This window comes from Diabrotica virgifera, chromosome 8 (assembly GCF_917563875.1).
Source record: "Diabrotica virgifera virgifera chromosome 8, PGI_DIABVI_V3a".
In the NCBI taxonomy this organism is placed as follows: Eukaryota; Metazoa; Arthropoda; class Insecta; order Coleoptera; family Chrysomelidae; genus Diabrotica; species Diabrotica virgifera.
Genome location: NC_065450.1, coordinates 216379895 through 216524073, shown reverse-complemented (window position 1 = coordinate 216524073; position 144179 = coordinate 216379895). Strand labels below are relative to the sequence as shown.

At 34.0% G+C, this 144179-nt stretch overlaps 4 protein-coding genes across 4 annotated transcripts in view; 2 read left to right on the top strand and 2 right to left on the bottom strand.

The window, feature by feature from the left end:
- The window catches only part of LOC114327572 (pickpocket protein 28-like), a 60632-nt gene extending 14710 nt beyond the window's left edge, over nucleotides 1–45922 (bottom strand). Inside the window, exons 1-8 of the mRNA XM_028276246.2 lie at nucleotides 45765–45922; nucleotides 43497–43643; nucleotides 42896–43102; nucleotides 39858–39969; nucleotides 39650–39798; nucleotides 34785–34906; nucleotides 34633–34721; nucleotides 32432–32616 (exon numbers count right to left, since the gene is read on the bottom strand). Of these exons, the coding sequence (XP_028132047.2) occupies nucleotides 32432–32616; nucleotides 34633–34721; nucleotides 34785–34906; nucleotides 39650–39798; nucleotides 39858–39969; nucleotides 42896–43102; nucleotides 43497–43643; nucleotides 45765–45922 (1169 nt within the window). The remainder of the gene's footprint in view (nucleotides 1–32431; nucleotides 32617–34632; nucleotides 34722–34784; nucleotides 34907–39649; nucleotides 39799–39857; nucleotides 39970–42895; nucleotides 43103–43496; nucleotides 43644–45764) is intronic.
- A 16584-nt stretch (nucleotides 45923–62506) lies between these two features.
- LOC126890337 (DNA topoisomerase 1-like) lies at nucleotides 62507–64643 on the top strand. The gene is made up of 2 exons (XM_050659208.1): nucleotides 62507–63306; nucleotides 63781–64643. The coding sequence occupies exon 2, from the start codon at nucleotides 63789–63791 to the stop codon at nucleotides 64641–64643; it is 855 nt and encodes a 284-aa protein (XP_050515165.1). The 5' UTR covers nucleotides 62507–63306; nucleotides 63781–63788.
- A 3629-nt stretch (nucleotides 64644–68272) lies between these two features.
- LOC114327571 (L-xylulose reductase) lies at nucleotides 68273–91529 on the top strand. The gene is made up of 5 exons (XM_050659966.1): nucleotides 68273–68433; nucleotides 77377–77457; nucleotides 81319–81490; nucleotides 85735–86052; nucleotides 91304–91529. Exons 1-5 carry the CDS (start codon nucleotides 68382–68384, stop codon nucleotides 91413–91415), a joined length of 735 nt encoding a protein of 244 aa, XP_050515923.1. The 5' UTR covers nucleotides 68273–68381; the 3' UTR covers nucleotides 91416–91529.
- Nucleotides 91530–92391: 862 nt separating this feature from the next.
- On the bottom strand, nucleotides 92392–140965 carry LOC114327569 (UDP-glucuronic acid decarboxylase 1). Its single transcript, XM_028276244.2, has 7 exons — nucleotides 140806–140965; nucleotides 140518–140747; nucleotides 128890–129175; nucleotides 114092–114205; nucleotides 109611–109798; nucleotides 109100–109232; nucleotides 92392–103078 (listed from the first exon to the last, which is right to left on the bottom strand). Exons 1-7 carry the CDS (start codon nucleotides 140861–140863, stop codon nucleotides 102834–102836), a joined length of 1254 nt encoding a protein of 417 aa, XP_028132045.1. The 5' UTR covers nucleotides 140864–140965; the 3' UTR covers nucleotides 92392–102833.
- Nucleotides 140966–144179: the final 3214 nt, after the last annotated feature.

Below are 144179 nucleotides of genomic sequence, written 5' to 3'. Positions count from 1 at the left end.
TATCATAAAAATTTCCTCTACGGTTTTATTCAACATTTCGAATTACGTCTTAAATTCGTCGAAGAAAAGCACTTTAAGAATTATTGTAGTCCAAAATCTTCGAAGAGAATAAACATAATCCAAGTGTTTATTTAAATTGGCAAATACCGCTAAGCGAAACCAAATAGTAAATCGAAGGTTTCCTATGGTAGCTTGATTCCATTCGGCAATTCTGATTATTTCTATCTGTATATTCTGACAATTGCCATTAATCAAATTTTCAAAAAATTGTCCCACTATTATCATTTATTCTCACTCTCTTGTGATATTAATGTTGATAACTTTTGAAACTATGCATATTTTCATATCGTTAAATCGCATTAACAAATACTAACAAATACTAACGTCGTTAGAAATAATTACGATTCGTATCAATTTCTAGAAATGTTCTCTTTGCTTACACCCCCGACTTCTTAAAATAACCACCATTATCAAGATTAATACAAATGGTCATTCATGTCAACCTCGCGCACGACAAATCTCAATTAAAAACGTAGTGACTAAATGTACATTTGGTGTTTTTCTAATTATTACCGTTGATGCCTGCGTGTAAAAGGTCGCTAATATTTTACAATATTGACTACAACCGTTTGTCATTGTGAAGTAGCAAAGTTAATAACAGTTTTTGGAGGTAGTAGTTCGTGTGCTTTTGTCTTGTGTGGTGAAAAACTGACTTTTTATGTGTATTTTGTAAACAAGTGTTCAATTATATAATAAGGAAGTTGTTTTTTATTTATTTATGTAATACATTGATATTATAGCCATTCAAGAAGTGCTGTGGGACCAAGGGATACAACACAGAAGGCACCAAGATAGATTCTTCTTGTTTTTATTCCTCAGATTTTTCCTTTTCAGGGGTCGGTGTTTCTTACTCTTTTTCGCCACTAATTTCTGTCCACTTCACCTACCTAAACCTTTCTTTCTCAAGTCCTCTACCACACAGTGACCAAACCATTGCAGTCTTTTATCTTGAATATTTTTGGTGACTTAAGTCACCCCGATTCTTCTCCTAATCAAGTCATTCTTGATACTGTCCCTTCTAGTCTTATCCAACATCCAAAGTAACATTTTCATTACAGCTACATCCATTTTCTTTTCCTGAATATTCTATATAGGCTACACTTCACCGCCGTACAGCAACGCAAGTCTCGCCACACTCTTGTCTATCTTTCCTTTCCTTTTCCCTGATTTTTCGATCACACCCCGCTCATTTGCTTCCACAATGTTAAACTAACCATCCTATAGGCAATTTTTCGATGTAGTGTCTGTCCCATATGCCGTTATGTAGGAGCCAAGGTATTTAACTTCTATTACTCGTCCTAGTTTTCCGGTCCTCCAGAAGGAGTCCTCCCTCTTCAATAGCCTTTCTCCAACACTCCAACTTCTACTCCAACATTTCTTTTCCCCTCATCTCAACTAACTAATCAACCGCAGTATAAGTATACTAAGAATCAGAGGAAAATTATCCAATCTGGGTATGATAAATTCACATGCAGTAACCGAACAAAAATAAGAACAACAACAACACGACCAATTTGATGAAGAATTGGAATCTGTCCATATCACATGCCCTAGAAGTAACTTGAATTGCGATTTATACCTAGACTGGAAAAGAAGACCTACTTACCAATCATATATTGATACATGCTGTTATTGGTACATTTAGCGCACACAATGTTATAAATTAAAATGGACACTGGGTAATTTACTTCTATGCATCAAGAGGTATGGCGATTGGTAGTAAATACTTTCCCCACAGAATTATACACAAGGTGACGTGGACATCGCCTGTAGTTGCAGAGGCGCTGATTCAGACTACTATCGAATAGAAATAAGAGAACACACAAAAAATCAGCAGCAGATCAATGATCGAATAACCACCACCACAGAGAGCAGACGCCTACAACAAACCAGGACTGGTTTATTCGCGTCCATCCTCACAATAATAAGACTACTTCTTCAGTGTGTCTCATCCTTTGGAACTTAGTGAGCCAAGGACATGAGCGATCATCAAGGCCAATTTTACCCTTTTGCAGTAGTTCTGAAGAATTATATTGTTGATTTTCCACTCCACTGCAAGTCTTATGTGTTTTATTTTGGTGAAGGCTTTCTCAAAGTCAACTAGATATGTAAATACATCACAGTGGACATCTCGTCACTATTCTATAAATGTTTGTATGGTAACTAATGCCTCTCTTTAGTTCTTTGGTCTATTCACGTTTCATGTTTCACGTTTCATGTTTCTTTGGTGCGCGGCCTCCCAAGATAAAAATGTTTCACGCGCATGAATCACACTCGTTCCATTGGTGGCGGACTTCTATTTGTTTAGCAGTGTTTTATTTTCATGAAACGTGTTTCATGTTTCTTTGGTGTGCGGCCCTTTCTAAGATTTCTGTAACTGTCTCACTAGCCACCACTGATTAATTATTACTTTTTTATTATTAACAGTAATATACGATTATTAGCTATTTTCTATCTACTGATGTATGTAGGTCATCATTATCACTAATCAGTCTATCAATCAAACAGTTTTTATCATTCTAGCCATATTATCGGTTATTTTATATAAAAGCATGTAGTTCTTTTTATTGTTACGGTTGAGTCAATCAAAAATATGGTTATTTCTTAATTTTAATTTAAAACTAATAAAAATCGACGTAATTTGGAAAAGTAGGGATTTGAATAAATTCAAATACTTAATAATTGAAGCTAATTTTCTTTATTGCTACAGTCGTCGTCTTGTGCAAAAGTTGTGGTTTTGAATGAGGTAGAAAGTTACAACAGTCTTCTTTGAAATTTCAGAATAAAAAATAAGTGATTTTCAAGAAGCAGAAATTCATGAATTGGTGTTTTGTCACTTGAAGTTGAGATTTTGTTTCAGAAATGTTAATATATGTATAACCATATAGAAATGTGGTTATTTGGGCAATCACACAATGTTTCTACATGTAAGATTGAGAAATATACTTTCTTCTTCAGCAAAACCTAAAAATGGTAAAATTATGAAACATTAAAATTTTAAAATTAAATTAATACTTATTATTATCTATTTAGGTGTGTTAAAGTAGTGATTAGTAAATTAAAGGACGTTATCCATTTATTATACTCCAAAGAGGTACCTCTAGGAATAATTAAAACGATCGAAAACATCTACCAAAACAACACAATAAAAGTAAAAGTAGAAGATTGACTAACTCACCCAATTGAAGCTGGCAATGGGATAAGACAGGGGGATTCCTTGAGTCCTTTATTGTTCAACCTGATCATGGATGAAATAATAAAAAAAAGTAAGAACTAAAAAAGGATACCAAATGGGAGAAAAAGAACTTAAAATACAGTAGAACCCCGCAAATCGAAACTAATTGGGAGGACAACCTGTTCGGATTCCGAAAAGTTCGGATTATCCGAAAGTTAGCCTACCTAATAATTCAAAGCTTTCGTTGTCGTTGATTTTGGGTTGATTCACTTGTCTCACTCTCTCCCTCTTCCACCCATCTCAGATTGATGTCACTGATGCAGAGCCAGTGTCATTGTTTCTGTTTAGTCGCAAACTTGCTGGCTAGATTAACAATTTGAAGAAGATCCATTTTTCCACTCTCCATTACAAGAAGACCTCCTAGAAGTCGTACAACAACAGGATGAGAAAACGAAAAATAAAGTGCAATTATACAGAATGGATTGAAGCTGACGACAATGGGCACCAAGAATTCATGGATGAAGACATTGTAGACTTGGTTCAACCTCAAGGCAACCCTAATGAAGATGAAGAAAGCGTGGAAGAATTTTCCCTGCCATATCGAGTGTTACATGCAGATGCCACTAAAGCTCTGGGTGTGGCTCTACGTAACGTGGAGCAGAACTCTGCTGCGTTACCGGTAGACGTAACGTTTATGCCTAAATGGTTTAACATTGCTGCGTCAATTCGCTACACCTCCATGCGTCAGAAGAAAATGACCGACTTCTTTAAGAATGCTTCTTAGGGCTGCAAACGTTCTCGCAAGAGTGTGGATAATATTTTTGGACTCAAGTTGACTACAAGAGAACCGACGTAAAAGCACTACGTATCAAGTATCATTCTCTTCTGTATCAAGTAGGTATTAATTTTTAAGAAATTGTGAATTTCAAAGACCTGTTAATCCTAGATTGTTCAATTTTCTGCTTTTCAGTCATCAGACCAATAATAACACCACCTGACACAGGGAGGACAAAAAGATTGCTCGAAACAGCGGAGATTAAAATTCTTCGAAAAATGGATGGCAAGACTCTATGGGACATAGCTAGAAGTACAGATATACAACGGAGATGCAAGGTGGACAACATTAATAACGGGGTAAGAAACAGAAGAGTAGAATGGAATGACCACACAAGCCGAATGACAACAAATAGAGTAGTAAGGACAGCGAGAGACGGTTCCCCAATAGGAAGACGATCAGTGGGAAGACCACGAAAACGATGGAACGACAAACTTACTAGAGACACATTGAAAAAACAGACAGTCATTCCTATATAAAAAGGAGAAGAAAGAAGTGATTAGTCATTCACGACTGATTCAGATCAAAGAACTTGATCTTTTACAGAGATTCGTAACATACACAAATATACAAACACACACAGATATAAAACACACTTACACAAAAACACCAGTACTTATTTACACATTTATAATATTAAAAGAGGAGTACGGCAGGGATGCCCCTTAGTGCCCCTACTTTTCAACGTTTACTTCGAAACAATTTTTATATGATGTAAACAATAGCTATGATGTCAACCAACGTTCTAAAAGGATATGGTACATGAAGAAGAAAATACTAAAATATTTCGTTTATTATTTATAAGATAAGCAATATTTAAATTACCTTTCTAATAAAAACACACACGGTTTCATTTAATGTAATCCTACTCAAAATCAATTAGTTTAAAAATGGGTAAGGCTTGTTACAATACCGAGCAACACCATTTATTATACATATGGTTATTGTATAAATCAGCTCAATAAAGCTTAAAATGCTGAAACCTAGGAACACTCCAAGAAGTCCGCCAATATATGCTAAAAATAAAATCATTAGATGGGAAAGCTCTTTAAGATCTCATGGAACGAGTATTTACCTACCAGGTCCGTGAAATAGAATAAACGGTCCTTCATGATTTTTTCAAACTGGTTTTCTTTAAAGAAAATGTGTACCATTACGAGTCCCGACCTACAAAAACATCATATTTGAACCGCACACCTGCATTTTTATCGTTCTATTCTCACTAAAAAGTTTTTTAATATTTGGTCGTAAAATATTTTGTTATGAATTTACAAAACAAAAAAATCATAAAAATCTCTCTTTGCTTGAAAATTAAAAGACACGCTTTCTTCTCAAAAAGAATTCATCTCGTCCTTAATTAGGACGATCATACTCAACAATAAATCTTGTCTTGCACCCAAGATATGACGCTGTATAGCGCTCTGAGTCACGCAAATCTTGTTTACTACCTTTTTTGTGAATGGTAATGTTTCCACTCAATAAGTGAGTATCTACAGGTAACACACCTGGTCAAAAATTTTTAATTTAAGGCATCTTCTTCTTTTTGTAGTTCCTTCTCCTATCGGAGGTTGGCTATCATCACAGCTATCCGTACCTTATGGGCGGCTGCTCTGAAAAGATCTACTGAGCTGCAACTATACCACTCTCTTAAGTTTCTCAACCATAAAATTCTGCTTCTACCTGTGGATCTTTTCCCCTTAATTTTGCCCTGCATTATGAGTTAATATCTCATATTTCGCACCTCTAGTAATGTGGTATAAATATACCAGCTTTCTTGTTTTGATGTTCTTTATTACCTCACAATCCTTTTGTAGCCTTCTTAGCACCTCTGCATTCGTAACTCGTGGGATTCATGGTATTTTCAAAATCCTTCTACAGCACCACATCTCAGATGCTTCTAACTTCTTTGTGTTGTCTACTTTCAGTGTCCAGCTTTCCATTCCATACAACAAAGTCGAGAACACGTAGCATTTTAAGGCCCTTATTCTCAGCTCCAGAGGAAGGTCTCGATTAATAAACATTTTTTTCATTTTTATGAATGCCTTTCTTGCAATTTCGATGCGTGTCCTGATTTCTCTACCGTGGTCGTTGTTTTCTGTTACCCAGGTTCCCAGATATTTGTAGGTATTTACTCTGTCTACTTGTTTTCCCTCGATATCTAGCCTTCCTACTATGTGTTGCTTAGAAATAATCATGAACTTGGCTTTCTTAACGTTCATTTGTAGTCCATATTTTATACTGACTAGATGTAATTATTTACTAATAGTTGCAGTGCTTCTAGACTGTCTGCAAAAATAGCGGTGTCGTCTGGGAATCTTATGTTGATCAAGATTTTTCCGTTTATTGATATACCCTGTTCTTCCTCTGATATTGCTTCCTTAAAAATAGCTTCGCTGTACAGATTGAATAACAATGGAGACAACACGCAACCCTGTCTAACTTCTTCTTCTTCAGGTGCCATCTCCGCTACGGAGGTTGGCAATCATCATAGCTATTTTAATTTTTGAGGCAGTAGCTCTAAATAGTTGTTTCGAGCTGCATCCAAACCACTCTCTCAGGTTCTTCAACCATGAAATTCGTCTTCTTCCGATGCTTGTTCTGCCATCTATCTTTCCCTGCATTATGAGTCGTAGGATGCCATACTTCTCGCCCCGCATCACATGTCCGAGATACTGTAGCTTCTTTTCTTTAATTGTAAGTTCAACTTCCTTTTCTTTACCTATTCTTCTCAGTACTTCATTGTTTGTAACTCTATCTACCCAGGAAACCCTCATAATTTTTCTATAGGTCCACATTTCAAAGGCGTTAAGTCGTCTCATTGTCTCTACATTGAACGTCCATGATTCCACTCCATAGTATAGAACACTGTAGACGTAACATTTTGTTAGGCGTACTTTAAGAGCTAATGTTAAATCTTTGCTACATAGGACCTTTTTCATTTTTATAAAATTAGAACGTGCTTTTTCGATTCTGACTTTTATTTCTGCAGTGTAGTCGTTATTTTCTGTTATAAGTGTTCCTAGGTAAGTGTACTTTTTTACTCTTTCGATCTGCTGGCCCTCTACTATCAAGATTTCGTTAGTATTATGGTTGTTTTTACTAATTTTCATAAACTTCGTCTTTTTGATATTGAGAGAGAGTCCGTACTCCCTACTACACCTTACTATTTTACTCATGAGTCTTTGCAGGTGTTGTAAACTATCGGCTATTATTACTGTATCATCTGCATATCTGATGTTGTTAACTAAGACTCCATTTACTCTTATGCCGACTGTTTCATCTTCCAGAGTTTCTCGCATTACCTCTTCAGAATAAGCGTTAAATAATAGAGGTGATAGTATGCAGCCTTGCCTGACTCCTCTCTTTATTTCCATTTCTTCAGATGTTTCTTTTTCAATTCTTACTATTGCTCGCTGATTGTAATAGAGGTGTGTTATTAGTCTTAAATCTCTTTCATCTAGATTTTTATTTTTTAGGATTTCCATGAGTCGATCATGTTTTACTTTATCAAACGCCTTATTGTAGTCTATAAAACAGACGTAAAGAGGATGGTTAACATCCAAACATCTCTGTGTCAGCACGTTGAAGGAGAATAATGCCTCTCTGGTACCCATGCCATTGCGGAACCCATATTGAGTGTCACTAATATCCAGCTCCAGTTTAGAGTGTATTCTGGCGTGGATAATTTTCAATAGAATTTTCAAGGTATGTGACATTAAGCTTATGGTTCGGTAGTCACTGTATTCTTTTGCATTCACCTTCTTTGGCAAACACACAAAGGCTGATGTCAACATTTCTCTAGGGATGATTCCTGTAGTATAGATAGCGTTGAACAGTTCTACTATTATGTCCAGGTTTTTCTCGTTGACCAACTTTATCAGCTCGCTAGGCAATTCATCTGGACCAGCAGATTTATTGGTTTTCATAGAGTTTATTGCCTGACTAACCTCTGCTAACCCTGTCTAACACCTCTTTTAATTTCTATGGTTTCAGTTTCGACATTTTCGATTTTAACCTTTGCGTTTTGGTTCCAGTACAGATTGACAATAACCCGTATATCTCGACTGTCCACATCCTTTTCTTTTAAAAGTTCTACGAGTTTTTGATGTCGCACTCTATCAAAAGCCTTTTGATAATCTATAAAGCAGACATAGAGATCCTGGTTCATATCTAGTCGTCTTTGTGCGAGAACGTTAAAAGCGAACAGAGCCTCTCTCGTTCCTAGTCCTCCTCTGAATCCAAACTGGGTGTCATCTATATCTTCTTCTATTTTTATGTACAGTCTTCCGTGTATTATTTTGAGGAATATCTTAAGTGTGTGGCTTATTAAGGAAATTATTCTGTACTGGGAGCATTCTGTCGCATGTACTGACTTGGGTAGTGTTATAAACGTGGACAGCAACCAATCATGGGGTATTACTCCTGTTGTATGTACCCTGTTGAAAAGATCTAAAAGTATATGCAGTGTTTCTTCGTCAATGTAATTAATTAGCTCAGTGGGTATCTGATCTGGGCCTACTGCTTTTGCGGTCTTTGCATTTCTAATTGCCTGTTCTAATTCGCACATTATTATTTTCGGACCTTTCGGCATTGATCTCTTAACCACTTTTCCTTGGCCTTTTTTATCTCTAGTTTAATTCTACTTTGTAGTTCTTTGTATTTCTCCCTTTGGCTTTTCCCCTGTCTTCCATTAATGCTAGAATTTCCGAAGTCATCCACTTCTGCTTTTTATTTGTCTTTTCAGGCTTTAAATTTTCTTCTCCAGCCTTTAGCAATGCGATCTGTATATTATTCCACTTTTCATTGACATCTTCGGATGTTAAAATTTCTTCTCTTACTTGTGTTAGGTATGCAAGTAGGTAAAATTTAAATGTCATGTCATTCTCTTTGCCTTATCCCTATGCGGGGTCGGCTTCCCTAATTGCATTTCTCCACACAATTCTATCTTGGGTCATATCAATGTTAACCCCCTTTACCAACATGTCCTGCCTTATCGCCTCCCCCCAGGTCTTCTTTGGTCTTCCTCTCCTACTCCTTCCAGGAATCTGCACTTCAGCTATTCTTCGTATTGGGTGATTAACGTCTCGACGTTGAACATGACCAAACCATTTTAACCTATGCTCTCTCATTTTGGCATCAATTGGTGCCACACCTAGACTTACCCTAATATACTCATTTCTAATTTTATCCTTCTTTGTCACTCCACTCATCCATCTAAGCATTCTCATTTCCGCCACATGCATTCGTTGTTCCTCTTTCTTTTTCACTGCCCAACATTCAGTTCCGTACATCATAGCCGGTCTTATGGCTGTTTTATAGAATTTTCCCTTCAGCTTCATTGGAATTTTTCTGTCACACAACACACCACTCGCTTGTTTCCACTTCATCCATCCATCGAAAGATACCATTTTATTTGTAGTAGCTCCATCTTTAAATGAACATTCCAAATACTCTGTTTTTGTCCTACTAGGTTTTAAACCTTTTTCCTCCAGAGCTTGTCTCCACTGTTCCAGTTTTTGTTCTAAGTCTCTTTCACTATTTCCTATTAACACTACATCATCAGCATACATTAGGCACCATGGAATGCTAATGCTACTCTGTAGTTGCGCTGTTATCTGGTCCAAAACTAATGAGAATAAATAAGGACTAAGCACCGAGCCTTGGTGTAATCCTACTTTCACCTGAAATTTATCAGTCTCTCCCACACCTGTCCTAACACTAGTCGTTACTCCCTCATACATATCCCTCACAATCTTTACATATTCACCAGGGACTCCTTTCTTATTGAGTGCCCACCACAGAATCTCTCGAGGAACTCTATCATATGCTTTCTCAAGATCAATGAATACCATATGAGCGTTTGTTTCTTTACTCCTGTATTTTTCCATCAACTTCCTTATAATGAAAATTGCATCTGTTGTTGATCTACCCTGGATAAAGCCAAATTGATTCTCAGATATTTCGGTCTCTTCACGTATCCGTCTATCAATTAAATAGGTAAAAGTAGGTTAAGTAGGTAGAATTTAAATACATAGTTTAATTTTCCGAACGCTACCCAGGTTAATCCTATGCTACGTGGGTGATCTGCTCACATATGCGATTGTCTCTGCATAACCTAATTTCATGACCGAAATATTTGTATGATGAAGTCTGCTCAATATTCTTTCCATTAACCTGCTTTTAAGGAAACCATTGGATATATCCTATGGATCCACTAATTTAGAGTGATCGCAGTTCTAATAACGAAGACATACCTACATATTCCGTTTTTTATCTACTTACTTGTCCCTTACAGTTGAAATGTTTCCGATTTCAAATAAGGATTTGATACTGGTATTTATTTTTGCATAAGAAAGTTTCCAATCATACTTTACTGAGCTACATTCACTGAGGCAGCTGCATGCAGTTCTAAAAAGATATATGGTAATATACGTGACTCTTTAAAACAAAAAATTTTTACCTGGCTTCATCATCCTCCAAAACAGACACTAGAACATATTTTTATATCAATTAGAAAAATAATCATATAGATTGATATCAAAAACAAACATTTACACTCCTATATTGTGTGGTTGTTCAAAAGGTTATATCGGACAAACAGGTAAAACATTTGAAAACCGTATATTAGAGCATCGTAACTTAATATTGTTAATAAAACAGAATGTTCAGCATTACTTTACTACTAGAAAGAAATACAGTACTACTTCAAAATTATATTTACTACTTGGAATATTGTCTTTGAAAAGAAGTACCTATGTAATGTATAAAAGCCTTATCAAAACCGGGGAACGATCCCCAGAAAATATACGCAAGTGCTGTTGTGGCACTTTTTTAAAATATACGCAACTATAAGCACCTCATCCCATACTGAAAACAGACATTTTTCGTTATACAGGGTGAGTCATGAGGAACTGTACATACTCCTACCTCGTATAGAGGCTCCTATGGGGAATAAGAAATGACCATTAAAAAGTGTCTGCTCCCATTGTTTAATAATATACAGGGCAAGTTTCACATTTTGACAGAAATTTGTATTCGTCATAATTTTTGAACGGTCAGATCGATGTGTCTCTTATTTTGGCCAATCGTTACACTATTACCACCTAATCAACTAATTTATTCAAACTAGAAAAAAATCAGGTCCGGATTTAAAAAATTAGTTCGTTTTGGTCTTAGAAAAAATTTTACCCTGTATACGCTTTTTGAAAACTCTAATATGAATTTTACAAATAAGACAAATAGGCAATTAAAATGGCATATTTATTTTTTTCCCCACACGATTACTTAATTTTTTATTAAAAAATCAAATTTGTCAAAATCGGAATTTCAACCTAAAAATGAAAAAAAAACAATGAACTCACGGTTTAACTCACTACAACTCTGTTTCATTTTAATATTTTTTTTCTGAAATTTTTACAGCACATACCTCTTACCATTGTGAAGACTATGAACATTGTTGTAGACTTTCAGTCTTCTTCTTTTAAAAGTTGCAAACTTGTAAATCACAAATATTAGGTGGAAAAATTTAAAATTTATCAATTTGATCACGTCTATGTTAAACTATAGAGTCCAAAAGAAGTGTTATGGGAAGTTTTAGATGTAGACGTGTTATAGAAAAAAAAAAAAAATGGTAAAACTTTTAATTTTAACAAAAACGTTGTTTTTGTTAATTAATTTTTGGAAAAAAAGTTAATTTTTTTAAATCTATGCAAAAACTTTGCCAAACTTTTTATGCATAGTCAAATTTGATTTTTTAATAAAAAAAATAAGTAATCGTGTGAAGAAAAAATAAATATGCCATTTTAATTGCCTATTTGTCTTATTTGTAAAATTCATATTAGCGTTTTCAAAAAACGTATACAAGGTGAAATTTTTCCTAAGACCCAAACAAACTAATTTTTTAAATCCGGGCCTGATTTTTTCTAGTTTAAATAAATCAGTTGTTTGGGTGATAACATAAATTAAATATTTATTAAAAAAAATTCATTTTTGTAATAAAAGTTATTTTTATTTTAATCTATGGTTCACTTTACCAAACTTTTAATTATTCATAGTCAAATTTGATTTTTTTTATAAAAAATTAAGTAATCGTGTAGGGAAAAAAATAAATATGCCATTTTAATTGACTATTTGTCTAATTTGTAAAAATCATATTAGAGTTTTCAAAAAGCGTATACAGGGTGAAATTTGTTCTAAGACCAAAACGAACTTATTTTTTAAATCCGGGCCTGATTTTTTTCTTGTTTGAATAAATCAGTTGATTGGTGGTAACATAAATTAAATATTTGTTCAAAAAAAATTAATTTTGGTAATAAAAGTTAATTTTGTTAAATCTATGGTTCACTTTACCAAACTTTTAATTCATAATCAAATTTGATTTTTTTATAAAAAATGAAGCAATCGTGTGCGGAAAAAAATAAATATGTTATTTTAATTGCCTATTTGTCTAATTTTTAAAATTCATATTGGAGTTTTCAAAAAGCTTATACAGGGTGAAATTTTTTCTAAGACCAAAACGAACTAATTTTCTTAAAGCCGGACCTGATTTTTTTCTAGTTTGAATAAATCAGTTGATTAGGTGGCTATAGTGTAACGATTGACCAAAATAAGAGACACATCGATCTGACCGTTCAAAAATTATGACGAATAAAAATTTCTGTCAAAATGCGAAACTCGCCCTGTATATTATTAAACAATGGGAGCAGACACTTTTTAATGGTCATTTGTTATTCCCCATATTGGCCTCTATACGAGGTAGGAGTATGTACAGTTCCTCATGACTCACCCTGTATGTATTAGAGGACAAAATAAGTAGGTGGGAGTTCAAAAGAGTGGCCTCCCACAGAGAAATGTTTTAGCTTCAATACTTTCCGGTATATATCTTCTTATTTAGGTGCCATCTCCGCGACGGAGGTTGGCAATCATCACGGCTATTCTAATCTTAGATGCTGCTGCTCTGAATAGTTCGCAACCATGAGATTCTACTTCTTCCTACACTTCTCTTGCCCTGGATTTTCTCTTGTATAATTAGTTGAAGTATGTTGTATCTCTCATTACGCATAACATGCCTCAGGTATTGCAGCTTTCGTGTCTTGATGGTTTCCAATATTTCCATTCGTTTATTGACTCTTCCCAAGACTTCGTTATTTGTTACGTGCTCGGTCCATGATATCTTCAGGATTCTTCTATACACCCTCAGTTCAAATGCTTCCAACTTTTCAGTAGATGACGCGTGAAGTGTCCGTGCTTTTATCCCGTAAAGCAGTGTCGAGAAAATATACCACCTTGCCATCCTAACTCTCAAGTCTAATTTCAGTTCTCTTGCACAAAGAAAGTACCTTTCTCATTTTATTGAAGTTTGTTCTTGCTTTCTCTATTCGAACTTTGATTTCTTTGGAGTAATCGTTTGTGTGATTAATTATTGTGCCAAGATAGTTTTCAACTTGTTCTAAAGTTTTACCTTTAATTGTCAGGCTTTCATCATTATTTTGGATTTTTGATATCCTCATAAATTAAGTTTTCTTGATGTTTATTAATAATCCATATTCTTCTCCATACTCAATTATCTTGTTCATTAGCTTTTGGAGGTCTTGATATATATACAGACCACAATCATCAACCCACGCCGACTGAAATCAAGCACTTCCTGTATGCTGACGATCTTGCAATATGTGCTCAGGAAAAACTTTTGAAGCTGAGATCCAAAGGATCTAAAACTTACGTCTGTGCCTTCTACCTTTGGGCAGAGTAAGGAACAGACCAACCCAAATATCTTGGAGTGGCTATGGACCGGTGTTTCACCTACAAACAACTGCATAAAAATGAGAGGGAAGTAACAACTAGCAACAGCATATTTGGGAAGCTTCTTCTTCTTCTTATGGTGCCTATCTGTTACGGATGTTGGACACTAACATGGCTATTCTGACTTTGTTGACTGCTGCCCTGAAAAGTCCGGTAGTGGTTAAGTTAAACCATTTTCGCAGGTTATGCAGCCAGGATATTCTTCTTCGTCCTGGACCTCTTTTCCCATGCACTTTACCTTGAAGTATGGTCCGAAGTAGGTCATATCGTTGTTCATTGCGCATTACATGGCCCAGGTATTCCAGTTTGCGACGTTTTATGGTTACGACTAGTTCGCGCTCTTTACCCATTCTATGTAGAACCTCTTCGTTGGTAACTCTGTCTATCCAGGAAATCCTCAACATGCATCTATAGCTCCACGTCTCAAATGCTTCGAGTCTCTTCAGTGATGCTTAAGTTAAGGTCCATGACTCCACGCCATATAAAAGAACGGAGAATACGTAGCACTTTAGTAAACGAATTTTTATTTCCAATTTTATATCGTGGCTGTTAAAGATTTTTTTCATTTTGACGAAGGCTGATCTTGCCTTCTCGATCCTTATCTTAATTTCCGTCGATTGGTCCCACTGTTCATTTAAGTTTGCACCCAAATAACAAAAGTTGGTGATTTGTGTTATAGGTTGTGGTTAACTAGTAATTGACCAGGTGGTATCCTATTTTTGCTTATAACCATGTATTTGGTTTATTTGATGTTAAAATCAAACCCAAACCTGCTACTTACTTCTGCCACCCTGGAGACAAGTGTCTGCAGACCTTCAAGACTGTCTGCAAAAATAACAGTATCATCAGCGTATCTTATGTTGTTCAATCGTTCTCCGTTTATAAGTATTCCCTCGTCTATGTCCGTTAGCGCTAGGTTCATAATGTGCTCTGAATATGTATTGAACAATAATGGGGACAATATACATCCCTGTCGCACACCTCTTTTTATCTTTATGTCGTCTGTTAACTGATCCCCTACTCTAACAGCTGCAGTTTGTTCGTAATAGATATTGTTTATTATACGGCGATCTCTGCTGTCTAGACCAATTGAATTTAATATTTTCATCAGTTCGTCATGTTTTATTCTATCGAACGCTTTCTGGTAATCAACAAAACACACATATATATCACAATTCACGTCTCTACATCTTTGAAAGAGAACTTGTATTGCAAAAAGTGCCTCTCGAGTACCCAATGCATCCCTGAAGCCGAATTGTGTGTTTGTCATGTGTTCTTCACACTTTTTATATATTCTTTTATGTATAATTTTTAAAAAAGTTTTCAGGAGATGGCTCATAAGGTTTATTATTCGATAATCTTCACATTTTTTGGCATTGGGTTTTTTAGGGATTGTTATAAAAGTTGATCTTAGCCACTGTTGGGGTATTTTTCCACTTTGGTATATTTTGTTGAAGATCAAGGTAAGTCTTTTTACGTCGTCTTTATCCATAATTTTCAAAAATTCTGAGTAGAACTCGTCTGGTCCTGCGGCTTTTCCCTCCTAATTAATGTTGTTTATAGCAGCTTCTACTTCCGCTTCGAGAATACTTGGTCCGGTATCGTCGTTTTTATTTTGTGTGATGGTGACATTCCTATCGTCTTCAAATGTTGTTGTCACATAGTTCATCCATGTTGTTTTTGTTTCTTCAATATCAACTATTGGATTTCCTTGAGCGTCTGTTAAGTATCCCGGCCTTTTTGATTTATAGATGCCTGCTGCTTCTTTGATCTTTTTGTGGAGGTTGAAGGAATCGTGTTTACGTTCCAACATCTCGATTTCTTCACACTGTTCTTCCAGATTTCTGTTTTTAGCTTCTCTGACAGCTTTTTTTATCTCTTTGTCTAGAAACTGATATGCAACGTAGTCTTTCCGCTTGGATTCTCTTCTTCTGTCCATCATCTGTAATATACCGTCGGTCATCCATGGTTTTTTCTTTTCTGTCTTTTTCGGTCGCAGGTATTGGTCTAATATTTCCTTCCCAATGTTTTCTAAGTGGTTTATTTCTGTGTCAACATCATTAACTACTTCTGACTTGGATATGTTGTTCTTCAGAAGGAACATAGGGAAGGACAGGGACAGGGAACTTTGGGAAGCTAACGGACAGTAAATGGGGTGCATGTCCTGGCGTCTTAAGAACAACACCACAGGTATTGTGGTTTCTGCTGAATATGCATGCCCTGTTTGGAACATATCTGCCCACACCAATCAAGTAGATACAGCACTAAATGTGACATACAGGGCAGTAACGTGAAGCTTGAAACGAAAGTTACTCTCAGAACTAGATAAAGCAGCGGGTTTTGAAGATTTCTCAACACGCAGGAATGTATCTCACATCGTGAGATACATAAAAACCAATAGACTAAGGATATAGGTATGGCAAGAGAGATCGTACAAGAACTCGTTGTGGCTACAGAAAATGTAGGTTTAAATATAAACATCTCGAAAACAAAAATAATGACAAATTTGGTACCCAACCAGAACATCAGTATTGGTGGGAAGGAAATAGAACTCGTAGATAGATATAAATACCTGGGACATAAAATTACGATTGGCAGGGATAACCAGACTCATGAACTGAAGAGAAGAATCGGTCTTGGGTGGGCAGAATTTGGAAAACTGAGAGAAACTTTTAAAAGTGAGTTGCCCACATGCCAATGATCAGTGCGTTCTCCCAGTCTTGACGTACGGATCAGAAACACTTACCTTGACTAAAGCCTCGGCTACCAAACTAAGAGTCACGCAGAGAAGAATGGAGCGGTCAATGTTAGGAATAACTCTGCAAGACAAAATCAAAAACGAAGAAATCAGGAGAAGAACAAAGGTGGCTGACGTCATCGAGAGGATAGCCAGGTTGAAGTGGAGATGGGCAGGACACATAGCCAGAATTACAGATGGCGATGGACGAAGAAGTTATTGGAATGGAGGCCAAGAGAAGACAAGAGATGCGTCGGTCGACCGCGTACAAGATGGACTGACGACTTAAGAAAGGTAAATAAAAACATTAAAAACTGGATGAGAGCGGCGCAGGATAGATGGGGTTGGAAACGAGTGGAGGAGGCCTATGTTCAGCAGTGGACTTTTGAGGCTGGATGATGAATAGACTAAGAAGGGCAGGCCACGTGGTACGGTGTGATGACGACAGACTGATTAGCAATGTGTTTTGGTAAAGACCAGACGGTGGAAGTAGGGATTGCAATCCAGCAGCGTTTTCAGTCCAGCTGGATTTTTTCAAGATTAGCCTGAATCCAGCTGGATCCAGCACGGATCCAGCAAAGTGTGGAATCGAAATAAAAACACGATTTTGAGCGATAAGACGATAGTCTTATCAAATAAACCTACTTCTCACAGAGCTGCACATATAGGCGGTTACAGAGAAAGCCCTTTCGGCCTCTACGCTGCCTGGTCGATTTTAAGGTCATTAAATAGGCATAAACCATGGATAAATGATCGCTTTTCTCTACTTCGATCTCATAAACGGTCATTCCTTTTTCAAAATCTTTTTGAGAACCAGTTTTTTTTATAAAAATTCTATCTCTCTCTCTCTCTCTCTCTCTCTCTCTCTCTCTCTCTCAATCTTAAGTTCATGTTCTAAAGTAAAATTCACGGGCTCCGGATTAGCTGGCCCATCCTCTACTTCCATTATGTCCTTTTGCACTGATTCCACAATCACTTGTTTATTTATACGACTCAACAAATTTTTCATCTCTTGTCGCATTGCATTCTTTTCCGGCATGGGGAAATTACCAGGATTGTTTAGTCCTTCGTCAAACTTATTTGGATTTTTACATTAGTAAGTACATTAATGTAGGTACATACCTGTAATTTCCGACAGGCGCCGTTCCGCGATTCTGTTGCGTAGTGTTTCCGATAACTCGGCACTAAGGCTAAAGTTCTGGCTATTTAGTTTGTCTAAGACAATTTTCATGGTTGTGTCTGCCCTTACTAAGGTGGGCCCTTCTGCAAAAAGTTTCAACAGCCAATTTCAACGGTTGAAGAGTGGCGATCGCGATCAAGTCATTGATTATTGACCAAACGCCAGCAGGGCCACTCGCCAGCAGAGAATTTTATCGCAGAATCAATGTCTATCAACGCTTTATCGATGCAAACTTTTAGGCTGTCGAAAGGTTCCAGCTTACTGAGCAAACTGTTCCACCTGATACGGCAGTCAAGAATCAAACTTAATTCTTTGCCTTTCCCTTCCTTGACATATTTTTACAAGAACATATCGTCTTTGGAACGTGATTTTATGAACGTTTGACGAATTTGATACGTTTGCGGATCCGCGTTGCTGGATCCAGCAAAGTATGCTGAATCCAGCATGTAAAAAAAACCGCTTGATCCAGCTGGATTGCTGGATGCTGGATGCAGCAATTGCAATCACTAGGTGGAATACTGGCAGGACGGCCTAGAAAAAGGTGGAAAGATGTAGTCAGAGAAGACCTGGAGAAGATGGAAGTGAGACCATGGGAAATAATAGCACAGGATCGGAACCAATGAAAGACAATAGTAAACGCGGCAAAGACTCACGAACAGTTGTAGAAGTCAAAGATGATGACGATGACATAGACAAAATTAAACAAATCGCGGACGAGCGGCTTGCCCTATACAGAGATCGAACACCACGAAAACTACTGAAATCCAGAAAAAGGTTCCTTGGAACCGTGCAGGATGAACCGCCTGAATGAACCTCTTCTCCAGCTTCAATGGACCTGCCAATTACTAGACTTTAAAATTATGAATAGGATAAGAACGGAGGTCACTCCAGTACAAAATAGACCAAGATTATATGTAAATTGTGACTCTTGAGAAATACAATATACGGACTTTTTTGCATACAGAAACTGTCTTCGTCATATTCTATCTTTGCCAACAAAGATGGAACCGTCGCGTCGTTACCTTATACTGGGCTAAAAATTATATGAATAACTTAAAGTAAATACATATTGTGTATTGTGTGACTACTTTCGTCGTCTCTTGTGATTATACAGGGTGTCTGCGTAACTTGGAACCATATGGGAAACTTTTTTAATATCAATTTTACGAAAAAAAGTCATTCTTTATAAAGTGCTCTGCATAGTCTAAAACCTAAGATGCAATCATCAGATATCAAATTTTGTCAACAGTATACGAGGTATGTCAAAAAATATGAATTTCGCTCAAGAGCAAACTACCTTTATATTTCAAAATATCAAAAAATTTTATTACAAAAAGTTATTTGTAATTAAAGACCATATTTAAATATGCAATAACAGCCTTCTACTTAAAAAAAAAATTCTGAAATTTTCCTAAATTACCGATTCCGAAGATCATTTATATTTATTTGACATGTAATAACTCTTTTATTAATAATTTTAGGAAAAAAAGTTATTCTTCATAAAAATCTGTGCATGGTCTAAACCTCAAGATGCAACCATCAGTTATCCAAGTTTGTTAATTTTATACGAGGTGGGTCAAATAATATGAATTTCTAAATTCTTCCTAAATTCATATTATTTGACACACCTCGTATAAAATTAACAAACTTGAATAACTGATGGTTGCATCTGGAGGTTTAGACCATGCACAGATTTTTATGAAGAATAACTTTTTTTCCTAAAATTATTAATAAAAGAGTTATTACATGTCTAATAAATAAAAATGATGTTCGGAATCGGTAATTTAGGAAAATTTCAGAAATTTTTTTTTTCAAGTAGAAGGCTGTTATTGCATATTTGAATATGGTTTTTAATTACATAGAGAAATTATATAGAAAAACTAAGAAACCACAAATCCCCAGGCAGCGATGGCATCCCAGCAGAGTTATTTAAGCACGGTGGAGAGCAGCTCACCAAGGTGATGCGAGAAATTGTTTGTAAAATTTGGTCTGAGGAGCAAATGCCTGAAGAATGGAGCTTAGGCTTAATATGCCCGTTACACAAAAAGGGAAACCAACTGGAATGCAATAATTACCGCGGAATAACTCTCCTAAATACCGCATACAAGATATTGTCAAACATTTTGCACGAGAGATTGAAGCCTTATACCGAAACGTTTCTAGGAGAATATCAGGCAGGATTCAGGCGTGGACGTTCAACCATTAACCAGATCTTTACACTACGACAGATCCTGGAAAAAGCGCAAGAGTTTAACATAGATATGTACCATATTTTTGTCGATTTTAAAGCTGCTTATGACAGTGTATTAAGACCAAGTCTCTACAACGCTATGAATGAGTTAGGAATTCCAAAAAAACTCATATGCATGATAAAAGTGACAATGGCGAAGATGATATCAGCAGTAAAAATTCAAAACGACTCGTCAACCCCATTTGAAATACATAGGGGGTTAAGGCAGGGAGATGCGCTGGCGTGTCAACTTTTTAATGTAGCATTAGAAAAAGTCGTACGAGACGCTAATATAGATAGCAGAGGAACAATATTCAATAGATCTGTCCAAATTCTAGCATATGCAGACGACGTGGACATTATAACAAGAACCAGAGCGAGAACTGCGGAAATCCTAACCGAGCTAGTAGCAGCAGCAGAACAAATGGGGTTACATATAAATCGAAATAAAACAAAATTCATGGCGACTAACACAAACACAAGAGCTGGAAATATTGACGCAGATCTAATCATCAATGACCAAAACTTCGAAGCGGTCAAAGAGTTCATATATCTAGGGACATCGGTTAACCCCAATAATAACACATCAGAGGAAATAAAAAGACGAATAATAATTGCAAACAGGTGTTATCATAGTCTATCAAAGTACTTAGCTAACAAACGTCTGTCTCAAAAAACTCGTATAAGGCTGTATAGAACATTGATAGTCCCCGTTCTCACATATGGATCAGAGGCATGGACGCTAACTAAAACAGATGAATCCGCTCTGTCGATTTTTGAAAGAAAGGTGCTACGTAAGATATTCGGAGCGGTCTGTGAGAACGGAATATGGAGGCGTAGATATAACTTTGAACTGCAGAATATCTACAAGCATACGTTTGGTGGAAAAGATATTATCACTATAATTAAGCGAAACCGCCTGCAGTGGGCAGAACATGTAGCCCGGGCCCCTGAATCGAACATGATAAAAAAGATTCTAACAGCGCAACCCGTGGGAATGAGAAGACGGGGTAGACCAAAGCTGAGGTGGATGGACGGGGTAACACAGGATGCCGAGAAGATCGGAGTCGGCAACTGGAAAATGCAAGCAAGGGACAGAACAGAATGGCGTAGAAAGCTTGAGAAGGTCGAGGCCCTCTAAGGGCTGTAGCACCAAGATGATGATGATTTTAATTACAAATAACTTTTCATAATAAAATTTTTTGATATTTTGAAATATAAAGGTAGTTTGCTCTTGAGCGAAATTCATATTTTTTGACATACCTCGTATACTGTTGACAAAATTTGATATCTGTTGATTGCATCTTAGGTTTTAGACTATGCAGAGCACTTTATAAAGAATGACTTTTTTTCGTAAAATTGATATTAAAAGAGTTTCCCATATGGTTCCAAGTTACGCAGACACCCTGTATATTGTAAAATCCGGAGATACGGGATGCAGCCAGAAAGTAGTTTATTAACGAAAAGTCTTAGATTAAAAATATTGTTTATTATATTTTTATTTCAATTATTCTAATTGTTTAAAATGTAGTAAACTTTGTATCTGGGGCTTTTCGTTGTTTTCCTCGTAATACGAGAGATGTCGCTAAATTGCGTCTCAGAGGTGGGTTCATTGCATTGCGATGGTTTGCCTTAAATTGGCAGAATTGTTTGTATTTCCCTCAGAGTTGAGACTTCTGAGCTTCACTGATGAGGCATAAGGATGCTGAAATAGCTATATGGAGATGGTGGTCCAACTCTGAATCAAATATAAACAAAACCTGCCTTGATCTTTTTTATCTTTATCTAAATACATATTATTATTATGTAGTTTCAACAGTATGACCGCATTGCCAACTGTTAAAGTTCAGATATCCCTATAGAAGAAGCAAGAAGAAGTAACAAAGTTTTCAAGTTTAAAGTCTAAAGTCGTGTAATGAAGTCTCTACATATAGGAAGACTCCATAGGATAAATCTATAGTAATAAACATGGAAACAAATTTTTATAATAACGAGCATTTTAGCTAAGTCCAGGGTCATAAGGTATTTTCCATGACACTCGAGCAGCCAGGGTACTGAAGCGTTTCTTCGACAGGTAATGCCTATGAGAACAAAATTGTAACTATTTCCTGCGTAGGATCTGGCGGCCATTTTTGTTTATAAACGATTTAATGTCGAAAAACGGCATTTTTTCCGTTTTTCAAATCAATGGAAAACAATGTACCTTGTGGTTACATTAGTACAAAAATCTTCGAGAGCATAGAAAAACCTTTAAAATGACATATTACAAAGGTTGATGCACTTATTTATTGTTAACATAATTGAGAAAAAAGGTCTAAATTTCAAAGAAATTAATTTTGCAATAACTATTGTAAAAATTAGTGTACAACTTTGAAATTTTTGACAAATGAGGGTTTATTAGTGCTTAATACGTGACAAAAATTTCGAAGCGATTCATTCAATTGTTTATATTTTATTCAAATTGTTTTTCCCAGAGAGCTTTTTTTTGCAATAAAATAAGTCAGAAAAACAGAATGTTAGAACCACTCTGTATATGTCAAATGTAAGAGCATAAGCTAAACTTTCAAACCTGTTTAAAAAATGTTAACAAAGAGTGCATTTATTAGTAATAAATAATTATCCAAAAGTCTTGTCAATTTTTCCTTATAAACAATTTGAATAACTTTCTTGTTATGGCCGGTACAAACATTGTATTATAAAAGATGGCATTTTTATACGAACTTAGGAAAACATAAGTTAGCCTAGATCAATTAGGGCCAAAGTTAGCAACATTTTTTTAAAAATCCACAGCTAATTTGTTTATGATAAATAAGAATCAAAAATACCGCTCTTCCACTTTAAAAGAGACGAAGTATTTAGAAAAAATTTTGGATTTATTTGTTCTTTAAGGGAGTCGTCAATAAAGCTTCAAAAATGAAGTACAAACGCGACCCGCTTGCTACCGTCGAAGTAGAAGCATAAAATCCGTGCGACCTAAAATTGAAATATCAACTTCAAAATCCTACAATTTTCTGTAACTTGGGAACCAACCAATGGATTTTAATGTTTTTTTTTAATTTGTATGTACTTTTAGCGTACTTTACAAATATGGAGTCTGTTGATTTATAAATTATTTAATAAACAATTTAATTTGTTTAAAAATTTTTTTTTTTCAAAAAAAATTTTTTTTACCGTATTTTAGGTGAACAACTACAATGTTATTTATGTAATAATTGATAAGAAATTGTAATAAATATATTATTACTACACTCACCGGCACAAAATTCGGCCACCCAAAATTTTTGATTAAGTTTAATAGTTTATAACTTTATTATTTGTGCTCCGATTTTTAAGATTCTTGCACCGATTTGTAGATACATATATTGATATCGTTTCGTATTTTTCCGGTAACAAAAAAAATTTGCTTGCATGGCATTATACAGAGGTAAATGGAAGCGTTGTATTTTCTACCAACTTTAAAAAATTCTGTGGAAAAACGGAAGGGCTCATTTTGTGTCATAGTCTTGTCATATTATCCCAGAGACATCACTAAAATTTTGTTTTTTGAATTATCCGAATATCTCTTTTTTGTAAGAGCAGTATCATTTTTTGTAAGTAAAATACTAATTGACTCATAAAATAAAGGTTGGATTGATAAGATTAGAATGGCCCGCATGCAGCCCAGATCTCAATCCTGTTAAGCATTTATGGGATGAATTAAAAAGAGCTATTCGCCGTTATCCCAGGCCTCCAGAAAATTTGGTACAGTTATGGCCTTGGTAGAGGAATATCGGACTATGCCCCAGGCAATATTAACACACCTTTATTCGATGCCAAACAGATTGCGAGAAGTCGTTGCTGCAAGAGATGGACACACTCACTATTGAATTGTTTCGTTTTGTTGTTAATTTTGTTTTGTTTTTTTTTTATTTTAGTGCACTTGATATTTTTAATTAAATAAACCTTCAAAGCAGTGTTTTTATTTACAGCTCTTACAAGAAAAGAAATATTCGGATACTTCAAAAATTAGCTTACAAATAGATGTTTACATACAGGTACATTTTAAAAAATCTTCTTAAATTTGTAATTGAAAAAAACTTTATATTTTTTATTCATATAAATATAAAATTTAAGATATAACAATGATTTGATAAACAATGAATCACAAAATTCAAATTACTGCAACTGTAAGCAAACTTATAGAGTAATAGTCGCACTTTTATAGAAATTTTTCTTTTATTATATAATATATACAGAGAGGGGCTAAATTATGGAATAAATTCATTTTCTCTAAAATCGACGACTTTGAAGAAAAATCCCGAAACAGGTCGATTTTTATTTTGAAATTACAATTTTTTTGGCATATATTTTATACTAGTGTCGTCATCCATCTGAGCGTGATGACGTAATCGATGATTTTTAATGATTTTAAACGATTTTAAATGGGAATAGGGGTCATGTGGCACCTCATTTGAAAGGGTGTTCAATTGTCTATTCAGTAATATAAACAATAATATATTTATTTATACAGGGTGACCAAAATAATAATTTTTGAATTAAATTTATTGACGCAAAAAGAAGAATGTATGTAATTTATTTAACTCAAAATACATTGTACTGCTGTCAGTAAATAAAAAAAAATTATTTCACAAATAAACATTTCTTTTCGCTTAAATTAAATCACAAGCGACCTCTTTGCAGTTTTAACATTTAATTTGAGCGAAAATCAATGTTTATTTGCCAAATAAACATTTTTTTCAATTTTCTGACAGCGATAGAAAGTATTTTGAGATAAATAAACTGTATACATTCTTCTTTTTTCGTCAATTAATTTAATTCAAAAATTATTTTTTTGGCCACCCTGTATAAATAATGATATTAATGTTTATATTACTGAATGCAGATTTGAACACCATTTCGAATGGGGTGTCACACGACCCCTATTCCTATTTAAAAAAATCATCGATTACGTCATCACGCTCTGGTAGATGACGTCACTAATATGAAATATATGCCAAAACATTGTAATTTAAAAATAAAAATCGACCTGTTTCGGGATTTCTCCGCAATCCTCCGTTTTAGAAAAAATTAATTTTTCCATAATTTAGCCCCTCCCTGTATATATTACATATATATATATATATATATATATATATATATATATATATATATATATATATATATATATATATATATATATAAACAATTTTTATCAATTATTATATACATAACATTACTTGGTAGTTGTGCACCTAAAACACGGTAAAAAATAAAACAAATTGTTTGTTTTTGTTTAAATAAATTGGTTATTATAATTTATGAATCAACTGACTCCATACTTGTAAAGTACGCTAAAAGTACATACAAATTAAAAAAACATTAAAATCCATTGGTTGGTTCCCAAGATACAAAAAACTGTAGGATTTTGAAGTTAATATTTCAATTTTAGGTCGCATGGATTTACATACTTCATTTCTGAAGCTTTATTGACGACTCCCTTGAGAAGAAAATAGAGTCAAAATTTTTTTATGAATACTTCGTGTCTTTAAAAGTGAAAAAGCGCTACTTTCGATCCTAATTTATTATAAACAAATTAGCTGTAAATTTTTAAAAAAATGTTGCTAACTTTGGCTTTAATTGACCTAGGCTAAATTATTTTTTTTAAGTTCGTGTAAAAATACCATCTTGTAGAATATTTAAAGAAATGTTTGTACCGGCGATAACAAAAAAGCTATTCAAATTGTTTATAAGGAAAAATTGACGAGACTTTTGCATAATTATTTATTACTAATAAATGCACTTTTTATTAACTTTTTTTAAACAAGTTTAAAAGTTTAGCTTATGCTCTTTTATTTGATACCTGCAGAATGGTTCTAACATTCTGTTTTTCTGACTTATTTTATTGCAAAAAAGCTCTCTGGGATAAACAATTTGAATAAAATATAAACAATTGAATAAATCGCTTCGAAATTTTTGTCACGTATTACGCACTACAGAACCCTCATTTTACAAAAATTTCAAAGCTGTACACTAATTTTTACAATAGTTATTGCAAAATGATTTTTTTTTGCAATTTAGACCTTTTTTCTCCATTATATTAGCAATAAATAAGTATATCAATCTGTGTAATACGTCATTTTAAAGCTTTTTCCATGCTTACGAAGTTGTTTGTACTAATGTAACCACAAGGTACACTGTTTTCCATTGATTTGAGAAAAAACGGAAAAAATGCCGTTTTTCGACATTAAATTGTTTATAAATAACAATGGCCGCCAGATCCTACGCAGGAAATAGTTACAATTTGTTCTCATAGGTATTACCTGTCGAAAAAACGCTTCAGTACCCTGGCTGCTCGAGTGTCACGAACAGGGTATATTTTTGTCTTATTACCCTGGCCTGTTAACTATATTTAAAAGTACGGCTGTAAGCTAAGAAAAGATTCGATTTATATTGAAATAAAACGATAAAATTATAATAATATAGAAAAATAATAAGAAGTAAAATGGTACCTTTAGCTTCAGCTACACATGATTTATCATTTTGTTCGCAATATCTCATACTCTTATTTCCTAAAAATGAAATATATAAATCATAGATAATATTATAATATAAATATAGGTATTAGGCTATTGATTTTGTACTTTAGAAAGGAACTACAACGTTAACGGGGTTTTATTGTTTCGTATGGTCAATGGACCTCTAAATATGAAAAAACCGCGGAGTGCTACCATTTAAAGGGGTAGAATAGAATAGAAATAATATGCCTTATTGTCACTGAAAATTTTTACAATTTTATGGACAAAGCTTACATGCAGTCAAAAGAAAAATAATATCAATAACAAATAACAACTACAATTTACTAAAATTAGATAAATCGGTGCCTTTTTGGATAAAGGGGTAAATTAGTTACTAGGCACAGGGTGCATTAGGATTAGTTCTATGCACTTTTGGTACAAACACGTCTACAGAAAAATTGTTCCAGATTAAATTTACTATCGAAATATCACCTTTTTAAAGTCAAAAATATTTATTTTTACAAAAATATACTCAAAATAAAGCAAAAAAAAACACGAAAGAAAGCAATTTTGTTTTTTGCCGAATAACTTTTTTCCACGGGGATATAGATATAGGGATTGCTTTACAGAAAGAAAACTATATCCTTCCTCTTTAAAATGACGTTGGTAGTTGTCTCTAGGCTTTATAGTTTTCAAAATATCATTTTTCAAAGTTCGCCGCTCACAGCATTTTTGGGCCATTTTCCCCATTATTTCGCAAACATTGTTCTGTAACTATTTTCTACGCATTTCTAGGTATACGTAATGGTACATTTAGTGGTAAGAGAAGTCAATTCCAATTAAAATGGTCTATTGCTATTGTATAAGGTTGTACGACTATTTTTAAGTAAGTTATGGTTTTTCAAAGTTTTATACTTTTAACGATTTTTGTTTTTTATTTGATTATTTTTTAAATTTCTCATTATAACTATTTAGTAGTACATTTAGTGGTAAGAGAAGTCAATTCCAATTAAAATGGTCTATTGCTATTGTATAAGGTTGTACGACTATTTTTAAGTAAGTTATGGTTTTTCAAAGTTTTATACTTTTAACGATTTTTGTTTTTTATTTGATTATTTTTTAAATTTCTCATTATAACTATTTTTTGCACATTTAGGTATATGTATTATGGAATAAAAAAGAAACTAGAAAGAATACATTTGCATATTTTACACATAATTTTTAATTCCAAATAACTTTTCTTAATAACACTTTTCCATATTGTGAAATATAAAGGTACTTTACTCTTGAGCGAAATTCATATTTTTTAACATATCTCGTAAGTATAAGTACTACTGATAAACTTTGATATCTGATGATTGCATGTTAAGTTATAAGCTATGCAGAGCATTTTAAAAATAATATTTTTTTTAAAAAACCATACTGAAGTAAAAACTTCTTTTGTATATTGGTATAAAAAGTTTTATTAAAAAACATAAAAGTCCTCCAAAAGGATTTGCAAAACGTTTTCAATCTGAATCAGATCATCCTCAGTGCCTAGAACGAAGTATTTCCACGTTAAAATGAATGCAAAAGGTTTAAAATTGTGACTAGGTTAAAGAAAAATGTGGCAATACTTACGTTCTGCTTCATAAAAGAAACTAGCAACTTTTTTAAAAAGGTTACATCGATATAAATGGTTTACATAATAATTAAGTGATATTTGTAGCGACTCCAAGTCGATGTTACAAGACGAAATGTGCTAGGAGTGCTCAAAGGGCAACATGGTTCCCTGCTCGTTAAGAACTCGTGGTTCTTGCCAGTTCAATGGACACAGACCAACTAAAGTGAAGGAGATGACAATCCAATTATCAGACCGAAGTGACATGACAAGATAGGTAGTCAATTTTTAATTATGAATTTCAAATTATTATTGTTGTTTAAAAAATTTTTGGATTATATATTAGTAACTGTATAAAATTGAAATTTAAATTATAATAATTAGATTTTATTGTAAAAGTATATAAGGCAACTCTCTACTCTCTGTTACAGAAAGAAAACTTTCTATAACCAAAAATTGACTACCTATCTTGTCATGTCACTTCGGTCTGATAATTGGATTGTCATCTCCTTCACTTTAGTTGGTCTGTGTCCATTGAACTGGCAAGAACCACGAGTTCTTAACGAGCAGGGAACCATGTTGCCCTTTGAGCACTCCTAGCACATTTCGTCTTGTAACATCGACTTGGAGTCGCTACAAATATCACTTAATTATTATGTAAACCATTTATATCGATGTAACCTTTTTAAAAAAGTTGCTAGTTTCTTTTATGAAGCAGAACGTAAGTATTGCCACATTTTTCTTTAACCTAGTCACAATTTTAAACCTTTTGCATTCATTTTAACGTGGAAATACTTCGTTCTAGGCACTGAGGATGATCTGATTCAGATTGAAAACGTTTTGCAAATCCTTTTGGAGGACTTTTATGTTTTTTAATAAAACTTTTTATACCAATATACAAAAGAAGTTTTTACTTCAGTATGGTTTTTTAACTATGGTATACAGCCAGCTACGGGGACTTTCCCATTGATTTTGTTAATATTTTTTTTCGTAAAATTAATAATAAAAAAGTTTTCCATATGGTCCCTAGGCCACACTTAGTTGGACATATTACATATGTATATTATGTCACGCTTTGAAAAGCATATCGTGTTTAGAAATAGACTTAGAATTGTTTACAATACATACACCATTTTAAAGTAAAGAAAATAAGCTTTCTTTTGTATTCAGAAATGTGTATACCTAAATGTAGAATAAAAAAAGTTATAATGAGAAATTTAAAAATAATTGTAAAATATCTCAAAAACCGTTAAAAGTATAAAACTGTGAAAAACCATATCTTGCTTAAAAATACTTCTATGTTGTAAGGGGTCAAATTCCCGGTTTTTATTATTTCTTTTTTGTGATCGAGATAGTGCACCAAAATTTGGGCATAAGTAGGTAATGACGTAACTAAGTAAAATCTCTAGGGGTGGAACGCTGCCTGGCCGACAAAGGGGTAGGGGTAGGGTGAATATAAAAAATATAAGGGTTTTTGCGACGTTCGTGATTGAGATAGTGCACCAAAATTTGGGAATAAGTAGACCATGACATAACTAAGTAAAATCCCCAGAGCCGGTAACCAGAGTGGGAGACGAGGGTAGTTATAAGGGGTCAAAGTCGCGCATTTTATTATTTTTTTTGTGACGCTCATGATCGAGATAGTGCACTAAAATTTAAGAATAAGTAGGAAGAGACGTAACTAAGTAAAATCTCCAAGGGTGGAACGCTGCATGGTCGACAAAGGGGTGGGGATGGGGGTGAATATAAAAAATATAAAGTGTTTTGGCGACGTTCGTGAATGAGATAGTGGACCAAAATTTGGAAATACGTAGACATGACATAACTAAGTAAAATCCCCAGTGCCGAAAACCAGAGTGAGGGACGAGGGTAGTTATAGGGGGTCAAATTCGCGGTGTTTATTATTTTTTTTGTGACGCTCATGATCGAGATAGTGCACCAAAATTTGGGAATAAGTAGGTAATGACGTAACTAAGTAAAATCTCCAGGGGTAAAACGCTGCGTGGCCGACAAAGGGGTGGGGGTAGGGATGAATATAAAAAATATAAGGGGTTTTTTGCGACGTTTGTAATTGAGATAGTGGACCAAAATTTGGGAATAAGTAGATCATGACATAAGTAAGTAAAATTTTCATGGGTCGGAAACCAGAGTGGGGGACGAGGGTAGTTATAAGGGGCCCAAGTCGCGGTTTTTATTATTTTTTTTTGTGACGCTCTTGATCGAGATGGTGCACCAAAATTTGGTAATAAGTAGCAGCGTTCCGCCCCTGCAGATTTCACTTAGTTACGTCATGACCTACTTACTCCCAAATTTTGGTGCACTATCTCAATCATGAGCGCCACAAAAAAAAATAATAAAAACCGCGACTTTTACCCTTTATAACTACCCTCGTTTCCCATTCTGGTTTCCGGCTCTGGGAATTTTACTTAGTTATGTCATAGTCTACTTATTCCCAAATTTTGGTGCACTATCTTAATCACGAATGTCGCATAAACCCCTTATATTTTTTATATTCACCCCTACCCCCACCCGTTTGTCGGTCACGCAGCATTCCTCCCCTAGAGATTTTACATAGTTACGTCATGACCTATTTATTCCCAATATTTGGTGCACTCAGCATCTCGATCATGAGCGTCACAAAAAAAAATAATAAACACCTCGACTTTGACCCCTTATAACTATCCTCGTCCCCTACTCTGGTTTCTGGCCGTTGGGGAAAGTCATGTACACAACTAATTCAACATATCCCCGTATAGTTTTTCCATATTACTTATCACGCACAAAATCCGCCCCCAGCTCTTAGACTACGAGGGGTATTTTGGCAGCCAAAAGAGAAGGAATGTTAGCACATTGGGAATGTTAGCACATTTGAGCTAGATTCCGTGTAGGCAAAACAAAGGGAAGAGTTTTAGCTAGGGAGTTAGAGTTGAAGTAATTGAAATTTAACTGGTTACTTAAGAACAATATTGCAAAGGCTAAAGTTTTGATGCGAAAGAATAAAATAAAATTGTTTTGTATAATTTTGTTAATTTTCTGTAAAGTGCTATCTGGGCTGCGCAGTTCAATTTGTCAGGATACGGGTATTCTTCTTCTTATTTAGCACATGTCTATCCAACTTTGAACATAGGCCTTCCCCAAATCTTTCCATTTCCGTCTGTCCTTGGCTGCATTTTTCCAGTTAGTTCCTGCAGTTTTTACAATATCGTCCTTCCATCGCATCTGAGGTCTTCCTCTGCCTCTTCTTCCTGTCCACGGTCTCCAGTTTTGTATTTCAGCATTCGATCTTTTATCTTCCTGTCTCGCAGTGTGGCCCGCAAATTTGCACTTTAACCCTGTTATATGTTCAGTTACATTTTTTACTTTTGTTTTCTCTCTTATCCATTTGTTTGATTTTCTCTCTTGCAGTTTTATTACCAACATGGATCTTTCCATCTTTCTCTGAGTTATTTCTGTTTTGTTTATGTTGGCCTTTGTTAATGTCCATGTTTCTGAACCATACGACAGAATAGGAAGGATGCATTGGTCAAAAACACGTTTTTTAGGTACTGTTATAATCTTTGTGGTTTGTAGTATCCATCTTAACTTTCCAAACGCTGCCCACGCCAATCGGATTTTTCTTTGTACCTCAATTGTTTGGCTCTCTTTATTAGCTTTGATTATTTGACCCAGGTATATATATTCGTCAACAACCTCAATATTTACATTATTTATATATATTCCGCCATTTGTATTTGTTATGATTTTTGTTTTACTCATGTTCATTTTTAATCCTATCTTCTCTGATGCTTGTGCTAGTTGGGTCAGGATAGGGGTATGTCTAATTAATTTGTTTATAGGTACGTGTAATAGTTTTCCAATTTCTGAGAATTTTAGAACACTATAATATTTTAACTTAATTTTACTTATACCCTAAATAAATAGTAATCTTACTTGGAAGAAAATAAGGTGAACAGTTACATTTATTAAAAATGTAAGTACTCTGACACTCCTTCTGGCAATTAAACTGTGTGTATTTCCTGAAAAATATTCATTAAAAATTATCATATATTTTTGTAAAGAATTTTGTATACTTTCCTTGTTACTTTCTGCTTTCTCTCCAAAGGCGATAAAAATTTGAATTTAAAAAAGTTTGAAAATTGTTGAAAGCAGAAAAAAGAGTGCTGTTTAGGTATCTCAGTTATATTCAAAAATGGAAGATATTTGTTGCTACAATTAATAATACAAGGACATATTGAGGAAATACAAGGATATGGTAGGAAACACGTTTCATGGCTATGGAATGCAAATTAACAACAATTTTATTAAACATAATTAGTTACCTGTAATATACTAATCTCCGTTCGTTGGCAAAATAGCATTGTCTCTTCTTAATCGGTACGCTTCTTAAATTCGCACTTGCTTCTCTTACTGATGGTTTTATTGAAAATCTAGCTTCTACTCCTGGACTTAAAAGAGTTCCAAAATCTGCCATTTTTGGCGTCTCTATAGGGTTGCTGATTATAACCTAGAAAAGATGGACTTTTAAGCATGTTAAACAACATTTCGGTTAAACAATAATTAATTTCTTAGCCATATAGGTCTAATAGACCAGGGCATTTAGCACAAAATAAATCTATTTTTAAATTACAGCACCTAGAGACTTAAACTTTTTGCATTGTGTCCAGAATTCTTCTTCTTCTTCTTTTTCTTTTATATAGGCAGTACTGCCTGTTTTTCTTCAACGGTGCCTTTCATTCTGTCCCTAAATTGTCATTCCATCTTTTCCTTGGGCGTCCTATACTTCTTCTGCTTAACGGTGACTTGTCCCTAGCTATTCTTACTATCCTTGATTCAGGTCTCCTGCTTATGTGTTTATTCCACTCTTCTTTTTCTGTTCTTTACCCAGGTATTTATATTGTCTACCCCACATATGCGTCTGATTTCCTCACTTCTTACCCTGTCCTGTAGTCCTTCTCCAGCAATCCTTCTTAAGATCTTCATTTCGTTGGTCTCCAGATGTATTTGCGTTTTGCTTGTATCTGGTTTTGTTTCGGCCGTGTAAGTCATAATTGGCCTAATAACTGACATATTATATTCGGGTCTTTGTTTCCACCACTCTTAGGTGTTTGTTTTTCCAAATTGTGTCGCTAAGGCATCCGGCCGTTCTACTGGCTTTAAATATTTGACCTTTTATCTCTTCTTCGATATTTTTGTCGGCTGATACATTAATTCTCAGGTTACCCGAAAGTGTTCAGGATGATGTCATGAAAATCCCCAAAAACCTTCCAAACTGCAGAAGATAACATACCTTAGCAGTGACCTTGGGCACCGGGTTGTCCGGGGGTCGGTTTTGATCGCGTATTCGTATTCAGCGACCCCAAAAACCGTCTAGTAATCCATTTGCATGCATTCAAGGCCGAAAACCTTCGAAAATCCTAAAATGACGTACCGCAGCAGTGACCTTGGGCACCAGGTGCTCCGGGGATGAATTCTGATGATGTATTCCTATTCAGTAATCCCTAAAACCCTCCGTGTAATCTGTTTGCCTCAATCTAATGCCGATTTCACTCGAGACTCCAGAATATGATGTGACATTAGACACCAGCTGCTTCGGGTGTCGGTTCTGATGGTGTATTCGTTTTTAGCAACCCCAAAAACCGCTCGAGTAACCTATTTGAATCAATTTAATGCCTAAAACCCTCGAAACTTTAGAAGATGACGTGCTTTAGTCCGGTGATACTGGGCACCAGGTGCTCCGGAGGTAGGTTCTGAGGGTGTAATCTTGTTCAGCGACCCCAAAAACCACCGAGGATCAAAATCTGGCCTTTAATATGCTTATTTTGACATGTTTATGCACTTTTGGATGCATTTTATGCACTTTAAAATGCAATTATGCATTTCCACCCATTTTTCTATAGTAGACATCGTCCTGAACACGTTGCAAAAAGTTGCAAGGCTCTAGGTGCTCTAGGTCCTAGGTGCATTTAAAAATCGATTTATTACGGTGTTTTTAGTGCTAAATGCCCTGCTCTATATTAAAGTAGATATGTATATATTTGTACTTCTAAATATATATTAAACCCTCTGCTTATATTTGAACGAAGAATCCTGAGAGGAATATTCGGTGGCATCTGTGAAAATGATGTTTGGAGGAAGAGGTACAACTACGAGGTATACCACAGATATAAACATATATCTGGTGGTAAAGACGTAGTATCTCATAAGAATAGGAAGACTAAGATGGGCAGGACATCTAGCAAGATCACAGCAGAACAACCCTCCTAGAAGAATCCTTATGTCACAACCTGTGGTAAGTAGAAATAGGGGTAGGCCAAAACTCAGATGGAAGGTTGGTGTAGATGAGGATGGTAGAAAAATAGGCGCAGTAACCTGGCAACGGTTGGCAATGGATAGGACTGACTGGCGTAATAGACTTGGGAAGGTCGAGGTTCTTTCATAGAGCTGTAGCATCATTGATGATGATGATATATTTCTACTTAGCCCGTTAATAATGATCGGCCTCATATTTTGGTTTTATTACCTTAAATCCAATACTGCTCGTTGATGAACAATAATACTCGTCTACTTGTGCATCCAGAAGAATAGAAAGGCCCAAATGAGCTCCAGCACCTACGAAACAGGAAAATTACTATCTTCTTGCTTACTTACGCTCTAATAAATTAAAGAATTTACCTAAGGGTCTTTTAGGAACCATGTTTTCGTCATCATAATCTTCTAAATTCGAAAAACCAATCTCTGGATTCCAGTCATAAACGTTTTCCGGATAAGTCTGGTTCAAAAGCGATATATCGTTTCTAAAAAAAGTATTGTCATTAAAAAATATAAGAATGAGTTATGTAGTGTAACTTTAAAAGTTGTATAAAAGGGAAATTTAATACTTCGGAAGAACAAACTCGGAAGTGAAGAAACAGTATCAAGAAAATAGGACAAATCTTCAAAATTAAAAGGTGTCCAAAAAAGACGCAAAATTATCTAGTAGTAACAAACATTAAAGCAGCAGCGTATACAAATCTATACGATCAACTTGATACCAGGAAATGTGAAACAAAGATATATAAAAGATAGCACTTTACTTTTTTACTTTTTTGTGTCTGGATCCGACTACAGTTTTTCTGCCCAATATCGGGCTACGTCTACACCCTTTGTATTTGCGAGCTATAAATCATCGAGGGTGCACTGTGATGGGCAAAGTCTGCATACTCTCAGATGCTCCACGCTCTGTATTTCCCCACATTCACAAAGTGCGTCGTTATCTGTATTGATGCCCCATTTAATAAGGTTCTGTTTTACAGGGGCAACACCTGTGCGTATTCAGTTGAGTGCCCGCCAGGTTCTCCAGTCCAGGTTTATTCTATTTGGTCGTTCTGAATGTAGGCGGAACAGTTCGGGTGGTTCGACGCTGACATTTCTCATAAACCTTTTCCTTGATTTAAGTCGGCTGATTCCTGGCGGTTCGTTAAACCCGTATAATTGGTGCCTTTCATCGAAAGTTTGCCTGAACTTCTCCACATATTGTGAAGCGCATCTACGGTCGTCTGGTGATGCGAATCCAGCTGCCCGGTACAGTAATGGTAGAGAGGTAGGCTTCATACAACCGGTAATTATTCTACATGTTTTATTTAACGCCGTGGTGACTTGTTGGGCTTGTCTAGATCTACCCCAGACGGGACAAGCATATTCCCCTGTTGAGAAACATAAGACTTCAGCTGTTGACTTTAAGACCTGGGGGTTTGCACCCCACTTGCTCCCTACAAGTTTCCGGAGAAGGTTGTTTCTCGTAGAAACCTTTTGTCTTGTGCTCTGACAGTGGAATTTATACCTTAGTGACCGGTCTAGTATCACTCCAAGATATTTGGGCCTATCAGTATGTTCCAAGCGTTGTCCCTCCCAAAAAACATTCAGTTTAACATGCGCGAGATGGTTGTTGAAGTGGAATGCACATACTTGGGTTTTAGTAGGGTTTGGCTTTAATGAGTTTTGTTTGTAGTAAGTTGACATCATGTTTAAAGCCTCTTCCATTGTCGACTCTACTTGTGTGAGTGTTTTCCCCTTTAAGGCGATACCAAGGTCGTCAGTGTACACAAAACTCTCAGTCCGAGGGTGCATTGGTTGGTCATTGGTGTAGATGTTAAATAGGGACGGCGCCAGAACGCTTCCTTGAGGTAGGCCATTTTTTGGGTTCTCCATCTGCTCTTCCTTCCATTTAGCACAACGTAGAAGCGTCTATTACACAACAGTGATCTAGTGATATTTACCAGGTCATAGTCAAGCACAGTGTTATAGATCTTAGTTAGCAAGGTTCTGTGGTTTATCGTATCGTAGGCCGCTGTGAGGTCTATCAAGGCTACTGCCACTATCTCCCTCTGCTCAAATCCCTCCTCTATGTGCTCTGTTAGGTTCAGCACTTGGCCTGTGCATAATTTACCTGGTCTGAAGCCTGCTTGTTGTGGGATTAGTTTTGCATCTAATGTTTCCTGGATGCGGTTCAAAATGAGACGTTCATACAATTTATATAAATGACATAGAAGAGATATCGGACGGTAGCTACTCGGTAATTCAGGGTCTTTACCAGGTTTCAGAAGGGCTACTACTTTTTATTTACGCCACATTTGTGGAGTCTGGTAGGTAGAGCGACAGATGTTAAATAGATCGAGCACCATTGCCTCGCTTTTTGCCCGAAGTGTTTTATCTGCTCTGTTAGGATTTCGTCCACCCCAGGGGATTTTCCATTTTTCATACAGTCAATACCATTGTTAAGCTCTTCGATGGTAAATGGGTTTCGCAAGAGAGTTGTTTCCTGGTCTTGAGTTCTTATAATCTGTGGCGTTTTGCAACGATTGTTTGTTTTGCCATTCAGAAGCAGTTGGTGGGCTATCTGATTTGGCGTTATTGCACATGGCTCTTTCACCTCTGTGGGATCACCATTCAGTTTTTTGATCATATTCCAAGCCTGCTTACTACTGTGCGTCATATCCATTTTACTTAAAGTCTCGCTCCACCGTTCTTGTCTGGAGGCGCTTAGTACTTGCTGCAGTCTCTCCCCTACCTCTGCCGTAACTTCGCTAAATGGGTCTTTACTAAAGATAGCAAAAGATCCGAGATGAAAATAACAAAATACTAATTCACGAAGAAGATGTCAAAAATAGACGAAAAAAGTACTCTTGACAGTTTATTAAGTGAATAATTTGACAGAATTGGAATAACGGGAGCAGTAACAGCAATGGTCACCACAATATCAAACGAGGAAGTGGTTCAAACACTTCAAAAAATAAAGAAAGACAAACAGTTTGACCAGATTATATTTCTAAGGCAGTGCGGACAGCATTAGGACAGAGAGAGAAACGAGGTGGCTGACAGGTTCTCTCTTTCTTACTCTGTCAGTCACTCTGGTATGTCACTCTGGTAAAAGTGTTTACCATAGTAAAAGTTTATACTCTGGGCTAATTAGAAAAATTCATGGAAAAGTTATTTACCAGCAATTTTATTGCTGGAATCGAATTATTAGATCCTATATATTAATAATATAGGTATGCAAAGTCCGCAGATAGTGTGCTACTTTTTTTATAAACAAAATGGCGCCGACAAATCGTATTTTTTTTCAATTATTGCTCTATAACTCCGAAGATTTTAACTTTACAACAAAAACACTCAAATAAAAATTCACCGCAATTAAATTCTGCATAGAGATATGTTTTTCCCGATTTGCTCCGACGAAAATTTTCCTCGGAAAATGCGGGTTTTCCCAACAAAAACTCTAATTTTCAAATAGAGTTTTAGGTAAGTAATTATTAATCAATAATTAAATAACTTAGTGACATCAAAGCTTTCTTGATATAGACTGTAATTCCAGAAGCCGGTGAAAATTAAACGAATATTTTAGCAACAATTCAGTTGTTAATTAACAATTTACGATCGCAATAATAACCAAAATAGATTATAACTGCAGAAGCCGGTGAAAATTAAACGAATATTTTAGCAACAATGCAATTTTTAATTAACAATTTACAGTCGCAATAACAACCAAAATAATCATGAGACATTGATCAAACTTAGAAAGATTATAAAGATGTGAAGAAGCCTATTTAATATTTTTTTGACAAAATATAAATTTTTCATTTTTTTGCATAATCTTTAAATGTTTAAAAAAATAGTTATAAACAAATTAACATTTCTCAGAAATTGTTTATTATATTCTAATTTTAAAAAATACTTAAAATGCTTATTTCAAAGGTCTTAAAAATGAATGCTTTAAAAAATGTTTCCAACTATTTGCAAAAAAGTTATGAAACAACAAAATAAATATACGATTGCTCCGTTGTTTATAATTTGTTTTAATTGTTTCAAAGCTTAAAAGTGAGTCTGTGGTACAATCTAATTACTCACAAAGAATATCAAATATTAGTTCAATGGGTATATTTTAATCAAAGATTAAAAATACTTTTTTTTTGTAAGTTTTAGTGCGAAAGTAGGCTTGATACAGAGCCGGAGATAAAATGTTCACTCGAAGCGACTGACACGCAGCATACATAATAATATAATTTTATTTATTAAGTATACGTCGCGCGGCGAACGTCGCTTCGAGTGAAAATTTTAGCTGCAGTACTGTATTAGTCTACTTTCGCGCGTGTAAATTACAAAAAAATATATTTATAATCTTTAATTAAAATATAACCATTAAATTAATAATCGATATTTTTTGTAAATAATTAGCTTGTACTTTAAACTCACTTTTACGCTTTGAAAGAATTAAAAAAAACTTATAAACAACGCAGTAATCGTATGTTTATTTTGCTGTTTCATAACTTTTTTTGCAAATGGCTGCAAAAAAGTTTTAAAGCATTCATTTTCAAGATATTTAAAATACGCATTTTAACTAATTTTTAAAATTAGAATATATTAAAAACTTTCTGAGAAACGTTAATTTGTTTATAACTATTTTTTTTTAAACATTTAAAGATTATGCAAAAAAATAAAAAATTTATATTTTGTCGACAAAATGTTAAATAGACATCTCATCTTTATAAGATTTCAAAGTTTGATCAGTGTATCGTAATTATTTTGGTTATTATTGCGACCGTAAATTATTAATTAACAATTGAATTGTTGCTATAATATTTGTTCAATTTTCACCAGCTTCTGGAACTATAATCTAAACCAAGAAGGCTTTTAAGTCACCAAATTATTTAATTATTAGTAGATAATTACTTATCTAAAACTTTATTTGAAAATTAAAGGTTTTGTTGGGAAAACCCGCATTTTCCGAGGAAAATTTTCGTCGAAGAAGATCGGGAAAAACATTTCTCTATGCAGAATTTAATTGCGGTGAATTTTTATTGGAGGGTTTTTGTTGTAAAGTTAAAATCTTTGGAGTTATAGAGCAATAATTGAAAAAAACACGATTTTCGACCGCCATTTTCTTTATAAAAAAAGTAGCACACTATCTGCAGACTTTGCATACCTATATTATTAATATATATAATCATAAGCTTTGATTCCAGCAATAAAATTGCTGGTAAATAACTTTAATGAATACTTACGGATTTCTAAATATTTTTGTAGGGGGTAATCTATTAAATGAACAACACAATCCTTCGTCGGTCAAATCATTGTTGAATAAATCCTCACAGCTTTTCTTATCGCTGGACCATTTGCAAGCCTTCAACATATCTGAGCAAGAATTTCCTACCTAGAAGAAATATGTTATGAACAAAGACTAAATCAGAATCAAATAATAAAATATATTACTCTTATCAAGAAATTTCGTAACATGGTCCAGTCATATTGCTCAGTGTAGTTGTTATGGTTGGAATCATTGCCGTTACAGATGTCATCTAATAATTTCATATCCAACGGATTTCTGAAATATATAATTATTTCATTTTTCAAAAAGCGACATAATATGGAAGATCAGTAGTAAATAGCATACTCTGGTTATAAACAAATACTAAACAAATATAGAAATACAAAAAGAGAACAACATTATTTTTGAATAAAGCGGCCAAGTGCATTTTGTTTGCTATACTTTAAATTATGCCTTCTTCTTCTTCTTCTTCTTTTTGTGTAGACATGTTCAATCGTTTTTATGGTCTTCCTACTGATCGTCTTCTTAGAGAACAGTCTCTCGTCATTATAGTCTAAGAGCTAGTGAACCCTCCGACTAACGGTCGTCCTGTAAGGCTAGAAATTTGTATAGTGATAATTCATAGCACACCAAGGCTAAAAACCATGACCTGGCAGGCCTCAGCGGTGCACGTGTATCTACCAGGTGAATCGAAAAGTGCAAATTTAGGGGGTAAAATAAACTTTCTCCTGTAAGGTTTAAATTTAAGTATGTGTTTGAGTAAGTCATTTAGAAGAAATGTGTACAATGACAGGCGATTCTGAAGAGCATAAGATCTTGCCAGGCGAGGGGAAAGATTAGGGGTTTTTCCTAAAATTATTCTTTTTGCATCGAACAAATTTTTTTAGGTTTTTTGAATCATTCCAAACAGAAAAGGTCTTTAGTGATTTTTCTCTTAAGTTAATAGTTTTTGTTATATAAGCGATTGAAAATTTTGAAAATTGCGAAATCGGCCATTTTTAACCCTAAATCGGACATTTATCTAAAAATTTCAAAGTTGCCAAGGTAGGTAGATATTCTTTAAACATTGATTGATGAAATCCCAAAGAGTTTTTGCAATACAATATCGGAAACGCCTTTGTTTTTTAATTGCTAATCAAGCGGGCGCGACACAGTAGTATAAGTGAGGACGTTTGAGTTGGCATAAATTCATTATCTCGAGAATGGGCAAATTTCAAGAGAAATCGTCAGACAGGTCTATTTTTATTTTTAAGTTAGGACTTTTTGGCATATATATAATACTAGTGACGTCATCCATCTGAGCGTGATGACGTAATCGATGATTTTTTTAAATAAGAGTAGGGGTTGTGTGATAGCTCATTTGAAAGGTTATTTAATTCTCTATTCACTAATATAAACATTAATATAATTATTTATACAGGGTGTACAAAAAATTTTTTTTTATTAAATCAACTTTGATTAAATTTGACAAATAGAAGAAAACTTTTTTTTGTACACCCTGTATAAATAATTATGTTAATGTTTATATTACTGAATAGAGAATTAAATAACCTTTTAAATGAGCTATCACACAACCCCTACTCTTATTAAAAAAAACCATCGATTACGTCATCACGCCCAGATGGATGACGTCACTAGTATTATGTATATGCCAAAAAGTTTTAATTCAAAAATAAAAATCGACCTGTCTAAGGATTTTTCTAGAAATTTGCCCATTCTCGAGATAATGAATTTATGCAAATTCAAACGTCCTCATACTACAGTGACGCGCCCGCTTGATTAGCAATTAAAAAAACAAAGGGGTTTTCGATATTTTATTGCAAATAACTCTTCGGGATTTGATCAATCAATGTTTAAAAAATATCTACGTACCTTGGCAACATTGAAATTTTTAGATAAATGTCCGATTTAGGGTTAAAAATGGCCGATTTCGCAATTTTCAAAATTTAAATCGCTTATATAACAAAAACTATTAACTTAAGAGAAAAATCACTAAAGACCTTTTCTGTTTGGAATGATTCAAAAAACCTAAAAAAAATTTGTTCGATGCAAAACGAATAATTTTAGGAAAAACCCCTAATCATTCCCTTCGCCTGGCAAGATCTTATGCTCTTCAGAATCGTCTGTCATTGTACACATTTCTTCTAAATGACTTACTCAAACACATACTTAAATTTAAACCTTACAGGAGAAAGTTTATTTTACCCCCTAAATTTGCACTTTTCGATTCACCTGGTAGATACACGTGCACCGCTGAGGCCTGCCAGGTCATGGTTTTTAGCCTTGGTGTGCTATGAATTATCACTAGAAAAATTTCTAGCCTTTCAGGACGACCGTTAGTCGGAGGGTTCACTAGCTCTTAGACTATTATTTCTACTCTATTCGTTACTATTCGACTTAAATGATTGTACCATTATACTAGTCTATTTCTTACCCCGTCCTTATTGTTCTTTACCTTACATCTGCGTCATCGTACTTTTAGCTCTGTCCCATAGTGTTTTAGTCTTACCATCGATTGTACTAATGGTTTTCATCTCTGATGTTTCTAGATCTTTTGTTCTCTCTGTGCACCTAGGTCGTGTTGCTGCCCCCTATGTCATTATTGGCCTGATGACTGTTTTGTAAATTCTGCCTTTCATTTTTATCCCGATATTTTTATTTTTCCATATTGTGTCATTCAAGCAACCTGCAGCTCTGTTTGCCCTATTAACTTTTTATCTGGGAAAGATGTTTCACGAAACAGATTTTCTACTAGCCATTCAGGATCAGAAAACTCCAATCAAAATCTTCCTAAAATATATCATCAAAGACCCTCAGTACCAAAACGGCCAGTGCCGATCTAAAGGGTTGCCATACATTTGTCGGAGCTCAATGAACGATATGACTCAAAGACTAGGACGACTTCTCTAAATCAACCATCTGACTTATTATCGATATATTTCTGCCAGTATTTCTTAGCGACCAATTCTGTCGTATGTATGGACAATGCCAATTACCTATCAAAATTTAAAGAATCACTACCCTTATACTGAAATCATAAATTTAGCATAATTTAGCACAATGGCCAAGAAAATCTTCTTCTTCTTCTTCTTCTCTTTCTTCTCATAACATTTTTACCTCTCAGACGTCGGTTGCCAACAAAATCAAAAATAAAATAATAATCCCATTGACCAAAAAATATTTCTACAATATTGCGTCTTACCCATCTGCTTTAATCTTGTTGACTTCTGTCTTCTTCGCTTGGTTCATATTACAAATAGTCACCGAAGGAAATGGTATGCTTTTCAGTTGAGCATCAAAAGGGCTAAAACTAATAATAACGGGAGAAGAATTCCATTTTTGGTAGATGTTTGAGATATAGTAAGCTGCAAAAGCGATTGCGACGGAAAAAGACAATAACCAAAATACTCTGCAAGAAAAGAAATGTTATTAGACATGCGACTATAATGAAATAATATACCGTCGGAAAAATGAAAGAATACCCATGAACGAGCACATCAATCACTTATGTTCTATTTGCTATCTTTTTCTATAACAAACGTTTGTTATTTATAGAAAAAGACAGCAAATACAAAATAAGTGATAGATGTGATCGTTCATGGGTATTCTTTCATTTTTCCTACTGTAAGTTGGCAAACTTTTACCATATTTTAATTATTAGTCTGCTGGCCCGAGGCTGAGACGAATTAAAAAAACCAAGTCTCATTAAAATCGGTGCAGCCTTTCTTGAGTTATAACAATATATAATATATAAAGTTTTGTCTAGGTTTACAGGTAGAAGAATTAAATATTAATAAAATTACCTTTCACAGACTGTTAACGATGTATCTCCGACATATCGCAGCCCATGTAAAGTTGTTTTGTCACAATAGTGTTCCAGTTCCAACAAAACTTTTCCAGTAATACTCTTGGTTTGTTCTTTCCGCGATCTATTAGAACCAGGAATATGTCTAAAAGAAAGATATTAAAATTAACGTGATGAATGAAAAACTCAAAACGGTACAAAATAAAACATAGAAATTTTCTGCTCTATAATTCCTTTAGATTACAAACAAGATTAACCTATCCTAACTCTCTCCACACTATCAATGTTTAGACCATTTGGTGTAAGTTTGAGTCATTTGAGGTTTGCGGATGACATAGTAGTGTATAAATTTCGTGGGGCTCAGTGGAGGCTGTTCTTCAGAGAGAACGGAAACACCAAATAGTAATGCGAGAATTTATTATTGAGACCTACAATAAGGGTGGTTACCCCGGGAGAACTTTGAGTATTGACTTATGACTTATTCGCGTTTCAGTTGAAGACTGTTTTTCTAGCTGAGATATTGTAGTTTTATAGAAGCTTAATTTGGGTCATCGTTGACACGATGCCCGCGTGATTTGTATATCTAATTAAGGTAAATAGTTTTACTTTCGTCAGCACTTTATATCATTTTAAAATTATATTGTTGATAATTGACCAATTTGTATCTAAACTAATAATCCACATGTGTGAATATAATAACAAATAAATTCGTGCTATCTACTGGGCGATATTATTATATTGTTCAATATCGGATATTAATTCTGAATATTTGGTATTGGACAGTAGACATAGTATTATTTAATACAGATATCAAGGAACTGTAGCAAATGTTGAAGGAATTAAACCAGCAGTCAAATAAAATAGGTCTCAAAAGGAAGCTTCAGAAAACAAAAATAATGAGTAATTTACAGACTAATCTTGTTATTGACAACGTCAATCTTGAAAACGTAGACCAAGACCACGATATATATCTTGGACATACCATTAAAATCGGCGCAAAGAAAACCAAGTAGCCGAAATAAAAAGACGCGTACAATTGTCTTGGGTAGCTTTTGGCAAGTTAAGCTTAATTTTGAGGAATAAAAATATAACAATGTGTCTAAAACGTAGAGTTTATGACAAATGTATCTTGCCTGTAACTATATATGGACTGGAGACCATGGCCTTTACAAGGAAAACCTTAAAGCAGCTCAGTACAACCCAAACTCAATACAACCCGACAGGATTCGAAATATCGACAATTGCGAAAGAACAAAAGTTACTGATGTCGCAGAACGTAAAGCAAGGCTCAAGTGGCAATGAGTCGGACATGTTGCCCGAGATAATCCCGAAAAATGGACACAGAGATTAACAACCTGGAGACCAAGAGAGAACAAGCGAGGAGTAGTTAGACCGCAGAAGAGGTGGACAGATGATATCAAACAAGTCGCGGACAAGCAATGGATGAGAATTGCCAAGAGTAGAAATCGATGGAAGACGCCTATGTCCAGTGGTGGTCGAACATAGGTTGAAGAAGAAGAAGAACTGCCTCCATAAACATCATAAATTTGACCTCCTTTCATTAGATATATGGATGGGGAAGGCGAAGACAGAAGGCGGATAACAGGCCTTGAAGCAGGGCGAAAGGATAGAGTTACAAAATCTGGAGAGATAATAAACAATTATCCAAGAGTTGGAAATGGTAATATCGAATGCAAGGCAAACTAAATATAATTTCGAAAAGCTTATTACCGTCATATTTCTAGAAAGGGACGACTGGAAGCGAATAAAACGAATCTCATAATGGCAGATAATTGCAGATATAGATACGGCTCTAAAACTGATGAAGGAATCGGAGCTAGAATGTACGAAAGGAAACCAAGGTTTAGTAAAAGTCTAGGTAATCACTCTTCTATTTCCAAGCAAAAATTTATGCTATGTCTGCACTAACTAATAAAGAGGAACAGCAGGGAAATATCAATAAAATTTATATAGGCGGCATTAAGGGCACTGAAACTGAATCGAATTGACTGAAAGTTAGTTTGGGACTGTCCGCAGAATCTGATTCTAATAAGATGAAATAAAAAAAAAGTAAGTTGGCTCTGGGCGCCTGGATATACTGGTATTGAATGAATAAAAAGCGGACCTACTTGCCAGGTGGAACAACAGAAACGTTCATAGATTCAAAACCTTTCGTTGGCATAGCAATAAGCACAGCCAAAAGAACTATATCGCACCAGGGATGTGTTTTTGGATAATTCATTGATTTTTCTAGATTAACTCTTACCCTTTATTTCCAAAGTTTGCAATATTAACTTTTAGATCCGGGGCATCTGGAATCCTATAAACTGGTTGCACTCCATTTTTAAAATTATTATTATCCAGGTAATTCACGGTTGAAGCTTGAATTCGCCTTGGGCGGATGATACTATCGGTTTTTAACATCTTGCCTATTTAAATCAAAAGAAAGCAGTATCAGTAATACATTTCTAGATAAATTTTTAAAATCATAAATTATTATCAGCAATATAAGCTACTAGATCTTGTATATAAACTGTTACAATTTTGAAATTGTAAAAAGGTTTAGTTATTATCTATATAAAAGAAAATAGGTTTGGACGACTACATATCACAAGATAATAGGAAGAGGGCCAAAGAAGAAGAGGAGGGATCGTTCAGAAAAGTAAGGAAACCCAGATCAAGACAATGAGCTCGAAATTATCAAAACGATGCAGAATTTAACCAAAAATACAGACAATGTAACAACGAAACTAAAAGAGATAAAGATGGAATAGAGAAAGTACTGAGAGGAACTAAATGAGCTGAAGGAATAATTGAAGAAAGTTAAAAATGAAAAGCAAATGAAAGACAAGGAGAAAGAACAAATGAGGAAATGATACGAAATTGCGTCTGGAAAGACTAGAAAAGGAAAGAGAAGTCAACCATGTAATAATACAAGTTTTGCCAATAGATACAATCGATAGAAATGTACTGAAATAAGAAGTAGGAAGCATCATGGCAAAAGAAATGAACGCCAATGTTCAAACTGAACAATAATAGAAGAGCCAATTAAACTGGGAGAAATGACATGTTTAATCAAACTACAGAACAAGCTTGAAAAAGATAAGGTCATGCAAAATGAAGCTAAATTGAAACACATAAAAGATTACAAAGTGTATATAAATGATGACATAACAAAAAAAGAATTACAAATACAGAAAAATAAGACAAGTCGGCAACGAAGAATCAAATAAGGGTAAAAGTGTTAAAATAAAATATAATAAATTAAAAATAGATGGAAAAAGACACAAATGGAATAAATACAGTAACCAGCTAGAAGGAAACCAGTTAAACACGAAAAGCTAAAAAAAGATGAAAATACGCAAATAAAAGCACACACGATGACAGATATATAGCAAAGAAAAAGGAATTGAGCAAGATTAGAAATAGAAAGGAAGCAAGGATGAAAGAAAAGAGCCAAAATGGTAGAAACCCGAAGTAGACAGTACATCCAGGACATATTCTTAGGAGTATGGAACGTAACAACCCTTTATTAAAAAGTCAAATTGGAGCAAGTATGCCAAAAGATTGATAAGTACAGACTGAGTGCAAGGAGCACTTCTTTAGAGCATCAAAACGCATCCGTATTGACCCATCTCATGTAAATCAACCTATTCCTTCCCTACGCACTTCACTTTTAGACCTCTATTTTTCAAATGCTCATGACAAATTTAGACACAATATAATGTATTGAAATTTATTTATTCCATGTTATAGATAGAGATAGCAATTTCTGTTGCGTGGCATTATTTCTACTTTTACAAACATAACCCAGAGCCAGAAGACGCCAGAACTAGTGGCTGAAGTGGCTGAGAAGATGGTTTGACCGCTCATCCGCAGAAATTTTTCGTGCATCAGTTTCCAAAGCTACAGTTGCCATTTGGATCGCCAACCTTCGAAAAGAGACGGCGCAATAAGAAGAAGAAAAAACATAATTTATCCTGATCTTAAATTTTAATTTTTAACCCGGGAGCAGTCGCGCTCACTTCTGTCACGTAAGTAGTCGCGCGGAGAGAAAAAATCTCACAATATTTACAACCACAACAAATTCACAAAATATTCACAACAAATACGAATTTAAAACAAATTTCTATTTTATAATATTCTTATTTACTTGTTATGTTAAAAATATCTGTTTCTAACAATTTTAAAGCTAATTGGTTCTCACCAAAGCCAGAAATTAAAAAAAAATAAAAAAGTTGAAACAATTTTTTAAAAAATTTAAAAAAATTCCCACGCGTTACAACAATCTTCTTCGAGGCACTTACGAGTGGAAAGTTATGTTGCAAAATTTTTCATTAAGTTATCACGGAAAAGATTAAAATGTGAGATTTTTTCTAACGGTCGGCCCTACTGCTCTCGTGTTAAGTTTTACTATTTATGTTTTTGGTATGTACATATTACATACGTATTTTATCTACGTTGATTTCATACTAAACAAGGAACCTTTCACCTAAGTTGGAATTATGATGTGGATGTTGTAATACAAACTAACAAATCAAACTTGCAATAGACCCTTTCTTTTTGAGGACTAATTTAATTGAGGTTTAATAAAAAAATTTATTGCGCTTGATTATGTTCAGGTTTCCCTTGGCCCTTTTGATTTATTTGTAATACGAGTAATTTGATATGTTACAAGATAAAAGTATAAAACTATAAAACCTATTCTCCAATTAATCTATTGTGTTATGCTTATGCATTATACGAGAATGACACCAGAAGTAGCCGAACGAAGCGTAGCCTAACGAAGAATATGTTGCAATATATTATATCAATATCAATATTGTTAAATCTCTTAATATCTGTGTTTTTAGCTGAATATATTTAAAATGACCATTTTATGATTTGCAAATTTCTAAAGCGTCCACTATACTACTCGCGAAATTGATCAAAGTTCAGCGAGTACGAAAGTGTAGACGAGTACTTCATGCGACTTCGCTTCACCTCGGCCTACTTCCATTCTGTGGCGATTTTTGCGACCGAGTCAAAGGAATCGAAGTCGGTATCGCCCCGCGTGAATGTGTTCGTCGCGAAGTTGAACGAGTGTGTAGTGACGTGTACTTCGGACTTCGGTCAGCTTTCCCGAGTAACTTTGCGAGAGTGTGGAGCTTGCTTAACGCCGGAGCGATTTTTTAGGTTTGATAAGGAAATAATTCGAGGAACAATTAAAAAATCAAAAATGAAGATTTAGTTAATGTATACAAAATATTTATAAACTCATGACCAGTGGCGGTTATCCCTTTAGGTCAATTGGTCAATGACCTCCCTGTAATAATTGTACAATCAAACGATTATAATGTAACTATTTCCTTAAAAAAAGAAAATTTTCTGTATTAAAAATGTTCGGAATACAATAGTATCGTTCAAAGTTAAATTTTGCTTTTATTGTATTGACTTTTCAGTCATTTTGTTATTGTAAAATATAGCGACAAAGATGCCGCCAAAAGATTACCGATAAATAAACATGAAATACGAGCTGTTTGACGGTACACTGAAAAAATTTTTGTACATAGTACCAATGTACCAATGAACGCCAATCATTGCCTTTTTTACATTGATTCAATGAAAATTTCTTTAATACTATAAACACGTAGTCATTAAGTAATGACCATATTCATTATAACAATGTAATTCTATTCATTAAAAAATAATGAATAGAATCATTAATCCAATGAATCTTTTTATCTATCCAATGACTTTTTTCATAATACTAATAATTTGTTTATTGTATTGTTACGTTTTTTAGGAAATATTACGCGAATTGACTTTTAATTATTATTAAATAAATAAAAGACTTACTTGAAATTGTTTATTTATAACACTTACAATTAACACTTATTTAACAACAATATCTAATTTATTTTACACTTTCTAACATTTAATTTATTTACAAATACGACTTATCTACTTTAAAAATACATACATTTCAGCAACCCGATCAAACAATAAAACAATATATCGCGTCGAATATATTAACTGACTGACTGCTGCTTAAAAATCATCCGCTTATATAGATACGGCTCTGCTTCGAGAACAGTCACAGAATAACTAACCATACAGAAGCGAAACTCAGGCCCAAAATGGTAACATAATTTTCATGCTCATGTGTCAATGTAACTGGTATAACCTCACTTTTAGACTGACAGTGACAGTTGTTTTTAGTTAAATTTTATATTTATATATGTTTTATTTTATAGTTTATTTATATTTTATAGTAAAATTTTATATTTCAAAATTAATTAATAACTACTTGTCAAAATATCACATCATTTGAATTGGTCTATTCCTTAGAACATCAAGTTCCATTCTGTAACTAGGGCTCAAGGTCAAATATTTTGGTTCCCACACAATCAATGGAAACGACAGTCAGTTTCGCTTCTGTATGGTTAGTTATTCTGTGGAACAGTCAGGAAGGCCTGAGGCGGGTCCACGCCTATCATCGGGGAAACTTCTGGATTAGCGGAGACAATACTCGTCGATGACGTGTCGCTGTTGTTTGTTGACTACTAGGGGCAGGGCCGGCCTCAGTTAGAAATTCGTCACAGTATATATGAAATTATACATCAGGATTATGCGGTTAAATTAATGAATATAAAACGTTGCACTAATGTACAGTGTTCTTTAAATTACGAACTCGTTTTTGAATCAATGTTTTCGTAACATTAAATCAATGTTTTCGACTTTGATTAATAACTCGATACATTGTTTTGATGTAACGCAATCATTGTATTAATGTAATATACCTGAATCAATGATCAATTCATTGTAGCAATGATCTTGTACATAAACTGATACATGTCTTAAAACTCTATAAGTGTTTTTATTGGTGTAAAAAAATCACGTGACAACAGTTGCAGCCTCCTAGCAGACAGTCACCTTGCAGACTCTGAGGAGCGGTGTTTGGCACTAGTGATTTGGTTGATTTTTCTAAGGTATGTATTTACATATATTTTTAACTGTATTTATAAATTATTTTGTTGGATTTCTATAAAAAAAAGTTGTACTTCTATTTCCACTTTTGCAGATTGATATGGACTTTGGAGTGGCATTTGGAAATGGAAATGTACTTATTGATGGATGAGACAGCAATTTCGAAAGAATTATCTCCTTTCTTCAGTGTGAAAGTCATATCAAGGATAAAACAAATAAATTTTTATTTGAAAAGATTACCCTTGAAGACATTACGGAATGTAAGTACCTATTTCATTATTCAATCCTGCATATTCAGTATTAATTAATTTTTGTTCTCTGTAAATTTTTTCAAAAGCTAATTCGACACATAGTTAAATAAAATAGGAACCATTTGAAAATATTTCTAAATGTTGTAATCTTATAAAAGATTAGTAAATTAAATCTTTAGGTGATTAAACCGTAAATAATTGAAAAATATTATTAACTCTTGCAGTCGGTAGTATCTATCAAAGTAAAAATAAACATAACATCTAGCAATTTTTTCAGGATAAATTAAAATATTTCTATAAAAAAAGTGACACCCAAAAATACAACTATGTTCACTATTTAGATTTATTTTTTTATAATAATTATTATAATAAATTGTAGATGGCTAACATGCAGTTATTCTTTGGGTTCTACATCGATATTTTGTACGAACTAATAAAATATACCATCAGAGATTTTGAGTAATCATTCTTACATCGGGAAGACCCAGCAAGAAGTCGAAGATCATATTAGATTTTTGAAATCAAAGAAAAATGCCATTCAACCATTTGCTTTTTGTATGGTTGGTGATAATTAATCCCAGAGAGATGTTGTATTTATGGAGATGTTATTGTAGATGTATTTATTTTCACGATATCAGGTATACATTTTTTATATAATATAAATATAATATATTATTTTTATATATTTTATAAGAAGAATCAATTTCTGATATATTTAGTTATTCAGTTTTTTCCAAATTACATTATAAAAAGTTGTTTGCGTTAATTAAAAATATATGTTTTTTTTTCTTTAAACTTATAGATAATACTTAACATTAGTTTGAGAATCGGAAAAAAATCTTTGCTTCAACCTATATTTGAAATATTTATGTAGATATTAAGTCGTCATTTTGTTTACTTATTAACTATTTGTATGTTATATACAAATATACATGAAGATGCCATTCACTGAACCAAAAAAGTACGTAAATTTAATGAAAAAAACATCGATTCAAAAACGGGGAACATTAATTTTCATCCAATGATCAGTATCGTTGGTCCAATGTAAGTAGATACATTATCTACTGCTCAAAAACATTAATTTTTATGAATTAGTACGTTGGTTCAATGTACTGTCTAGTTAAGAATTAATGTAGCGATCCGTTGATTCAATGTACCGATCCATTGATTCAATGTACTGAATGTACTGATACATTGATTCAATGTACCGATACATGGATTCTACAACTAGAAAGTACATTGAATGAACGTACTAATTCATAAAAATTAATGTTTTTGGGCATTAGTTAATGTATCGACTTATATTGGACCAATGATACTGATCTTTGGACGAAAATTAATGCTCCCCGTTTTTGAATCAATGTTTTTTTCATTATATTTACGTACTTTTTGGTTCAGTGTACCGAATAGCCAAATTTATCTTTGACTGAAACTACCGCAATATTACTCTTAAACAGCTAAATACGAACATTCACGATGGTCAAGAAATTTATTTGACCTCACTGTAATAATACAGCACTTTGAATCCGAACGTTCACGATAAATACTTATATGCAAGTTGGTACTAAATCGTGGTCATTGACCGTAGACCGTTTTCGTTGTTGAGCGGTAGGTATTCGAACGATCACAAATTTCAACGAGCAAGTGATCGATCATTTCTCAAAATCTAAGGCCAGAAGAATCGATTTACTTTTTAAATCCGCATAAAAATGTAAGTTTTTATTTATTTTAGGTTTTGAGTTTAAGTAGTTTGTTGATATTCTGGCTGTTATAATTACATATTATATCATACTATTTATCTGATTTATTTGACAATTAGTAATGAAGACTTTTTCCTTTTACTTATTTCATATTTACTTGTCAAATAAAGCTCCGCTTAAATTTAAACAACATATTGCAAAATAAGTTATAAGAAACCAATACAGATGATGGAATAAGAAATTATTTAAAATGGAATTTTTAGGTCTTGTTTTTCCAAAAAAATCTTGAACCACCGGATATGACCTCCCCCTTCACTTACAGACCAGCCGCCACTGCTCATGACGTTTACAACTGCTCTGAAGTTTAAAACTTATTAGTCGGCAATACATTGGAATTGCTAACAGTTACTAGCAGAGAACAAACAAACAAGGAGCTATGTTTTATTTGTTCAGTTCCTTTTGTTTTTTTTAGTTTTGCCCATTTTTATAATTTCCCCAATAATAATTACCGTTATGTTAAAGTATTCTTTGTTAGCTATGGCTTTCTTTATAATGTTTCCTGGTGTCATCCTTCCTATTTTTTTACCAGCTCTTCCCTTTCTTGGCTGAATTAATTGCATACAAAAACGCAATGACCTGCGTCATCCTCCACCCCACATCGATAGTCATTTGTTTTTTTTTTAATTTTATAAGTATAGGTTGCAAAAGATCCATGGTCCGTCAAAAATTGTGTGAAATGAAAATAGGTATAAGTAGCTAAATTTGCAGTTTATCCAGGACTCTGTATTGGGGATGAGCCTTCTTGTCCAATTCGCTTAATTAGTTCTTTCTTCGGACCACTCTGTCTGCCATTATACCACACTATTTTTTCTGCTTTCCTCCTTGATCTTCTCTATATCCCCTTTTCTTATTGTACATAATCCTCCTCTCTTTTACCATTAACTGGATTGGTACAATTCCTGCTATTACTTTTACTGCAATTGTTGGGGTTGTCATATATGCGCTTACCACCCTTAGTGGTGGATTTATTTGCACCTTATCATTATATCCATGTAGGTACTTTTTTTTCTTTCGTACTTGCTTCCATATTAAGGCCGCATATAGAATTGTAGAGAGCACTATTTATAAATACACCTTCCTTCTATATGAAATGAGCCACCTATACGTTTGGCTTTATCTTTGCAAAAGCGGCGTTCTTTTCATCAGCTTTGTTGATAACTCTCTCTACACGTTTAGTGAAATTAAATCGGTCATCAAGTTGAACCCCCAGATACGGATACCTCGCCTCAAAGTTTTTCTTTCTTTTTCCTTTTAGTAAGACCACTTTTGACTTCTCTGCCGCTAATACCAATTTATTTTTTAACCCATATGGATTCTTTGTTCCGAGACTTGTTTCCCTTGTCTATGATCCCTCAATTTGTATTATCTTCCAGCAATTAGCTTGACAGCAGGACTACCGGTCCGAAGCCCGGAGAAAGAGTAGAGTTCGAATATGAGGCCTACAGCATGCTCCGGTAAAAAAATAAGCACTCATAAAACCGGTCACAATGCCTCGGATACGGGACAGAATATTTGAAGATGACCTTTAAGGAAAAGAACTACGAGAAAGAATAAAAAATTAACATGCTTCGCTTGATTGGTTGAGACAACAACACGAATATACTGATTTTGTTTAGTCGTGTTAATCTTAATCTCGTTGTATGAGATAGGCAGTATTCTATAAGTACCACAGTAGCAAATAACAGAGAAATGCAATGGATTCCTCTACAATTATAATTATTTACAAATCCTACTAGAAAATATATACGCTTGTTCAATAATTGAAACACATCTTTGGTCAGATTAGCCTTTAAAGCAATAGTAACCACTCAACTGACGTTCTGCAACGTTAGTATGTTTGTAAACTTTATACAGTCGTTATACTGATCAGTTCCTATCATTTGTATTTTACTGTGACTTTAAGCATTTGAGACGTGGCTTTATCATCATCCAGCCTCAAAAGTCCACTGCTGAACATAGGCCTCCTCCCCTCGTTTCCAACCTCATCTATCCTGCGCCGTTCTCATCCAGTTTTTATATACCTTTCTTAAGTCGTCAGTCCATCTTGTAGGCGTTCGACCGACGCTTCTCTTGTCTTCTCTTGGCCTCCATTCCAATAACCTATTCGTACATCGTTCATCTGTCATTCTGGCTATGTGTCCTGCCTATCTCCACTTCAACCTGGCTATCCTCTCGATGACGTCAGTCACCTTTGTTCTTCTCCTGATTTCTTCGTTTCTGATTTTGTCTCGCAGAGTTATTCCTAACATTGACCGCTCCATTCTTCTCTGCGTACTCTTAGTTTGGTAGCCGAGGCTTTAGTTAAGGTAAGTGTTTCTGATCCGTACGTCAAGACTGGGAGGACGCACTGATCAAATACCCTTCTCTTTAGGCATGTGGGCAACTCACTTTTAAAAGTTTCTCTGTTTTCCAAATGCTGCCCACCCAAGACCTATTCTTCTCTTCAGTTCATGAGTCTGGTTATCCCTACCAGTCGTAATTTCATGTCCCAGGTATTTATATCTATCTACGAGTTCTATTTCCTTCCCACCAATACTGTTCTGGTTGGGTACCAAATTTGTCATTATTTGTGTTTTCGAGATGTTTATATTTAAACCTACATTTTCTGTAGCCACAACGAGTTCTTGTACCATCTCTCTTGCCATATCTAGATCCTCAGCTACTATGACTATATCATCGGCGAAACGTAAGTTGTTTAGGTATTCTCCATCTATTTTTATTCCCTTTCTCATCCAATCCAAACTCTTGAAAGCATGTTCTAAGACCGTATTAAAAAGTTTAGGTGACATTGGGTCTCCTTGTCTAACCCCCCGTTCTATTTTTATGCGATTACTGTTACTGGCTTTATCAGAGACATGTTAAGCGTAGACAAGGCATACTTAGCAAAATAGCAAAAAAGCGTAACGCGCAGCAGTCGATCGGTGGCCTATCTATCTCTTTTTACAAAGCGATACCGCTTATATGACGGACAAAGATGGCTAGACCACTCAAAATGAATATTGACCAATGGCGTCCTTGATATCGGCGTTATACCCAAAGATATTATACACATAGATTAGGCAAGGTCCGAAAAATAGCGTAACGCGGAGCAATTCGGGTCGGTGGTCTATCTATCTCTCTCTACCGGCGCTTAGCTTTCTCTCTCTAGCATATGATGGCCGCCGCCTCTGTGTGTGTGTCGTTATATTACTCCCACCTCTTAGTAGATACGTTCACACTCGCACGACAGACAAAAATATAGCTAGACCATCGTACTTGATATTGGCGTTACACCCCGATGCATTGAGTGGCATATAACTAGCCTGGTCTATGGTTAACATGTCTCTGGTTACACCTCGATGCACAGAGCGGCCCATAGCTAGCCTAATCTACAAGTTATTATATCTATGGGCTTTATTCGCCTTGTGCAAGTACTTGGAGGGGATACGAGAAAAGATCGTGCGCAAATACCGGAGAAATCTTGCAACTTTCTTAAATAATTCATTGTCAATTGAAATTGTCAAATTGACGTATATTTCATATCTACTGTCAATGAAGAAGAAAAATTATACGTTGCTCCACAACATTGATATGATATGCAATTATTATATAACAGTAAATTTAATTAATTGTATTTTGCTTGTAGTAGTGCATTTTAATAATTAATTTTATTTACTACATACAATTGTTTACCTTTTAATAACATAACCTTAATATTACTTTTTCTTCTTATAATTTTTTTGGGCTATGACCTTGACAATTGTACAGTAACCAGGACCAATATGATTGGCCAATATAATTAAAAGTGCGAAAAATGCTGCCGAGCTATGAAACCAGGTGTCGCTTTTCCGAACTTGCACGGTCCCAATAGAAGAATCCTGAGAATATCATGGACAGCAAGGATCACGAACAAGGAAGTTCTAGGAGAACACGGAGGAGTTCACGAATAAAGAAGGAACCATATTGGTTTGTGTTTACCATCAAACGCATAAAATTGCAGTATATGAGACACATTATGAGAAATAAGCACCGTTACTCCCTGCTGCAGTCCCGGTAGAAGGAGAATATCATGGCTGCCAAATTTGAGAACATGGTTTAAGAAAACCTCAACGGAACTGTTTCAGAAGAGAATAAGAAGAATTGATTTTAAGTCATGTGACTTAAAAATCGAGTTTGTTGTTAACAATCCGTCCGTGTCGAAAATTTAAGAGTGGAAGACAGGAGATGAATGATAAGCCGAGACCAGGTGTCATGTGTGGAAGACTTGATTAGAGAAAATTCTCGAATTCCAATCAGAGCAATTTCAGAAAATATTAGTGTGAGTATAAGATTTATATCCATAGTATCGTGTATAAGCTAAGCTGGGTTACACACAAACTGGGTGGCAGCAAAGTTTCTGCGCAATGGATTCCTTGACTTTTGTCTGAGGACCAACAAGAAAAAAACTTGCATACGGGTTTATCTTTGCAACATCTCACGGAATACACGGTAATGACTTTCTTTCGTCAATAATTGCTAGCGATCAATCCACTATTATCTTGTCATCAAACAATAAGACGTCCAGATAAGCTCTCACATGGTGTCATTCTTCTGCACTACAATTCTTGGTCTCATATTGCCAAAGTAGTGAGAAAAAATCTAAAACGAGAGATGGAGGATATTAGAGCATCCACCCTATAGTCTCCATTTAACCCCTTGTGATTTCTACATTTTTTGCCACTGAAAAAGGCGTTAAAAGGTAATATTTTTCAGTCGGACGAAGAAGTAGAGATATATTTATTAATAATTTTTTTCTGGGCCAAAGATGTTTCAATAATTTTGAACAAGCCTCGTACAATTTAACAGAAACATTTACCTCACGAACGTACCCAACTTACCCATTAATCTCAGTATGGAATATTTCTTACTTTTCGAGACAGATTGTAACTTCTTACCAGATAGGTCTTTGTTTAAATATTTATGCATTGACCTGATTGAGCGCAATGCGAACACGAAAATCAACTGAAACCCCCATTAGACACCATCGTTTAATTACATCAAAAAGTATGTGTATGTTTTCGTATTGCGTGACATTTTTTTATGCTTGTGTGTACTCTTAATCAAGCTCATCTATCTAGGGGCATGTGTGTATGTCAGAAGCTTTAGTTGACAATGAAAATCGCTTGCCACTGTAGTATTAGAACTTTAAGTTCTAATTAAATACAGGTAGGGACTTTTTGGAAAATTCATTTCTGTAAATTACATAAAATCTGGTCGATAGAGTTCGGTGAAAATAAAATTAATACGGGGTTTCGTGGGGCACCCAACAAAACGAATCTTCTTATGATTTATCATATACGATGTGTAAACAGTATTTATATTATTCTTCTTCTTCAAGTTCCGCTCCTATCGGAGTGTACAATAAATGCATGTACATATAAGAAATTATTAAAAAATTATATTAATATAATTTCAGTGATGTGGACTGTATATTTTTTATGTGGACTGGATATTAAGTAAAATGGAGTCCGAGAATGCTGTCCATCTTTTTCTGCCCATCCATTAGTCTTCTTTGATGGCTCTTTCTCTCATGATGTGCCGTACATTTTCTTCCCAGGCAACTGACGGTCTTCCCCTTCTTCTTCTTTATTGTGGTATGTAATGTAAAGCTTTCTTTGACCATCTGTCTTCATTCATTCGTTTCACGTGACCATACCACACTAGTTGTTTCATTTCAATTCTATCTACACTGGAATATATAGTGTTTGTCCTCCTTCTAATATCTTCATTCTTGATGTGATCTTTTTTGGATATACCACACGCTCTCCTAAAAAAATCCATTTTTACTACTTCTATTCTTTTTCCATCTTTTTTCGTGATCTGCCAAACTTCTGCCTAATAAGTCATAATAGGCTCTACCAAGGTATGATATATTGTCAATTTCGTTTTTTGTCTTATATCTTTAGACCATAGTAGAGAGCTTAGAATTTTTACCGCTTTTTGCCATGCTGCGTTCTGTTTTCGATGTCTCTTTTCGTAGTGCCTTCTTTAGATATTAGAGATCCGAGATATTTATATTCTTTACATGTTTTGTGGTTCTAATTTCTAAATCTGGATCTTCTTCATCATCCCCTATTTTAAGATACTCTGTCTTTGACGTGTTCATATTGAGACCCCATTTTTCACATTCTTTCTTTATTTTTCTAAACATGTAGTCCATGTCTTCCTCATCATTCGCTACGACTACCTGATCATCTGCGCAAAACAAAGTTGTTAGACATTTACCACCGCCTATGTTTATTCCCATTCCGGATACTTGTTTCCTCCACTGCTCTAGCGATGATTGAATATATATTTTAAATAAAGTCGGAGATAGACAACATTCTTGTTTAATCCCCTTTGTTATTGGAAATGATTCAGATATAAAATTTCCTTCTTTAACGACACTTCATGCATTTTTGTATATATTTGCGATAGCATCCACATACTCTCTACTAAGACCTACTTTCGTCAATGTTTTAAACAGTTTTTTCAAAGGTACCGTATCTTATGCCGTTTTTCTATTACCTGCTGCAGAACGAATATATTATCAGTGCACGATCTTCCTGCACGAAATCCAATTTGTTTTATGCATGTGGTATTCCATGTCTTCGTATTCTGATTCTATTATTTCTTTTATTATTCGACCGTACAACCTCCCTACTGAGCTGGTAACAGTTATTCCTCTATAATTAGAGCATATGCGTTTATCTCGTTTCTTGTATATTGAGCTGATGTATCCAACATTCCAATCATCAGGGGTATTTTGTCATTTTAAGCATTTATTAAATAGTTGAACCAACATCTCATGTAATATTTTTGGTCCGTACTTTACCGACTCAATTGGGATGTCTCCAGATCCCGAAGCTTTACCGTTTTTCGATCTTTTGAGGACTTCGCTTAACTCTCCGGTTGTTATCTCAACTATTTGTGTCGGTTCGGATAATTCTTCCATTTCTATCTCTTGGAATTTTGAACTATCTTCTGTCAGTAAGACCTCATAATGGTGTTTTCATTGTTTCAGATCTATTAACTTTATGTTAGATTTTTCCTTTCCTTCCATCCGGAGAGACTTTATCACCTTCCACGCTTGCCCACCTTTTGTTACACCCATATACCTATCCACTTCTGCGCATTTTCGATCGCACATCTCATGTTTACTTCTCACTACTTCTCTTTTTATATCTCGTTGTATGTATCTTGCGATCTTCCTCCTTTCTTGTTGACATCCATTTCTGATAAGCAGTTTTCTTCTTGTTTACTAACGTTGTAACGTTTGCATATTCTCCGATCACCATTCTTCATTTTTTGTGTCATGTTTGTCTTTATACCCCAACGCTTCACTTGCAGCCTCATGAATGTATTTTTTAAGTTGCTGGTATAATTCTTCCGCTGTTATATTTTCTCGTCCCACATTTTGTAATTTTGTGGCCGTCGTAATTTGTAAAGAAATTTTGTTGAAAATCCCTCCCAACCACCTCTTAATGTAATAACCCCATATCCGTATAGGTAATATGTATTTGACCAAGTGCCAAGAAAATCATACGTGATGAAAAAAACTATTAATATTTTATAGAATAGAATAGAATAGAATAGAATAGAATATAATAGAATAGAATAGAATAGAATAGAATAGAATAGAATAGAATAGAATAGAATAGAATAGAATAGAATAGAATAGAATAGAATAGAATAGAATAGAATAGAATAGAATAGAATAGAATAGAATAGAATAGAATAGAATAGAATAGAATAGAATAGAATAGAATAGAATAGAATAGAATAGAATAGAATAGAATAGAATAGAATAGAATAGAATAGAATAGAATAGAATAGAATAGAATAGAATAGAATAGAAATATGCTTTATTGTCACTGAAAATTTTTACAATTTTATGGACAAAGCTTACATACAGTCAAAAGAAAAATAATATCAACAACAAATAACAAACTACAATTTACTAAAATTAGATAAATCGTCAATATACAGTGAATATGATATAAAACCAAAGACAAAAACAATTAATTGCTAAATTTATATAAATTGCAAATTGAACATACTTACAACAAATAAAATAACCCAATAAATGAAACCCAATTTTCTTAGTTATTCATTAAGAAATTCTTCTATTGAATAATAATATGATCTTTTAGATAGATAGGCTTTTGTCATTTTACGGAACTTTGGGAAAGATGTTGCAGATTTAAGTTGTAAAGGGAGATGGTTGTATAGTTTTTTTGCGGAATATAATATAGATTTCTTTATTAACTCAGTAAATGAGATCGGTAAATAAATATCAAAGATTGAATTTCTGGTGGAGTAAATATGATTGGGCCTTGCTGGAAAGACATGAAGTTTTTGGATTCAGTGTAAAAAGTACTTTAGTAATCAGTCTATAAAACTTTTGGGACAAAAACATTATATTTTTTATTGCCCACCGTAATATTTCATTTAGATGCAAAAAGACTGTAGAAAAATGTAAAAGAAGAAGATGCAACTTTTTATTACCCCAAAATATCTTTGATTTCCCCTTACTCGGACCTGTATCCAAATAAAGGTTTTCGTAATTTTAAGTAAACAACCTAAGCGTAATTTGTGTTTCCTAATCATGTCACTTAAAGGCAAAAAATATATATAATTCAACTCATGTACACGTAGAAGGTATTGTAGGTGGATATCCACTAATTATCTACACCTGGATTAAACACGTTTCGATGTTATTTGACATTCGATATTTATTAGTTTGTCTTTCGTTGCGAGTTTAACGAGCTCCTTGACAGGACTAATTTGTCACAATTTGATGATCTATTTCAGTATTTAATGTTACCGGTAGATTGCAGATAATAAACGTTTTATATAAACGATTGCACTTGGATTAAGCACGGAATTAAATTTTTAAAACTATTTTTAAATTTGTATTATAAAAATAAGATACAACAAGATTCTACTCAGCTTTGGTTGCATTTTATTTCATATCTTACATGTCGACCATATAAAAAAATGTATAATTTTTTTATTTGGAAAAATGACAACTACAAACAATAAATTTGGTTCATATTATTCTTATATTATTATTATTCCTCTCTTCTCTTCGTCACTCATTTCTTTCCATCATCCACTCATTCGTCATCTAAAGCAGGGGTCACCAATTATGTTCCCCGAGGGTCCGTTTCGAAAATCTATGACACTTCCGGGGTCCGGATTTAATGCTACCTGTGTCTAGTTGTTCTGATTCGGTTTATTTGCCGGGCGAAATTTTTGTAACAATTTTTTTTAACAAATTCAAAATATCACATTTTGGCACCGAGAATGTTTTTAGCATTTTTGGGTCATCTTAAACAAAAAAGATCTGTCATTTTTCTCAAAAGTTGATAGATTTTGAATTTTAAGCGATTTAAAATCCGAAAAATGCGAAAATAAGAAGATTGAAAACTCATGTGTAAATTATTATTTCTTAGGTTGTCAAGTGCCTAAATTGAAGTTTAAACATCCAAGTTGTATTTAATTGTGAACTATGCGCGTTCACTCGACCCTTAAGTCGCCGCGGCGGCACGTCGTACTATATGGTGCGTATCACACTATATGCTTGGCGTATTTAATTGGCACATTGGCAATAATTAATTGAATAACTAAATTATTTAAAAAAAACTATGCTAATAATATATTATAAAATCAATGGGAAAGTCCCAATAGTTGGCTGTATACCATAGTTTAAAAAACTCATACAGAAGTAAAAACTTCAAATTGTATTCTGTTATAAAATCGTTTATTAAGAACTATTTTTTTTAATAAACGATTTTATACCAGAATACAATTTGAAGTTCTGTATGAGTTTTTTAATATATGTACATATTATAAAATTTTAATAAATGTCCAGTATTTGTTGGGAATTTTTCACATAAGTAGGTATGTATAATATGTTTACGTGCGACAGAGACTCACCATAAAGTGCGACGCGCGACTATTTACAATTAACCCTAGAATACTAACCATCGTAATTTTTACGACGCCAATGTCATTGTTGTAGGATATTGTGGAAGGGGTATACCAGTATCTCTCGCCCGCTCATCTATTCTTACATTAGTGTATATCGATACGTTTTACAAGTACAGTGACGCCTACACTATTAGTGAAGTACAGTGGAACCTCGATAAGTCGGCCCCCGATAACCCGGAGGTCCGGCTAACCCGGACCGATTTTCATCAGACAAACATTTCAACAATAAAAATGTATGTATTATGTTAAAACATTTTATCTGTAGCCGCTTCTGGAATGTCTTAAAAATATCGAGTTTCATTGATAAAACTTGGCTTGGACCATAATATAATATTTGAGAGATAATGGGTATTCGTAATTTGAACTATACGGTAAAAATGACTCATGGCACACGGCGGTAGCGGCGGCAGAGCGACGATCATTATCCATTATCGGGCTATCACAAACAACAGGCACCTTTTATTCCTTTATTTATTTTCAACTGTCTTTTAAAAAATTATTTTTAGAACAATGGTCTTTTAAACTTTAAACAATGAAAGAGTTTTTTTACCTAGAAATGAACAATACTCTATCTATACTGTATATGCTATATTCTATATACAATATACAACTATAATAGGTAAGTTAGTTAGATGTGTACTGTGCATCTATATTTCATGTTATTTTAAATATAACGGACTTTATCTATAAGTATACCGTATTTTATTAATTTTTACAATGCTCTCCGGCTAACCCGGATTTTCGATAACCCGGATCGGCCGCGGTCCCGATTAATCCGAGTTATCGAGGTTCCACTGTACCTGTAAATGAGAACAGCTTCGTAAATATTACGAAGGTAAGTAGTAACGTTATAATTGTAGAAACAACGATATTATCAGTTTTTATTTTTTTATTATCAGTTTTTATTTTTTTTATTATAGTCGAATTCGTTTATTAGAATACCGGTTATAGGAATATCCCGGTTTAAGGAATATAATTTTGTTTGGCACGAAGGCTATTCCAATATGCGGGTACGACTGGATCAGTTTTTATTTTTTTTTATTATGAGTTTTTATTTTTTGTTAGGTATTATCAGTTTTTATTTATTTTTTATTACAGTCGAACTCGTTTATTAGAATACCGGTTATAGGAATATCCCGGTGCAAGGAATATAAATTTGAGGTCCCGAGACACTTTTACTAGCAGCTAATGATCGGTTATTAGAATATCCCGGTTATAGGAATACTTTTGCTTGGCACGAAGGCTATTCCAATAAGCGAGTTCGACTGTATCAGTTTTTATTTATTTTTATTATCAGTTTTTTTTTTAGTGTGAAATATGAATACGAAAAAGATAGACATGCACAGACCTCTCACGCAGCGGGAGTTGGAAGCTGAGTTGCAATTGCGCCTGGAAGAAATTTGGCAAGATGAATCGGATAACAATTCTGATAAATCAGAAAGTGGATCTGAAACAGAAGATGTCGTTTTAGAAGCATTCAGTCCATCTGAATCAGAGTTCGAACCACCAAGCGAAAATGACTCAGATTCCGACCATGACTTGCCATCCACTAGTAAGAAAAGAAAAAGAAGTTCTAAAAAGAGTAACGGGTTGAAAAAACACTTTACTTCAGTGTTTCCAGGAAAAGAAAGTAATGGGTCTAAAATCGACAAGGAAAAGACATGTCCTGTTCAGAAAACTCCACCAAATGAAGAAGAATCTCTAGAAATTGCAGCTAAAGAGAAGCAAACAAAAAGAAAAGAAGAAACAGAAGATGACGTTTTAGAAGAATTTAGTCCTTCTGAATCAGAGTTCGAACCTTCAAGCGAAAATGACTCAGATTCCGACCATGACTTGCCATCCACTAGTAAGAAAAGAAAAAGAAGTTCTAAAAAGAGTAATGGGTTGGAAAAGGAGTTTACTTCAGTGTTTCCAAGAAAAGACAATAATTACTCTAAAATTGACAAGGAAAAGAAATGTCCTGCTCAGCAAACTCCACCAAAAGAAGAAGAATCTCCAGACATTGCAGCTAAAGAGAAGCAAACTCGGTTGCCGTCGAGTCTAAAAGGTAAAAATGGACACAGATGGTCCTCTCAACCAAAGGCCGCTACTAAAACTCCAAAACGTAATTTCGTACATTTTGTTCAAGGCCCCACTGATAAATTTTGGAATATGTTTGTAGAACAATTTTAACAGCTGTTTTTAATATGGATTTCAATCCTCTACAAATAGTCTCTCATGTCTTTTGATGTAAAATATTTATTACTACAACCTTCAACTACCGTCTACCACTATGAATTTGTTTGTTTACGAAAGGTGGCGATTATCTTCCCTCTTTCCCTGGCTATTGCTCTCATTCTGACCGCATTAAATCCCTTTATTTGTATTTAAATACGTCAGAACTCTCTTTTTCATTAAAAGAAGTACTGGTTTTAGTCTTTGCTTTTGGCATATTCTATTTTGTAGGTTTTAGAACTGTGCCATGATATATATGTCATTTTATTGTGGATCACTTAATGACAATGACAAAAAGACAGATTAAAACCAGTACTTCTTTAAATGAAGAAGAGAGTTCTGACGTATTTAAATACAAAAAAGTATTTAAATTTGGAAATACTGCCCCATCAGCCCAGTTAAAAAAATATGAGGTCCATTTCCCCGATTTAAGTTGATATAGGCAACTCAAATTACACGGCCTGTCAAAGTTTCCACCACCTTGTCTGTCTCTCTCTAGGACCTCTCTCTTGTATCGTGGCTGCATTAGTTGTCTTTGTGCCTATTCCATCCGTATTGACAGTTCATTGACCTGAGCCCGGATTACGTACACTCGATACGCATCGTATCCGCCATGTTTTCCCATAAGGCGCTACAGTAAAACATGGCGGATACGATGCGTATCGAGTGTACGTAATCCGGGCCCTGAACACTAATAATTTACACGAGTCTCGAAAATGCGTATGCGTATTTTCGAGACGTATTGGGATCGTAAAAATCTGTAGCGATTTTTAATAAAGTTAATTCTTTAAAATTCTTTAAAAAAGCGGCTTTGCACACATAGTACACAATTTCATGGCCAAATATTTTCAGAATTTTAAAACATTATAATTTGAATTTAATTGCGGTCCGCACAAAACTATCCTACGTTCCGGATGCGGACCGCGATCCGCTAATTGGTGACCCTTATCTAAAGCTTTCTCTCTCAAGTTCTCTACCACACAGTCCTTCCATCATCTAGGTTATCCTCTGCCCTACCTCTCTTGTCATCAACTTTTGACAGTTTCATTCTTCGTCCCACATAGTTCTCTCACATACCTGACGTGACCAAACCATTGAGTTTTTTGTTCTTGAACCTTTTTTGAGAGTATAGTCACCTCGGCTCTTTTCCTAATCAAGTCATTCTTGATCCTGTCCCTTCTAGTCTTATCCAATATCCAAAGTAACATTTTCATTTCAGCCATCATCTTCTTTTCCTGCATCTCATTTACAGGCCACGCTTTACCGCCGTACACCAAAGCAGGTTTCACCACATTCTTGTATATTTTTACTTTTAACCCTTCTCCGATTTTTTGATCACACAGTACCCTAGTTAAGCCAACCAGCAGCCTGTATCCTGTGGGCAGTTTCTCGATCTAGTGTTCCATTTTTGGTGAAGTAGGAGCCAATGTATTTAAATTCACCTACTCGTTCTAAATTTTTCCAAGTAATTCTGTTTCCAACCATTTCTATTCCTACTAACTACATATACTTCGTTTTCGACCTATTAACATTAAGCTGTTCAATAGCGCTTCTAACAACCTTAGTAAATCTTGCAGGAAAAATAGAACAAGTAAATAAACAATAAGAACAACAATAATAATAAGTTTATTACAAAAGCTTAAAAAGTAACACGCGGAACTGAAAATAATATTCTATCTACATATATTCCGGTAGGGATCTATGGAAGCGGTCGTCCATCTATGCCGCTTGGCTATCACCATAAGCATCACTCGCTTTACCTTTATTCCTATGCGGGGTCGGCCTACCTAATTACATTTCTCTATAAGTTTCTATCTTGGGCCACACCAAATTATGTTTTCGAACTCGGCTCGGCTTGAACGAGCCACAAGACGAGCTGGCAGGTGCCACGAGCTCAACTTGCAGCTCGAAGTTCAAGCCGAGCTTTTACCTCGACCTCGGCTCGAAATATCGAGCCGAGCTCAAGCTTGTCGAAAGCTCGGCTCGGCCTACTGATTAACGTTTCGACATTGAACATGACAAAACCATCCTAAACTATGCTATTATAAGTTGGTGCCACCCTTAGACTTCCCCTAATATACTCATTCTTAATTTTATCCTTTTTTTTTCACTCCACTCATCCATGTAATTATTCTCATTTCCTCCACATGCATTTGTTGTTCCTCTTTCTTTTTAACTTCCCAAAATTTAGTTTAGTACATCATAGCTGGTCTTATGACTGTTTTATAGAAATTTCTCTTCACTTCATTGGAATTTTTCTATCACACAGCCCACCACTCGCTTCCTTCCACTTCATCCATCAAACCCAAATTCTACGACATACATCTTCATATATTTCAACATTACTCTGTAATACCGACCTTAGGTACTTAAAACTATTGCTTTTCACAATCATTTCACCAGCCAAAGATATCATTTTATTTGTAGTTACTCCTTTTTTAAATGAACATTCAAAATACTCTGTACTTGTCCTACTAAGTTTTAAACCTTGTTCCTCAAGAGTTTCTCTCCACCGTTCCAGTTTTCGTTCTAAGTCCTTTTCACTATTTCCTACTAACACTACATTATCTCATTATCAGCATACATTAAGCATCAGGGAATGTTACCCTGTAGTTTCGCTACTATGTGATCCAAAACTAATGAGAATAAATATGGACCAAGCACCAAGCCTCGGTGCAATCCCACTTTCACATGAAATTTATCAATCTCTCCCATACCGTAAATTTTGAACGCCCAATTAGACACACATACTTTCTCCAATAAATCTTAGTAAGTACCCTCTTTTTAAGTTAATGGATTTCCATGAGGTTGAAAAGTTTGACAATGTGTTCCGACTGGTAACTGTCTTAACAGAAACGAGCCACTTCTGAGTAGGTTGTTTAGGGGAACAGACGCGTTTTCTCTGACGGTTTATTTGAGTTGGTTAAATGGAGAAATCTCACTACCTACAGCAAGTACTTAGTTCTATTCAGAAATATAATATACAGTAGACTCGTGATTATCCGAGTCTAGGTTATCCGAGCCCCTCGGTTAACCGAGGCAAAAGTCATAACCTGGTGAGTTAGAACTTTCAACCTTGGCGCAACATCGTCGCCTCAAAAAGAAGAATGAGGCTTACGCAAAAATCAATCAGACTTTTTTAAACAGTAATGTTGAGAAGGCAAATGTTTTTATCTTTTATAGACAGTACTGTATCAGTTTTGTCATTAAAGTATCCACAGGCTTGGTCATTTACGTGTTTTTCTATCAATATAACCAAGCTCAGTGTTAACCGAGTTTTTCCGTATCCGAGGTAGACACGGTCCCAATTACCTCGGATAATCGCGAGTCTACTGTATTTATAATAATATCGTATCAATCTCTAAGATAAATACCTATCCTATTTATTCTTAGTACTTAGTAATACAATAAACCTCTTGAGATATGTTTGTAGAGTTTGTTTTGTTTAATAGGAACATTCCCTAGTGCTAATTTGCGTATTTACCTTTCGTCCCCATTTTCTGAAAATATTTGATAAATTAGATCACTCCTTGTATGAAGTGTGACGTAAAATTATAATTTGAGTTGTGCGATGTTTAATAAACAACTTAATAAAGATAAGCCACATAATAAACCCCATTATCACACTACAGTATAATTAAAGGTCAGTTGCAATAATCTAGTCGTCAACTTATGTTTCTATAAGCCCAGAAGAAGATGGAAATTAATTTTACTGGAAAGAGGGCTCTCGTTACTGGAGCTACTAAAGGTAAAATCTTTTTAAATTAAAATTTTAAATCACATGCCTTAAAAGTTTCTCTTTAAATAAATTTATTCAACTAATGTAGCCCTACTTGTTTCTCTTTTTTGTCAGATATATTGATATCCCGTATCTCGTAAAAAATGGAAAAAATGTTGGAATAGAGCAGTGGCGGATCTAGACATTTGCCTTGGGAGGGGAAATTTGCCTTAGTTCCACTTCCAATGATATCACTAACCAAAAGACATAAAAAAGATAAACCCAAATAGTGCAGTCACTAAAGATGGATATGAGCTATTACCTCAGATTTCGTTAAACCTCCATCGATTTACATGAAAATTGGTGAGTGGTTAGAGGATATCTCAAGGAACAAAGGTGACATGGTGCCAACTTGAGCTTTTACCCTGGGGGTGGAGCCACCCCTTCTCGAGGGTGAAAATTATTTTATTAAAAATGACCCATAATTCGAAATAGGGACAAATTATAAGCAAAATTTGATATATAAAGTTATTAAAATAAATCAAAACTTCTTGAGTTATTAAAGATCAAAAAGTATAATTTTTCTTGAAAAAATGCACGTTTCTAGCCAATTTTTATAAGTAACTCAAAAACTATAAATTTTTGCAAAAAAGTTATTATTACCAAAATTGAAGCTAATAAAAAGTGAAATAAACTACTTACTGGAAAAACTTTTTAATGTTAACTAAAAGTGAGTTATAGGTAATTGAATGTATATTTTTTTCGGCGTGTACCCAAATCTAAATATTCAAGATTAAATAACGGGAAAATGATGCATTTTATAAAAAAAACTTATTAGACATTTGTCAAAGTACTTACAAATATCTATCAAATGAGCCCCCCAACAAGTTAATAGCATTAAAATTTATGCTACTAAAATTTTTTCAAAATTTATCTTTTAAAAATTTTTCCAAAAAATGTTATTGTTTTTTTTATTTCTAAGGGCTATTAAACCACGTTGAACTTAATCTTTTAAACCCCTTACTTTTTTAAAAATAAAGGGTTAAATGGCCCCGATTACATGGTTCTCGCAGCAAAATTTAAGCTTTAAACGTTTCTATCTCAGTTATTTTTTACCCTACAGAAATAATAAAACAGGTAAAATATTTGATACAGAAAACAATAAAATTTTATTATACAGTCGAACCCGCTTATTGGAATAGCCTTCGTGCCAAGCAAAAATATTCTTATAACCGGGATATTCTAATAACCGATCATTGGTGGCTAGCCGTAATAAGTGTACCGAATATACGTATTAATAGTACATACTAATATGTATATGTATATGGTTTTAGGTCTTTTTATGTCAATAATACAATAGGGTAACGTATTTATTAAAAAACCAAATTACATTATATTATGTGGATGCATAGAGTAATTAATATGAAATGTATGCAATATATAGATTATGTAAATATTTTATGCTTCGAACTGTTGGCGAACTGTTTCTTAAAAATTTTATAACAGGCAACTGGGTGGCAATATGTATAGTTTCTACACAAAGCAAATTATTTTACGACTGAATTTGTCGGTAAACGATTGAATTGGTACTCATAACAACGCAATAAAATATTTATTACTTATCTGACAAACCCAAATAATATAAATAAAACAGCACTACAGGCCTTCGAAGACCTTGGCGAGAAATTATAATAAAAGACATAATTTAGATTTTTAGAAAATTCGAAATTTTGTTTTATGAATACGTATGCCAATAAACGGATAAATTTATTAAGGAGTAAATAGAAACGTTTCGGGACCTAGAATTTTTATTCCATAAAGCGGGATATTCCTATATCCGGTACTCTAATAAGCGGGTTCGACTGTGTATAATTTTTTACGTATATTGAGCACTTTTGGAGTTATTATCAAAACAAAATGAAAATTACAATAATTTTAAAAATTCTGATTTTTTTAAATTATATCTTTTTTTCAAAAATATGCCTTCTAAACCGGTCAAAATTGTTGGAATCATTACTTATGCTAATATAAAGAAATTCTTGTAAGGATTACTATAAATTTTAATTTTTATGGAAATGGCGTATGTTTTATTTTTCACTTTTTCATAAAGAATTTGAAAGGGTTCTCTTATGTTCATCATAACTTCATTAATTTTGATGCTATTAACTTCTTCTGGAGCTCATTTGATAGGTATTCTGAAGTACTTGGACACGTATTTAGAAGATATTTTTTACAAAATGCATCCTAGATAGATTTGAGTACTCATTGAAAAAAATATACATTCAATTACCCATAACTCACTTTGAATTAATATTAGTTTAGTTCTTTAAGTAAGAGTGTATTCAATTTTTAGTATCTTCAATTTTGGTAATAATAACTTTTTTGTAAAAGCTTATAGATTTTGAGTTATACGTGAAAACCCGCTTTAAAATATGCATTTTTTACGAAGAAATAAAATCTTTGATCTTTAATAACTCAAAAAGTATTGATTTAAATTAATAACTTTATATAACAAATTTTGTTTAGAATTTGTGCCTCTATCGATTTATGGTATTATTTTTAATAAAATAATTTTCACCCACCCCCAGGGTAAAAGCGCAAGTTGGCACCATGTCACCTTTGTTCCTTGAAGTATCCTCTAAGTACTCACCAATTTTCATGAAAATCTATGGAGGTTGAACGAAATCTGAGGTGAAAACCTTCAGTGACTGCACTAAAAATACATAAAAGACATACAAATAATAACGCATATGCATTAAGTTCCCTTAAGTTTCCTAACTAGCGTGTTTATTGGATTGCATTTGTCTGTCTGTGGTTTAAGTTTCATGTAAGCTAATATATTTTTTTTTTCAAAAATTGTTTTCTTTAAGGGGGTAGGCGCAAAATCTTGCCCCAATGTTATTTAAATGGATTAATTTTTTTCGAATCCTGAGAAAACTAATAATTTTTGAAAAATTTAAACGCAGAATGAAAGATTACATTATTACTGAGGGCCGAAAGTTCCTTAGAATAAACAAAAAGTTTCTTTTGAATGAAATATTTGTAATTAAAAATCACACTAAATTTTCTCTTTTTTTCACCCCTGTAACTTATTAAAATAAACATTATACAAGTTTTTAGGGGCTTTCGGCCCTCGGTAATAATGTAATCTTTCATTCTGCGTTTACATTTTTCAAAAATACTTTCAGGATTCGAAAAAAATAAATGCATTCAAATAGCATTGGAGCAAGATTTTGAGCCTACCCCCTTAATTTTGGATCTTTTTTGGAGGGTAAAGTGCCCCACACAAACCTTATGGAAATTACGTCCCAGTGGATTTCGTTCATATTTTGGGAAAATACTCTTTGAGGCATCCTGATAAAAAGTTCTCATGGGCACAACTCAATCGTATGAAGGATTTTCAAGATATTTATAGAGGCACAAACTCGGAAAATTATAAGATTTACTGGGTATTCCAATTCCCTGAGTTACTGGTTATCTGGCAACATGTAGCATGTAGAAGTTTGGATCAAGGAAAAGTACTAGTAGTCTAGGATCTTTTCCTGGCTATCCAATGGCGACCTTTACTTTGACCTTGACCTTTAACGGACGTCATCTTCTAGAGTTTCGAGGGTTTTCGGCATTCAATTGATATAAACAGATTACTCATGGGTTTTTGGAATCGCTAAACACGAATATGCCATCAGAATTGACCTCCGGAGGTCGTGGTGTCCAGGGCCACTGCAAGGAACGTCATCTTCTAGAGTTTCGATGGTTTTAGGCATTTAATTATTAAGGCAAATGAATTACTGGAGGGTTTTTTGAGGCCGCTAAACACGAATATGCCACCAGAACCGACTCCCGGAGCACCTGGTTTCCAAGGTCAATGAAAGGCGCTCCTGGAGTTTCGAGGGTCTTTGGTACTACATTAATGCAAACGGATTAGTTATAAGTTTTTGGGGTTGCTGAACACGAAAACCTATAACTAATCCGTTTGCATTAATGTAGTACCAAAGACCCTCGAAACTCCAGGAGCCCCTTTCATTGACCTTGGAAACCAGGTGCTCCGGGAGTCGGTTCTGGTGGAATATTCGTGTTTAGCGACCTCAAAAAACCCTCCAGTAATTCATTTGCATTAATAATTAAATGCCTAAAACCATCGAAACTCTAGAAGATGACGTTCCTTGCAGTGGCCCTGGACACCACGTCCTGATGACATATAATTCTGATGACATATTCGTGTTTAGCGATCCCAAAAACCCATGAGTAATCTGTTTATATCAATTTATTGCCGAAAACCCTCGAAACTCTAGAAGATGACGTCCGTTGAAGGTCAAGGTCAAAGTAAAGGTCGCCATTCGATAGCCAGGAAAAAATCCTAGACTACTAGTACTTTGCCTTGATCCAAACTTCTACATGTTGCCAGATAACCAGTGACTCAGGGAATTGGAATACCCAGTAAATCATATACCTAATTTTCCGAGTTTGTGCCTCTATATCTTGAAAATCCTTTATACGATTGAGTTGTGCCCATGAGAACTTTTTATCAGGATGCTTCAAAGAGTATTTTCTCAAAGTGTGAACGAAATCCACTGGGACCTAATTTCCATAAGGTTTGTGCGGGGTACTTTCCCTTTTTTCCCTCCCCGTAGATCCTCCACTGGAATAGATTATAATCAAAAATCCTTTTTCATTCTTCTTATCAGAGTATCTGTTTCGTTTTCTATTTTCTAGTAACAGTAGTAACTGTCTTATGCTGTTGTAAACAAGAAACATGGATCGTAACAGAAAATACGTATGCCTGGTTGCACCAACAAATCTAACGTAAATTAAGTATCTCTTACGTTGCACCATAATTTTCGATTTTTATCGATCCAATCCACGTGGCAATCCATTGTGACAAGCTGGAAATTGGTTCAAAACTTAATGGTGCAACGCGTATGTTTCGAAAGTTGAGCTTAAGGCACGTCTTACGCTTAAAATCTGTTGGTGAAATAGATCACTATCAACAACTGCATTCAATCTGACATTGGAAGGAATAATCAGGAAAAGCAGAATAAACATGCAAGAAACGATATTTAAAAAGGGTCACTAATGCATAGCATTTACAGATGATCTGACACTATTAGCAACAAGCAAAAAGAACTACAAAACTTAATGAAAAACATAATAACAGAAGCCAAAAAAATGGGACTTAAAATAAATGAAGAAAAGACAAAGTATATGATAATGGGAGAGATCCAAAAAAATAACACCATAGTACAAATAGACGGAAAAAAAATACTCGTTCAAAAGAGCCAAAGAAATTAATTACCTGGGAGCCAAAATAGATGAAAATGGTCATGAGGAAGGGGAGATAAAGGCAAGAATAGCTAAAGGAAATAAAAAGTATGGAGCATTACGCGCATTAACGAAATCCAAATATAGTGTAGGAAACAAAGGTTGAACCTTGCAAAATGGACACAAGTCCGGTTTTATTTTTTTTCTGGTATATCAGGGGGTGCATAATATAAGACTAACTTTTTCTGAAAAAATTTCGCCCCGGAACCCCCCTTTTCACCCCTTTAAATGGGGTAATTTGTGGTTTTTGCGGAACGTAGCCCTTCCTGTACCTTTTACAAAAAATTTCTTTTATAGAAATATGAAGAGGACTATATTTTCTACGATTTATTTCCCAACAGCATCTGTCTATCATCCACCGTTTAGCGGGGGTGGCGCCCCAAAGTTGACAAGTTTTTAAAAAAGGAGTTTTAAAAAAATATATATTTTTCCGTAACTGTAACGGAAATTAAGAAGAAATCCTACGAAAATTATTCACAAATAATTGATTCATTTTTGGTATAGATCTCACTTAAGGGTAATTGCCCTTTTTTTAATTACAGGGCGTTATATTTTAAAAAACCCCTTTTTATATCATCTGAACCGTTTATGCTAGAGTAAAAAGACTTTCAGCGATTATCCATGTACTGGTGCTATTTACAAATTTGTATAATGCACCCCCATTTTTTCCCCTTAACCACCCAAAAAAAAAGAAGAATTAATAAATAAAGTGATTTTTTTGGAATCCTTCACACACAATGCCCTTTATTAATATGCTTCATGTATAATTTTGTGCACGTTATTATTACCCATGCATGGATACCAAAAGCGATTTCCTAGTGCAACCCCTGTAGCCAAAAAAAAATAAATAAAATGGGGGGTTGAAAATTTTCTTTTGTTTTTTGCTTTTTGATCCATATGGGCATATGCTTCATCAATAGTGCTTTTTAAAAATATATATGGTTATTGTAACATCCCTGCGGAAACAACCCCTATCCTTGAAAATATACTGCAGAAACTACCCCTATCCCTTGGCGAGCATGTTTTTACGATTTTATCATTACCTATGCATTATTTTTAAACAAAACTTATACAATGTTAAAGACCACTATTTACTCTAAAAATTAGGTTCTATTCATTTTTTTCGTATAAGCAACCGTTACGGCACAGTGGCGCTGTAAACCTCATATATGCTGTGGCAGGCTCCAGTTTTTGTTTTTTTTTTTCGTCATCTGTTAGTGTTATTGATAAAGTACTTATGTAAAATAAAACAACACAGTGTAACCTACAAATTATGACTTATGCACATTTTACAATCTTTGCGCCCCAAAGCCACAGTGGTGGCCCAAAATAAATTTTTGCATATTTTCGCCACCTACACGCATTTTATTGCATTAATGCTATCTTAATAGCACAATATTTACCCTTAGGTGGTCGCTAAGCAGTGGCGGATCCAGGGAGGGGTGATGGGGTGATCAACTCCGCCCCTCTCAAACCAAGCGATATTATATTCAAAGATTATAAAAATATTCATTTATTTTTATAGAAATACTTATATTATATTATTTTTATAAGAATGGCGCACTTTTTATGCTTTAGCGACAGTGGCGGATCCAGCATCGTTAAGAGGGGTGTGCCAATTGGTTAAATTTCTATAAAAATAAATAAATATTTTTATAATCTTTAAATATAATATCACTTGGTTTGAGAGGGGGGTGGGGGTGATCGCCACCATCACCCCTCCCTGGATCCGCCACTGCTTAACGACCACTTAAGGGTGAATATTGTGCTATTAAGGTAGCATTAATGCAATAAAATGCGTGTAGGTGGCGAAAATAAGCAAAAATTGATTTTGGGCCACCACTGTGGCTTTGGGGCGCAAAGATTGTAAAATATGCATAGGTCATAATTTGTAGGTTACACTGTGATGTTTCATTTTACATAAGTACTTTATCAATAAAACGAACAGATGACGAAAATGAAAACAAAAACTGGAGCCCGCCAAAGCATATATGAGGTTTACGGCGCCACTGTGCCGTAACGGTTGCTTATACGAAAAAAATGAATAGAACCTAATTTTTAGAGTAAATAGTGGTCTTTAACCTTGTATAAGTTTTGTTTAAAAATAATGCATAGGTATAGAGAAAATCGTAAAAACATCCTCGCCAAGGGATAGGGGTAGTTTCTGCAGTATATTTTCAAGGATACTGGTTTCCGCAGCGATGTTGCAATAACCATATATATTTTTAAAAAGAACTATTGATGAAGCATATGCCCATATGGATCAAAAAGCAAAAAACAAAAAAAAAATTCAAACCCGCATTTTATTTATTTTTTATTGGCTACAAGGGTTACACTAGGAAATCGCTTTTGGTGTCCATGCATGAATAATAATGACGTGCACAAAATGATATATGAAGCATATTAATAAAGGGCATTGTGTGTGAATGATTCCCAGAAAATCACTTTATTTATTAATTCTTCTTTTTTTGGGGTGGTTCCTGGGAAAAAATGGAGGTGCGTTATACAAATTTGTAAATAGCACCAGTACATGGATAATCGCTGAAAGTCTTTTTACTCTAGCATAAACGGTTCAGATGGTATAAAAAGGGGTTTTTTAAAATGTAACGCCCTGTAATTAAAAAAATGGCAATTACCCTTAAGTGAAACCTATACCAAAAAATCAATCAATTATTTTTGAATAATAGCCGCAGGGTTTCTTCTTAATTTCCGTTACAGTTAGGGAAAAATATATTTTTTTAAAAACATCTTTTTTTTAAAACTTGTCAACTTTGGGGCGCCACCCCCGCTAAGCGGTGGATGATAGACATATGCTGTCGGGAAATAAATCGTAAAAAATATGGTCCACTTCATATTTCTATAAAAAAAATTTTTTGTAAAAAGGTACAGGAAGGGCTACGTTCCGCAAAAACCACAAATTACCCCCTTTAAAGGGGTGAAAAGGGGGGTTCCGGGGCGAAGTTTTTTCAGAAAAAGTTAGTCCTATAATAAGCACCCCTTGATATAACAGAAAAAAAATAAAACCGGACTTGTGTTCATTTTGCAAGGTTCAACCTCTGTTTCCTACACTAATACGTATCAAGAAAAACAAAAATCAGAATTTATAAGACTATTATCAGACCTACGGTAACATACGCATGCGAAACATGGGTGATGAAACAGTCAGAAACGGACCTTTTAGAAAGATGGGAGAGAAAAATTGCAAAGAGCAATGTGTAGGTCAGTGGAGAAGAAGAACCAATAAAAAATTGGAAGAACTATATAAAGAGCCAACGATCACGACGACGATTAAAGCACAAAGAATAAGATATTTGGGGCACATCGAGAGAATGACAAGTAAAAGAATGCCAAAAATGGTACTCTCACGAAGACTAATACAAATGAGAAGGAAAGGCAGGCCAAGCAAAAGATTGATGGACAGTGTGTACGAAGACCTGAAGGAAAGTAGCATTGAGAGATAGAAAGAACTAGCATTGGACAGAAGGAGATGGAGGGAGGTGGTGAAGGAGTGTATAAAAAGACTGAAATGTAATTAAATAAAATTTATAAAATTAAAATAAAATTTAATTAGAAATAAGTATAAATATTTTAGCCCTAAGCCTATAGGGCCTGTTGAGCTTAATAAATAGATTTTAAAATAAAGACCTATTGCAGGTATTGGAAGAGATATTGCAATTCAACTATTAAAATGTGGAGCAGAAGTTATTGCAGTCGGACGAAACAAAGAAGATCTCTGTAAGTATTAATATCACAAAGTAAGAAATTCCTTAAAAGGAATAATATTACCAAATGCATGTGTTTTCCAGTATATAGGTACTAGGGATTGCAATCCAGCAGCATTTTCAATCCAGCTGGATTTTTGCAAGATTGGCCTGAATCCAGCTGGATCCAGAGCGGATCCAGCAAAATGTGGAATCAAAATAAAAGCACGAATTTAATGTATTTTTGTCAGTTTGCTAAATTTCTAAACAATAGAAACATGAATTATTTAGTATTTTGAAAGTGATACCTTAAAAACATAGGCCTTACCTACTTCGAACAAAACTGCACATATAGCCGGTTGAGGAGAAAGCCCTTCCGGCCTGTATGCTGGTCGGTTTTAAGGTCATCAAATAGTCATAGACCATTGACAAACGATCGCCTTTCACTCCTTCGGTCTTATAAACCGTCATTTTCTTTTCCAAAATCTTTTCGTAATCTTTTTGGAAGCCAGTTTTTCTTTACTAAAAATGTTTTCTCTTTCACGTTTCAATTCAATCTCAACTTCTTGTTTCAAAGTAAAATTCACGGGCTCCGGATTAGTTGGCCCATCTTCTTCCATTATATCTTGCACTGGTTACTGGTTCCACAGTTACTTGTTTATTTACACGAATCGTCAAATTTTTCATCTCTTATCACATTGCATTCTTTTTCGACATGGGGAAGTAACCAGGATTGTTTAGTCCTTCGTCATACTTTTTTTGTTTTTGTAAATACACTAATGTACCTTTAATCTCATAGAGGCACTGTTCCGTGATTATGTTGCGTAGTGATTCCGATAGATCGGCATTAAGGCTAGAGACCTGGCTATTTAAGCCCGATTCTCATTAGACGTGCAAGGAACCGGACCGGCAAAGACAAGGCACATGCTCGGCAAAGATTGTTTCGAAAATAACGTCGCATGCAAAGCCCGTTGCTTGCCGGTGCCTGGCACACATCGTGTGAATTACATCCCGTGAAGTGCATAAGATTTTATGTAAAATGTATTTTGCCGAGCCGATGCCTTGCCCATGCCGATCACTTGCCTTGCATGCTAGTGAGAATCAGCCTTTAGTTTGTATAAGACAAATTTCATGGTTGTGTCGGCCGTTATCAAAGTGACTCTATTCTGCAAAGAGCTTCTACAGCCGGTTAAAAGTGGCAATTAACTCATTGATTATTGAACACTCGCCGGCAAAGAATTTTATTGCAGAATCACTGTATATCAACGCTTTATCGATGCAAACTTTTAAGCTATAGAAACTTTCCAGCGTACTGAGCTACTGCCAGTGCGATAGAATGGCAAACTGCCGACTCACGGCTTTGAATAAAGATGTTAATGAAGACAATAGGGAGTTTTTGTGCACACAAATACGTAAACGTAACGCATCTTTTTGACATATACGCTTGCGCATTAATGGTTGAACTCCCGTATCTCGATACGTATTAACGTATTACCTAAAGCCTAAAGTAGTAGTAGAGTAACTTATTTCGAATTTGGCAAGTTTGCGGATCCGCGCTGCTGGATTCAGCACAGTTTGCTGGATCCAGCATGTAAAAAAAAGCGCTGGATCCAGCTGGAGTGCTGGATGCTGGATCCAGCAATTGCAATCTCTAATAGGTACATACATATCGCGTTAAAACGTGCGCCGACGCCTTTCGATTCCTATAATCTCCATTCTTCCCTATTTGTTCACATGTCATCCTCCAGACCTCTTTCTCCTATCTCTTTGTCAATACCTTCTCGCCAACTCTTCCGTGGTCTTCCTCGTCTTCTTTTTTCTTTTGTGTTCCACTGTAACATTTTCTTTGGGATTCTATTATTACGCATTCTTTGTACATACCTGCACCATATTAATTGTTTACTTCGTATTTCATCTCTGATGTCATGTCATTCTCATCATTTGTCTGGTTCTTTCATTCAGGTAACCCTGTCTCGAAGCGACTTTCCCGCCGCTCTTCTCCAGTAATCCATCTCTGTCAGTGGCGGCTCGTGATTTTTACAATAGGGGAGGCTATACCTAACTGTAAAATATCTAGACAAAGGACATCGCACACATCTTATGGAAAATATAATGTCACTCAAATTCAATAAAATTTATACGAATAGATACGTTTTAAATTAACGGTCAAATCTTATCATTGCGCCAACTCTATATTTTCAATAATAAGAGCAGAAATTGATATAAATAAATCTGAAATCAAATGGTTACGTACATAAGTTAGAGAGAGAAAAAATATTTTGTCGGCAAATTGTCGGTACTCCATAAATCAGCGGATTAGTCTCACTAATCCGCTTAGGCCCAGCGAGGTTTAAGCTCCTTTTGAATAGCACCCAGAGCAATAGTGACACTTTTACTGACTCCAAAAATATGATTTCGATAAACTTTAATTGCAATTTGCGCCGTAATTAATCATAATTAAGAGTTGGCGCAATGATAAGATTTGACCGTTAATTTAAAACGAATCTATTCGTATAAATTTTATTGAATTTGAGTGACATTATATTTTCCATAAGATGTGTGCGATGTCCTTTGCACTAACAAAAAATTGCGCCAAAAAATGTAATTTAAGGCCCCATTTTTTGACCATTTTTTATTTACATTTCATAATATCATCCTAATTCATAATTTCATGATATCATATCATTTTAAAAATAGTTAGTCTAATTGTAAAAGTTTAATACCAAAGTTTGTGTCGTTTATTTGTTAACAATTCCATCTATTTTTAAATAGATACCTCGCATATCAAAATAAATACAGATTTGAAGTTTTGCAGTCCATACATAATGAAGCTTCAAATTTTTTAAGATACTCAACTGAATTTTTTTAATTCTAAACGCGGCCTACTGCGAATTCAAAAACACCATAAATTACCGATATTTTGCTTTGAGTTAGAGATATCGGAAAAAGTTATTTGAGCAAGTTGTTCCAAATATTATTATAACCCCACATACCAAATTTCATAACAAAATTCGCACTTTTAGATTTTTTATTATTTTTAGTCAGGACCCTAAAATTCGTTGTCCCGAGACGCACGCAACCACGCAACGGAGCCGAGAAGCTATTCTGCCTCCCTTGGTATATCTCCGGGCAGCGTGTGATGGCACCGTAGATGCCACTGTTAGGAGACCGGGTCTCCTTAAACGCCTGCTGCGCTGCACGGAGCATTAGCAACGGAGACTGTTGGGCTTCGGCTCCGTGCTCCGTTCATGCATCTCGGGATAACCCAGGGTCCTGCCTACAATGTACATTGTAATAAAATTGAGACGCGATCATGCGTTCTAATGCTAATGCTCCGTACGTATGGATAATTAGTGATAATATGGAATTTACACGTTGTATAATAGTGAGAGTTGTACTTGTTGTTTTCGCGATTCATGATAAACAAAACAATGTAGAGTGTGTAAAAAATTTATGGGGAGGCTGAGCCTCCCTTGCCTCCTCTGACGAGCCGCCACTGATCTCTGTGGCTCTTAATTTTTGTTTGATTCGTTCTTTCAATGGCCATATTTCGCAGCTATACATTATTATGCTCTTTACTATAGTGTCGTATATTCTCTTTTTGTTTTTGTTGTTTATTGTTTTATCCCACAAGACTCCGTTCAACATTGATATTGTGCTTCTTCCCTTCATATTTCTATCAAGTATTGCTTCATCGAGTGTTCCATCCTTTGTTATTTTCATTCCCAAGTATTTGTACACATTTGCGTGTTTGATTGTTTGACCATTTGGTAGTTGTAAATCTTGTTGTGTTCCCCCAATACAAATGTATTCTGTTTTTTTACGTTCACTTCTATGCCCCAAATAATGTATTCCTCTACAAGTTTGCGTGTCATATCTTCTATATGTTTTCCAGTAACTTTACAAAAGGAAGTACCTCGAATACAACCTCTAGAGCTAGATATAACCGACTGGAAACAGACAGACAAAGCTCTAAAAAATATAGGACAAATAGACCTACTAGTCAATAATGCTGGAATGGGCTGGTTGAAATCAATGATGGACATTACAGAAGAAGACATTGACAGGTACTTAGTTAATTGTTAAATTGTTATCCCATTTCCTTCAATAATTTATTAATAGGTTGTTCAATAAGTTTTGCGGTTCGATAAGAGAGGGCGTTGCTACTAAGCAATTTTTTGTTACGTTCGTAGGTCTTACACTCTTCATAATACAGGGTGAGTCATGAGGAACTGTACATACTCCTACCTCGTATAGAGGTCCCTATGGGGAATAACAAATGACCATTAAAAAGTGTCTGCTCCCATTGTTTAATAATATACAGGGCGAGTTTTGCATTTTGACAGAAATTTATATTCGTCATAATTTTTGAACGGTCAGATCGATGTGTCTCTTATTTTGGTCAATCGTTACACTATAACCACCTAATAAATGATTTATTCAAACTAGAAAAAAATCAGGTCCGGCTTTAAAAAATTAGTTCGTTTGGGTCGTAGAAAAAATTTCACCCTGTATACGCTTTTTGAAAACTCTAATATGGATTTTACAAATTAGACAAATAGGCAATTAAAAGGGCATATTTATTTTTTCCCCACACGATTACTTAATTTTTTATTAAAAAATAAAATTTGTCAAAATCGCAATTTTACCATAAAAATTAAAAAAATTAAACAACGTTTTTCTTAAAAATAAAAGTTTCGCCATTTTTTTTTTCTATATCACGCCTAGATCTAAAACTCCCCATAACACTTCTCTTTGGACTCTATAGTTTAACATAGACGTGATCAAATAGATAAATTTTAAATTTTTTCACTTAATTTTTGCGATCAAACTTTGCAATTCACGAAACTGCACCTTTTATTCTTAAAAATTCATAACTTTTACGAGAAGAAGACTGAAAGTCTTCAACAATTGTCATAATCTTCACAATGATGGTAAGAGATATGTGCTGTAAAAATTTCAGAAAAAAGTTTTTAAATGGAACGTTGTAGCGAGTTAAACCGTGATTTCATCTTTTTTTTTCATTTTTAGGTTAAAATTCCGATTTTGACAAATTTGATTTTTTAATAAAAAATTAAGTAAGTAATCGTGTGGGGAAAAATAAATATGCTATTTTAATTTCCTATTTGTCTTATTTGTAAAATTCATATTAGAGTTTTCAAAAAGCGTATGCAGGGTGAAATTTTTTCTAAGACCAAAACGAAATAATTTTTTAAATCCGGGCCTGATTTTTTTCTAGTATGAATGAATCAGTTGATTGGGTGGTAACATAAATTAAATATTTGTTCAAAAAAAATTAATTTTTGTAATAAAAGTAATTTTCTTTAAATCTAAGGTAAGCCGCACACCAAAGAAACATGAAACGAAAAACATGAAACATGAAACGAAAAACATGTTTTTTGAAAAGAAAACACTGCTAAACAAATCTCAAAGTCCGCCTACCAATGAAACGAGTGTGATTCATGCTCATGACACATTTTTATTTTCGGAGAGTTTCATAAATGGCCGGACGTATATTTGTTTAGCAGTGGTTTATTTCCATGAAACGTAATTTACGTTTCATGTTTCTTTGATGTGCGGCCTGCCTAAGGTTCACTTTACCAAACTTTTAATTATTATTCATAGTCAAATTTAATTTTTTTATAAAAAACTAAGTAATCATGTGGGGAAAAAAATAAATATGCCATTTTAATTGCCTAATTGTCTAATTTGTAAAATTCATATTAGAGTTTTCAAAAAGCGTATACAGGGTGAAATTTTTTCTTAGACCCAAACGAACTAATTTTTAAAAGCTGGACCTGATTTTTTTCTAGTTTGAATAAATCAGTTGATTAGGTGGTAATAGTGTAACGATTGACCAAAATAAGAGACATATCGATCTGACCGTTCAAAAATTATGACGAATATAAATTTCTGTCAAAATGCGAAACTCAAATGTATATTATTAAACAAGGGGAGCAGACACTTTTTAATGGTCATTTGTTATTCCCCATAGGAGCCTCTATACGAGGTAGGAGTATGTACAGTTCCTCATGACTCACCCTGTATGAACGTATGTGAAGTTTCATATCAATGGGTGCGTTCGGACGACCACAGCGGCTGGACAGCTGAGCCAGCAGTAGCTGTCAGACGTCACCGCTGGAAGCCAGCCGCTGAGAGATTTACTAAGCTTTCCCTATCACGGCTGGATACAACCACTCAGCCGATTTCTGCTGACTGCCAGCTGCTATGGTCGTCCGAACGCACCCAATCTGTCAACTCATTTTTTGATCTTAGCTTAAGGAAAAAATTCGTAAAAAAGACCAGGTTTGCCGAAAAAATTGTCTTCAGGACAATGCATTTTAGCATTTTGACAATGCCTGAAATCAATGAATTAAAGATCAAATTGTTAGAGCATTCACCGCATTCACCAGATTTGGCCCCTAGTGACTTCCTGCGACCATCTGTTTCAATATCTAAAAAAATCATGCGTGGAAAAAGCGTTTTTAATCAAATGATGAGGTCATAACAGCTATGGAAGCGTATTTTGCAGCCGTTCCAGATTCTCCCTTCAGGGATGGAATTTACAAATTTGAATCTAGTAACTTTTAAAACTTTGAAACTTATACAAAAACTAATATTGCACTGCAAGATACCAGACGCATGGAGAAACAGCATAATGATACCAATGTTCAAGAAAGGAGACAAAGAAGACCCCAACAATTATAAAGGTATAAATCTACTGAACACCGCATTTAATCTAACTACAAAAGTCCTAACCAACAAAATCAATAAACTAACAACTTTATCAGATGAACAACAACGATTCAGATCCGAAAGATCCTGCGTAGACGCCGTATTTGTACTAAGACAAATCACAGAAAAGGCCATTAGTACAATAAACTAGCATTTTTTTTATAGACCTGACAAAGGCTTTCGATCGCATCCAAGTCGAAGACGTCTTAAATTTACTGTATGGAAGAAACATACCAATCAATATTATACAAACCATCGAAAACCTCTACTTTCATAATCGAATACAGGCAAAGATAAATGGAAAACTAACGCAGTTTATACCAGTACAAAGCGGAGTCAGACAAGGTGACTCATTAAGCCCACTGCTCTTTAATATAATAATGGACGAAATAATAGAAACAGTACGTAAAGGTCATGGTTACAGAATGGGGAACAAAGAAATCCAAATATTATGTTATGCAGACGACGCCGCATTAATCGCCGAGACAAAAGACGATCTCCAAATATTAACACACATCTTAAATACAATATGATAATATCAGCAGAAAAAACCAAATGTATGACAACATCTAAATACCCACTAGGATGTAAAATCAAAATTGATGGGAAAATAATAAAGCAAGAAGCAAGGTTTAGATATCTCGGAATAGATATAACTGGTTACAGAGATGTTGAAGAGGAAGTACGACAACAAAGCTTAAAAGCAAGTAAAGCGGCGGGATCTCTTAATGACACAATCTGGAAGAACAAACACCTAAGACAAGAAACAAAAGCAAGAATATATAAAGCAGCAATTAGACCTATATTGACATACACGGCGAAGACAAGACCTGACACATCTAAAACGAGACGACTACTAGAAACGACAGAGATGAACATACTCCGACGAATATCAGGGAAAAGTCTGTTGGATAGGGAGAGAAGCGAAAACATAAGAAGATCATGCAATGTAGAAGACATAAATGGATGGGTGACAAAACGGAAACAGGGGCGGAACGAACACATTGGTAGAATGGCAGAGGATTAAATAGTACGAATAGCACAAGATAAGTCACCAAATTGACGAAGAAGTATTGGCAGACCAAGAAAAAGATGGTGCGATAACTTAAACAATTTAGGAGGCTAATATTGAAGAAGAAACAGGCTTTAAAGCCTACATACAAGAAGGAAGAAGAATATCGTTGCATCGTTGGAACAAATGTATTGATGTTCAGGGAGAATATCAAGAATAGAAAAATGGCTTATCTATTTCACATCTATATGAATACCAGTTCCTCCAACTTATAATCGAGAGTAGAATTGAAGGCAAGAGAGGAATGGGACGCAAGAAATGTCCTGGCTTCGAAACATAAGGCAATGGACACAGATTAACGACATACAATATCTGATACATCTTGCGAGAAAGAGAGAGTTAATGGAAAATGTGATTGACATCCATTAGTGGATTTGCATCTGAAGAAGAAGAAGTTCAGGTAGACTACACTGAGTAATAAAGAGTATTTCAAACCATAAAATTGGATTTTTCTTATCGAACCGCAGAACTTATTGAACAGCCTAGTAACTCGTTCTTTTGTAGTGTAATGGGTGTTAACATTAAAGCTCTGATTCACGTCACCCAAATAGCAGTAAAAAATATGTTGGACAGAAAAGCTCCCGGATCCATAGTAAATCTATCTTCTCAGGCTTCCTTGGCTGGGTTGCTTCATCATACCGTATATTGCGCAAGTAAAGCGGCAGTAGATGGATTCACACGAGCTGCTGCTTTGGAATATGGTCCTCATAATATCAGAATAAATGCTGTAAATCCTACAGTTATTTTAACAGATATGGGAAAACTGGGTTGGTCGGATCCAAAGGTTGCTAAGCCTATGATTGAGAAAATACCTTTGAGGAGGTACGTATTTAATATCCCTTTTACTTTATCACAATTTCTCTCTTATTACTTTTACTTAGTCGTGCTTTTTATAGAAAAACATAGGATTTTAAGAAAGCTTTGGAAGACACCTCGGATGGTATAATTATAAACGGGCAATGTATAAATAACCTGCGATACGTTAATGACACGGTCATTCTGGCAGATAATGCTGAATAGAGTTGCACAAGTTTGACTTGAATGTTTGAACTTGACTTGAGTTTGACTTAATTTCAAGTCAAACTCAAGTCAATCCCTCTAACAAATAATTCAAGTCAATTCAAACTGGTCAATTCAAACTGGTCAATTCAAACTGGTCAGTTGTACATGTTTGAAAATTCAAACTGTTTGTCAAACTACTTTGAAAGAGTTTGAAAAATAATTTATTTCGTAGATATACTTTTTTGTTGAGATAGACATGTCAGTTGCCATTAGTTGCCAATTAAGATAAGAAATTTAATAATACATTGAGTGCCATATAAATCATCCTTTAGTTCCAATAATTTTAGTATTTGTTTCCCTCTACTCATTTTTAAAAATTATGTACCTACAATAGAACACTGACACTTTCACAATAAACTATTTTAAGCACGCACAACAAAATTAAATAAAAAAATACTAAATTAACAGTTTTTGGATTAAATGGGATCTAGCTATTTTGATAATTTTCTGTTTTTATAGCCGGTAATAACAAACACCGGCACCGTCTTCAACGACAGAACGAAAGTTATAAAAAAAGGTTAAGGAAAGTTAAAAGGAAGGAAATAAAGAACCTCAAAAATCGGTTTTCGCACCAACCCCTTTTTAAGCATGTTAATTCCTTGAAATTTTATGGTCAAATTTGGATTATCTACATTTTTTCAATACAAACGCCCCAGAATCTCATAACATGTGGTGTGGGTACTAAAAGAATAAGTCAAGCTGTGTAAGAGAAAGCGGAAGGTACTAACAGTATAAATTGACTTGTACTCTTAATACAAAGCAGACTTTTGAAATTAATATTGTACTGTTGGAATAAAATCAATATTTATACATGAAAAACAGGCTATTGATTTATACTCTTAGTACAGAAATGATTAATAAACATTCAAAATTCAAAATATAGAAGAATCCCGAAAGGTCCATTTTATGACTTATACTCTTAGTAAATATCACGTTAGATATAATATAGAGGTTTTATATAGATTATGTGTATTTTTCAATTTAATTATATATAGAAACACAACAATTTCAATTTAAAAAAATTCGATCATTTTTTGATCGAAACTTCAAAATTAATGTGTACATTAAGGGGTACAAAAATGTTATTCTGGCCAAACGCTTAGTTTAGCATAACCAGACAAAAGACGGTTAGTCGGCGCTTAGTTTACAATTTCGAAACTGTTATAAATGACAGTTATGAATATAGTCTTGTTATGGATAAGTAAAAACAAATAATAGACAGAATGTCGCTTGGTTTATTTTTGTTTTTCTTAGTAACCGCTAACATGACAATAACAGGGATTTTTCCAAGATAGTTCATGTGTCACCAGAATCCGCTGTTATCTCGATTTTAAAGAAATGGCGCTTGGTCGAGTTATGCATAAAGAATTAGTCCTTTTAAAGAATTAGTTCACTGTTTGTGATTTTATAACGCTGTTATTTATTTTTACATAATAGAAGTATGTATGCACTTTGCAATTTTCATTGTTTTGAAAGCACCTGCCGCAACATCAAATAAATCAGTATATTTATTTTTCTTAATTAATATCTACTGCTTCGACTACAGATTGTTTCTCTTAATTTTTGTAGTGGGAATACCTTCAATATCAAACCCAATTTGTTCTGGTACTTATTCTGAACCGAAAAATATCCAAATTCAGATATTATCCCCAAAGCCACACACTTCAAAACGAACGTAATAAACAAGCCAAACATAGACGTCTAAATATGAACGACAAACTAATTTGCGGAGTAACAGAGTACAGATTCAGACGTATCCAAATAAGTCACAACAAAATCCGTACCTACGCTCTCAATTATAATTGGAAATAAACACCTTGCCAATATGATATTCAAACTTCAAACTGTTTGAAGAAGTTTGATTTCAAGTCAAACCTAAAGATATCGAAATCAAGTCAAGTCAAATTTTTTTACAAAAAAAGTTTGATTTTCAAGTCAAGTCAAGTTTGTTGAATAAAATCAAACTAGTTTGACTTGATGCATCTTTAATGCTGAAGCACTGCAACGCCTAATGGACCGAGTAACGACAGCATGTAGATTTGTAGATTATTTGCAATGAAATTGAATACAAAGAAGACAAAAACGATGGTCATCAGCAAGCATCAAAACAGAAGGATGAAGGTCAATGTCGACGGAACAGATCTAGAAAGAGTATCAAGAATAACGTACCTTGGAAGTAATCTTGATGAAACTTGGGACAACTCACTAGAGATAAGAACACGTCTGGAATAGGCACGTACAGTATTTTACAAAATGTAAAATATTCTATGCAACCGCCAGCTGGGTATCTCATTCAGAACTAGAATACTGAAGTGCTATGTTTTCTCCACTCACCTTGCTCTATGGTGTTGAAGCCTGGGCAATGACAGAAGCAACACAAAAAAGAATTCAAGCATTCGAACTCTGGTGTTACCGTAAAATGCACAGAATATCCTACATGAGCCGTACGACAAATGCGGAAATCTTGCGGGGATGAATAAGGAAAGAGAGCTTATGCTTATATGTAATGAAAGAACGGAAACACAATATTTTGGTTACATCGTAAGAAATCAAAAGTATGAAAAGGGCGGCTGCAAATAATATTAAATGGGCAAATGTAATGGCCAACGTCTTTAACCTTCGCCAGGACCAACCTTTTAGTAGAAACAGCGAGGACCAAGGAGGGTCAATAAATGTCAAATGTCTACACATAAAAATCAAAAACGTGGTTCTTTATTTAAACTAATTTAAAAATAACACTTTTATATTATTCCTAGACGTTAATGGAACAGTTAAAAGATACGAATTTATAATTTACTCGGAGTCTTCGGCTTCAGTGGAATTAGCATCATGCATCATCCTAGGATACAGAAACATTTTTGACTTCTTGCTGTGCTTACCGCATACATACTTGCATTTTGAACAAACTATGGTTGTTTTTGCCCACTTATTGGCCTTTTTTCTTTTAGATTTTGCTAATTTGACACATGAATGATATCGTCCCTTTCCATTTTGGGATGGTGTTGAAGGTATTCAAGGGAATTATTTATAGTCCACCGTCAAGTTTTTATAAAAGTATGAGGAAATGTTTTAAAATATAGAAATGCTAATTATACCATCTAATAGGGCAGTATAGTATGCCGACAACTACTAATTATTTGTGGATAATGTTGTGGATACTTTTTAACCATCATTGGTCCTTCTAGGGTTAACGACGTTCTACACCTTCGTTGCGGGGTATGCCTCTCAGAGGAAAGGAGGGGAAGTTGGTAACAATGCATTTATAGCAGAATACTAAAATCATATGTTTCAGTATTGAATACTTTATAAAAGTAAATTATAATAAATTACGGAAATTACGGAATAAATTACGGAATTAATTATAATAAATAAATAAAAAATAAATGGGACGGTAAACAATCCTCATTTTTTAATATATTATTCCTTACCAAAAAACCTTTAATTTAAGCACAAATAATTAAAAATCGTAAATTTGGGTCAAAAGTTATTAACTTTTTAAGAATTCCCATAAGAGCCCATGTTAAAACTTAACTTTGACCCTTAATAGTAATTAAACGGCACGGTAAAACAATTTTTAAAAAATCAAGTCTTAGTTTTTTGAAGTAAACTATAACAAACTAAAATTTCATGCAAATCCTTAATTCTTTGCCGAAAGTGTAGAACGTCGTTAAGGATAAGGCACCGTAAGATTTTTGTCAACGTCCAATAAAGGGCACTGTATTAGTAGGAGAGATCGGGGCAAAACGAGGCTCGGGGCAGAACGGGAAAATCATCGGTGTGCATAACTTACACTCGTCGTAATATCGGCAATAGCGCCATTCGAACGAACGTGGGTTGACTCACTTCAGTCATTAGAAAGAAACTTTTAATCACGTAGTTTGCTTTTTTACAGACATAAAATCCGTTTTCTTTTGCTTTGTTAAAATTTTTGGTGATATTTATAGAAGTGCTATAAGATGAGTAAGCAAGTTTTATCACGTTTTTCATTCAAATATGATAGATATGTTACTGCATTTTAATATTGCGTGCTGAGAACCGTTTTATAGCTTTTACGTTAGACATTACTAATTTTATTTGAAATGATGTCTGTTGTGGCAAAGCGGTCGGGGCAAGACAAGATATTATCCCATATTGCCCCGCTCTTCTAAATTGCTACTATTTTACAGCATTAAAACTTTGTAAGAGGAATCTGACTAAAACTGAAACTAATAAAAAAAATCAAAGAAAACTAAAGAAGAAAACGAGATCGACACTGACTCATCAGAAGATGATGAAGATTGTGGTTGCATCTACTGTGGATACTTATATTTGCAGTCAACTGAAGGATGGGTAGTGTGTAGTGTCTGCCATGGATGGGCTCATAATTTCTGCGCATATGTTGAGGATGAAGACGAAGGTGCTCATATTTGTAAACTCTGCCAGCTTGACTAAAATACATTTCCATTTTGCCCCGTAACCGGGGCAAAACGGGAATTTCGCACTGATAAATTAAGTTCTTTATAACCAAATAACTAAGCAATTTGAATTACAAATAAAGTCATATCTATATGAAGTTTAATAGCAAGTGATTCTGTCTGACTTTGTTATTTTTTAATACAAAGTTTAGTTTTCTTTCTATGATTTTTTCTTTCTTAAGTATCCCGTTCTGCCCCGGTCTCCCCTACTTGGATACTGAACAGGGGCTCTTAGGAAGCACGGGAATATAGAGAGGGACAGCCGACGGTAAGCAATGATGCTGTCATTGCATTCTCAATATTATTAATTCTCTCTTCTAATATACTGTACATTCTTTGGTATTGTGACAAATGTCGACTTCAACCAATCAGATGGTTATATCCCAGTATCATAAATTCGGCTGAAGAGAACACACGCAGTGTTTTAATCTCGTTTTCTCCCAAAAACTCCAACACTCACTTCATCAGGCCAAGTGCATTTCAGTTATTTACCGTTTGTATTATTGCCCATCTAACCGCATTTACAGGTGTCCTTAAAAATGTTTTAATATTTTTAGATTTGGAGAAGTGAGAGAAGTTACTGATGCTGTTTTGTACCTGTTAAGCGATAAATCAAGTATGATAACCGGGACGACATTGCCAATTGACGGGGGATTCACGGCATGTTAATCAACAAAGGCTGCTTTTAGAAACAACAACAATCATATGGAATTCCGTTTGTTCTGTAACATGGAATATGCATTTTACTAAGATGTAAAAAACAATAAAGATAAAACAATAAAATGTTTTTCTCATTTACATTTTTTACATTCACTCGTAGATTCCCCCTCTTAACCGTTCAACTCACCTGCTTGTCTTGTACCTATTGTAACAAATTGTTATGTTGACCTTCTTCTTAGATTGCCCTCTTCATTTCTGAACGTGGCAATGATTCTCACAAATCTTTCTCTATCCTGTGCGACTCTCAATAAGGATCGAATACCGAGACCCGTCCACTCACAATGAACATCTTTTCCTATCTGAACCTCTGGTTTCTTCAATTTTCCTCTACATCAACAAACTCAAGATCTCAATGTCTTATCCGGTACACATGTCCTAGATCTAGATAACTGACTTTGAGCTTCTTGATAACAGTCAGTCTTGATAACGTTAATACCTACGTTTTCTGTCATGAAATTTTGTATGCAATTCTGCCTTGTTAGTGACATAGTCTGTCCATGGAATATTCAGGAATCTTCTAAATACCTCGAAGGCATTTATCAGGCAATTTTCTCATCATCTTTTCACGAATTGTCACGAAGTCCTTTCGGAGTGTCCGCCAGGATGACAGTATCATCGGCATATCTTATGTTGTTGATCAGTCATCCGTTATCTTTAATGCCGTCTTGTATGTGTTCCAGTCCGCTTTAACAACCTTCTTCAGAAGAAGTGTTGGAGAAAAGCGACAGAACTCAGTCGAGCACAGTCCTCTTGTTATGGGGAGCTAGTAGCTCAGTGTATTTGGTGTGTTTTGCTTTCATACGCTTTTCACAATCTATGAAACATATCTTTTGTCTGTTATGTTATCACATCTCACATCCTCTCATGTTGCCCAGATTTCCCTACTATTGTAAAAAGCAGAACATAATAGTTATAAATAAAACACTTTTTGCAAAAATTACACATTTATTAACAATATATAATACAGAACAGCCATAAAAACATCACACATCAACTTAAACTACAATTATTATAAAACTATCACCCAGATTTAATTATTTCGTAGGTCGAGAGGAAGATGTTTTCACAGTTACAATATAGCTTCAATTTGTGTGAAAATAACTACTGATAGAACAATGTAGAAATAATACACTTTGATAGGATTTGTCTCCACAGTTTTCCGTAAAATGCAAAATTTGTCAGTTTTCTCTTCTTTTAAGATTACTATTTAATATGTACTCAAAAGAAATCGATGGATTCGAAGAAATATAAGCTGATATTTGTGTATACAGGGTGAGTGGGAAGGAACGCGCCAAACTTTAAGGCTGTGTAATATACGTAAAAATAATCAAAAATAACTCATATGTTGTTAATCGATTTTCATTTGTTACCGAGATATGGGGTGTTAAAATTTTTCTTACAAACTGACGATTTATCTATTGCTCTAAAACCGGTTGAGGTGTGCAAATGAAATTTGGTAGGTTTTAAGACATAGTTATTGCGCATATTTTGAGACACAATTAAGAATTTTATATTCACCATTGGCGCGTGTGCGGATAAGGGTCTGAAATTTTTTAAAGAAAAAAAATAGTACGCCACTGAAATATTTCAAATTAAAAATTATTTTTGAATTCCCTGTTTAATTTCTGACAAACCATATATCTTCATGTTTGTTCATACGACACTTCGTTTCCATTCAAAAAATAAAATATCTTAACGCTTACAAAGTATTCAAAATAAGTTTCTACACATTCATATAGAAACTTCGTCGAAAACTTTGTAAGCGTAAGTATTCAAAATAACTTTCTACACATTCATATAGAAACTTCGTCGAAAACTTTGTAAGCGTTAAGATGTTTTATTTTTTTCCTGAAAACTAAGCGTCGCATGAAAAAAAAGGGAAGATTGTTTTTTTGTCACAATTTGAACGAGGAATTAAAGAAAGATGTTTAATTTGAAATATTTCAGTGGTGTACCATTTTTATCTTTAAAAAATTTCAGACTATTACCCGTACGCGCGCTAATGGTGAATATAAAATTCTTAATTGTGTGTCAAAACATGCGCAATAAATATGTCTTAAAACCCACCAAATTTCATTTGCACATCTCAACCGGTTTTAGAGTAATAAATAAATCATCAGTTTGTAATAAAAATTTTAATACCCCGTATCTTGGAAACAAATGAAAATCGAATAACAACATATTATGAGTTATTTTTTATTATTTTTACGTATATTATACAGTCTTAAAGATTAGCGCGTCCCTCTCCACTCATCCTGTATATGAATATCTCAGATATGCAGATGCAACAGTGTTATTAGTTGAAACAATATAAAAAGCCAGTTATATGATGAAACTTAATTGTAAAAGTATGCATCTTATCGCCAGTAAAAAAATGACATCAATATAACTGTACTATGAGGATGCAATTTTAATTGAACACAAAAAGAATGAATCTTCTATGATGTAAAAAGTAAGAGATAAAATACAGGTTAGAGAAAAACAGAAAAACAATCAATAGAAAAACAAACATAAAACAAGTGAACAAAACAAAGTAAATAAAACTTTCCAATATAGGTTTTATTATGTTTATATGGAGTCACAACTTATTTTCTTTTTCATTTTGAGAACGATTTCCGTAGTGGAAATCGAAACGTCAAACATTAGTTAATTAAGAAAAATGTAATTTTCATTTACACCACCAAATGTGGCTCAATCCCATATAAACATAATACTAAATTAAACATGCCACATGAAAACACCCTAACAACACAAAACATTCCAGGAATGTACTATCAAAGTTCTATTAATGTTTGAATGTTCTGGACATTCAAGGAACATTCGGTGAACATCTGATTAAATTATTGGTGGAATGTTACCACAAGACATTCTATGAACATACTACCAATGTCCTATATTTTAAGAGAGGCCATTTATTATTCAATTTGCGTTCATTTTCAAATTTGCCGCGCGTGTATGTACTAGGCAATCCAAACCACGTGATTTCTGGTTGGCATACAAAAAGTTACAGAGGTTATGTTTGTAATATCTATTTTTCATTGTTTATCGTCGTATTTTGTCTATTTTGGATTCATTTGGATTTCGTTTGCTGTATTTGGTGAGCTTTATAAACTTTACCACAATACAAAGTGATTATTTAAGGAAATTACAGGAAACTCCAGATGTTGGAGAAACGTAGGGGAAACAATTTTTATTTACTGTTAATTTTTCCCTGCTATTTATCAATATTGGTGAATTTTGCAAGCAATAACATTATTTATTTCATTGTTTTAGATACTTATTGAATCTGAAAATAATTGGGGATTTAGATCCATATACAATTCAGTCAGAATTGGATTTTACAGTAAAGTGCATTCCACCAAATTACTATTATAGATATTTATACATATCTGGTGGAGTCTCACAGTTACTACTCTAAGCAGCAGATGAAAGCATACAAAAGCCTTCAGGCACATAAATATTTTACAGCTGGATTTGTTTTTAAAGTTGGAGTAAAGTTGGAAGTCAGGAGCAACAACTTCATAAGTACCTACAAGAATATTGAGGAAATCCAGCTCCTCGATATGACAAGATTTTGTGCAATAAAAATGTTTATATTTATCAAGGATGTATTATTCGGTATGGCCACATATACTGCTGGTATATCGTCGGTGATGTGACAATATGTACCTCCTATCTGCTTTTTCATGAATTTTGTAGGAGACGAAAAACCATTTTTGGGGTCATCTCCTGTTTTTACATGTAAATTTTGACATGTTTTGTAGTAAATAGATAGTTGAATTTACTACAGAACATGTCAAAAAATATCATATGAAAATAGTAGGTGACTGTAAAAAAGTTTTTAGTCTCTCTTACAAAACTCATAAAAACAAATCGGAGGTATTATGTCACATCAGCGACTATATCCAGGGAATGTATAAAAATTATACTGTGAATGTCCAAAGAACATTCGTAGATATTCATGGAATCTTCCAACAAGACATTCAAGGAATGTTTCAAATACTGACAGAGGACTTTCCTGGGACATTCTTGTGCTTTTGAGGACATTCCAAGAATGTTTTCAATATCCTGTGTGTACATTCTAGGAACATACATGGAATGTTTGGTGCTATTAGGGCAGTTTCAGAACCTTGCCAAAAAAACTAAATATTTAATGTGTATAAGGTATAACACCAATAACAACAAAATAAGATTAAAAAATAAAATATAGGAAGAAAAACAAATTAGATGGTCACTAATAAAAATCCTCAATGTAAACGACAATATTTTTGTTATATTCTTATTCTATAATATAATTTACAAATGGCACCTGTCTGTCTCCAAAAACATCAAATCACGAAAATTATACAACCGTTTCAATCAAACTTTATATGTTATAAGTTAATATCAAGTAAAAACTTGTTAAGGGGGTAGGCGCAAAATCTTGGTCCAATGCTATTAAATGCATTCATTTTTTTTGAATCCTGAGAAAACTAATAAGTATTTTTGAAATATTTAAACAAATAAGGAAATACTACAGTATCACCGAGGGTCAAAAGTACCTAAAAACTTTTATAATGTTTATTTTAATAAGTTACAGGGGCAAAAAAGGAGAAAAATTGGTGTGATTTTTAATTTCAAATATTTCATTCAAAAGAAACTTGTTGTTTATTCTAAGAGACTTTCGGTCCTCGGTAATAATGTAATCTTTCATGCTGCGTTTAAATTTTTCATACATATTTATGAATTTTCTAAGGATTCGAAAAAAAATTAATGCATTTAAAATTCACTGGACCAAGATTTTGCTCCTATCCCATTAATTGATATATAAATGCTACAAAACTATTTACACTTTATTTATGTTATACTAAAATATAATCGAATTAATTTATTGATATTTACATGGCGCTATCTATTGGCAAGACTAGAAAGTTACCTTTCTTACCATTTTATAATAAATTCATTTCACACTAAAATCATTTATATTAAAAAAATCTCATTAATTATTATACTAATAAAAAAATTATAACAATTTATTTATAGTATAATGAAACCATCCAATTAACAAAATCTCAACTGTCATCAACACGCCAACTTCACGCGCAACTCTAATACATCCAAAATGCATAGGCACCAAGTTCCATACGCCCTATCATATAAACAGCAACTCGCATACATAATTTTAAGAAAAATAAATATAGAATATATTTTAGAAATTGAATTAATGATGCCATGCTAGTATATTTATTGTACGTGACGATATTATAATTTTATCGTCTAGAATACGCCAATGCATTAACCAAAGCGTGTTTTTATACCGTCTCTAACAGTATAAAAGGCGAAAAGGAAAGTCATTTGATTATTCTCGGTGTGCTGAACGGAGAATAATCAACAAGGTATAATAGGTGAGTTAAGTATATCCCGATCATTTTCCGAACCCCGTCATCTTGGCATATTGAGCGATTTCGACGATTCACAAACCCCATCCCATACGAGATCTGATCGTAGATCCTTACATGTCTTTCCCCCTGGCTAGTTGAGCGAGATGTCCTCTCCTTATATGTCCATTTCACATTATTAAATAAATGCAATTCCTAATCCACGCGATCGTCGTTTAGTATCATTCATTCATGTGTCAAATATCGTCACATCGGCCTGAGGTTTACGAAAGACCATTAGGTAGATTGTAATTAACAAGTAAATCAACAAGTAATTAACGCTAAGATAAGGTAATTATCTTTTGTATGTTTTGGCTTTAAAAATAAATATCTTAAAGACGAATCCCGTCTTTGACTGAATTTGTTACCCGATTTCATCACATTGGCGCCCGAGCAGTTACTTTAAAAGGATTATATTTAATTTTTAATAAAATTAAAAAACCAATTTTAATAAAACTAAAGAAAGATTCAAATAAGCAATATAATAGTCAGTTCACTTTACCAAAAATAGTCATCCCTATTGTTAATTTTTATATGAAAATCTCTGAACTAACACATTGTTAAAATTCAAAATGGTACCTGAATTCAAAATATGTTCTCTAAAAAAGCCGCCTTGAAAAAAATCCTAAATTTTCTCTAAATCTAAAGCATTAATGAATCTTATCAGGCTCTCGACCTGCTATACAATACTTTCATTCGTTATAAAAAACGCAGTTCCTGATTTCAAGAATAAACATATTCACGTTGTTTTTTTGTTGTGTGACGGAATTTAATGTAAAGTAAAATACTCGTCAGGTGATGTTGTAGCTACTTCGTATGCAATAGGGAAATTGCCTAAAATTTTAAATTCGAAAAAAATGCTATAAATCACAACAGAACGTAATTTAAAACATATATCAAAGAAAAAAAGTTTTTTTGTTTTTCGTTTGACCCCTAAAGACGATTAAAATCGAGTGAAAATTCAAATTATAGCAGGAAGCCCAAAACGCGCCCTCATTGGTCGTGACGTCATATCGTTATAGTATTTGAAGTCCTTTCCATTAATTCATTACATTTGGCATTCGTTCTGACACTTAGTTTTATAGATATTTTGATAGTTCTTTCCTTTCCTTCAAAAACTGTATCAAACTCCAATCTCAACAAACTAGTATATATTATTACAATGAAATGTCATTATAAAATATAATGATGTGACGTCACAAATGTACGCGCGCTTTTTGGGTCGTTTGAAATGGTTTAAATACACATAAGATTTTAAATTTGTACTTTTAAGTTATTATGAGTGTGAAATTGGGGAAATCTTATTTTTAAACAAAATTGAACATTATTATGTAAAAAAAATGTGCAAGTTCCCTATTGTGCTATAGTTGTTATTTTGATTAAGTTAAAGACATAAACTGCACTTGATTTTGACTTATTTCGAATGATTTATCTGATGACATATCGGTAACCTTAAACGGTACCACCTATAAACAATTTCTTACACGATTTACATCTACTGCATTTATTATTGGATATGTTACCGGCCAAACCCTATTTCAGGACAAACTAGACTACCTCAAAAAAAGTTGATGGCAAATGTCGAATTCTGATCTGAAAACAATTTAGTCACAAATTTTTAGAGACATTAATACCCCAAAAAGGTAGATAAATTATCTCTCGCTAAGAGTTGCAGCTACGAGAGATTTATTTGGATCGGAAAAGCTTTTGTCAAATGCAGCTGGAACAAAAACTGCTGTACAAACAGATGCAAGCGCAAAAAGGCAATTATACTCCGTAATATTCTAAGTGTAACCAAAACACTCAATGGAAAAATAAATAATAATTTTTATAATTGTTTAGATAACAGATTATCTGTTTATTTTGGCTTTGTAGGTATACTATAGTATTTATACTAGACGGTAGTATTAGTGGATCCTGCAGTATCCGTATTAATATCAGGATAAACTAGTTTGGTCTAGTTTATCCTGAAATTGGATTTGGCCGGTAACAGATATAAGATAACTGAAATTAAAGACAGTAATGTTTTCTAAAATATACAACAGTCGTAATGAAAATTTTTTCAAAAACATAGAAGTTAAAACAAAATGAGATTAACAATAACAACAAAAGTAAATGTCTTTTATGTTTCATGGCTTTCAACTTGGGTTTGTCGAAATTTATGAAATTTAGATCATTAGAAATAATGAGATGAGGTTTTGACACTCATTATTGTGAATTTGTTGTGTTATCTACTGTATTTAATTGAAACTAACCATAATTTTAATTAGAAAGACACTTATTTTGACGTTTTCACTTCCACTTCGGAAATCGTTCTCAAACTATAGTATTTACAAAGTATTTTGGAAAGTGGACACTGAAAGGTCAAAATAAAAAAAGATATTTTCAATGTAAATTTCCATTAAATGTAGATGATTTGAGATTATCCCAGTTTTGCGGTATATAGTTTATCAAAAATACATTTCTGTGTTTATATACCACACTAAAAGTTCGTTTTTACGAAAATTAATGGTATTTTTCTTCAAATACCTTTATAATCTGACCTTACATAGGTGGTCTGATAAGTACTTAGCCTCGCCGTTCGACGGCGCTACTATCGCAAGAGAAACCTACAATTCGCAAAATTAAATTCCGACAGAGGGCGCTCAAAATTTCAAAGATGGACGATAACTCCAGGAAAACAATTCATTTTGTCATTTGATCTCACAGTTCTAAAACGTTAAATTAAAATCATTTACACGAGTGTTTTGCCAAAGTAACCACTAAGTTTTGCCACTAAGACCTCTTATAGGTTAAAGACGACTCAAAATTATGTTTCATCTGTATGCATTCATTAAAATTTGATGCTAACTACTGATTTGTTTTTACCTTTTTTCATAAAAATATCTGTCCCCCGATAATCACACAGCGTTTTAAAAATTATTAATCTATCTTAGAATTTCTAATTTTGTTTTTAATTTAGTTAATAGGTACACTATAATTTATTTTACACCAACAGATAACAATTTTTAATTAAATAAAAACTGGAAACTAAGTAGGTGAATTTATTTTATAATAATTGTGTTCTGGAAATTATGAGGTGGTAGGAATATTTTGCATAACAATGTACATTCTATGTACAGAATATATACTACATTTTATTTATTTATTTAATTTTGCAGTCGCTTAAACATTAAAAAATACTACGTTTAATACAAACGTTAAATTAACAAAATGTGTGATTTGGCATTGGTTAGTTTACGTCATTAAGTAGAGTACAATAGGAATGAATACTGAGGAACACTGCAATAGTTTTTTTAAGTCGAAATCATTGTTAATTACAACATAAACTGGCCGCAAAAATGTACACAAATTAATGACAAAGTCAATGTTTTCCTAGAGTTGATGCTTTTCAAATTCGCCACCAGACGTCGCCCACTTTGCGGTTCCTCGCCAATCATGTATTTTAGGAAAATGAACAAAGAGCAATATGACTTGGTGATTCACACAGGATCGAGTGTATCTAACTAAAAGAAGGGCCAATCCAAGCCAAGTTGTCCAAAGGTGGTTGCTTGACTATTTTTAATATTTTTTATTTTTCTACCTTTCAAACTTCAGTCTATAGAGAGTACAAAATTGCCATTTGTGTTAAAGCGTGTCGATCATTTTCACGGAAAACATGGCTTCGCTCTTTAGCCAATATTTTTACTGAGGTTTGTCCTAGAACAATAAATCAAAAACCAAACTTTAGAAAAGTATGCTCCAAAAAAATTGCCTGTAGCATTATTTAATTTCAAATTACCCTTAAGGCCTTAAATGAACCTCAAAGTTTGAAAAGGTAAACTGATAAAATTTAATTTTCAGCATTTTTTTAACAGCATAAGGCAAGCCGACAATGGTTTGTAATTTTTTTCTGGAAAAGGTACATACGTACATACTTTAAATAAAAAAAGTTTGAGCTTTGAGACTTGGTAAATTTTTTCAAAAAATATCTCAAAAATATAATTTTTTGAAAAATCTCAAAGTTTGGCCCCTTATATAAATGATGGGCACGGATGAAAAAAATTGAAATTTGGCTGAATGTTAGCCCCTAGCGAGTAGAATAAGAAGTACAAATTTGGAGTTGCAGACTTACGTCATATAGGAGTTACAGGCCTGAAAAAATGGTCAAAAATTAAAATGGTAAAAATTTGAGCGCTTGCATGCAGGGTAATTAAAATTTAAATACACTGAGCCAAAGAAAAAAGTCGACCTCAATATTTGGCAATAGTTACCTATTAGATTTTAAGGAAATGCTGAAATAGGTCCATTTTTATTTTTATTATATTGTAACTTTTTGGGATATATTTCATACTACATGACGTCATCCATCAGAGCGTGATGATGTAATCGATGATTTTTTAAAATGGGAATAGGGGTCTTGTGGCAACTAAAAATTCATTGTACTGCTATCAGAAAATAGAAAAAATGTTGATTTCACACATAAACATTTCTTTTCGCTTAAATTAAATCACAAACAGCTTCCCACCTACCTCTTGACAGTTTGAACATTTAATTTAAGCGAAAAGCAATGTTCATTTGCCAAATAATTTTTTGTCTATTTTATGACAGCAATAAAATGTATTTTGAGTTAAATAAATTACCTACATTCTTCTTTTTGTGTCAATTAATTTAATTGAAAAATTATTTTTTGGCCACCCTGTATAAATAATTATATTATTGTTTATACTACTGAACAGAGAATTGAACACTCTTTCAAATAAGATAACATACGACCTCTATTCCCATTAAAAAAATCATCGATTACGTCATCATGCCCAGATGGATGACGTCACTGACGATGACACGTCATGGAGACGTATGAAATATATATAAAAAAATTGTAATTTAAAATAAAAATCGTCCTGTTTCGGCATTCCCTTAAAATACAATAACTGCCAAATATCAAGGTGAACTCTTTTCTTTGGCCCACCCTGTATGAATTTGTATTCATTGTGAAATCTGGTGAAAATAGATTAATTTTTATTTCATTAGACAGTTTATTTGAATTTTAATTACCCTGCCTGAAAACGCTCAAATTTTGACAATTTTGATTTTTGACCATTTTTTCAAGGCCTGTAACTCCTATATGAGGTAAGTCTGCAACTCCAAATTTTTACTCCTTATTCTACTTGCTAGGAACTAACATTCAGCCAAATTTCAAATTTTTTCATCCGTGCCCATCAGAGATATAAGGGGTCAAACTTTAAGATTTTTCAAAAAATTACATTTTTGAGATTTTTTTTAAATTCACTCAAGTCTCAAAGCTCAAACTTTTTTTACTTAAACTATATAGGTGATGTCTTTTGCAGAAAAAAATTACAAACCATTATCGGCTTGCCTTATGCTATTAAAAAAATGCTGAAAATGGAATTTTATCAGTTTACTTTTTCAAATTTTGAGGCTCATTTAAGGCCTTAAGGGTAGTTTGAAATTAAATATTGCTTTAGCCGTTTTTTTAGAGCATACTTTTCTAAAAAGTTTGGTTTTTGATTTATTGTTCTAGGACAAACCTCAGTGAAAATATTGGCTAAAGAGAGAAGCAATGTTTTCCGTGAAAATGATCGATACGCTTTAACAAAAATGGCCGTCATCGGCAAACTAAATTTTTTAAAAATAAAATAAATGGAATTCTGTAGTCTCTATAGACTGAAGTTTAAAAGGTAGAAAAATAAAGAATATTAAAAATAGTCAAGCAACCAACTTAATTTATATTGGACCAATTGGCATGGATTGACCCAGAAGACTATGTCGAAAAAAAAAACAACACTTTTTCAAAATTTTTGTTTTTCTTTTGCAGACTAAGTACTTATCGGATCGCCCTAGTATACAGTCTGGTCTAAATCACCGCTTAAAAACAATTCTTATTCTTACAATCATCGACTGCGTTTTCGCCTACGACACAGTACGGATAAACTTTGACATCGAACAGTTAAGGATGTTTGAAATTCGAAAGGAATTTATTCCTAGGAGTATATTTGAATCGTTTCAGTTCTTGTCTGAAGTATTCGACAGTCTTTTGAAGGCCGACGTTCAAATCGACTTTTGGTTCCCAGTTGAGGATGTTTTTCGCGCGCGAAATGTCCGGGCGTCTTCGTTGAGGATCATCCTCCACTTCGCTCACGTGGGTGATTTTGCTGTTGCCGCCTACGAGGTTCTTTATTATTGTAGCAAATTCTGAAAATAATTTAAAAAAACAATATAGTCGAGGAAATGAAGCTGGAAAAATGGCAAAACCTCGCAATTTTTTCGCCCAGCATCGATTTCACCCATCATTTCACCCTCTAGTTCATTTTCTATATTGAGCCGTTATACGCTTTTGGTTTTTTAAGGGTGAAAACCACCACTACTTGAAAAAAATTATAATATAACATTTTAAACTTTAATATTGTCACGATTTGCTTCTTATTAGTTACATAATGATTGTTTTATGCTTTAAGATATAATATCATAATATTTCAACCCTCAAAACCACCCTTGTTGGAGCTATTCGCGGTGTGCAAGTACTTGGAAGGGGAAACGAGAAACGACCCTGCGCGAGTCGCGGAGAAATATTGCAACTATCTTAAATAATTCATATTGTCAATTGAAATTGTCAAATTGACGTATATTTCATACCTTCTGTCAATGAAGCAGAAAAATTATATATTGCTCCACAATATTTTTTTTTATTTTATTCTGGCCTTGGTTCAGAACCTTTAGCCACGTAACTACATATAAAATTATTATTCTTCGTTCATAAGTATAAAATTGTCCAGTATACACTTAAATATAAAAAATAAAAAAAAAATAAAGCTTACAAATAACAATGCCTACGTAAGCTTTATTTTTTTTATTTTTTATATTTAAGTGTATACTGGACAATTTTATACTTATGAACAATTTTATACTTATGCAAGCAAAATAAAATTAATTAAATTTACCTTTATATAATAATTGCACATCATATCAATATTGTGGAGCATACTGGACAAGTATAAAATTGTCCAGTATGCTCCACAATATTGATATGATATGCAATTATTATATAAAGGTAAATTTAATTAATTTTATTTTGCTTGCAGTACTGCATTTTAATAACTAATTTTATTTACTACATACAATTGTTGACGTTTTCATAACATAACCTGAATCTTATTTTTTCTTCTTATTATTTTTTTGGACTATGGCCTTGACAATTATCCAGTAACCAGGACTAATATAATTGGCCAATATAATTAAAAGTGCGAATTTTAGTATAGAGCGTAGAAATAGGGGTCGCTTTGCCGAACTTGCACGGTCCCAATATATAAAAAGTTTACTTATCCTAAAAGAATAATTTCGGCTTGCATCAATTTACATAAAAATTTAGGGTTAGGATCATCTTACCCCGTTCTTCATATTCTATATCATGCTCAAGGGCGTCGATTATTTTTAGGGGTGTAAACTATCCCTTATTGTCAAAAAATATATAAAAACATTGTAAACTTTAATATGGGTAAAATTTGGTTTTAACTGGTTAAATAATGACTGTTTTGTGCTTTAGGATATAATATCATAATATGTCAACCCTTAAAAACCACCCTTAATAACACTGCAATTTTTATAAGTAGATAATTTAATAGATCTATACAGAAAAAAAGTAGAATTAAAGAATTACAAAAACATTTATTTACACAAAAATACGAATTTACAAATATGTAAAAATACACTTACAAATAGTTTTTTAGTCATAATCCAGTATACGAACCGGTTCTGTGGTATTATATAAATTAAAAAGGCTCTATAAGAGGACTATTCGAATTTTTCGAAAAAAAAATTAGTTTTAAACATGCTCCTTTCATTTTTGGCGATAAAAAGTTTTTTCAATAATGGTTTTGTAGGATTTTTGAAGAGTTATAAGACTATGTAAATTAAATTCAGCAAGATCCCTTAATTTTTAATTGAGGTGGGTTTAAAGGGCTCGAATAAGGGACTATTTGCTCGTAAATAGATGTTGTAAACAGCTATATCTCGCTAACTATACACTGTAATGAAATTCTATGCATAAGGAAATTTTAGTTATTAAAAAAGCTACAATTTAGTAGTCTATCATTTTTTTCGTACCTCCAGTATTTTCGGAGATATTTTGAAGAAAATTATAAAAAATGCGAAATTGCAAAAAACCATTTTTTCTTTAAACTCCAATTTTTCTAAAATTAGGCCTTATAAATAGGTCAAACTTCTTGGGTGTATTGACAATACAAATATAAAAGGAATTACAGAAAGGCAAAGACCAATTTTTAATTATGAGGGTAGTTAGGGGGTTCTTTTCACTGTTTTTCGTAGAGAAAAACAGGTACCGACTTTTTTTGATCATAAGTTGCTCAATTTTTATGCTAGAAACTTTTAATTATTTTTTTGACAGATCTTATTGTATGCTTGAAAAAACATCATGTAAGTTTTCCTGGAAAAATGCAAAGTTTTTCCGTTATTTGGCTTTGATTATTTTAAATTATGGATTTGACGAAAAAAACTAACCTTTACCATGCCGTATCTCGGTTTGTATTGGTCGTAAAAATATTATAGAAAAACAGTTCGGTTTCTGTTACTAAAAGATACAATTTTGGTATTTACAGTTTTTTTGACTAAATGCATATTTTTCGAGTTATTCTCAAAAAACCCTCTAAAAAAGTTGATTTTTCCGTCGAAAAACTGTTACTTTTAACCACGAATAACTCGAAAGATATTAGTTTTACGAAGAAAATGTAAATAACATTTTTTTCTTAGAATCGCTCTTTACGTCGATTTACATGGTTGAAATGTAATAAAAGATTACCACCCCCGAGATGGGATGGACACCACCCCCAAGGTTTTAGCGTACAGCGGCATGATATAGAAAATGATCCTTTGACTATTCCCTACCTTCTGTGAAAATTTCAAGTAAATCCATGCTGGACGAAAAAATTGCGAGCCAAAATGCTTCATTTCCTCGCCTAATAATGATGTTCATATAGTTCATGTATAAGGTACCGGGTGTCCCAATAAGAATGGCTCTCGGCCATATCTCAGGAACCGTTTATAGTACAGCTTTGAGAAAAAAATATTTATAACAAAAGTTACCTCAGAAGAAGCCTGGATATTATTTTCATAATTATAGGTCCACCGCTAGAGGGGGTAATTGAATATCAAAAATTAAAAAAATCAAAATTTTACAAAATGTACCTAATGAAAGGGCACTGGAAATCCAATCATCGTATTCTTCATAAAATTCTGAGCATATTTGATTTCACAAATTTAACTTTTGCAAATAAGAGGTGGGGGTGAGTGGGAACCTTCTTATGAAAAAGTGGCTTTAAGCCCGGTTCTGCTAAATCGAATTTTGCACACTTGCTCTTGTTGATTGTCTTTTTCGTCAATGTAAGAGTCTTATTTTCGAAATGGCCTAATAAGTAATATGCCAGCTAGTAGGCGTTATTTAATTATTTTCGGAAATCTAGTTTTCTTTGGAGAATATTGAACACAGGTATGCATTTTTAATCCTGTATTACAAAATTAGGCCAAATTAGCAACATAATACCAAAAACTGCATATCGATACCTTTTTCCTATCTCGAGATATCGTAAGAAACGTGTAAATTTTAAACAACTGTTAACGTCACCGGTAAACGAAGTTAAGGAAAAGTAGTGTGCTATGGAAAAAACAAAGAAACATTTTCCAGATGTAAACGTATATAATTATTTAAAACAGCAACAAGACAAACAACACTATAAAATATAACAAAGAAATAAAAGCAACTTCTTACTTAGTGACGACCTAAATGTTAAAATGTGTTGCCTATCATTTTCGATGCAAGCATTTACTCTTTCAAGAGTAGATTGAACAGCAGTCTCAATTTCTGCTTTCGCAATGCTTTGAATGGCGTTTCGTATTCTCTAGATTCTAGATCATGTTTTCTCGAGTAGTGGGCCTAATAATAGTCTAAAACAGTTAAATCTGTTGCTATTCTACTCTTGAATGAGTAAATGCTTGCATCCAAAGTGATGGGCAACAATTTGAACATTTAGACAGTCACTAAGACTAAGTAAGTAGTTGCTTCTATTTCTTTATTATATTTTATAGTGTTGTTTGTCTTATTGTTGTTTTAGTCAATACGTTTACATCTGGAAAATGTTTATTCCATAGCACACTACTTTTCCTTTAACCTCGTTTACCGGTGACAGTAACAGTTATGTTTAAAATTTACACACTTCTTAAGATATCTCGAGATAGAAGAAAGGTATCGACATGCGGTTTTCGGTATTATGTTGCTAATTTGGTCTAATTTTATAATACAGGATTAAAAATGCATACTTGTATTTAATATTCTCCAAAGAAAACTAGATTTCCTAAAATAATTAAATAACGCCTACTAGTTGGCATATTACTTATTAGGCTACTTCGAAAATAAGACGCTTACGTTGACGAAAAAGAGCTGTTTTTAACAAGACCAAATATGCAAAATTCTATTTAGCAGAACCGGACTTACAGCCACTTTTTCATAAGAAGGTTCCCACTCACCCCCACTTCTTATTTGTAAAGGTAGACTTAAACTTGTGAAATCAAATATGCGCAGAATTTTATGAAGAATCCGATGATTGGATTTCCAGTGCCCTTTCATTAGGTAAATTTTGTAAAATTTTGATTTTTTAATTTTTGATATTCAATTACGCCCTCTAGCGGTGGACCTACAATTATGAAAATAATTTACAGGCTTTTCCCGAGGCAACTTTTGTTATAAATATTTTTTTCTCAAAGCTGTACTATAAACGGTTCCTGAGATATGGCCGAGAGCCATTCTTATTGGGACACCTGGTACATTCCATGTCAAATCACTCAGGCAAAAACATTTGGATCTCTGATTTTTCTGAAACTTGGTGTATAGCTTCTGCGGGACGTGAAAATAAGATATTTAAGGACAAAATGTCTTCTTCTTTTATTTCCTCAAAATTTCATTTGATGTGATTTTACAGTGATTTGGTGTTTATTTAAACACATTTGCATTTTCTATCGTAAAGTATCAATGGAAAAAATAATATTTTAATAGAAGGGACTCAAAAATGTCATTATATGGCATTATAACAAGTTATTTTGATTCAAAACAAGGTTTTGATCAAATTGTATAATGTAGCAAACATTAAAATACCGTTTTTTACATTTTCCTCCATTCCCAAAATACATCACAATCGATTTGGCTTAAAATTTGCCCACAGATAGCCAAAACATAGGCCTTTAAGTGATTAGAAGGATTTGGATTATATTACAATACCAAAAAAGTTACATGCAATAATATCAGACTCAAAAGTATAGTAGTCCAGTCGGGATAGCATTTGACCTTGCATAACGAGTTGACCAAAATTTTATTTTTCTAATCTTTAGGGGAGGTCAATAGTAGCCTACATTTAAAATCGCGAATGAATTCCTCCGTTACGTTAGCCGCCATCTTGATTTTAAACGAGATCTGTTTTTGCCCAAAATCTCCGCCATTTTTAATTTTTCGACAAAAATGGTAGGAACTGAAATTGTTGCAAATAAATCGTATTTACAATTATTACAATTTCTTTTCAACAATTTTTGTCGTGTGGTCGATATTTTCCGAGTTAATTGTACTTACAGTAGACCCCTATATTTTTGACTATGATATTACATGTACCTTTTTTGGTATTGTAATATAATTCAAATCCTTCTAACCACTTAAAGTCCTATGTTTTGGCTATCTGTGGGCAAATTTTAAGCAAAATCGATTATGATGTTGTTTGGGAATGGAGGAAAATGTAAAAAACGGTTTTTAACGTTTTCTACACTATAAAATTTGATCAAAAACTTGTTTTGAATCAAAATAACTTGTTATAATGCCATATAACGACATTTTTGAGTCCTTTCTATTAAAATGTTTTCCATTGATATTTTACGATAGAAAATGCAAATTTGTTTAAATAAATACCAAATCACTGTAAATTCGCTTAAAATAACATTTTGAGAAAAAAGAAGAAGAAGAAGAAGACAACTCGACCTGAAATGTTTTACCAATATTCCAATTTATATTTACCAATATACCAATGTTCAGGCAAATCGGAGATCCAAAAGTTTTTTTGATCCAAAATTGAGTGATTTGAAGTGGGATCACCCATAATTATATACTGCATAATACTAGAGTACTAGACTACTGAATATAACAAAAAACAAGAAAAATGATCTTACCATTGATGGTGTGCTCTACTGGATTGCCTAAATTGACGGGTTGAGAATAATTTGAGTTCATTAAAGCTACCAATCCTTCTACCAAATCTGAAACGTATTGAAAGGACCTTGTTTGTTCCCCTGAACCATATACCTGCAAAATTATTCATTAGAGTATCTGATATGCAATACAAAATAGATTAATCAATAATCGTCACCATTAAGGCAAGCGTCCACAGACCCGCATCGTACGCAACGGATTTTAGTTTGCCTTGTAGAGAAACTTTTGTAACCGCGTCCACTGATCCGCATCGTACGGATCGCACTATCGGCAATCATTGTAAGGCAAACTAAAATCCGTTGCGTACGATGCGGGTCTGTGGACGCTTGGCTTTAACATCATTTTGGCTTTTCAACCCTGTGTGGGTGAGTCCTGGTCTGGGTCTTCTACCAATGGGTCTATCAAGAAGCATTCTCTAGCTAGATCCGTATGTTCCATCCACATTACGTGCCTTACCCACCTCAGACTTACCGTTATCACATCTTCTTGAAGCGCCTGAAGAATGAAGTTGGACACCACTCTCCCATCGTTCATGTGCATTCTTGGTCCGTAAGTATTAAATATTCTAGCTACTCGTACTTGCATATTTTCCTGTTTGGCGTATGCGTACGTAAGGGATTCGGATACTCTCTTGCCTTCATCGTAGCAAGCCCTCGGACCTACAAACAAGACAAACTATTAGAATTGTGGGATATCTTAAGGATATTCTTTAATGTCCATTAGTATTTGTGTTCGAAATGTTCTGTTGGTTAACACAATCGCTACCGATCATGCGCCAGCGCGTGATATGGTTACTTCAGTCAGGTGCCGTTCAACAGAATGGCTCCTATCCGAGTTCCATCCTCTTCGATAGACAGTGAATGGGTTAAGAATGCTTATAATCCACTTGGTGGCCCACATAATAGATGAGTCAATCGTAAGATTGACTAAAAATCAAGGAAAGACTAGCAAATAGATTATTTTGGACTTATTTTTCGAAAGAATGGTCTCGAAAAGCTATAATTACGCTATAGAAAGATAACAGCATCATGGAATATGATGATAAAGCAGAATTAACTGCATTTGTACACAACACAGTGTGATACAGATGAACTAGATTATCAGCTCCTCAGCAACGATGATATTATTGAACTAGTTTTTTATCAACCCTAATGGACGTGTCCGAACATTTTTTTTAACATCCCTTATTTATTATCAATTGTTCAATTTGTATCAATTATATCAATTGTATACCAGATTGTAACAATTATTAAGCTCAATTTTTTGCTAAGAAACAATAATGTTGACATATCCTATCTTTGACGTCTATTTACCGACTCCGTTCTCTGAGTTAGTAAAGAAATCTATATTATATTCCGTAAAAAAGCTGTACAACCATCTCCCTCTACAACTTAAATCTGCAACATATTTCCGACGAAGATCTGCAAACGATCTTCGAAATAAAACTCACACAGCTCAATCATTTTCCCTTCCAAATCCTGAAAGTCTAAACGATTACTTCGTTAATGTGAGTAAAAATATAACATCAACTATTTTGCCGCAACAAGATCCCATTTCCTATCTCCCTAATTCAAGAAACGTCTCGAATTAATTCTTTTTAAGACCAGTCGATAACTCTGAACTGATCCAAACAATCAATAGTATCAAAAGGAAATCATCCTGTAGTACTGATGGACTATCTATAAAAATTTTCTCTAATCTCACAGAAAATGTGTTGGAAATCCTCGCCTCACTAATTAATGATTCCTTTGAAAAAGGTAAATTTCCAGAGTGCCTAAAGACAGCCATTATTATTCCTCTTCATAAGGGTGGTGAAAAATCGAATGCCTGCAACTATAGACCTATTGCCTTACTACCGGTACTCTTCAAAATTATTGAGAGACTCATTAAAACTCGACTTATGTCCTTTATCGTTGATAACAACATTTTATCTCAAAATCAGTTCGGCTTTTACTAATAAATGTACCACTGACGCCATGTTTTCTGTACTGCATGAGGTTTATCAAGGTGACTATGCCAAAGCTTTTGATTGTGTAAATCACGACATCTTGATTAAAAAACTAAATTTCTATGGAATTAGAGGTGTTTCTTTGAATTGGTTCCAATCCTACTTGTATAATAGGAAACAACTAGTTAGACCAAATGATACTGACTCTAGTCTCAAAAACATTGTATGTGGAGTACCACAAGGTTCAGTATTGGGTCCTCTTCTGTTCCTTATCTTTATAAATGACATCACTAATTTAAAAATCGAAGGGAAAATTTTTCTTTTTGCTGATGATACCAGTATCACTTGGAGCAATTCAACTATTGCATCTCTTCATGAAACTATAACTTCGGATCTACTGACGATAAAGACCTGGTCTGACTCTAATTTACTCTCTTTTAATGTAGATAAAACAGTAGCACTATCCTATAAAGGAGCTCTTCAACCTTTGCCTCTTAATAACAGCCAGATCAGTACCGTTGATTCTGTAAAATTTCTTGGTATTTTTTTAGACAGCAACCTCAAATGGTCCCTTCATATCGATTCGTTAAGTAAGAAACTCGCCTCAGCTTGCTATGCAATAAGATCTGTCTCAAGGGAACTCAATTTAGCATCTTCTAAAATAACATATTTTTCGTTGTTCGAGTCCCATCTTCCATATGGTCTTCCTTTTAGGGGTTCTAGTGCAGCTGCTCAATTTGGTGTTATTTTTAAATTGCAAAAAAGAGCAATAAGATATCTGTTTGGCCTCAGAAGATCTACACATTGCAGAAGTTACTTCAGAGATCACGGAATTTTAACACTTCCATCTTTATATATTCTAGAAACGGTTTGTTTAATTCGTAAACACCTTCATCTCTTTCCAGCAAGGCCCAATCATCTTTACTCCACCAGAAATTCAATCTTTGATATTTATTTACCGATCCCATCAACTGAGTTAGTGAAGAAATCTATACTATATTCCACAAAAAAACTTTACAGCATCTCCCTTTACAACTTAAATCTGCAACATCTTTCCCAAAGTTCCGTAATATGACAAAAGCCTCTCTATCTAAAAGACCATATTATTCAATAGAAGAATTTCTTAATGAATAACTAAGAAAATTGTGTTTCACACGCAGTAGTTTAAACTGTTAATTCCTAATGTTGTATTTTATTTGTTGTAAGTATGTTCAATTTGCAATTTATATAAATTTTTCAATTAATTGTTTTTGTCTTTGGTTTTATATTTTATATACTGTATATTGACGATTTATCTAATTTTAGTAAATTGTAGTTGTTATTTGTTATTTGTTATTGATATTATTTTTCTTTTGTCTGTATGTAAGCTTTGTCCATAAAATTGTAAAAATTTTCAGTGACAATAAAGCATATTTCTATTCTATTCCCCAAATTCCGTAAAATGACAAAAGCCTACCTATCTGAAAGACCATATTAGTCAGTAGGAGAATTTCTTAATACATAATGTCCGGATTACACGAGGCTAGTTTTTCAAGCTAGGATAGCAAGCTAGTGCTTTTAAACCAGCAAGCTAGTATTACTAGATTCATGTATACAGAAGTAGCTTCACGTGTAGGCTAGTAAGCTAGTGAGAAAGACAGTAAGCCAGTGTCTTAAGCTAGGATAGTTTAATAGCATGGAGTTCTATTTTGTTAAGCTACTTACTTCCCCCTCTACTGCTTTTACTATATTCCTGGCTTGTGTACCACCCTCGTCTGACCGGCAAAGCTAGTATTTCCGAACGGCAAGTGCATAGTGTCGACCTGTTTTATTTTTTCAAAGAGATAACCACGTACGTCTAAAACTAATATGCCAAAATTAAGTGCCGAAATTAATTTAAAGATAGTACAAATGAAACGCCACTATTCCATCAAATAAAGATAAGTCTATTCGTGATTCAGCACTACAAAAAATAATTGGCAAATTATTAGAATTCGGCATAGAAATGTCTACCATAAAAATGAAGATGAAAAATTTACGAGCAACTTACTGTCAGGAACTGTCAAAAATTAAAAAGTTAACCAGGTCATTCCTAGCAGCATGTAAACCGTTCTAGCATGCGCCAAGCCAGGACAGTAACTCAAGCTAGGATACCAGGATATTTAGCTTGCTATCCTAGCTTGAAAAACTAGCCTCGTGTAATCCGGGCTTAGTACCCTTTGTAGAAGTAGTATTTTTATCTATATTTGGGTGTCATATTCAGCAGCTTAACGTTTAAACTTATTAGTTACTAGGTAGACTATGCAATTTGCAATTATTGATTGTTTCTGTTTTACTTCATTATTTTTTAAATTATATTGACGATTTATGTAATTTTAGTAAATTGTGTTTGTTATTGTTTTGTTTTCATGACTCTTTGAAAATTGTACCATTTTCAATAACAATAAAGCATATTTCTATTCTATTCTTCGACGTCAACAGCAAAATGTATTTATTTATCAAGGTCCATCCAAAACGAATTAAGGTGCTCGTTTAGATAAATAAAATGTATTTTTAATATGTAGTCCTCAAATTAAAATGAAAATAACTCCAACGAAAAAAACAGATAAGGAAACGTTTTGCATACCAACAATATATATTTCATTCCTGTGGAATTACCATAAATGTTGATGTGGAAACGGAAATATATTATGTCATTTTTTTAATATTTTGATGTATAGCAACTTATTTAAACTTCCAAACATGCGAATACTTGTATATTAAAGTTGCCTTTTGCATTGATAATCTTTATTTCCGACTCCAAATAAAAAAGATATTGCTTCACATACAATAAAAGGCCCAAAATAATATATTGCTTTACAAGAGGATAACTATTACAAGAATTCGAAAAGATTTGCAAAGCAATTTTCTATTTGTGAATTAGATGACCCAAAAAATATGTTTTCTTTGCTAAAACCATTTTTTAAATTTCTTTAATATCATTCTCGAGATAAACTTTTTTATTTAATTTATTTTAGTGTCTTACCTATGGGATTTACATGCCCCCAATAAGTCTCAGGCTGTGGATGGATATCTGGATCCCCATACACCTCAGAGGTACTTGCAATCAAAACCTTCGCATTTAATCTTCTAGTTAAACCTAAAAATAGAAACAATATTTACCTCACAAATGAACTTCCATCAAGTAACGGTCGAATCCATCAATTAACAATATTTACGTTTTGAACATTACATTATGAAGTTAATGTTGGTATATTACAGACATATTGCGGGAGATAGGGAAAATTCAGAAAGCTCAAAGTAGTGGTCTTAATATTTCGAGAAAAAACTCACACTCTAAATTTTATGGTGGTTCAATTAGTATTAGATACATTTTTTTCTATGGTCTGCTTTCCTTTCGTTATATTCTTTCAACACGGATACAGATATTCTAAAGAATGTTCATTATTTTACAAATAATTTTGATTATATGCTTTAATGATTCTAAAAGTAATATTTCATCATCATGCTCACATCCTCTGTAGCCCGGCGTATCTACCAACACTGTGCACTGAACAATATCATAGAGCCTCAACAGAAAGGATGCGCTAAAGGTTCCATGGGTTGCAAAGAACAACTTATCATAGACTCAGTCATTTCTAATCAAGCATATTCCAAAAAGAGGAACCTATTTACTGCCTTCATTGATTACAAGAAGGCCTTTGATTCAGTACCGCATAAATGGCTTATCGATATATTGAGAATATATAAAGTCGATGATAATATAGTGACCTTTTTATAGCATATAATGACAGAGTGGAAGACTAGAATTCACCTTCGAACACCTGGTGAAAATAACATCGAAACTGAAAATATCACAATCAGCCGGGGCCTTTTCCAAGGAGATTCGTTAAGTCCACTGTGGTTCTGTCTAGCTTATGAACCCACTATCTCAGCTATTGAACTCCACAGACGCAGGTTTTAGCATCAAAAATAACAACAATGTGGTGGCGAAGCTTAATCATCTGTTGTATATGGATGATTTGAAATTAACGGCTTCCACTCGAAACCAACTAGATGAGAGCTAAGAACTGTAGAATTTTTCAAATGACATTAGTATGCACTTCGGACTAGACAAGTGCCGTGTTTTAAATATAGTCAGAGGAAAAGTACAGCCCGGTAGATTCGATATGCAAAATGGCCAGAACATCGAGGCCATGGGTGAAAACGATATGTATAAATATCTTGGAGTAAAGCAAGCGCGGAAAATTGACCATAAGCAAATGAAAACTGAGATAACTGCGGAGTTTATACGAAGAGTAAAACAGCTGCTTCGTTCACACCTTAACAGTAGAAATTTGTTTAAGGCACTAAACACCTACGCATGTTCCGCGCGTAGCTATTCGTTTGGTATTGTTAAGTGGACAAAAACACCATCCTAAAAGTGCAGTAGAAAGAACAACATTACCACGGAATCTAGGAGGAAGAGGACTTATGGGCATAGGTGAACAATTAGATAAACAAATTGCTAATTTAAGAAATTATTTTCAGTTGCAAGCTGAGACATCTACTCTACATCGCGCTATTTGCGCAGTAGATGACACAACAACGATCAAACTGAGGGAACCAGAAATGCGCACCTGGATGGGTAAACCTCTGCACGGGCGACATCCCAATGAGGTCAGCCAAGACTATGTCGACAATACAGCGTCGAACTATTGGTTGACATCAGGAAAGATGTTCCCTGAAACGGAGGGTTCATTACTGGCCATTCAGGATCAGGTTATACCAACCAGAAATTACCTGAAATATATCATCAAAGACCCTCAGGTTCAAAACGACAGATGCCGATATGGATGTCAAGCCCAAGAAACCATCCAACATATTACAGGGGGCTGCCAGGCATTTGCTGCAACTGAATACAAGGAACGGCATGACGCAGTGGGAAAAATCCTTTATCAGGAGATAGCTATCAAGCTGGGACTTCTCCAAACGGACCATCTCCCGTATTATCAATACGTCCCTGAGAGTATGCTTGAGGATGGCAACTACAAGCTATACTGGGACCGCACTGTGATCACAGACCAAACAGTGGCACATAATAGACCAGATCTCGTACTAGTTAATAAATTAACAAAACAAACAACACTAATTGATGTGGCGATACCTAACAACAATAATCTACGTAGTAAATTTACTGAAAAGATCGCCAAGTACAGAGATCTGGAAATTCAAATACGAAGGCAATGGAGAATTCAAAGTACCCAGACGATACCGATTATTATGTATACTACTGGAGTCATTCCGAAGACCCTCCTCGAAAACATAAAAAAGCTGGGTCTGAATGAACATCTTGCAAAAGACCATGCAGAAAGCTGTACTACTCGCGACGGCCAGAAGTGTACGAAAATTTTTGGGGGATACACCTGCATTCCAAGTCACCTAGGGCTCGATAACACGGAAAGAGTCCCACCAGAGCTCAATCCTTTTGATACCGTAGGTATCTGGGATGAGTCAATTTTCCCCTTAGAGGGAGTGTGAGCCGTATGGCTAAATCATAATAATTTCATCATCATAATTGGCTGTACAACACCTGGTGAGTCTTGGCCTGTTCTAGAATCAGTTTCCATTCTTTCCTATCCTTCTCCTGAATTTTCCAATTTCACACTCCTAACACTCGCAAGTCGTCTTTCACATGGTTCTTAAATCGGGCTCTTTACCTGCTTCTTTTCCTCACTCCATCCGGTCTCTGGCTATAAATTTGTTTTGATGGCTCCATCTCGTTCATTCCCGCTACGTGGCCCAGCCACCGCAGCCTGCTTATTTTAATATGGACAATAGTAGGTTCAATAGAACGGGTTTGATAAGAGTTTGGTATATTAATATTTTCGTTCCTTTTGTGACTATGTTTGATGTTCAAAGTTTCCTTAATCCATAGTATATACTCTCTTTGCTAAATATATACATCTCCGGCCGGTGCGGGATACATTATACATTTGTATCCCACAAAGCGAAATTTCGTTGTAATTAATTATATTTGGTCCCCATATATCCCCCCCCCCCCCCATAAATAAATCGTCAATTTGTAAGAAAAACTTTAACAACCCGTATCTCGGAAACAAATGAAAACATATGAGTTATTTTTAATTATTATTACATACATATATTATACAGTCTTAAAGTTTGGTGCGTTCCTCCCCACTCACCCTGTATATCTCTGTTGGTTATAATATAACATAGTCTAGCAGGCATCTTCCTCGGTTCCCCATTTTCGTTTTTAACATTTTCGTTATGTTTTGCATAATTCCGGGTATTACTCTGTAATTCGTCATAAAATGTTCCCTTAATATTTTCTGGGCTGTACAATCCGATAATGTTCAGGTCTTCCTTCTCCATTCTTATCTTTGTTGCTATAATACTTGCATTAACTTACGTCTCAAGATGTCATGTAAGCTTTCCCAATTTTTTATCTTTTTCCTTTTCGAACTGCACTTATTACCTCATCCATAATAAAAAATTGTAACGACAGAGCAAAAATGAGTTTTTTGTTATTTTTTTTACATTAACGTGCTCGGCAACTATGGCCACTCGCACGGGACGATTACAAACAAGATTACAAGAGGTATAATTAAAGAGCAAGTTATGTCATAAAAAAATTTAAAGTTTATGATACAATGATATTTTTTAAAAAACTGAAGAACTCTGTCTAACTGGTTGGTATCACTTAGAATGTCACATAGCTGCGGTTTGAGTTTGAGCTGTTGTCTTAATACACTGAGCTGATGACATTATTTTTTTGTTATTATAAATCGTTAAAACAAAGAAAGCAAACATCTGAGGAATATAAAAATAAAATATATAAATATATTTTATGATTACAACTAGGTGAGGTAAATAATCTCAGTATTTGAAAAAACCTCACCCAATTCTGTAAACAGCAATATTACTGTTAAAACAAAATCCAATTTGGCAATTAAAAACACATAAAAGTAATCAGTGTTTTCGACAAAACAAATGATTTTTAATGTTTATTTAATGATTGCGAATTTTGATGTTGATTATTTTAAGGGAGATTAATAATTAATGCATATATTATGTGAGGTGCTTGAACTCCTAAGTGGAGCATAGAGCTTCAGTAAATAGTCCAGGGCGCATCTGTTTTGAGATGGACGTTGAGAGGTGACTCAAGTTTTTTTGCAGAAATTGCTTGAAAATAAATCAAATAATAATATTTGAGTTATCCTCCCTCTCAAAAAGGTCCGGAACATTGTTTAAATAATCAAAATGTCAAAAATTGAAGGAAAAATTCGATTTTCGTTTTTTGAGTATAACTTTAAAAGTATTCATTTCCGAGAAAAGTTGAACCGACATAAAAGTTGCGTAATTAAATTTCCTACAATATAAAATTGGTTACAAATTTAAAAAATAGTCACCCTAGTTGCAAAATAGCAATAATTGCGAAAAAAACATACAAAAACAAGCATTTGCATTTTACGTTTTTCAACCATTTATGCTACACTTAGGACCTTCATATTTCACTCAGAAAAACTTTATGATACAGTAAAACAATACTGTAAATTTGATTAAGATCGGTTTAATAGATTTTGCAAAATAAATTTTGCAATCCAGCCTTCGCAAAAAAAATTCATTTTTTCAAAATGTTACAGGACTGAAAATAAAGCAGATAGCAAGTTAAATTTTTTTTGCTTATAAGAGTGTACTGTACCTTTCATTTGCAATTTTCAAAATTAAAATCGATTAATTACCACGGCGTTAGAAAATTTTTGAAATAAACAATAATTTTTGGTGCTACGCGCAGGACAGCGGTGTTCGATTCACACAAGTTGATTTCCACCAAAATTTCTTCCAATCTTTATCTAATATATTATTTTCTTACTCTATATTTTGTTGTATTTTAATATTTTAATTCCACAAAAATCAAACTAATTTTATTATTGTTTGTGAAATATTGTTTAAACAATTGCATATGTTTAAAAATAATAAACTTTTATTATTTAAGTTAAAATATATGAACAAAGAAAGTTTTTGCTAATAAAAGTGTCATTTCAAAGGATAGAGTATGGGTTTTTATTTTGCAATAAACAAATTTATTTATTTATATCGAAATGTAATAAAAATTAAAATGTATCAATCATTATCAAAGGTCATTGGAATGCCCAATCAGAGCAAACTATCAGCTGTCCTGCGCGTAGCACCAATAATTAATGTTTATTTAAAAAAAATCCTGACGCCGTGATGTTAATCGATTTTAATTTTGCAAAATTGCAAATGAAAGGTACAGTACACTTCTATACTCAAAAAAATTTTCAACTTACTATCTGCTTTATTTTCAGTCCTGTAACATTTTGAAAAAATGAATTTTTTTTACGAAAGCTGGATTGCAAAATTTATTTTGCAAAATCTATTGAACCGATCTTAATGAAATTTACATAATTGCTTTACTGTATCATAAAGTTTTTCAGGGTGAAATATGAAGGTCCTAAGTGTAGCATAAATGGTTGAAAAACGTAAAATGCGAATACTTGTTTTGTATGTTTTTTTCACAATTATTGCTATTTTGCAACAAGGGTGACTATTTTTTAAATTTTTAACCAATTCTATATTGTAGGAAATTTAATTACGCAACTTTTATGTCAGTACAACTTTTCTCGGAAATGAATACTTTTAAAGTTATAATCAAAAAACCAAGAAAAAAATCGAATTTTTCCTTAATTTTTTGACATTTTGATTATTTAAACAATGTTCCGGACCTTTTTGAGAGGGAGGATAACTCAAATATTATTATTTGATTTATTTTCAAGCAATTTCTGCAAAAAAATTTGAGTCACCTCTCAACGTCCAAATGTACTAATATTTTTACATATGCGCCCTGGTCTAAAAAACGCACCATAAGGTTCTATTTTGCGCTAAGGCCTTCATCTCATTCCAAGACTTTCTTTGACCTCTTATCTCGTACATGATAGATTTTCTCCAATTTTGTACTGGGCGACCTCTTTTTCTTTTTCCTTGGGGATTCCACTCTAGTCCAGTTCCAGGCTTGGATTAAAATAGTTTAACTACAGATTCGTGTAGACCAATGATGGCGAACCTATGACATGCGTGACAGTGACAGTCCTGATACGCGAGATCACGTTTGTTGACACGCATCTTCAATGATAAAAAATTTTACAATTCAAATATTTAGTGGTCAAATATTTAGAAGATTGAGCAAATAAACTTCAATAACAAAAAGGTCACTGATTTTATATATGAGCAATATTTTTACTTTTCGACCACTTTAATACAGGGGGTCAGGGGATTTTTACAAAATTTTAGTAAATTATTGCATATATACCTTTTAGCATATACACACAGCGGCAAAATTAACGGAACACCTTAAAAGTGTCTCGAATTTCCTAAACTTGTCCGATTTGAGTGATTTTTTTAGTATGTTATAGCCTTATTATTTAAGAAAATCGATAAAATCATATTGTTGCTTTTATACCGGGTGTAACAATCATACTGTGTTTGTTTCTTAAAGTTCGGAACACATTCTAGCATATATAAACTATTCGAATTAACAATACAAATAATTTTTCCCTCACAAAGAACAATACAAATATACTATTGAAAACACTAGAGGACAAAGATCTATGATAGACTATATTCTGTCGAATAGAGTTACACCCGTCTCTAATCTTGTCACATATATGTCATATGTCATAAGAAAACAGCAGAATAAACCACCAAGATTAAAGTCGAAAGCTTACAGGACGACTCCACAAGATACCTATTCCAAAAAAGACTAACGGAAAAAAGCAGCAAAATGTATATCACAGAAAGTAACGGAGTCGAAGAAAGCTGGGCAAAAATTAAGTCCAATATCTTAGCCTCAGCCAAGGGAGTTCTTGGTAAAAGAAACAATAATAAAAATAAATCGCTTCCAAGACGAAGAACTCCATGGTTTAGTACAGAAGTGAAGGAAAAATGTAAAGGAGAAGAAAAAAGCTTACCTAAAATACATGTCAACTAAAACACAAGAGGCATACGATAATTATAAGACTAGGAGAAACGAAACACATTCAGTAGTAAGAAGAATATAAAATGATCACTGCGAACGTTTTTCGAAAGAAATGGAACATGATTTTTATGGTCTCCAAAAGGAAATATGGCGCTTTATAAGAGGTCAAAGAACGGAGGTAAAGGAACTAATAGAACCAAAACACGTAGAAAAGGATACATGGATTGACTATCTAGAAAAGCTCTATGCAGAGGAAGAACAAATGATGCTAGAACCGGAAACACCAGAAATTACCACAACTGAAGATGTTAATATCAAGATGTGTATTCAAAATGGTATGTGTTTGAATGCATCCAAATGCCATATTCTTCGTATAAATAATCTGACCTTACATTCTGCCTCTGAAATTAAGGATCTAGGTGTGATCCTTGAATCCGCCCTTAGCTATAACCACACATTTCCAGTACAATACAGAAGTCTATGAAGATGCTTGGCTTCAGAGGCGTGCGGTCCATGGAAGCGGGCGAAGCGCCGCTTCCCTATTTATTCGTCGATATAAGAAAATATATTATTAATTAATATTTAATAATACAATTTTTTCCCTAATCCAAATAATCTACATATTACCTAAATATTAAAAATTAATCGCGTACGAACGAACTCAATATGCACACAATTCAACTATTTAGTCCACTCCTGGCAGAAGCGCATCTCAAAATCGCCGCTTGTCATGCAGTTGTCCCTTTTAAAATTGGTCAGGGTTCAATGACCGCAGCCACTAGTCGCGCGAATTTTGGTATGCCATGGAAGCGCTCGTCGTATCGCCTTCCCGAAAGTGAGATGCTCCGACTGTTACTGCTGCTAAGGGGTGCTTAGGTATTACATACATTCGCTTAAAGAATATTTCGATTTAAATTTTTTGCAGAGATATTTCCTTTTACTGATCTTTTATTTGACATTTTACAGAAATCAATTGCATTTTGTATAAGACAAATTGATGACTTTATTAATACGATAATTAAAAAAACGAGAGCAGTTTAAAAATATTTGGGATAAAACTGAACATATGGGGTTTGAACATGAAAGAAAAATAATGAAGATTGATAATTTCGGAGACAGAGAGACAGAGAAAACAGAGAAAACAAAGAGACCTTTTGATAATATTCTACAACAAATGAATTCTAGCTTTCAAAATTTTAACGATTTAAAATTTGTAGAATTATATATAATCTTAATATTTCTAATTATAATTCATCAAAATTTCCCACAGAGGAATTTATGTCATTACGATTAAATAATGAAAATTTTTTTATAACCCAGCTTTGCATACTCAGTTAAGTATCATTTATGAAACAACTGACATGAATGATAAAGAAATACCCAGAAATCTGGGATTTCTTTATAACTACTGGTTTAAACAAGTCGCTGTGTGAAGTGGTCAAGTTGTGTGAATTAGTACTACTAACTATCCCAGCCACAAGTGCATCAGTTGAACGAAGTTTTGCAGTATTAAGATGCATTAAAAGTTTCAAATTAAGAGTTTAAAAGAAATTCAACAAGCGAAGACAGACTTTGAAAGTTAGCCGTATTATCCATTAAAAAAGACTGCATTCAACAATTATCAGAAGTTGATAGGAGAATAGACCTCGAGTATAAATAAGTGTCATTTTAGTGAAAGTTGTGTGTTGTGGAAAATGCCTCGGAGTATATTTTTTTTAAATATGATTCTTCTTTAGAAAACCAAGCCCGGCGCGAGGACTCAAGGCCCGAGCTAGCAATACAGATCAATGATAGGTCACTAGTCACTAGAAATAGCGGGAATAGAGTGCCTCACGCATTCACGCGTCACGGATTTAGTGTGTAAGTCCTTGTACGTAGGACGTCTCACATAATTAAGTACTTTGCTGATAGAGAGCCCCTGCGCATCAGAGTGTTATCAGGTGGAAAGTTGCTCGACCCTCGACCCTTAAGAAAATATTTTTATATCCTTATTGAATCGCTTCCCCTTTCGAAAAAGTGACCGCACGCCACTGCTTGGCTTTATAAAAAGAACCACCAGAGACTTTACTAACATCTCAGCTATTAAATCCCTTTATTTCTCCCTGGTTAGATCTCATTTTGAGTACTGTTACACAATTTGGTCCTCCTATTACTTTACTCATAAACTGAAACTTGAGGCTGTCCAACACAATTTTCTGAGATATACTGCCACTAAGATGCATGTATACTACGACTATTCTGCATTAGAGCGCATACTGAACCTACCTCCTCTTGAGGTACGCAGAAAACAAAGAGACTTAATAATTTTATTTAAAATTATCAACGGGCTGTGTAACTGCCCCGAGCTTCTCTCCAAAATATCTATATTTGTGGTTTAATGTAAAGAGACCGAACTCATTAGACCGAAAAGCACTTTACCGAAACCTCACTAGACCGAACAGCAGAAGACCGAAAAGCAGTTTTTTTTTACTTGTCGCAGTAAAAGAGATAAGACTAATGTAATTACAACTAAATGGTATTTGGATGGTTATTATAAACAGTTAAAATGGTGTTAACGTCACTCTACCCTTTATTTTTACCTTCACTAATTTGTTTAACGGATAAAGATTATTTCATATCAGACTGTACAGAGTACAGAGTAACAATTTACACAGTCTATATATTATAAAATAATACAAAAAAAATACAATAAACAAAAAGACAGATCTAACTTTTTAAATTTATTTACCATTTCGGTCTAATGCTGTTCGGTCTAGTTGAGGTTTCGGTAAAGTGCTTTTCGGTCTATTGAGTTCGGTCTACTGCTTTCGGTCTAATGATTTCGGTCTAATTGTCGTGTACCCTATTTGTCCCCAGTCGTTCGACTAGGCAGGTGCAAACCTTTTATGTTTCTTTTCATAGATTTAATTATTCTTACAACTATGATAAAAGTGACAATGGCGAAGATGCTATCAGCAGTAAAAATTCAAAACGACTCGTCAACCCCATTCGAAATACATAGGCAGGGAGATGCGCTGGCGTGTCAGCTTTTTAGTGTAGCCTTAGAAAAAGTGGTACGAGACGCTAATTTAGATAGCAGAGGAACAATATTTAATAGATCAGTCCAAATTCTTGCATATGCAGATGACGTGGACATTATAACAAGAACCAGGGCGAGAACTGCGGAAATCCTAACCGATCTAGTAGCAGCAGCAGAACTAATGGGGTTACATATAAATCAAAATAAAACAAAATTCATGGCGACCAACACAAACACAAGAGCTGGAAATGTTGATGAAGATCTAATCATCAATGACCAAAACTTCGAAGCGGTCAAAGAGTTCATATATCTAGGGACATCGGTTAACCCCAATAATGACACATCTGAGGAAATAAAAAGGCGAATAATAATTGCAAACAGGTGTTATCATGGTATATCAAAGTACTTATCTAACAAACGTCTGTCTCAAAAAACTCGTATAAGGCTGTATAGAACATTGATAGTCCCCGTTCTCACATATGGTTCAGAGGCATGGACGCTAACTAAAACAGATGAATCCGCTCTATCAATTTTTGAAAGAAAGGTACTACGCAAGATATTCGGAGCGGTTTGTGAGAACGGAATATGGAGGCGTAGATATAACTTTGAACTGCAGAATATCTACAAGCAAACGTTTGGTGGAAAAAATATTATCAGTAGTAATTGCACAAGAGCTCTAAAATTATTGAATTTTTCCCGAGTGTCACTTTGGCAGTTTTAATTTCACGAGCCGAAGGCGAGTGAAATTATGTCAAAGTGTCACGAGGGCAAAAATTCTATATTAATTTTAGAGTTCGAGTGCAATTTGTTGCGATTATTTCATGAATAAACCTGTTCAAAACCAAAATTTTATTGTAATTTATATATGTAAGTACCAATTAGTGAAATTAAACACACAGTTGTTATAAATATGTATTTGACGGTTGAAAGTCATCACTTTTATAATTTTTAAAACATTTGTCATTAATGTTACTGAATGTATTTTTTCGTAGCAACGAAGGGCATCTGACGTAATATGCTTAACGACGGGAGATTATACTACATTCGCTCTCGCGAGATTTTTTTTGAGACATTCGGAATAGGAAACCTACAACACAAAAATTCCTACCTCACACTGTTAACTGCTAAAATCAACTCAAATCAACTTAATCTTTCATTAAAAAAAGAAGAATTATTAGAAATAGTGGGAGTGTCTACTAATCTCATAAAATTTTGTGAAGTTTATTTCTACAAAATATTTTTATTTTGTACAATAAATAATTTTCTCATTTGCTACCAATACATTATAATGGTTTAAATAAATAAATATTGATTGGCGTAAGGTTTATGTTATTTTTATGTCTGTTTACTATTAATAATATATAATATGAGCAGGTGCGTTGGTTTTGTAGTAATTTCCAGTCACTTCTGACAACTGAATTTTTCAAAAAAGAAATTACTAACGTCAGTGTCAAAAAAAATCTCGCGAGAGCGAATGTAGTATATCAAAAATTATCACCTTAATTTGCATGTATGTAGCTTTCTATTGGTCAGAATCTCCTATGAATGAAATAATCACTATAATTAAGCGAAATCGCCTGCAGTGGGCAGGACATGTAGCCCGAGCCCCTGAATCGAACATGATAAAAAGGATTCTAACAGCTCAACCCGTGGGAATGAGAAGACGGGGTAGACCAAAGTTGAGGTGGATGGACGGGGTAACACAAGATGCCGAGAAGATCGGAGTCGGCAACTGGAAAGTGCAGGCAAGGGACAGAACAGAATGGCGTAGAACGCTTGAGAAGGTCGAGGCCCTCTAAGGGCTGTAGCACCATGATGATGATGATGATGATGATGATGATGAATTATTCTTACAACACATTTATTCCTAGAACTCTTCGATTAGCTAACTCATTAAATAACCTCTAAATTTTTAATATATCAGTTTCCCGCTTTAAAAATCATATTTCTTCCCTAACTTTTTAACTTTTTAATACTTTCGGCCAGAGCTTTTGTATTGTGATTAGTGTTACATGACCTGTATGTATTAGATAACTCAAAACCGTTATACCTTGGAACATTTCTGAATTGATTTATGTGTTATCTTTTGTATGTAATTTTACTGACCTATATGTTATCTTATTCTTTTTTCTTTTTTGTAACTGTACTACTCATAAAATTATTTTTCTCAAACCACTTTGTTATGTTATATTATGATAATTTATGTTATATTATGATAATTTAGAACACTGTAACATTTATATCTGAATAGGGCTTGCCCGTGAATAAATAAACAAATAAATTAAAAGAGATAGCAAAACCTAAATTTTAAGCGTTTAAGCAAGGCTTTAGGTGGTCGAGTACCAAAGTTATGGCAGTTTTAATTTTAACCTTAATCTGACATATTAAAAACGTGCATTCGTTATTTAACGTCTGTCAGTTTATATTGACAGCGGTCGGGTATTTGATACGCCAGATTAGGTTTAAAATTAAAACTATACAATGATGAGTGCAACCGACAAAATAACGCAAAAGACGGAAAAAATAATACATTGTGAAATAAAAAGAGATGAAACTATTAGAGGTAAGAAATTATCAATAGAAACCTATAAATTTACATTATATTGATAGTTTCCCACCTTTAGACGTATCAGAGGAGTTTGGCAACTGCCACTGTAGCAGGAGAATTTTATAAAATTCTCCTGTGACAGTTTGACTTCGATACGTCTAAAGGTGGGAAACTATCAATATTATGTAAAGGACCCCGCACAAACCTTATGGAAAATAGGTCCCAGTGGATTTCGTTCATACTTTGGGAAAATGCCCTTTGAAGCATCCTGATAAAAAGTTCTCATGGGCACAACTCAATCGTATGAAGGATTTTCAAGATATAGAGACACAAACTCGGAAAATTATAAGATTTACGGGGTATTCCAATTCCGTGAGTTACTGGTTATTTGGCAACATGTTGAAATTTGGATCAAGGGAAAATACTAGTAGTCTAGGATTTTTTCCTGGCTATCCAATGGCGACCTTTACTTTGACCTTGACCTTCAACGGACGTCATCTTCTAGAGGTTCGAGGGTTTTAGGCATTCAATTGATATAAATAGATTACTCATGGGTTTTTGGGATCGTAAAACATGAATATGCCATCAGAATTAACCTCCGGATGACGTGGTGGCCAGGGCCACTGCAAGGGACGTCATCTTCTAGAGTTTCGATGGTTTTCGGCATTTAATTGATGTAAATGAATTACTGGAGGGTTTTTTGAGGTCGCTAAACACGAATATGCCACCAGAACCGACTCCCGGATCACCTGGTTTCCAAGGTCAATGAAAGGGGCTTCTGGAGTTTCGAGGGTCTTTAGTACTACATTGATGCAAACGGATTACTCACAGGTTTTTGGGGCTGCTGAACGTGAATTCGATATCATATCCGATCCACGGAGCACCTGGTGCCTAAGACAGGTCTTCTTCTGGAGTTTCGACAGGTTTCGGTATTAAATTGATGCAGATGGGTATTACTCATTAGTTTTGGGGGCTGCTAAACACAAATATGCCATCAGAACAGACACCGGGGTACCTGGTGCCTAAGGCACGTCATCTGGGGTTTCGAGTGTTTTCGGTACTAAATTGATGCAAGCGGATTACTCTTGTGTTTATGGGGTTCCTGAACACGAATATGACTTGGATAAAAGACTCTGGAGTATCTAGTGGCCACGATGAATACCACTATCAAAATAGAATATAGTAAATAGATATTAAAATAAATGAAGGAAAAACATTGTCAGATATAAATTATTGAGTTTATATTTTTTATAAATAATTAAAACAATAATTGAGTACTTAAGTTACTCACTTAGTGAGTACACACACCAAAGAGTAATCCAAAAGAGCAACCCCAAAAACCTAAGAGTAATCCATTTAATTCCTCCGAAACTCCAGAAGATAACCTGTCTTAGGCACCAGGTGCTCCTGTGTCTGTGCTGATCACGTATTCGTGTTCAGCAGCCCCAAAAACCTATAACTAATCCGTTTGCATTAATGTAGTACCAAAGACCCTCGAAACCCAGGAGCTCCTTTCATTGACCTTGGAAATCAGGTGTTCCGGGAGTCGGTTTTGGTGGCATATTCGTGTTTAGCGACCTCAAAAAACCCTCCAGTAATTCATTTGCATCAATTAAATGCCGAAAACCATCGAAACTCTAGAAGATGACGTCCCTTGCAGTGGCCCTGGCCACCACGTCATCCGGAGGGCAATTCTGATGGCATATTCGTGTTTAGCGATCCCAAAAACCCATGAGTAATCTGTTTATTTCAATTTAATGCCGAAAACCCTCGAAACTCTAGAAGATGACGTCCGTTGAAGGTCAAGGTCAAAGTAAAGGTCGCCATTGGATAGCCAGAAAAAAATGCTAGACTACTAGTACTTTTCCTTGATCCAAACTTCTACATGTTGCCAAATAACCAGTAACTCACGGAATTGGAATACCCCGTAAATCTTATAATTTCCCGAGTTTGGGCCTTTATATCTTGAAAATCCTTCATACGATTGAGTTGTGCCCATGAGAACTTTTATCAGGATGCTTCAAAGGGTATTTTCCCAAAGTATGAACGAAATCCACTGGGACCTATTTTCCATAAGGTTTCTGCGGGGTTCTTTATACGTTTCTATTGATAATTTCCCAGCTCTACTAGTTTGATCTCTTTTATTTCACAACGTATTACGCTTTCCATCTTTTCCGCTATTTTGCTGGTTATTAGCGCACTCATCATTGTATTATTACTGCATATAATGAAGTTGAGAATCGTGTCAATACTTACCTAATACATTTATAGTTCCTAAAGTATTTGTCTTTATAGTCTTAACAGGATTCTGCATATAATGTGGAGGACTAGCGGGACTAGCTAAGTGATAGATTTCATCGACTTCTATATATAGAGGATTGACAATATCATGGTGGATGAGTTCGAAATTTTCATGGCCTATCCATTGCTCCACATTTGTCTTCCTTCCCGTGTAAAAATTATCAGCCACAATCACCTCATGGCCTTCGAGCATTAATTTGTCTACTAAGTGAGAGCCAACGAAGCCAGCTCCACCTGTAATCTTGAATAAGGAAGAAGTAGGTTAATTTTTTGTTCACCACCATGTATACATGATTTCTATAGTCATGAAGAACTACGAGCCCCTTCCCAGTTCAGTTGGCCCACCTTTGGAATTTGCAGTTTATGACAATTATCACAAACAAATGATAATCTACATATTTTTATAAGTTCGCATATTAATTATTATTGCCTTTTTTATTAATATTTATTGAAAACATTATCCTTGTGACATTTTTATTTAGTTCAAATACTAATAATAAAAAATCGCTAAATCGTGGCCTTTGATCACTTACATCAACATACATTGATTTTTTTCATAATTATCTTAAAATCAAAGCTAGCTGTGCAAAAATATTATCAAAACAATTGTCAATTAATCTTAAATAGATTTTGTGAGCCTACTAAAACCTACTACCGTTTGTCGAGATAAAATTATCAATGGGAATCGGTGGAGATAAAGTGATGGATGAGAACATTTTTGTTCAATCATCAATAGATTTTTGAATTCTGGAAAATCCAATTCGGAATTCGCGAATATGCTTCAATTGTTACAGTATAGTGTAAGAAATATTAGAAGATACAAAACCTCAAGTTTTGGCATTACCAAACCTATAAATGCAGGAAAAAGGACACGAAAATGTACTTATTTTTTCTAAAAAATGAATATTTTTATCTTTTACCATTTTTAAACAAATCTCTTTGTATACTTTTCTAGGTATTGCAGCTTTTGTGTCTTGATGGTTTCCAATATTTCCATTCTTTTGTTGACTCTTCTCATGAGTTTCTTACATGCTCGGTCCATGCTATCTTCAGGATAGCTTTACCCACAGTTCAAATGCTTCCAACTTTCTAGTAGTCAATGTGTTAATTGACCATGCTTCTATCCCGTAAAGCAGAGTCGAGAAAATATAACCCATTGCCAGGCTAACTCTCAAGTCTAATTATTTCAGTTCTCTTGCATTATTACCTTTCTCATTTTATTGAAGTTTGTTCTTGCTTTCTCTATTCAAACTTTGATTTCTTTGGAGTAATCGTTTGTGTGATTAATTATTGTGCCAAGATAGTTGTAGTTTTCAACTTGTTCTAAAGTTTTACCTTTAATTGTCAGGCTTTAGTCATTATTTTGGGTTTTTGATATCCTCATAAATTTATTTTTCTTGATGTTTATTGATAATCCATATTCTTCTCCATACTCAACTATCTTGTTCATTAGCTTTTGGAGGTCTTGGAGGTTGTCCGCTATTATGATAGTATCGTTCGCATATCTAATGTTGTTAATTGGCGTTCCATTTACCTTTATTCCTGCTGCTTCTTCCTCAAGAACTTTTTTCATAATTTCTTCAGAGTATGCATTGAATAGTAGTAGTGACAATACACACCCCTGTCCCTGTCGCACTCCTCTTTTAATTTCGAACTCTTCTGATGTGTGTTCGTTAATGCGTATGTGTGCCTGCTCTTTATAATATAGATTTGTTATAATTCAAAGGTCATTGTATTGTAATTGTTTTGCTTTGAGGACGTACATTAGCTCTTTGTGACCGACTTTACCGAAAGCCCTATTGTAATCTATGAAACAGGCGTACATATCCGTTCACACCCAAGCATATCTGGATTAGTACGTTAAATGCAAACAGATCTTCACGGGTACCTACACCTCTACGGAATCCAAATTGGGTTTCTTCAATATCCATATCAAGTGTTTGGTAAATGCGTTTATGAATGATCTTTAAAAACATGAGAGACATCAGACTTATGGTGCGGTGGTCGTGCACAAAACTTTACTGCACAAGTGAAACATTTTTACACAAAATCTGTAACCTATCTAGAAAACTGGAGTACAAATTTTCATGAATTTAAACTACTCAAAAGGATAGATCTAAGAAGTGAAATAACATGGAACCGATGCCGACGTTTGTTATTCTCTCTTAAATGAAGATCAACTCTTTGACGAACTGGGAATTTTGAAAGACGTGGGCTACAAGTGAAATTCTGAATCTGAATCTGGCTACAAAAAAAAATTCTGAGTGGAACGGAGAAGAAAAAAATAGTCAGGATCGATGGCTTGAAGTTTTTAAGTGTGTAGATCAATTCAAACTGAAAAACTTACAAATATTATGCGAATTTATTTTTTGTCTTCCGGGAACTAGTGCGGCTATCGAGCGTTTCTTTTCTGTAATAATAGTACATTGTTTACCGGGTAGGAAAAGCTTAACATTCCTGGACGACTGTGAAGATTGCTAAGTCGAGGCGCAAGCCGAGACTTAGCAACACAGAGTCCAGGAATGTGGCTTTTCCTACGAGGTAAACATACTATTTTTCCGCAAATCGTTTAAAATTCGACAGATATTGATTGATTTAAAAAAAACGCGATAATTTTATTCCCAAATAAATGGTGCTTTGAAATTCCTAATAAAATTACTTGGGTTACTATGGAAACGTATTGAGGTTGAATTGTCAAACTTGACGCTTATAAATTTAACACTAACAACTGTACGGAAATATCATTTCCTTACAGTAAGGAAATGACATTTCCTTACAGTAAGGAAATCCTGACTTTTTCTTCAAGAAATTTTGACAGGAATGTCAAAATTTCCTGGCGATTTGCGGAAAATAATTATTATTGGACGTCGGAAAAGTCACAAATGTCCATATCCACTCTCAAGTCAGCGATGCAGGTGTACGAAAATTTTGACGAGACTTGTATGATATGTTTCATTTACCTTAGTCGAAGCCGGACCTTCTTAAATTAATTTTAAGTTGGAATTAATTTTAAGTTTAAAACCGGAAGAAGATGAGGCTATTCCAGATCCCTCATATAAAAACACTTATTTACAGGCTTGTAACTTTCTTAAAGTTAATATAATGTGTTGTTTAGTTTAATTGCTATAATTTTTTATGTTTAGCTACATAGATTATTTATTTTTAATGTCAAAAAGTTATATTTGTCCAATAAAAAGATACATTTTGCGTTTTTAATACATTTTTGTTTTTTGTACTTTTTTTTCTTTAAAAAGATATAGTCACCGTAATTATAGTGAAAAAACGACGTGCAACTTATCTAGAATTTAAGTGTTTTGTGAAGTAACCTCGTTGGAAGGCACGTTTCTAGATCAACATATCACCGAGAGGCCCACAAATTATTATTTGCTTACTTACAAATTAATTGAATAAAGTAGAAAAAATCAATATGAATTGTTTTTGAAAAATTTCATTTTATCTAGACTAATCACAATCTTGTCTTAACATTACAACACCAGAAAAATAGGTTAAAATGGTCAAAAGAGCTTTGTAGTTGGACAAATTCACTGATGGATGCAATACGATGGAGTGATGAATCCAGATTTGAAGTGTGTGTGAAGAGTCAAATTGGAGACAGTAGAAGTCAAGTTATTCGCAAAAAATAAAGATTTTCAGCCTTACTCTCTCAACAGAAAAGTCAAATTTCCTACGTTTATCGTGGTCTGGGGCAGCATGTCGGCGAAAGGTGTGGAAAAGTTGAATTTTATCGTATATAATATCACAAGAGAGAAAATCAATACATTTCCAGTAAATTCAGAGAATCACTATTACAATAAAAGAAGTGCTGAATCTTTACGAGTTCCTAAACACAGAACATCGAAATTTCAAAATTGCTTTAGAGATATGGGACTGACCTTGTTCAACCATTTGCCACAAACTGTGAAAGAAATACCACTTTCCACTAAATTAAAAAAAAATGTTAAAGATTTAGTCTGTTAAATAAAAGCATATTATTCTATAAATGAATATCTTAAGGACAAACCGCAGTAGCTTCATATTTTACTTGTAAAAATGTTATTTTATATATTTTGTGTTTTGTCAATTTTGTTTACACTGTGAATATTGTATTATACACATTAAATATACTGAATTCTGTAGTGACGTATCCTATACATTTTTCGTAATGTCTTAAAGGATCAATAAAGTATAACTATGACCTATGACTAACACCAAAATAAATTTGTAGAATCCACAGTAAAAATTTGACACTACCTCCCAGACTAAGATAGTACAAATACCATTTGTAGTCACCTAGAGATTGGAAGCAACAGAATTATATTTATCAAAATAATGATATCTCTATCTATACAGTTGAGTCCGCGAATCTTTACCCATGCGTCATCATTTAGAGCATACGAAATAGGTCGATGATAAGTCGGAAATTGAAATTTACTAAACGCAACAGCAAGTCACTTATTGCCACTTGCTGTTGCGTTTAGTAAATTTCAATTTCTGACTTATCATCCACTTATTTCGTATGCTTTAAGTGATGACGCACAGGTAAAGATTCGCGGACTCAACTGTATCATTGTTTTGATAGTTCATTCATCCTTTTACAAATCGTCGGTATACTGCGAAAACCAGATAAATGACAAATTTTAAAATATTGACTTAAGTATACCAAAATTCTCAGCTTTTTACGCTCTACATACAGGTAAAACTCAATAAATGATACGACTTACCATTCAGCAGATAATTTGTGTAATAAACAAATAAGTTACACCTAATCAATTTTTCATTTTCAAATAAAACAATATATCGCTACTTAATTCCATAAAATCAAAGTTCTGTTGCATGTAAAACCAACTAAGCGCACATTTATATTTGCCGGACAATAATATATTTCTACTGCTGTTTATCTACCATATTCAGTAAAAAGGTGATAAGTGTCTTTAATACAGTGTGATTTATTTTGATTTACAGGTATAGTATTGGGACCGTGCAAGTTCGGCAAAGCGACCCCTATTTCTACGCTCTATACTAAAATTCGCACTTTTAATTATATTGGCCAATTATATTAGTCCTGGTTACTGGATAATTGTCAAGGCCATAGTCCAAAAAAATAATAAGAAGAAAAAATAAGATTCAGGTTATGTTATGAAAACGTCAACAATTGTATGTAGTAAATAAAATTAGTTATTAAAATGCAGTACTGCAAGCAAAATAAAATTAATTAAATTTACCTTTATATAATAATTGCATATCATATCAATATTGTGGAGCAATATATAATTTTTCTGCTTCATTGACAGAGGGTATGAAATATACGTCAATTTGACAATTTCAATTGACAATATGAATTATTTAAGATAGTTGCAGTATTTCTCCGCGACTCGCGCAGGGTCGTTTCTCGTTTCCCCTTCCAAGTACTTGCACACCGCGAATAGTATAGTTAATCCAAAAGATGGCATAACCCAGACATCCAAAGTGAAAGTTATCCTTCAACACCAAATTGTTCTATATGGTCCACACAATGTCCAGAAAAAAGTCACACCATTTTGAGCGTCGGGTTTGGGGGGGAGAGGGGGAGAAATCGGTAAATTCGTAGTTTTTTAAGTTTTTCGCCAATATTTCTAAAACTATGCGGTTTAGCATGAACAACCTTCTATACAAAATTGTTCTACATTAAATTTGAAATAAAAAAGGCCCTATGCATAATCTTTCTAAAATGAATGGTTCCAAAGTTACGGAGGTAGTATAGTATAACTGGCCCAAAAAAAGGCCTAACCCAAACATCCAAAGTAAAAGTTTTCCTCCAACACCAAAATGTTCTATATGGTCCACATATTGTTCAGTAAAAGGTAACACCATTTTGAGCGTCCGGTTTTAGAGGGAGATGGGAGAGAAACCGGTAAATTAGAAGTTTTTTAAGTTTTTCGTCAATATCTCTAAAACTATCCTTTAGCGTAAACAATGATATATAAAAAAATATTCTACATGAAATTTAAAACAAAAAATGCTCTATACATAATTGTTATAAAATCAACGGTTCCATAGTTACGGAGGGTGAAAAGTCGAGGTTTTCGATACTTTTTATATTTTTTTGGGCAATATTTATGATATAACTATACCAAAAACCCAGACATCCAAAGTGAAAGTTATCCTTTAACACCAAATTGTTCTATATGGTCCACATAATGTTCAGAAAAAAGTCACACCATTTTGAGCGTCGGGTTTGGGGGGGAGAGGTGGGAGAAATCGGTAAATACAAAAAGTATCAAAAACCTCCACTTTTCACCCTCCGTAACTCTGGAACCGTTGATTTTATAACAATTATGTATAGAAACTTTTTTGTTCTAAATTTTATGTAGAACATTTTTCTATAGAACATTCCTTACGCTAAAGCATAGTTTTAGAAATATTGACGAAAAACTTAAAAAACTACTAATTTACTGACTTCTCCCCCATCTCCTCCCCAAACCGGACGCTCAAAATGGTGTAACTTTTTACTGGACAATATGTGGACCATATAGAACAATTTGGTGTTGAAGGAAAACTTTTACTTTGGATGTCTGGGTTAGGCCTTAAATCATCTTGGAGGAGACTACTAACTCAGTGAGAGCTTTATTAGTGGACTGTTTAGCATAGGGTGAATTTAAAATAGAATAAAAAAATAACAGTAAAAAAACCAGACCTTAAAGTAAATTGTAATAAAAATATTTCCTACCTTGTCATTTCTCGTTGCACAAGCTGGAGCAGGCCTGCTATTTTTCGTACTGCTATTGCTGAGTAGTATAAATCACTCGCGAGGACTATATTGAGTTTCTATACACTTTTCGGAAGAATTGTAAGTGACTGTTAACCAAGAGAGTTGGTTGGCGAATTGTCTTTTTAAAATGAGGCGAGTAGGCAGGTAATTACATACAAAAAACTTTAAGGTTTTTACTTGAAAATAATGATAAAAATTAATACATACTCACTGAATTAGGTATTGGCCTACTCGTATATACGGGGTGTCCCATAATATTGAAAAGAAAATGAATTAAAATATTCTTTACAAAAACAAGAAAATTAAAAATTGTTATTCCTACTTATGTGGACGAACCACAACCGCCCACCACAATACGCAGTATTGTTACGGCTCAAAAGGCAAAGGACATAATTTTACTATAGAGCGTTTATATATACCACTATTAGTTTTCACTGTGGCCACTCTAACTATACCATCAGATCCAGGATGAACCTCAATTATACGGCCCAAAGGCCATTGTAGCGGGGGAATATTATTTTGGCGGATTACCACTAAGGTACCTAGTTGGACGTTTGGAGACGGAGAATTCCATTTAGCCCTTTGATGAAGAGTTTGGAGGTACTCCTTAGACCACCGTTCCCAAATCTGTTGGTGCAACTTATTTAATAATTGCCAACGATTCAACCGATTGTGCGGAACATCGAGCAACGTTTCTTCGGGCGGAGCACTCAAAGGCTCCATGGTCAAAAAATGTCCTGGAGTTAACGCACTAAGATCGTTTGGGTCTGAACTTAACGGGCATATTGGCCTCGAATTCATGATGGCCTCAATTTGAGAAAAAATAGTATATAACTCTTCAAAAGTTAGTACTTGTTCTCCAATTGTGCGAATTAAATGACCCTTTACCGTCTTAATATTAGATTCCCATAAACCTCCAAAGTGTGGAGAAGAAGGGGGAATGAGATGCCATTGAATAGATTCATGAGAAGCAGCTTGTGATGCCAATCTGTTAAGTTCTGCTCTGGCTCCAACAAAGTTAGTGCCATTGTCACTATAAACATGTTGACATCGGCCTCTACGACTGACAAATCGCTTAAACGCAGCTAAAAACGCGTCAGTGGATAAATCAGATACGAGCTCTAAATGAAGAGCTTTTGTTGAGAAACAAATAAAAAGCGACAAATACGCTTTAAGAGTTTGAGACTTTCGAAGTTTGGAAGCTCTTATAGGAAAAGGGCCCGCAAAATCAACTCCAACATTACTGAAAGGTTTTAGTTGAGATATTCGAGCTAGCGGTAGATTTCCCATTAACGGAACTGGAGACAAAGGATTCACCTTAAAACATTTAACACATTTAGACAGTACTCTACGAATGGCTCGTTTGGAAGATATAATCCAAAAACGCTGAGAAATTAGGTATTGAACAGTTTGAAGCCCGGCGTGTAGATATTGCAGATGAGTAGATTCAATAATCATATCAGTTAATTTATAACTGTTAGGAAGTAATGCCGGAAATTTGCGATCATACGAAATGGGCGCATTAGCTAGGCGACTACCTACACGTAGAATTCCCTTTGCATCGATAAAAGGTGAAAGCTTTCTTAAATTTTTTGGAAGCAGCTGTTTATCTTGGATAAAATTTATTAAAGTATTAAAAAAGATCTGCTGTGTTCGTTTAACAAAAACCAGTAAGGAGTTATGTTGCTCCAATAAACTTAAACAACCTATTTCCAGATTACCATATCGGTTTTTGGTTACATAATGGAAAAAACGAATAATGTAACACAAACATCGAACACACCTATTTAAAGACGAATGACGATCCAATAAAATATCTAAAAAATTATTGGGAATTTCAGCAATCAATGCGACAGTCCGCACTTCCAAATTTACATTAGTAGACTCCTTTGAATTAAGTTCAAAGAACGTTAGCGGATCAGATTGTAAGAAGGTTGGCCCCGCCCACCATTTGGAACAGTTAATTAACTCAGAGGGTAAGCAACCCCTTGAACCAATGTCAGCAGGATTTTCTTCAGAAGGAACATAGTGCCAACATGAAGAAGTTACTCGTTCCTGCACATAAGCTACTCTATTGCTCACAAAAGTTTTCCACTGATGAGGGGAAGATTGTAACCAACGTAATGTAACAGCAGAATCAGAATAACAGTATATTTCCTTGATTTCTACTTTATCTTTAATAACAGAAGAAACAAAGGAGACTAGTCGAGCCACTAAAACCGCAGCAGACAATTCTAATCTGGGAATAGTAAGTCCCTTATTAATGGGTGCGACCTTAGATTTAGCTATAACAAAAGAAACAAAAGGTTGGCCTGAAGGTGATAAGCATCGAAAGTACAAGACAGCGCAGTAACCTTTCTCGCTAGCGTCACCAAAACAGTGAACTTCTAAGCGTAAAATATCGTCAATTAATAAACGACGAGGTAAATTTAATTTACTCAAATATGCTACATCATCAATGTATTTTTTCCACAAACGGATAATTTCTTTTGATGGAGCATCATCCCAACCAATCTTTTGAGTCCATATTCTTTGAATAAGGTGTTTAATTAGAAATGTTATTGGAGATAAAAATCCAAGAGGATCAAATATTTTTGCTAAATTGGACAAAAGATGACGTTTTGTACAAGAAGAGTCTAAAACTTGAACTTTAAAAGCAAATGTATCCGAAGAAGCGTCCCATTCCAACCCTAATACTTTAAGTGTTTTGGACGAAATATCATCATTAAATGTAAGAGGTTTTATTGCTAAATCTGATACAGCTAATCCTTTCAATAAATCGGGTACATTACTGGACCATTTTTTCAACTCAAAACCTCCTTTGGCAAGTAAGGCAATAAGTTCGTCTCTTAGTGCTAAGGCATTTTCGAAACTAGGACAGGAAGAAATGATATCATCAACGTAGGTTCCAGTTTTAAGTGCCTCGGCTGTTAGAGGAAACGAATCCCCGTCATCATTAGCCAACTGATGTAGACATCTAATAGCAAGATAAGGAGAACAAGAGAGACCATAAACAACTCTGTTGATACGAAGATCTCGAACAGGTTCAGAATTATTAGAACGCCAAAGTACTCTTTGATAATCTGTTTGAGTAGGATTAATTAAAATTTGCCTATACATTTTAGAAATATCGGCCGTAATTACATAACCATGCAATCGAAAATTAATCAAAATTGTACAGATGTCAGTCTGAAGCTTAGGACCAGTGAATAATTTGTCATTGAGTGAGGGTTGATTTGGAAGATGCCCGGAACCATTAAAAACGACCCTTAATTTACTTGTTAGACTTTCAGGTCTTAAAACACAATGATGCGATAAATAGTAAACATAAGGTGAATCGAAGTTATTCAATGGGACAGGTTCCATGTGACCGAGCTCAACAAATTCCTTCATAAAGGTGCGGTATTGGTCATAAAGTTCAGGAGATTTTTGAAGCCTTCTTTCTAATGAATAAAACCTACTAAGAGCAAGTGATCTAATATTAGGAAAGACAGGATTTTCTTCCTTAAAAGGTAGATCTACTACAAAGCGTCCTGATTGTTCACGCTTATAAGTATTCATAAACATATTTTCCACTTTAGCGTCATCAGGAGCTAAGCAAAAAACTTCAGGGACTGCTTCTAATTCCCAGAATTTCTTTATTTGCTGATCCAAAGAAACCGTATCTTCAACTTGGCAAAATAAAGAAGTAAGAGTAGGTGCCTTTGAAATATTTACTTTTCCCATAAGCACATAGCCAAATATAGTATTAATTGCATCAGGTTGATCTTGATTGCCGTAAATACGTCCATCCAAAAGAATTGTAGAGAATACATCAGCTCCTAAAAGAATGTCGATGGATCCTCTACGAAAGAAGTTATCATCTGCTAACTTTAAATTAGCAATATGGGGCCAAGTATTAACTTCTAAATTACATAAAGGCTGATCCTCACATATTTTTGTCAAGACTAACGCATCGGTTGTCAAAATAGGAGAAGATTTACGTACTGGTTTAAAAGAAATGGTAATTTTTTTATTCTATTTTAAATTCACCCTATGCTAAACAGTCCACTAATAAAGCTCTCACTGAGTTAGTAGTCTCCTCCAAGATGATTTATTGGTCCTTCGAGCCGGATATACGGGGTGTCCCATAATATTGAAAAGAAAATGAATTAAAATATTCTTTACAAAAACAAGAAAATTAAAAATTGTTATTCCTACTTATGTGGACGAACCAGGCCTTTTTTGGACCAATTATACTATACTACCTCCGTAACTTCGGAACCGTTCATTTTAGAAGGGTTATGCATAGGGCCTTTTTTATTTCAAATTTAATGTAGAACAATTTTGTGTAGAAGGTTGTTCATGCTAAACCTCTTAGTTTTAGAAATATTGACGAAAAACGTAAAAAACTACGAATTTGCAGATTTCTCCCCCCTCTCCTCCCCAAACCCGATGCTCAAAATGGTGTGACTTTTTCTGAACATTATGTGGACCATATAGAACAATTTGGTGTTGGAGGATAACTTTCACTTTGGATGTCTGGGTTTGGGTCTAACTATACCATACTAGTAAAACCAGGTAAGTGATTGCATCTGGATCTTAAATTTAGGTTTAATCAGCTAGGTCTCTTAACTTTTTCAAACTAATGATAGAATATTATTTCTGATATATGCATCTTTCACTAGTATATCGAATATCAAACACAACTGGTCCGCTTAATTCAAAATAAAGCACTAAACTTTAAAAACGTTTTTTCTTGATTTCGGTATTTCAACATTTACCTGGTTTTCGTATACCGAGGAAATAATGTCTGATTTCGAAAGTGTGCCAAACTAAATCAAATGTTTACTTACAAGGATTCTCTTACGTTGCATGTAATTTAAAAACTTAACATCTGGGTAAGTTTTAGGCACTCTTCCTTCTAGAGAAATAATTTTTCCTTCTAGGGCTTCAATTTTGCTAAAGGCTTCATTGAGCAAATAAGTAGCTCGTTTCACTTCATCAGGAAATTTCAGTGCGGCATTTTGCTCGTCTACTTCTTCTGGATTTATTCCGTGAAGTAGCCTTATTAGAAATAATAATACTGAAAAAAAAAACAGTTTATGAGAAGAGGAAAAACAATCATGATATTGAAAGTATACCTGCTAAGGATCCTAAAAGTATTACTATATGTTTGAATCGTGGAAGTATTAGACTCATTTTGCGGTCATTGTTGAAATGAGTAGCATCGTTTTTATTGATAATGATTTAACGATAACGTCTGCTCTTATCTCTCATTACCTTTAATCCTAACCTTGTTTTAAAAAAACACAAATGACAATTTTTTGACAATTTAGATAAGATTATTTACCTTTTGATTGGTCACGGTACCACTTTTGACAGAAAGAAACAGACGCAACTTTAATATGTTAAAATGAGAAAACAAATTGGAAAAACACATTCATTTCATATTTTTATTAAATAATAAAATCTAATCCTAATTAAATAAGACATTCTAAGATTCTAAGTTGTTTTAGAGAAAGTTTCTACGAAAACTGGGACATCATTTATGATTAACTTAGTTAGGAACTATGCAACCAATATTGACAATTTATAACTCAGCGATTGGTCCAAAAATATTCTAAATTTGACATGCAGGGCCCTGATTCTAAATCAAATTTCGACACTAAACAAGTCGCTTTCAATATGGCGATGGCGACTGTCGAAATTATTTGACACGGAGATGAATGAATGGCCAAAAGCGAGGTTAGGTTTAGTTTAGATGTGTTTTGTTTATTTCTTGCAAGGAAAACTAAATCAAAAGGTATTATAATATAGCTGGGTTTAATTGAAATTTGCTTGTTTTGAGGAATTAGATAGAATAGTATTAAATTAGAAATATAATAATTGAGAATGTCCACAACATGAATCATCAACTCAATGAAAGATGTGAGGTAATAATCTGGGAAAATTAGTAAAAAACAAGGAAAATTAATTATCAGCTATTTTATTGCTGGACATGCTGAAATCAAATCTTAAGATTTCCTATATTAGTAATATAGCTGTGCAAAGTCCACAGAAAGTGTGCTATTTTGTTTATAAACAAATTAGCGCTCCGAAATCTTTTTTTTATTATTGCTCTAAAACTCCGAAAATTTTAACTTTAAACCAAAACACTCACATAAAAATTGACAGTAATTTAATTCTGCACATTGATAATTTATTCCAATTTCCTTCGACGGAAATTTTCTTCGGAAAATTCGGGTTTTCCAAACAAAATCTTTAATTTTCAACTAAAATTTGAGGGAAGTAATTATTTATCAATAATTAAATAATTTGGTGACAGTGACATAAATCTTTTTTGTTATGAGTGTCTTGAAGATATGAAAATTTGTATGTACAAAGAGGACCGGAATTAAAAGGTATCTAATGGTTCAAAGATTAAAGTCCTGTTGTTTATAACTCTGTCGCAAATGCCGGTCAAATTTGACCGGTTATACCTGGAATCACTCCTCGCAATTCAATTTGTTTTTCTTCGAAAAGGACACAGAAGCCGTGCTCTTTTCAACAGCGTTAACTTAATTTAATTTAATCTAATATTTTCTGAGGGGTTCTATTTGTTTATAAGCCAAAAAATTGTTTCTTTATAACATTCCTGAGACCGCTCAAATGGTCCAATTTCAATCCTGTAAGGTACGTTGAATAGGTATAGTGCTTTTTTATATGAAAATCATAGTTATTCTGGTGTATCATAATCTTTCTGGTTATTATTTCGACCGAAATTTTTTAATTAACATTTTAATTATTGCTAAACTATTGGTTAGATTGTCGCTGGTCTCCTGATATACAGAGAGGGGCTAAATTATGGAATAAATTCATTTTCTCTAAAATGGACGATTTTAGAGAAAAATCCCGAAACAGGTCGATTTTTATTTTTAAATTAAATTTCTTGGCATATATTTCAAACTAGTGACGTCATCCATCCGAGCGTGATGACGTAATTATTTTTTTAAATAGGAATATGGGTTCGTGTTGTAGCTCATTTACAAAGGCGTTCAATTCTCTATTCAGTATTATAAACATTAATTTCATTATTTATACAGGGAGGCCAAAAAAAATTTTGAATTAAATTAATTGACGCAAGAAGAAGAATGCATCTTCTCTTCTTCAAATGCAAATCCACTAATGGATGTTGGCGATCACATTTTCCATTAACTCTCTGTTTCTTGCAATGTGTATCAGAGATTGTATGTCGTTAATCCCTGTCCATTGCCTTATGTTTCGGAGCCAGGACATTTTCTTGCGTCCTATTCCTGCCTTCAATTTTACCCTGGATTATAAGTTGAAGGAACTGGTATTTTTCGTTTCGCATGATGTGACCCAAATACGCCGTTTTTCTTTTCTTGATGTTTTCGAAGAGCTGACGTTCTTGGTTGATTCTTTTAAGGACATCCACATTTGTGACTTTCGCTGTCCATGGTATCTTTAGGATACGGCGATAAAGCCACATTTCGAAGGCTTCTAATCTGTTTATATCCCTCGTTTTGAGTGTCCAGCCCTCTATGCCATATAGCAGCACCGACCACACGTAGCATTTAGTAAACCTTAGTCTCAGTGTAAGGTCGAACTCTGAGCAGGTCAGTACCTTCCTGAATTTTACGAAAGCTTGTCGAGCTTGCTCAATGCGACATTTTACTTCCCTGTCCGATGCCCAGTCTTCAAAAAGCCACGTTCCTAGGTATTTGAATTTGTAATTTATTTAACTCAAAATACATTCTATTGCTGTCAGAAAATAGAAAAAAATGTTTATTTTGCAAATAAACATTGCTTTTAGCTTAAATTAAAAGTTCAAACTGCCAATAGGTAGGAGGGAGTCTGTTTGTGATTTAATTTAAGCGAAAAGAAATGTTTATTTGTGAAATAAACCTTTTTTTTCTATTTTCTGACAGCAGTACAATGTATTTTGAGTTAAATAAATTACATACATTCTTCTTTTTGCGCCAATTAATTTAATTCAAAATTTTTTTTTGGCAACCCTGTATAAATACCTAATATTAATGTTTATATTACTGAATAGAGAATTAAACGCCCTTTCAAATGACCTACCACACGACCCCTATTCCCATTAACAAAATTATCGATTACGTCATCACGCTCAGATGGATGACGTCACTAGTATGAAATATATGCCAAAAAATTGTAATTTAAAAATAAAAATCGACCTCTTTCGGGATTTTGCTCCAAAATCGTCCGTTTTAAAGAAATGAATTTATTCCATAATTTAGCCCCTCTGTATAATCTACTATAATAAATCTTTCATGTCTTCAATTATTTAATTATTGATAAATAATTAGGTACTTCCCTAAAATTTTAATTGAAAATGGCAGATTTTTTGGGAAAACTCGGATTTTCTGAGTAAAATTTTTGTTGAAGGAAATTGGAAAAAAAAATAACTTTGTGCAGAACTAAATTACGGTGAATTTTTATTTGAGTGTTTTTGGCGCAAAGGAAAAATATAGGAGTTACAGACCACTAA

Excerpts from the sequence above, each read along its gene's own strand:
- LOC126890337 (XM_050659208.1), top strand. The coding sequence starts at position 63,789 with ATGAATACGAAAAAGATAGACATGCACAGACCTCTCACGCAGCGGGAG.
- LOC114327571 (XM_050659966.1), top strand. The coding sequence starts at position 68,382 with ATGGAAATTAATTTTACTGGAAAGAGGGCTCTCGTTACTGGAGCTACT. Across the intron at positions 77,458-81,318 it reads ACGAAACAAAGAAGATCTCT|TAACTTTACAAAAGGAAGTA; the intron begins GTAAGTATTAAT and ends TATGTTTTCCAG. Across the intron at positions 86,053-91,303 it reads GAGAAAATACCTTTGAGGAG|ATTTGGAGAAGTGAGAGAAG; the intron begins GTACGTATTTAA and ends TAATATTTTTAG.
- LOC114327569 (XM_028276244.2), bottom strand. The coding sequence starts at position 140,863 with ATGAGTCTAATACTTCCACGATTCAAACATATAGTAATACTTTTAGGA. Across the intron at positions 140,748-140,805 it reads ACTTTTAGGATCCTTAGCAG|TATTATTATTTCTAATAAGG; the intron begins GTATACTTTCAA and ends TTTTTTTTTCAG. Across the intron at positions 109,233-109,610 it reads TTCAAGAAGATGTGATAACG|GTATATGGTTCAGGGGAACA; the intron begins GTAAGTCTGAGG and ends ATAATTTTGCAG.